Source organism: Varanus komodoensis, unplaced genomic scaffold (assembly GCF_004798865.1).
Source record: "Varanus komodoensis strain SLA01 unplaced genomic scaffold, ASM479886v1 scaffold60, whole genome shotgun sequence".
In the NCBI taxonomy this organism is placed as follows: domain Eukaryota; kingdom Metazoa; phylum Chordata; class Lepidosauria; order Squamata; family Varanidae; genus Varanus; species Varanus komodoensis.
Window position 1 is genome coordinate 4028068 of NW_025336223.1, and position 125164 is coordinate 4153231.

At 45.6% G+C, this 125164-nt stretch overlaps 4 protein-coding genes and 1 non-coding gene across 12 annotated transcripts in view; all 5 read left to right on the forward strand.

The window, feature by feature from the left end:
* The window catches only part of LOC123033235 (acrosin binding protein), a 16189-nt gene extending 7468 nt beyond the window's left edge, over nt 1-8721 (forward strand). The window contains exons 5-9 of the mRNA XM_044449738.1: nt 2236-2368; nt 2691-2870; nt 2970-3134; nt 3215-3301; nt 8191-8721. Coding sequence (XP_044305673.1) covers nt 2236-2368; nt 2691-2870; nt 2970-3134; nt 3215-3301; nt 8191-8304 — 679 coding nt within the window. The 3' untranslated portion in view covers nt 8305-8721. The remainder of the gene's footprint in view (nt 1-2235; nt 2369-2690; nt 2871-2969; nt 3135-3214; nt 3302-8190) is intronic.
* Nucleotides 8722-28991: 20270 nt separating this feature from the next.
* LPAR5 (lysophosphatidic acid receptor 5) lies at nt 28992-38007 on the forward strand. 3 transcript variants are annotated; one of them, XM_044449789.1, is made up of 4 exons: nt 28992-29316; nt 31358-31445; nt 33886-34029; nt 34753-38007. In XM_044449789.1, the coding sequence occupies exon 4, from the start codon at nt 34983-34985 to the stop codon at nt 36099-36101; it is 1119 nt and encodes a 372-aa protein (XP_044305724.1). In that variant the 5' UTR covers nt 28992-29316; nt 31358-31445; nt 33886-34029; nt 34753-34982; the 3' UTR covers nt 36102-38007. The 3 variants fall into 3 exon arrangements, with proteins under 3 accessions (XP_044305724.1, XP_044305725.1, XP_044305726.1); XM_044449790.1 differs by lacking the exon at nt 33886-34029; XM_044449791.1 differs by lacking the exons at nt 31358-31445; nt 33886-34029.
* Nucleotides 38008-64533: 26526 nt separating this feature from the next.
* Nucleotides 64534-92735, forward strand: CHD4 (chromodomain helicase DNA binding protein 4). 6 transcript variants are annotated; one of them, XM_044449672.1, is made up of 40 exons: nt 64534-64552; nt 65814-65990; nt 68862-68989; nt 69132-69326; nt 69661-69779; nt 70343-70584; nt 70823-70950; nt 71087-71222; nt 71525-71706; nt 71804-72043; nt 73045-73248; nt 73340-73545; nt 73936-74067; nt 74296-74392; nt 75518-75709; nt 75802-76002; nt 76141-76278; nt 77031-77152; nt 77257-77430; nt 77789-77930; nt 78288-78419; nt 78552-78669; nt 78864-78988; nt 79379-79616; nt 79732-79904; nt 80063-80246; nt 80364-80450; nt 81054-81142; nt 81291-81424; nt 81710-81854; nt 82053-82218; nt 82542-82660; nt 82957-83083; nt 83472-83549; nt 83659-83796; nt 83886-83994; nt 84855-84987; nt 85872-86067; nt 91911-92086; nt 92229-92735. In XM_044449672.1, exons 2-40 carry the CDS (start codon nt 65894-65896, stop codon nt 92244-92246), a joined length of 5760 nt encoding a protein of 1919 aa, XP_044305607.1. In that variant the 5' UTR covers nt 64534-64552; nt 65814-65893; the 3' UTR covers nt 92247-92735. The 6 variants fall into 6 exon arrangements, with proteins under 6 accessions (XP_044305607.1, XP_044305606.1, XP_044305605.1 ...); XM_044449671.1 differs by lacking the exon at nt 64534-64552 and adding an exon at nt 64583-64710; XM_044449670.1 differs by lacking the exon at nt 64534-64552 and adding an exon at nt 64703-64721.
* LOC123033271 lies at nt 82249-82384 on the forward strand. Its single transcript, XR_006416592.1, has one exon.
* A 2247-nt stretch (nt 92736-94982) lies between the features above and the next one.
* NOP2 (NOP2 nucleolar protein) lies at nt 94983-119575 on the forward strand. The gene is made up of 16 exons (XM_044449644.1): nt 94983-95140; nt 99145-99190; nt 100352-100425; nt 102898-103145; nt 109749-109792; nt 109928-110079; nt 110690-110889; nt 113039-113128; nt 113213-113300; nt 113419-113559; nt 114284-114423; nt 114831-114920; nt 116228-116350; nt 116455-116552; nt 116653-116783; nt 119021-119575. Exons 1-16 carry the CDS (start codon nt 95035-95037, stop codon nt 119338-119340), a joined length of 2091 nt encoding a protein of 696 aa, XP_044305579.1. The 5' UTR covers nt 94983-95034; the 3' UTR covers nt 119341-119575.
* Nucleotides 119576-125164: the final 5589 nt, after the last annotated feature.

Sequence of the window (125164 nt, forward strand, 5' to 3'; positions counted from 1 at the left end):
TACACACCGGAAGGAGACCTCTGTGGAGAGCTATTTACAGGTCCCTTTGAGGCACATGTTTCTTTCTTCACACAGTTTTATACAGCTGAGGTAAATTCTTTCATGAAGTTCTGTATACACCCAGACCCCCAGTTACGAATGTCCAGGTTAAGAACAACCCCTGCAAGCAAACCAACTGAGGAGAGGGAGGGAAAAATAGAAAGAGGAGAAAGGAAGGAGGGAAAGGGAAGGAGGAGGGAAAAAGCAGCGAAATCAGAACTAGTTCCATGGTGGGAGCAGAACTACAGTAGTTTATCATGTTCATGAAAAACTAGGATATCCAAGCCAGTATGTTTCAGATCATGTGGCATTTGTGTTGCTTTCGGTAACTTTGTATTGTATTTGGTTTGTAACAGTGCCTCCAAAGCATAAATCTAATGCAAGTGCAGGGGATGCATTGAAGGAAAGAAAAGCAATCCCAATTGAAACTAAAATGGAAATAAAGCTATCAGAGAAAGCTGAGACACCATTAGTCATTGAGAAAGCATTGGGCTTTAGCCATTCAACAATCAGATTCTCTCTCTCTCTCTTCAGCACCTGGAGTTACTTTATTATTACTGCATTATTATCATTATTAAAATGCTGTATTGTGCTTAAGGTGCTTTAGTGTGTACGGAAGTGTTTCTTAAGTGTATTATATGCTTTGATATATGTGATACGACTTGCATAGAAATTCAACTTAAAGATGATCTCAGGAATGGAACTCATTCTTAACCTGGGGATCGGGTGTAGCTGTAAAAGGCTGTAGTCTTGTGGATTTAAATACGGACCATTCTGAGCTTCAAACGAGACATTCAATATGTATTTACCCTCAGCAACAGCGTGTCTAGTTCTTCACAGTCTCCCTGCAGCACATTTACAGGTTTGTGCCTGCACAGAGCCTTAATTGGGAACCTCCTAGACCTCAGAGGCTTTGGGAAAGCTGACCAAAGGCCGTGGCTCCAACCTTTTGTCTCTCAGAGCACTGCAGCAACAATGCCTGACATCCACACGTACCCCTCCTCTCGCAGCTTGGTGTATGATTTCCCCCCAACTCTGGCATCGCTCCCTCAGGAGCTCTTGGATGCAGCCAGGATGCCAGTTGCTCAGGAAGAGATTTCAGGGGTATGCTAGTTTGCAATTTATGGACACTGCTAATTTGACACTTCCACTGTGTAAAACTGCAGTCTGTTTCCTCCTTGCAAGTTCATCGTGCTCCCATGTCAGCATTTCATATACCAGTGTAGGGTTTTTCACTTTGGTTATGAAGCTCTTCAGAGGTCTAAAAAATTAACGCACAAATACACAACCAGTGTTGATTGCATTTATGGCTCAACCATTTGAGCCTATTGTTACATACAACTGAGGCACTATTCTTCAAAGTTGTGTTTTGTATGACTTCTGCTTTCACCTGGTTGTAGTACTGAGATAAGTGCCATAGCAGTCAATGTACCCTACCTCTTTCTTCACAAGGAGAAGACAGTCCTTTGGCTTGTACAGCTTTTCCCCCAGAGAACGTTCTCCAGAACTTGAACCTGATGACCTGGCTAGAAACATCCATCCACACTCTCAGGGCATGGTGGACACACACCTTGTATATGGGCAGGAGAGCAGTTTTTCAAAAAAAACCCACTGCCAGTCCATCAACTTACCATCTGTGTATTCAGGCAGTCCATGCTTAGTCCCCTCTGCACATGCTCGTTTGCACATGCTCGCTTCCTCTCAGCAACTGAGAGGAAAGTTGGGAGTCGCACCCCTTGGCTGGGGTGAGCTTTCCCACCTAAATGCTTGACTCTACAAGGTTCCCCATGAGAGCTCTGCACAAGTGCCAGCCCAGGTTGTGAAAGCAGTCGTTTGACTGGTAACAGAAGCAACCTGTCACCTCCCCTTGGCCTTGCTAGTCATCCAGTTTAGCGAAACTGCGCACATGCTTCTCTGTAAAACTTTGCACAGCAGCAAAGTTGCCACAGTCACATTTTCCTAACTAGTCACCATGTGCTAGTGGGGATGGGGTGGCAAGGTTGCTATTTTCATCAGCAAATATACAGTTTCTATAAAGTACATCTTTAACCTGAGATGGTAACTCAGGTAGATAATAGCTCCTGAGAGCTTCAGCATCAGAGCTGCCTCTAAACTGGGGAAGAGAACAAAACCAGTGTGGTCCTTCTCCTCTGCTCTAACAGTTTGCTTTTCTCCATCTCTCCTTTGTTGCATTAGCCTCTTAGACCTTAGCAAGGATGAAGCTCTGGTGATCCTCTGCTACGCAGTGCTCCAGGACATCTGCTTATCCTCAGCTGTTAGCAAGGCCTGGAAAGAAGTGGAGGCCAACACTCTAGGCTATGGGGATTTGGTAAGTCTCCATGCTGGGTGTGCCGTCCTTTTCCAGTAGAGTCCAGACCTTGACAAACTTGAGACACATGCAACCCCACACGAAAGACCTGTGCTTTTTTCTTCTTATGAGGCATTTCGATTGGACCATTTTGGGGTTCAAGCCAGGAATAATGTGAAGATCAGAACAGGCATAAAGTGATTGTGAGAACTGGCACACTGGGAAAGACTGATACTCACTTCCCCCAACAATGACTTGTCACATGGCTCAGAATAGTCTAGGTAGACCATTCTGAAAATCTGAACTTCGTTCTGTTCCTTCTCGTTACTCTGTCGTTCTCTAGATATGCGATAACCTTGGCCGACGCCATACAGATCTGTGCCCTGAGTGTGCATTCTGCTCCCTGAAGATGGAGCAGTGCCAAGGGGCCTCTGATCTGAGACGGATCCACTGTGGGGATGGCATATTCACAAACTATATCAACCCTGGGATTTTGGCCCAGCACCAGGCCATGGACCTCCTGGTAAGATAAAGGGTTAAGTTGCTAAGATACTGAAGAAAACTTCCTTTGAGGACAAGTTCTCTTGTGCCAAGTCTCCTCTTTCCCTATGTCAATCCGCAGGACTCCCCAGTCACAGGAGAGTATTATGGGACTGAAACATATGGGGGCCTGCGTGCAGAGTATTGGTGTGGTCGCTTGGCAACTCATGGCTGTGACGATTTTCGTGTAGCGCTTTGGCTGCAGTCAGAATATTCCCTCTTTCAAGGGGGTGATTTTCCAGACAAGGTAAACATTAACAGAAAGCCCGCCACACCCTTATCGCATGTCTTTTTGTCATTCATTCTCCCACTTCTGTCATTTTCCAGATCTGTGATTCGACAGGAGTTCAACATCCTACTTACTGTGCATTCAAGAGCAATCAATGTCTGACATACAACCTCAGTAATAAGAAGGTGAGAACTCATTGTTTTCCCCCAGAAACGCTAAAGCTTTTCAGTAAATCTTTTTTTTTTTTTTTTTAGGGAGGAGGCCATCTATTTGATTTCAGAGTTAACCATGCCCTGTTTTTTACTCTTCCATGCTCTGCTCTCGTTCCTCTTCAGAAATCAAATTGAAAAGAGGATAAAATGGCCTCTTTTCTGTAGCCTAGAAGAATCCAGCAGGGCCCATCCCTATGCAGAAGATCTCACAATATCTTTTCTCAGAAATATATCCCAGTCATTAAGGCTCAACTTTCCTCTGCTACACTCTGTTTAAGTAACAGCTTCCTTGTCTTTTTTTAAAGTGATCAAGTTATTATTTCCTGTTCACAGCAGTGCACCTGCATTGGTCTTTATCACTTACTTTTGGAGGGGGAGGTAATTATTGGTTTCCTCTGTGCAGTCAGGGTAATAATTTATCATTTTTATTAGTTTTCTTCATTCATATATACTGTTTTAAAATGCTTTTTTCCCAAAGAGGCTCACAAGAGAAGAGAGCTAATCATCCATTAAAAACATGGTAACTAATATATCAGCAAAACACATAGCCTTCAAGAAGAATAAAATCAATCATGACAAGACTGATGGAATAACAAGAGCAGTATTATTAATGCTATTGGAGCCTTGAGGGAACAGGAAACAACTAATTGCTGCTTTAACAGAAAAGGACATTAATGCTGCTGTTAATGAAACACACAGTACCCCTGAAAAACCTCAGTTGTACTTTGGTAGTCAATTTAGAACAGGATGGTGCCACAACTGCATATTTAGACAAATCAAGACTGGACAAAGAGGAGGACAACACTGGAAGCTTTAGAATGCAGTACGTTTGACATTACTTTGGTTGAATTTGTCACCAAAAAGTGACTGAGCAAATATGCCTATTCCAGACTAAATAGCTGGTTTGCAGGCAAGTGTTCTTGCCATTTTACGTGCCAGCCTGAAAATGACTTGTCCTTCTTCTAGTAGCCTAAGAAATAACAGTAGGATTCAATCTAAGAGATTTTGTCCAAGAAAATGAGAGTGTTGCTATCTTGGTTGTGGTGTGAAATATGTTTTTTCAAGAAACAAAAGCATCTGTTGGATATTATATAAGATCAAGCATGGCCACAGGAAGGGGAAGGGGGCAGTTGCCCCCATCTATGGGTTACTATCTCCAGATCTTTAGCTTTCATTAAAAAAACAAGATTTGTTTTAAAAATTCATTAAAAGTGGGGAGGGGGGGATCCCTGTAGAACCTGAGGTATGAAGGAAAATGGGCAGCCACTAATCCGCCTTTTTGTGAGAAACTAGCATGTTCAGCCATTCAGTGTTTTAGTCAATGAATGCCGCAACAGCCGCTATCTAAATAAGGGACTTCCTGGTTCATTTTAAAGTCTTTTTGTAGTCTTCCCTGCTAAGTAATTGTACTCTTATCATCAACATCATCATGAGTAAAAATCCAGAAGTTTAGTGGTGCTGAGATTAGACAGTAGTGTATCTACCAAAATCAAAACGTGACAGGAAGGGTTGGAGTTCACAATCGGTCTGACTCAAGTCCTGCATTCCTTTCTTTGTTTCTGAAAGTATAAACATTAAAACAAATTACCAATGTGTGCAAAAAAAGTAGACATGGGAGGGGGAAATTTGGTACACAAATTGCTCAGCTAGACAGGGTGCCCAAGGTTTGTTACTTCTCACCAGATTTACCAGAAACGGTGACCTTGCTCTCTAATGCTATCAAGTTTTTTTTTTTAAATGTGCAGCCAGGAAGGAAAATAGGTAGTTCCCAGAAATACAGGCAGTTCTAGCTAAACACCGCTGCAGTTCAAAGTTCAATCCATGTAGTATTAGCTGCTGTACAAAATGGCTGATAATGAAGTACAAATAAAGTGAGTGGCCCAGACTCCTCTAGAACCTTAAACCCTGATCAAGCATGCCCATTTCACCTCCTAGTGCTAAAGACTCCCCCTACAGGTGTGGCTGCCGCTGTCTAGCATTACCTTACCCAACCTGGTGCCCTTCCGACGTTTCAGATTCCGATTGCCACAGCCCCAGCTAGCATGGCCAATGCTCAGGAATGCTGGGAATTCTTCTGACACCAAATCCAGTTCTCCTTATGTTCTGTGTACAAATAGAACAGATAGGGAAATAAAATGCAACCTTGTCTGACACCTTTGCCAATAGGAAGCCCTTCTGTTTCTTCATCTGTCCGAACCCTTGTTTCTTGTCCACAGTACAGGTTATGCATCAAGACAACCAAGTGCAGAGGCACCCCCATTTTTTTCAGAACCATCCACGGCGGCTCCTGATCCACACAGTCAAAAGCTTTGCTGTGGTCTGGAAAGCAAAGACTGGTCCTCTGAAATTCTCTGGTTTTCCCCAGTGCCCAATATACATTTGTGATATAATCTCAAGATCCTCTTTGTTTCTTGCATTCAGCTTGAGCATCAGTCATTTATCACTCTATACAGGGCACAATTCTCTGTTGCAAAACCTTGAGCATCACTGTACTTGCACAGGAAATTAGTCCAAGGGCCCGATGGTTGCTGCACTCCTTTCCCTCACCCTTCTTGGGAATTGGAATATTTAGTGAACATTTCCAGTCTGTGGGTCTTTGTTCTGTTTTCCATACTTGTGGGCATATTCTTGTTAGGATTTGGACCGATACAGTCTCTGTAGCTTGGAATAATCCTTCTGCTGTTCTGCTAACACACCACATGTGTTATCACTTCCCAGCATGTTCAGAGAGGTTTTCATTTCACTTTCTTTCTGCAGGTTCTTCCTTATAGGATTCCTCTCTGAAGGAGTATGTCATCCTTCTCTATAGTTGTTTAGTATATTGTTTCCACCTTCTCTTTATTTTATCCTGGTCAGATTGTATGTTCCCTGTTGGTCTTCCAGCATTCCTAGTCTAGGTTTAAATTTCCCTTTGTTTTCTTGGATCTTCTAGAAGAGGTCTCTTATTTTTCTTCTTTTATTGTTCTCTTCCATTTCTTTGCACTGGCCACTGTAATAACATTTTTTGTCTGTACATGCTAGTCACTGAAAAGTTGCATTCAGGATTCAGGCCCTATTTCTATTACTTTTGCTTCTCCTCTTTCCTTTGTAATTGTGAAGCTTTCTTTGGTCATCCATCTAGGCTTTCTTTTGTTCTTGCTACAGAAGTTGTCTGTTGGCATTCTTCCCTACTATCCCCTAATGTCTCTGGTTTCAGTCCACTACACTTTTGGTTCATGACCAATTGAGTTCAGTAATGTAAAGCTGTTCTTTTTGTGAACATAAATTCCTCATAAATATTATTTTCACACCATGCTTCTGTCAGTGATCATTCTCTGCTTCACTTTGATTTTTGATATTTATTATGTTAGTCTGCCTCTAATCTTGCTTTGGCAGCAAGAACAGACACTGTCCACCTCCTACCTCCAATTACATAATCCACCTGAATTCTGTATTGGCCATCTAGTGATGTGCATACATACAGTTCTTTGACTGGCTACCTGAAGTATGTATGGCTTCACACAGATTCATGAGTAATTTTTCTGCTTTGTTTCTAACACCTAGGCCAAATTCTCCCACAGCACTGGATTCTGCTCTGCTTCCTACTTTTGCATTCCAGCCACCAATAATTATCAACATGTGTTATCAATTTTCTCTTGGATACTTGCATAAAAGTTTTCAATATCTTCTTCTTTAGCATCTCTTGTTGGCCTGTAGACTTGAATTATGTTTACACTTATAGGTTTTCCACGAATTCCAATTGACATAACTCAAACAGACTTTGCGTTATAGCCCGTGACTGCCAGTGCTGCATCTTACCGTAGAGACACTTTACTTCTTCTGAGTTTATTATTTCCAGAGTAAAACACTTGGATATTGGTCAATTCCCAGGAACTTCTATCACTCTGCTTAGGCTTCTAGATAACTTGGAATGTGGCACTGAGCAGCAAAACACACAAAGAAAGGAAAATGCACAACAACAGGTGCACACTGTGTACATTAAGGAGAGCCACAAGTATAGACCCCTGTCTCCCCAGGGAAAATTCCTCTGGATTCCCATGTATGAGATGCTCTGTCTATTGAACCATAGATAGATAGATAGATAGATAGATAGATAGATAGATAGATAGATAGAGTCTCATTCAAATAACTTGGTAGCTGTGAATTCCCTTGCTATCTTTAGTTGAAAAGAACAGAGCAGCATGGGCTGAGTGCTGAACTAGGACTCTGGGGATCCAGGTTTAGTCCCCATTTGGCCATGAAGCTCCCTGGGTGGGCCTGGGACAGTCACTGACCTACATCAGAGGGTTGTTGTTGTGCAAATAAAATGGACAACTTGTAAGCCACTTTGAGTTCCTTGCAAGACGAGAAAAAGGCAAAGTGTAGTGGTGGCGGCGGTGAAAGCTACCTTACTTTTGTTGGATCATGCTCTATGAGTGCTTCCAAACAATGGTGCTTCCAGACACCTCTACCTTGTCTCATTCAACCCAGTTTTATCAGGTGTGGTCCAGATGTTATCATCTTCTGCTTTTAATCTCCTGTGTTTCCCCACTGTGTTCTCTCTTTTTTCCCTTAATCTGAAAAACATGGGAGGGGGGGAGAGATAAACACCTGAATGATTCCTTCTAGTTGTTAATGCTAGAACCCCTAGATCTGGAAGCACCCTTAACCTCTCTGCCATTCACCTTTAGCACATCATCACCTCTGTCTTCCCACCTGCAATGCCTCTCTTTTCTTCCAGAGTGTCCAATTTCAACCACAGCCCCAGAAGTATTCAAATAGATTCTGGGTTTCACTAGGTCAATTTGGGAACAGGTGGTTCTTCAGGAGTGAAGAAGTCAGCCATAATGTTCTGTTCTATTTCTTCCACACTTTGTCCTCAGGTGTTACGCGCTGGCTGCTTAAGAAATGAGACATACCAGGTGCTGAGCAAGGAGGAAGGGGAAGATGAAGTACTGCTTTGGAGCCAGAAGTTTTTGAGCTTTGGTGATGGGTGAATGAATTAAAGAGCACGAAGGAGTAATTCTGACGAAGAGGAGTGGGAGTGGGAGGACAGAGGAACAGCAGCCTGGTGTGTGGCTCTCACCTTGAGGAAATTCTCTATTGCACAGTCTCTGCTGCTTACCTACTTAGAGCCCTTTCTGCAGATGGCTTGGTGTTAATTTAACTGTGAATATCCCTGCTGTTAAATCTTCTTCACAGCCCACATGCAACAACTGCTATTTACCCAATCCTGCAGGCTCCTCTGAAACTCTTCAGTTGGGAATATAATCCAAGAGAGAAAAGCAGTTGATGAGAAGTCCTAGTTTCCTCTCCAGCGATCCTCCCTCTCACGCCTGGAAGCAAATTCATACATGAACCTCTGCTATGTGATATGCTTTGTATTCTTATTCATAAAGAGCCTTTTCATTGCACAGTTAGCACTTGCTTTTGTCCAGCTCTGTGCCATTCCTCCCATTGTTGTGTCTTAGTATTTTAATACATTTTAGTATCATCCTTTGCACACATTATTTTCTGTGTTAACCCTTCACATTTCCAAGGCTTGTGTCCATGTTCACATAAGCTAGAATGTAGCAGTGGTCAAATCTACCCATGTGATGTTTGGTTGCCTGATTTTCATCTTGCTTCTTTGTTCCAAACTGGAATTAGCTTGTTATTTTCAACCATTTGAGGAACTTGCCCCACTTCTGCTTTTTAAAATGTCGGTGAAGGAAAGGGATTGAGCTGGCTTGGCTTTACTCCAGGAGGTTCTCCCATTCGGGGAGGGTGAGGAGCCAGCTCTGCTTGGATGCGGAGGTGTGCACGGGAGCTCTCCCAGCCAAGGCACAGGGTCGATCATCCACCCAGTTGTTTAGCTGGGGCACCTTCACCTGCCTTCTGCCTCCTCCACTGGGAGAACACAGGGGAAGGCAAAGCCACGTCAGCTCAGTCCTCTTTGCTTTTCGTTCCAATGGGGAGGACACGGAACCAACCCAGTCCCCTTCAGCTTTGCTCCTGGCACGTGTGCAAAGGTGTTTTTCCCAGCCTGAAGAAGCGTGCATGCAGCAGGGCCCCCCAGCCCACTTGCTGTGCCCCCCCACATTTGCATAACTTCCTTGGCAAGGGAAGTCACCCTTCTGCCACCTCCCCTCCTGCCAGCAACAATGCATTTTTGCCAGACAGAGGCATCTCCCACTCTTGACCGAGCAGTGCCTCTCCAGTATTTGCCTGAGCTGTGTGGAAGCCATGTCCGCAAAGGGGCATCTCACAGACATCCATGGCAGGGGGCGTCCTGTTGCACTGGCCTCCTGAGGTGCTAAAGATACCTCCGTGTGAGTCCTAGTTGCAGAAATCTGGACTGGTGACCAAATAGACTAAGTCATGAGTGCCAAGGTGCTTGAAGTGTGAACTCTTTGGCACCAGCTACTTTCAGGATTCTACACATTTCAGATGCACTTCTGTAGCACCCTCAAATGTTTCCTTCAGGATGCTGTCCACTTGGTGGACCGGGGGCATGCCCTCAGCAGGCATAGACATTGCAGGACCCTGACACCCACGGCACTTGCATGCCACCTCCATGTGGGACAGGATGGCCTAGAAAACCAAAAGCAAAGATTCTGACAGTACTATCAAAAGGTCTGTGGCATAAACTTTTGTGGGTCATCGCTCTCTCGGATGCATGGAGAGGATACTGTGTTATAAGAAAGAGAGTTTATTATGCTATGCTTCCAAATGATTTCAAGAGAGCCTCCCAAGTAAAGGCACTGATATAATTTGCCAGCACATTCTGTAAAGGACTGTGACTCAGCAAGGACATAGTTGTGGATTGCATAGTAATGTGTTACACCTGCTGTGATCGGCCCTGGGAGGCCAAGCAAGGGGGAAGCGTGCTCCGGCTTCTTTCATCAGCCAGGGGAGCAAAGGCCACTGGGAGGCTGCAGCCGCCATAGCCGGCCCCTCCCTGAGCCCAGAGGAACCCCTCGGCTCAGTGGACTGGGAGAGGCCTTTTGCCCATGCACTGCTCCTGCAGATCTGACTGCCCCTCTTTCTGCATCCAGGAGATGGAAGCACCATGGTGGGGCTGGCACAGACCTGGGAGGTGCCACTGCCAAGGATCACGAGTGGCGAGGCTGCCACTTGATCATGGTGGCTTAAGTAAGATTTACGGACGGAGAGCTTGATGTCGAATTCAAACAGCTTGTGTTTGTGTTTGTTTTGTGGGTCCTGGTGCTACATGGGCTCTAGGACATGGAGCAATGAACTTGAACCACAGGACACCAAGTGCAGGCTAGACACAGGGAAGGAATTCCTAACTGTCAGAGCAATACGACAGTGGGACTGGCTGCCAAGAGAGGTTGGGCTTGGTGGCCTTCTTGGCCTCTTCCACCCCAAGTATTCTATGATTGTGTGATTCATTCCCCAAGGTGAGGAAGGATCCCCATGTCACCAGATAGAATCCTCTTTTGGAGCAAGGTGCTGGGGAGCAGGACAGCCCCAGTTTGTGTGATAGAGTGCCAGCACTCCTACAGCACCAGAAAACTTGGAAAAAGCAGCAGTGCTAGCACGCAACATGGAGACAGAAGGTTGACGCTCCATGGGGAGAAGGTAGATGGCACTTGGTGGTCTCTTCCAGGTGAAAGATTGTCTTCTGGCAGCTCTGGCTCCTATAAAGGGGCAAAGGGAAGCCCAGTTTGGCCCATCAGCCAGAGCAAGAGCAACTGGTGGCATTCCCACAGACAGAAAAAGTGCTGCACTAACTGCTATGTGTTTTTGGACCTCAGTTAGCTATTAGACGTAGATCCTGCCTTTGTATGTCTTATTTTTAAGAAGTCAAAGCGGCTTACATCATTCTTCTCCTCCTGTTCCCCTCAACAACAGCCCTGCACAGTAGGTTGGGCTGAAAGTCTGTGCCTGGCCCAAAGTCACCCTGTGGGTCCCATGGTTGAGTGGGGACTAGAACACAGATCACCAAGCTCTTACCCTCTGCACCACACTGGGTCGCTATTGTGGCCAGCCTCTGCAACTGGCACAGAAAAGCACAACTTACGGCCCTCCAGATATGCTGTGGTCTACAACTCCCACCAGCCCTAGCCAGCATAGCTGATGGGGAGTGTTGATGGCAGTGTAAGCCACAGCATCTGGAGGGCCAGGAGTTGCCCACCTAGGAGCTGGAGGAACAAGGGCTGCTGAGTCTGCTTACCTATCCAAGCAAGACCACCAGTAAAGGGGGACATAAGGACACCGCAAGAGCCCTGCTGGATCAGACCAAGGGTCCATCTCATCCAGCATTCTGCCCAACTGTGGCCACCCAAGTACCCACACGATCCCACCAGCAGGACATGAGTTCAGTGGTACCCTCCCATTCAAGTTCCCCAGCAACTGGTGTGCACAGGCCTGCTGCACACAATATCCCAGCTGTGGCTGCACCTCCGATTTGTATAAGCAAAGTATTTACCAGCAAGTCGATGGTTCAGTTCCTCTTCTAGTTATGCCTAACAGGGCATTTGGCTTTTTCACAACAGCTGCACATTGAGTCTACATTGCCATTGAGCTGTCCTCCAAAATGCCAAGATCCCTTCCTCGGTCAGTCACTGCCAGCTCCATTCCCACCAGTTGCTACATGAAGTTGGGGTTTTTAGTTCCACTTCTATACCTGCAAACAGTGAACCACATATGAGTGCCTGGTTGCAACTTGCCACTTTATTCTGGATTTGTCAAACCGATTTCCTTCCTCTACATTCATCCTCCTTTTATTCCCCCTTGTGTGCTTTGTCTTTCTAGTGCAGCCTCTAATGGGCTACAACTTTCCACATTGCTTGCTGGGAGTCAGCAGCTCCCATCCTTTGGGGGGCACTACTATGGGGAAGGCTGCTTTAGTGTGTGAACCTGTGGACAGAGCCTTGGTCGAATTGTTTTCTAACTGATGTGAGCTGCTTTGGGAGACAATTGCTGGAGTAACAAGCCACAGTGAGATGTGCGTGGAGAAATACATGCCAGGACATTTTGAGCCACGGGGGGGGAAAACACCTTTCCTGGGCAGGTTCAGAAAAAAACATGCATTTTAGAGCACTCTTTGCAGAGCGAAAGTCACTTGGGGCGCAATCCTCCAGCTTTCCAACGTCGTCCAGGAGCAGTGTGATTATCTGGCATTCTGGCTCAGCAGGACTCTCTCTGCCCCTCCTCACAGCTGCTGCAGAAAGACTGCACTGGCTGCGGGTCTGAGGTCCAAAATCAACCTCAGGCAGGGCTACAGGGGTGTCCCGGGGATGGAGAGGGGAGGAAACTGGAACTGGAGGTTTCCACATGTCCTAAAAGAGCACCACCCTCCTTCCCTTCCCTTCCCTTCATGGAGCTTCATCCAGGTGGCTGAAAATGGCTGCTCAGCTGAAAAACAGGGCACGAGGTGATGGAAGCCACGCGTCTCTCCTTGCAGCGAATGTATGCGGAGGATGCTGTGCATCACAGGCAAACCACACAGAATTTTGCTCTTGGTTACTTTAGCCACAGAGCGTGCGTTCTGTCTAACGTGGTTTTCTCCTAGGATAATTAGAATTGAAAGCAAAAGAAAACTAAGTAAAGTTGTAATTGTCTGAATGAAGTGTACTTTTAAATTTAATATATGAAACATGACCATTCTGGAGCGACACACAATGCATTTAGGTTTCCTGTTTTATACTTGGCAAGGAGGAACTTCAGCAAATAGCCCCTGTAACATCTAAATCATTCCAACAGGCAGATGAAAGAGGAAGCGGTGACAGCAGGGGAAGGCTGGCGTACAGCACTGTTTGGACCCAGGCCCGGTTCAGTGGAACTGCACACGCTCTGCATGCAAGAGGCTACAGGCTCGTCTTGAGCATCTCCAGCTGAGGGTGGAAAAACAGCTGGCCGCCCTGAAGCTGCATCGGGTCAGCATGCACAGTGCTGGGCTGGAGGGATGCAGTCCGAGGCAGCCACCCATGCTCCTGTGTGAAGCAGGGAAGTTCCTGAGAGTTTGTCTAACCGGGAAAGATGCTTTCACCTTTCAGGTTAATGTTAATAAAGCATTTTATTTACAAACCTTTCCTTCTGTTACCTATTATTCAAAGAGTGACACTTGATTCCTTTTTTTGTAAATACTAAAAACCCTTAATTTCTGTTCTATTGGAAAGGTTGTCCCTAAGCAATGGTGGTAATCCCCATGTCTACACCATGCAAACCAGGCTAGTGAAGATCTTAGTAGTGGCAGCAGCATTAATGTTATTAGGCATAAGGGGGTTTATTTTGGTGAAAGTAGTTAAAGGTTTCATAGCTGAGGCAGCACTTCCTACTGCTGAGGTCCCACTGGGGGACTTCGCAAAAACTGGTGGCAGTGACTTGATCCTCATAAGTTGTTGGGCTTCTGTTCCTATTTTTAAAAGGAGCATAAGTGAGATGACCACAAATTGTTTCATTGCATGTGGTGGCACTGGCTGGATAACCTCCCGTGCTTCTCTCCCATGTGGGTTTTAGAACTACATTCACTGGCCGCAACAGCATTTCACTGGAACAAGTCCAGAAACACAGGACCCAAATAGTCAAGAATGTGCATTTTCTCCATAAATTATCCTATCTGGGGACTCTAGTCATATGCTGGAAAATGGCATGACTTGGAGCACCCCTAAATCCTGGTTCACAAGGCATGACAAGTAGCCATGGTTGCCATGTTGATCGAATGCACTCTGTTCTTTGTAGGAGGCTCGCTTTTTCAAACGGTGGGCTTTCTTAGGGGCTCATTCACCCTTGATGGCTAATCATGCTGTCCAGCTTCAGATGACTGAGCTGACTGTGGGTAAAATGAAGCAATCAGTGCGGCGCAAAGCAAGAGTGCCAAAAACACTCTTGCTGCTCTGAGTGAGATTGTCCATGTGACTGCCATTGACAGTCCCTTCAAAGTGTCAAATGGCACAAAGGAGGGTGTCAGGATCTGCAAAGTGATGCAGCTCCCCTGGTGGCCTAACGAAGTAGCCTGGTTTGCCTTGCAAGTTCTTGCAGGATTAGTTTTAGACCTGTTCGTGCTTGCAGAATTAGAACCAGTGTGATCTGTGGAACCGGCTGCCTAGGCAGGTCATGGGCTCTCCCACACTAGAGACATTTAGAAAGAAACTGAACAGCCATTAAGTAGGATGGCGTAAAGTGCTGTCCTACAAAGGCAGGGGGTTGGAACCGATGGCCTTCACGGCCCCTTCCAACTCTACTATTCTCCAATTCTATGAGAACTTCAGAACTACCAGAGGCCTTCCTGAAATTCAGGTAAACCACATTTGACAGAGAGATGGGACCCAGCCCCACCCGCTGCCCTCAGCCTCTGACCGGCAACGCATTCGGTTCGCCAAAGGCAGGCAGCATCCATCAGACTGACCCTCTGCACAACCCCCCAGGGGATCCATGGGGCCGAACCCCTCTGGTCCCCACCTCAGCGAAGTGAGGACCCCCTGCAGTCCCCTCCCACTTACTGCTGCACATGCGCCAAGTCAGCCATGTGGACACTCTTCACAGCCAAGAGCATCTTTTTGGGTTTGTACTCGGGCAGCAAGACCTGAAAGAGAGGGGAAGGCCTTAGTCCAGGCTTCCTTCCTCCTGGCATGCCAAAAGGGCTCCGGGGCTCTCTGGGTCCCTCACCTTTGCAAGCCCACCTTGACCCAGGACCGCCAGGAAATGGAAGTCTTCCTCTTTGAATGCTACTGAACACCTGGCAAATCATGGTCCTCTCCAGATGGAGAGGGACCAAAAGTGCGTGTGCATCATGCTGGAGGGTCCTTCTTACCTGGGCTCCAGAGGGTCTTCCGCTCCAGCAGGGCCTGGACCTACGGGAAAGGAGACAGGGCTGGCATCTCCTGGGTGGAAGAATCCGGACTCGGAAGAGGCCTCTTCCTCCCCTCAGCCTTTCCCCGTTTCTCTAAAGCGAGAACTCACTCAAGTCTTCCTCTGGCTTCGTCTTCCTGGACTTCCGCCTCCAGCAAGAGGAGAGGCAGCAGCACCAACAGAGATGCTCGTGGACCCACTTCAGTAGTCGCATGTTGCCTAGTGCAGAGAGTTGGGGGGAACTCGTGGGGACCCTTCAAGTGGCTCACTTGAGGGCCCTCTCTGGCAGCCTGTCGGCCCGGCCAGGGCAGGCTCAGGGCTCCCTCTGCTGCAGAGCTGTTCCTGGAAGACCCGCATCAATGGCCTTTTCCCGAACTGCAGGACAGAGGGGTGAGTGGGGGGCTGGGGAGCCGGTCAGGCGCCTGACCACACGAGGGTGCTCTTGAGCGCAGGGCTGGACGGAGGAAGAGAAAGAGGGAGGCCTTCCCGCTGCCTGATCATCGCTGTGGAGCTAAGAAGCTCCACTATCGCCAGTAGTCTCAGACGACGGGACTGGGCACGGCAAGACCTCCAGCTAAGGCAGCACTCCCCCACTCGCACCCGTGCCACTGGCCACAGTGAGGCGGCCAGAGCCTGGCCCGGGCAAGCAGTGTCCACGGCAACGAGCGCCATTCAGTCTCCCTGCAAGAGGCTCCTGGCAACGCGGGGCTCGGAGGTGCTTTTTGACCTCGAGAACTTGGAGGGCTTCAGCTCTGATTGGGAGACTGCTGCATGTTCCCAAGCATGGGGTGCCAGCTGCAAAGCCTGCTAGGCCTATTTTCCATGCCAGGCCTTCTCTGCTAGGCTCAGAGGGGATGTAGTAAAAGTTGCCCCTAAATGGTGTTATGCCCCACTCAGATGCAGAACATGCCCCTCGCTGAAGTCCTGCTCAGTTGTGGCCCCCCCCCAATCCCAAAATGGGCCCCCCCCCCGGGCCCCGTGGTACCAACCTCACTGTCTTTCCAGGAGATGGTGAGGCCCTTCCACTAGCACAGGTTGTTTGGTTAATTTAGCAGTGCTTTGTTGGCTGCTTAACTGGCCCCAAGCCTTACCTTGCTTTCTTGGAAAGTTATATGTGTTTTACATGTAGATCTAAACTTTGAATGGCAAACATTTTAATTATGTTTTATAGAAGCTGGCTTTATTTTAGATGGTATATCCCAAAAGAGGATCAGGCCTGCTAAGGGCCCTCAGCCTACGCTGGAAGGGAAAATGGCTTGCAGGAAAGGGAAGCTGGAGGGCTCTTTAAAAACATTTGGAAGGGTGGTGATTTCCAGTCCTAAGGCACCACACACACACACACACAACAAATTCCCCAGTTCATTGCCTTTTCTTCTCCCTCCCTCTGGCTCCTCTTTCTGCCACTGTTTGTTCAGTCTCCCCTCCTCCTGCTCGCTGGATCCTTTTCTCTCCTGTGTGTCCCTTCCTGGCTCACTGGGTGACTTTCAGCCACAGCTCACTCTCCACAAAAAATTACATGACAGGTCGGAAGGAAACAAGAACATGTACAGGAAGTGGAAGCAGGGACAAGCCACAAAGGAAGAGTATAAACAAATAGCAAGGAGTTGCAGGGACAGCATCAGGAGGACTAAAACAGGAAACCAACTGAGAATAGCAAGGGAGGCCAAGATCAACAAGAAACCCTTCTTCAGATCCAGCCAGAACAAAGGACATGAGAAAGAGAAGGGCGTCCACCTACTTAAGGTGGATGAAAGAGCAATAACAGACAAGGAAAAGGCAGAGGCACTCAATTCCTACTTGGCCTCAGTCTTCTCCCACAAGAAAATCTACAACCAGGAACCAGGAGGAAGTACAATCTGAAGGTGAGAGATGGCAGCCCAAGATTGACAGACAAATTGTCAAGGAATACCAAGATGGAATAAACGCCTTCAAATCTACCCGGGCTGATGACCTCCATCCCAGAGTCCTAAAAGAGCTAGCAGAGGAACTCTTAGAACCACTGGCTGTTCTCTTTGATAAATCTTGCAAAAGGGAAGTACCAGACGATTGGAGAAGTGCTAACATTGACCCTATCTTCAAAAACGGGGGAAAGAGATGAACCAGGGAACTACGGACCAGTTAGTCTGACATCAAACTGTGGAAAAGTTCTAGAGAAAATTATTTTTAAAACAGCCTGCAAGCATCTTGAAGAATGTGCAGTGATTAATAGAAGCCAACATGGGTTTATCAAAAATAATTCCTTTCAGACTAATTTAATCTCATTTTTTTGACTGGGTAACCTCACAAATGGACAGAGGGAACACTGTGGACATCACCTACCTAGACTTTAGTGAAGCTTTCAACATAGTGCCCCACAGCATTCTGATAAGAAGATTTGCAAAAACTGTACTAGATGAAAAATCATTAGGTGGATCCAAAATAGGCTGCTAAATTGGAAGCAAAGAGTGCTCATCAATGGCACCTTCTCAAATTGGATGGATGTAACTAGTGGGGTGCAACAGGGTTCTGTCCTGAGTCCAGAGCTCTTCAACATCTTTTGTAATGATTCACATGAGGAAGTACAATGAAAGATAATCAAATCTACACATGATACAAAACTGGTTGTAATAGAAAACACCCTAGAAGAACAGAATGAAGATCCAGGGTGATCTTGATCAACTTGAATGCTGGGCTGAAAGCACCAGAATGAGATTCAGTAAGGACAAGTGTCAAGTCATCCACCTAGGAAAAATGCATCGATACAAGATGGGGAATATTTGGCTCTACAGAACTTAAAAAGAAAAAAAAATCTCAGAGTAATTGTGGACAATATGCTAAATAAGAGGCAACAATGCAATGTAGCCACCAAAAGGTCAAATGCTATTTTGGGATGCTTTAACAGAAGTATTACTTCCAAATCATGAGAAGTAGTAGTTCTCCTATGCTCCTTACTAGTCAGTCCTCATCTGTAATACTGTGTCCATTTCTGGGCACCAAGATTTAAGAAGGATGCAGAGAAACTAGAAAGGGTCCAAAGGAGGGCAACCAAATGATCCCAGGTTTGGAAACCCTGCTCTCTGAGGAGAGACAGAGAGACCTGGGCATGTTCAGCCTTGAGAATAGAAGACTGAGGGGGGACGTGGTATCCCTCTATAAGTACCTGAAAGGTTGTCACAAAGAGGAAAGTCAATATCTCTCCTCACTGATAGCAGAGGGTAGGAAATGGAAAAATCAAGCCAAGTTGTGGCAACCCAGATTCAGGCTGGACATCAGGAAAAGCTTCCTCACTGTCAGAGCAATACAATAGTGGAACCAGCTGCCTAGAGAGGTGGTGGGCTCTCCCACACTAGAGGCATTCAAAAAGAAACTGGACAGCCATCTGAGTGGGATGGTGTAAATTGGTATTGTGCAACAGAGTGGGTTGGACCTGATGGCCTTCCTGGCCCCTTCCAACTTCATTCTTCTATGATTTTTTGAATCATGCAGACCCACTGGAGCTACAGGAAGCTCTATGAAGGCTTTTCAGTCCTGTTCATTTCTGCTGCAGCCATATGAGTCTTTCTGGTGGATGCCTCTCTCTGGTGGTTTCTGCAGCCTCTGTCACCAGCCTTGCAATGTCTTCTTTTGTCTTAAATCTTGTCTGTTCATGATATTGCCTTGCCTCTGGTCTTGCCACAGCTTGTTGGTACCTGGCCCTCACTTGCTCCTGACTCAGCCTTTGCATCTGGTCCTGCTAGTCCTTTGCTGATATTGGACACGTGCTTGTTTCTGACTCAGGCTTTGCCTCCAGCTCTAGTGTGCCTTGCCAATTGTCCAACATTTGCCTGGATAAGCCTCAGTTCTCCCTTCAGCTCCAACACCCCTGGCTCCATTTCCAGTCAAGGTGGCCTGCTGCTCATGTTCTGGCACTGACAAAGGTGTGTCCCTGGTTCACCACCGTTTTCGTTTGTACCCCAAATATGTGCAACATTTTTCAAATTGATTTTTGTTCAAGCTGGATGTGTGCAACTGTGGAAGTGTGCACTTTCCTGGACCCGAAAAAGGGAAATTTTACTCGGGTGTTGTTGGGGAGGGCACCTGCTATCAAAATGCAACTCAGGGCATTGATCCAAAGGGACCGCAAACAGATTTTTTAAAACTCTGCTTTCCCTCAACAGCTGTCAAAAAGGCTCCCCTGCTCTCTGCCAGCAGGGGGTGATCTCCAATTCCTTCCTGCCCCCCGCCATCTGGTTCAGGCCAGTGGTCTCTGCCTTGGTACCCTTTCAGAGTGTAGCATGGCAATGGGCAGTGCAGATCCCTACTGTGCTGTTATAAGCCCCCAAAGGGGTTTGGCATGGCAGAGAGTCCCACAGAACACCGCAGCCCATCTGTGGCTCAGTTTCTGCAGTCTCTGCTCCACTGCAGCCTTGTGACCCCTGCCAGAAAAAGTATATGAAAAAAATGCAATGAGTCTCTTGCAAGAGCTGATGCAAATAGTGGGCCTCTTTCGCAAGACAGAAGTTAAAGACTCTACCCACCCCCCTTGTCATCCATCCCAAGCACGGGCGTCACAATGCTTGAATACAGCTGTGGGCAAGAGGCAAAGCAATGCTTCCAGCCAGCTCTTTGCAAAGTGACCAAAGGCAGGAAAAGCAAGGTTCTGAGGCAGGCGTCTCAATGCTTCCAGCCAGCTCTTTGCAAAGTGGCCAAAGGCAGGAAAAGCAAGGTTCTGAGGCAGGCGTCTCAATGCTTCCAGCCAGCTCTTTGCAAAGTGGCCAAAGGCAGGAAAAGCAAGGTTCTGAGGCAGGCGTCTCTGTGAAATTACATTCCATGGCACAGGGCAACAGGTCACTGTCCTTGGACTAGAAAAGAACCTGTGCTTTCTGGGAGCACTAACAGCACTTGCCATGCCGGAGCAGAATCTTCTTCACATTCTGCTGAAAATTCTGCAGAGATTATACTGCACACATGAATGCCAGGAAGGAGGAACTGCTGATGGGCTTTCTCCATCATTTTTTATCCTCCCATCTCTCTCTCCCGCCAGCAGCAGTGGGGTGTGGAGGAGGAACCTAAGTCAGGGACTTCTTTCAAAACTGGAATGATGATGACATCTGGGTGAGCACCTACATGATTGGCAGCAGCTCCTCCCACTGGCAAGTGATGATAAGGCTTTCAGGTTTTATTACTTCATGTGAAGGAACAGCATACGGGAACTCCGAGGAAAATTATTAAGCAGAAGCAGGTTGGTTCTTTCCTTTGATAGGATTCCACTTTCCACCACCTCTTCACATGGTAACATTCCTTTGTAAGATTGTTTGCATTTTTAATGAAATGTGAAGGTTGCAATTCGAAGTTTTGTTCAAGTTCAATGTGTTTTACATGCTTGAACTATGCAGTCAGAAGTTAATACTATGGAGTTTAATGGAGTTTACTCCCAGGAGTGCAGTCATATCCCATAACTCACGATCCCATATCATGAGATTTTATTAGCAGTTTGTTTGTTTTGGATGTCTGCTTTATTACGGAGTTGTTAACCAGTGTGGCAGTGTAAGAGAAGATTACACACTGAAAATGTCTGTGTAAGTGACAGGTTGTTGAATAGCTTTGGGAGAACAAGGGGGGTTCAGCTTAGACAAGCCAGCTTAGACAGTGGCTTGTTGGTGCCACTAAAGGCAACAAAGAGAGAGATGGATAGATCTGAGTTCTGTTGTGCATGTCCCATAGATTATGGATTGCATGAGATGATTTCCCAAGGCACTGCTATTTGAGTATTGCACCAAAATGTGAATTGGGCCAGGTTGCCTACAGTTCCATTTTAAAGTTAATTCTTCCCAGTTTCCTTGAAATCTACAGAGAAGAAGTATGGTCTTCTCATTCCACCCCACCCTTTCCCTTATGAGGTTTGGCAACTGAAGAACACATGAAAGAGCATGAGGCCCCAAAACCAGTATGCAGCACATGTGGAGCCTTTCCATTTCCCACTGGCCATGCCCTCCTTGCGTCCATTTTGCCTTTGTCCTCTTCCCAGTTCTGCTGAAGGGTTATTCCAAGAGTAATCTGGCTGGAAGGCAGATATTTGTGGCTGGCTGACTACCCCTGGGTGACAGTCAGCAGGTATCTCATGCCTGGGGAAAGGAATTGCCCCAGATTAGCATCACCAAGGCATCTCTGCGGGCACCTTTCTTGTAAAAACAAGAAGCTGCCATTGCAAGGTCCTGAGCCAGGAGAAACATCCAGTCGCCAACAAAGGGACTGAGTAGCTGACCTTAGCTGCGGCCCAGCAATCTGTTAAGTAGGTTCTTTTAAGTGCTTTGTTGGGATAGATGCTTTCAATTTTTTTCATGTTCTCTCTTCTTCAATTCCACTCCAATGGTTCATTCCATACACCCCATGGGCAGAGTGTGCCAACTGGGGCAACAGGTGGGCTTCTCAGCACCCCAAACCCTCACCAGCAACCCCTGACTTCATGACCCCTCTGGGGAGCTTGCTCCTCCACTCAGCTTGGCCCAGTTCAGCTCTTCAGCTCTCTCCCCCATCAAGCCAGCAACCTGCTAACACCCTCAAGCAATGCTCTAGAGCCGGTTTCAGCCAGGTAAGAAGAGCTTGGTCTGCTCCAGGCCTGGCTGTGCTGTTTGGCTCCCTTGGGGCAGCTCTCCTGCCTGGCAGCTCTGCATGGGAGATGCCATTTTGCTATCTTACAGCCCTCCCGGTGACAGCAAACACGCACAGACCTGCCTGCTCTCTCTGGGGTCCTGCTGCTCCTTCCCTGTTAATTCCTCACAGCCCCTCCTAAAATGCCAGATTTGGATACAGAGGCAGCTCTGGGAGACAAAATTTGACACCTCAGCTAAAGCCAACCTTTTGCAGAAATTGCCTCTCTCTCTGAATTGTTCTACTCTCCTTCTAATCAAAGACTGGGAACACTTGTATCACTGGGGAGAATTTAGCTCCTGGAAGGGTGTCTTGACAGAAATTATTTCCCTGGGGAAATAGTAATCCTCCTTTTTGCCACTCAAGGAAAGCTTTTATATTCAGTTATAACTGCAAGTAGGCTCTCCCAAGAGGCATGGCTGATCTACCTCTTTTTTTCTGGCAGAATTTGTTCCACCCTCAACCACCAAGCCTTCCCTCACCACTTCACACACACCCCGGCCATCCCGAGCAGATTACCGTGTATGGAATGTGACAAGCCCACTTTTCCTGTTTTTACTAATCATACACAAAGCTGCCTGAGACGGAGGACAAGATGTCTCTGTCCGGCACCACCAGACACTGTTGAATTTTACTTCTGTAATGCAAAGTGAACAGGACCCAAAGCTGACAGGTTAACTGAGGCCTTGTGATGAAGGCCAGAGTTCTGCCCTCCACATGTTTGACTGCTGCTTGCTCACAGCATTGCTTGCTGCCTGCCCGGACAATGAATGTGTTGCGATTTGGGAGCAGTCACTGCCAGCTACCTCCTGTAGGCAAAGCCAAGCCAGGGTGTTTGCAATGCTTGCTGGAGGATATGGCCTGGACTGGTTGCCTCTATGCCTATTGGTTTGGTCTTCGTCTTTCCCAACAGTGCTGGGAGGCACTGGACACCCAGGTGACCCAGACTGGCAACAAAGAAAGTATTACTAATCTGGATCCGAAGAACAGAGACAGCGAGGCAAAAAAAAATTCATGAGGAACAGACAGCAATCCCAGAAACTGCATTTTAATCCAGTCAATAGATCAGAGCTAATCTTATTTGCACTATTCATGTAACATTATTTCAGCTAATTAGCTCTAGCCATAACAACAATAGGCTATAATAAAAATGTGATTCAGAAGGGAATAAAAACATAGTACTCACAATGCATCTTTCTGGCTAGGTGATATTAGACTTGACAAAACCTTATATGCAAGTGGAACTGTTATATATAAGGCAGGTTTCAGTCATTACACAAAAACACACATTTCAAATTGATTAGGAAATATTCAGTCCTCCTAAGCAGCAGAATAAAACATGTTTGCTGGATATTTATGTACTGTATATTTTATAGCTTTAGGCAGTTTTGTTCCTTGCATGCATTCTTCCAGCACCTCTGTGATCAAATAGCACAATTTCTTTATTTATTTATACTATTCATACACTGCTAAATATTTAAGAACTAGCTAAGCAGTTTCCATAAAAAACATTAACGTAGTAATTAAAATCACGTTTCAAATACCATTTTTAAAAACAATACGATACAACGTATTTACAGTAATAATGTTGCAGAGAATACAGGCATAGTAATATAAAGCAGCACAATGAACTTAATTACAGCCCTTTTCATGTTTCCCCAGTGGTGAATGGAAAATGCGCAAGTAGCTCGCACTCGCGCAGGTTTTATTCAACTGCTTCTGCAGAAAACGTTTGCTTTCTGTCCTTGGCTAACCATGAAGGCTGCTGCAGTTTTGGCTTCAAAGTTGGTGGACATACCAACAGACTCTGCTTTATAAGCAAGTCTCCAAGCTTTATTTAAACGAAGGCTGTGCAACCAAGTGCCTGCTCAGGCTGCAGCTGCTCTCGGCCACTTCCTGCTCTCTACAGGAAGCAAACCACATCTGGACCAAATCCTGTAGGCCTTTCAAGTAATGCCTCTTTCTGAGGTTTTTTTCCCCATATCTTCTTAAATGGTCCAAAGGTCTCTATGTCTCAACGTATCGATGCCTTTGAAATCTGGCAAGTGTGAACCGGTAGAGCAATTCCTCTTCCTCTGGTCTCAGCCCTTCCCAGGGGCTGCAGTCTGCAAACATCAGAGAGGGACAGGAAGGAAAGTGTCTTGGTCTGGTGCACATTCATGCAGCAACATGTGCATGAATGTGAAAGCACCATGTGGTGCTCACCCTGCCACTTCACATCCTGCATTTAGGCACAATCAATATTCTGATGCAGGACTGTCCGTGTCGGAGCAGCAAGCATGCTGTGGGGAAAAGCCTCCACCGAAGGGAAGAGGTGAGTCCTATATGGACAAGGCAACTATCTCTATTTGTGTCAAATAAAGTTGGAGGGTATATCCCATGAAGTTAGGGCAGTAGATTAGTATTATTTTTAAGATATCTGGAACACCTAGTCCCAGAGACATGTTGGGATCCGTAGCTCCTAACACACCCTGACACACCTCAGTAGTCTGGTTTTACCTGCTGCCAGATCAGGAAAGGGTTGAGGAAACTTATACACTCTTTCTGCTTTCCCTAAGATGTTAAGATAGGACACAGTGTGGCAGTTTTTTGCTACTTCACCAGCAGCTCAGGACTGAGGGAACCAAGTAAGAGGTAGGTAAATCTTAATTCTGAATTCACAGCACACTGTCAAGAGCCTCCTCCAACAAAGCTCATGGTCGCAGCAAAACTGTGTGGGCCTTTGTTATCATTCAGCTTTGTGGGACTCTGAGCAGGCCTAATTTAAAATTTGGAGGGTTGGAGCACTGTTCGTGAGTGCCATTTTATTCCCAAAGGTCAGAACTTAACTTCTTGTTGGCACGCTGCAACATTTCTTTTAAATATTTCCTTTTGGAAGCCCTGCAGTAGGTTCCTCTTGGCAAATGGTGTAGTTTTGTGGCTAAGAGTGGAAGCAAGGAGACTGGACATTCTAGGTTCAAATCTAGTCCCATCTAGCTTAGGGGGCAACAAGTCTATAAAATTATGGAAGTTGTGGAGAGAATCTTTTCTCCCTCTCAAAAAAATAGAGAAAAGTCATCCAATGAAATATGTTGTTAATAGCCTGGGTTCAGGACAGACAAAAGGAAGCATTTTTTTAAAATGCTACTTCGTGGAAATAGCTGCTACAAGACGTGATGTTGATCACTATCTTAGATGGTTTTTAGAAAAGGTTAGACACATGAATGTAGGGTTGGTCTGACAGGGAATATTAGTCATAATGGAGCATCAGTGATCAAAAGCAGTTGCTGCAGGGAAGGAACAAAATGGGAAGGGGCTCGTTTCTGCTTGTGGGTGTTCTGGAGGCATCAGTATAAGAAGCAGATTGCTAGATGACAGGGACCCTTGTTCTGACCCAGCAGGGATATTTGCACATTCTTGAGCGTTTCTGAGATCATGCATGTGCTTTGATCACCTGAAATGTAGTATATAAATGCATCATCATCATCATCATCTGCATCAGGCTTCAATAGCCTGCACCACGGGCTGCCCCTGGACCACATGCTGCCCATCCCTGCGGTAGAATAATGGACATCTTCATTGCAGTTCCATGCTTGAAGTCCCTGGCCCTGTTAGACCATCTGCTCCCTCGTTCCTCAGAGCCTTAACCTTCACCTCATCAGTGCCTAGAAATATAAATGGGGCTTTGTTCTTACAACAGAGGTTGCGTGCTCCATCATTCTGGCAAGGCAGAAACAGGCTGAGAGGTCACCCTAAAAACCACCTGGGTTTGGGGGAGGATGAACTCCTAGAGTTCTGGTGTTTAGTTCCCTGAGACTAGGAATATTATTAGACACTTCCAGTGAATGACAGAAATCAAGAGGCCAGTCTGCTGTGCTCCCCCCGAACAAGGGCTAAAGCAAGTGGGTGACACAGACAGAGCAACTGCAGGCTTCTGACTTAAAAGAGTTTTTTTTTTTTTTTAATTAAAGGCCTCAGATTAGTATGTTGTATAAACCACAAAGGATAAGCAAGATTGTCTTACACTGGATATAGATGCTAAAATCAGTCCCAGTAACTAGCTTACACCCAGAAGTGAGACATCCTTGGTCCTAGAGGGAATAAATGAGCCAGGAATTGCCATTATGTGCAAACTGGCTCACTGAGCACTTTATAATCCATTCTAGAATGTTTCCACATGTTGATGTCCGATCAGCTGGTCTATAATTACCCTATAATTCTGTAATGTGCCCTCTTCTGGTACCTTACCCATTTCTTAGAGATGATAGGGTAAAGTACCAGAAGAGGGCAAATTACAAAATTATAAGTCCATCTGCTAGCTCATTCAGCACCCTGGGATGTAGTTCATCTAGAACTGGGGACTTGAATGTATTTAAAGTGACTAGATATTCCCTGACCAGTGCTGTCAGCCTGAAGCTGCACTTCTATCCTTTTGGCCTGTTTCTCACATACTTTCCACAGATCCTCTTTTGGGAGAAGAATGAGTCAAAACAGAAATTGAACAGTTCTTCCTCTTTTGGGTCACCTGTCATCATGTTGCCATCTTTACTAGGTAGCTGGTCTATCATTATATTTTGTCCTTTTTTTGAAGAAGTCCTTTATGTTATTCTTAACAGCCCTGCACCCCAGCTCATTCTAATCTGTGTTTTAGCCTTCCTGACACTAAAGCCAGTTTGCATGACATGACTATATCATCTTGAATTATTTAATTCATAATGAGTGACAGTATATGCCTACTACTCATTTAGGGTTATGCAAGGGTTGTTTAACCCATAATACCTGGGTTTGCACTACTGAACAATCCCTGATAGCCTTCATTGGGTTTTGCATTTTCAAAATGGCTGGCTGTGTCATACAAATCAGGTCCATCTTTGCAATTCCAGGCTTTTTTTCTCTCCTTAGCAACCTGTCCCTCCTTCCATATCTTATAGGCATCCTTTTATATTTTCAGATAGTTACTTTCTTGTGTAGTTATGCTAACATCTTCTGTAGCCTTCTACTTTTCCCCCATTGGGATTTACTATCTCCTTTAGTTTGTCTCTTTTTATGAAATGCTATTCCACTTGAACTTCTCTTCTTTTCAGGTTTTCCACCAATGGGATCCTACTGATAGTTACTCTGACTTTATTAACATTAAATTTCCTGAAGTTTCTGGTATAAATTTAACCACACTCAGTTTCAGTTGTCCTTAAAATCAAGAACTTGAGAATTACATGGTTCCCCCACAGTCCTTGCTACTTTCATCTCTTTAACTATGGATAAAATCCTATGGCCTCCCAACATTGTCTGTGGGGGTGGAGGCTTATTCTGCCAACCTTGGAATTGCACTGGCTGCCTTTTCAACATTTCGAAAAGCAGGCAAAAGGGTGTGCTAGAGCAAGATGGAGAGGAGGCTGAGATTGTTGTCTTATGCCAGATCCTATCAATACCCCAGCCTCCTTCTCTCCTGCTCCATGGTGCTTTATCTAGATATCAAAAAATGGACATCTAGATGAAAAGCAGGGTGCCGTGGGGTTAGGATTGCTGCTGCTATGCATTATGCCATATACTGGATGCATCAGGGACTATCATGCAACCAGGGCAGAGGACACTGGCTTGCACCATAACTCTTGGCCAAAATCAAGTGTATGTAGTTGATTCCCTTCCTTCCTTCCTTCCTTCCTTCCTTCCTTCCTTCCTTCCTTCCTTCCTTCCCCCTCTGAAGGAGAATGTTGTCAGCAAGGCAAGTTAGTAATTGTCTGTTCTTTTACCTTTACATCTTCTACTAGGTTAGGGAATTTAAGAACTCGAACCATTTACATGGGATAGCATGTATGCAGCATGACAGTACTTAGTCCGTGCAAAGAGACACTGAAAACCTGAGAAGCCTTTTGTCCCTCCTTCCCGCCCAGACATTGTGTGTGAATGCAGTGTCTCCCAGTGAAGTTTTTATTATGCAGTAGCACTGCCTCCTACACAGACTTTTACATGGAGTCCAGACAATGTCATCTCCTCGTAATCATCCTATGCTTTCCCTTAAATTTTTCCATCTTTCTTTAGGTCAGGGCAATTCAAAGGTTTGCAGGAGTACAGTTTTTAGGAAAGAAAGAATAAAAATACTAAGATGGGGTACCAAAGAGCACAATGAGGACTGGGCCTGTTCAGTGGGCATGGAATTCTGAATGACTGTTTGGTGGTCGGTGTGTGGGAGAAGAGAAAAGAGGGAGCTTGATTACGGATTATGGAGAAGGGCATGGCTGGCTGGAACCCAGAGCAGGTGGAGCATTCTGCACTGCAATGTTTTGTAACAGCAGGTCCTGCTTCTTACAACAAATGTGAATGTCTAAATGGATTTATTTGTAGGGGTATGAATAAAACATACAGCGCAAAGGCACTGGGTTGACTGACAAGGATTTAGGTGCTTATTTTTAAATTGTTTAAACTGAAATATATTAGGCTACCTGCATTCGGGTACTGAGTGTTCCACACTGATTCAGCCTCCCTGCCCATTGTATCTCCCGACTGCCAAAATGTCTGGCTGGGAACCTATTCACAGGGGCAGCACTCAAAGCACCTCCCTACATGTCCTTGCCATTTGTTCTTGGTGTGCAGATGGAATGAGCAACAAGGCACTCTTGACAAGGCCAGCCAAGTAATAGCGGAACAGAGGTGTCCTGCTTTGTCAATTTATTTATCTCTCACCCTCAGAGAGCTTGGGGGAGCATGCGTGGCCACCCTCCTGCAGGTGCACGCGCACTTTCAGCCTCATAACAACTTCTGTGGGAGAGTAGCCTGAGAGACTGCAACTAGCCAAGCTTTGTCGGTGAATGGGGATATGAGCCCAGGTGCACTGGCTCTTAGTACCACTATTCGGACTTCTCTCTCAGGCACCATCATGTTTTGGGCCACCTCTAGCTCAGTCTCAGCTGAATATGTGGCAGTGGGTGGGAAGGCAGGCAGGCAGGCAGGCAGTCTCTAAGATATTCCATACCCAAAACTTTGCAGATTTAGGGTCAAAAGCACCACCTTTTAAGCATATCTGGAAGATCTTAAAGAGCTGAGCCAGAATGAATGCTGCAGGCTTGGAGTAACATGCCCAGAGTGACACCCCCCCACCCCCCAGCAAATATTCTGATGTCTTTCAGGATAATGATTAATTTCTCTAATGTAGCCTGTGTTCTTTTTTACTATTTGCAAAGTAAGTAGATGTCTACAGGAAGTGCAAAGAACTAGTTCATTTCCTTATTTGTCATATTCACAACACAAAACCGTTTCAGCAAGCAAAGAATGTTGCTGCTTCTCCAGTCTTGCATTTGCTTTTACATTTATGAGGTGCCTAGTGTGGCTTATCAGCTCTTGAAACCAAAGTTCATGTCTTGTCAGTGCCAAGTTGTATCACAGAGAGACAATGGAAACACTGGGTGGAAGAAACAGCAACAGCAATACTCCTCCAGGGAGAAATGGAAACCATCAGAGTGAATGAAAGCAGTAGTCTGGACGGACCTCTGTGGCTGCTAGATTCCTGCCTCACCTATGCAGCTTCCGATCTGCTGCTGTTGAGCTGGAATCCCTTCAGTTGTCGTAACTGTTAAGCAGAGGACTCTAGACGCTTGTAACGCCGCCAAATCTATGGAAGGACAGAGGTAAAACAGATGGAATGGATGGAGGATGGAGAAAGGATCAGATTCTGGTGCTGGAAAATGGTAGTTGTGGCAGATCTTTGATATCTCAATGTGACTGCCAAGAGATCAGGGGCTGCAGGGGTGGCTCTAAAATACATAAAACTAAAAACCTAACCAGGAGAAAACTGGCTTGGTCTGCTAGCATGATCATATTTAACCCCATGAGCTGAAAAACTTTCCTTGCTAATTCAAGCTGCTATTAAAGGCTAAAGGGCAGATACGAGTAAATGAGATTAGCAACTCTAGATGTCTGCTGGTTGTAGATGCATTGGGATGAGTGCAATGCGCACAGGAGTTAATTTACAGGATGAAATGTGGCTAAACTCACGTTTGCCTTAGAGTATCATAGACTAAAAGGGTTAGGGTTTGGGAAAGTGAGCTGTGATGATTACTCAATGACCTGGTTTGCACGACGCAACAGCCCTTCATGGATAACTAAATGGCCATGCTGGATGGTTGTGTTTTCCAAACCCAGACTGCTTCCAGCAAAATGGCTTATTTTTCAGCAACAAACCACCTAGACAATCCATGGCTTATCCTTATGATTGTTTGATCCACAAAGGGTTGGTGTTATTGTCCAAACCCAGAGAAACATTGCATGAAAATGTCTGCTGCTGTGAAGAAGGCAAACTCCATGCTAGGCATAGCTAGGAACAGAATAGAAATAGAACTGTCAAAATCTTACTTCCCTTATACAATTCTTTGGTGGACAATACTCTTGGAATATTGTGTTCAGCTCTGGTTGCCTTACCTCAAAAGGGACATTACTGAGTTGGAAAAAGAAAGGTAACAAAATCAAGGGGCAGGAGCAGCTCCCTTATGAGGAGTGGCTACAACAGGGACTCTTCGGCTCAGAAAAAAGGCAAGTTAAAGGCAGACATGATAGAGATGTTAAAATAATGGATGGTGTGGCGAAAGTAGAGAGGGAGACGCTTCTCTCTCTCGCCCATAACAATTGTACCTGGGGCATCCCATAAAGTTGACTGGTGGGAGGTTTAGGATAGATAAAAGGACATACTTATTCACACAATAAGTATAGTTTTATAGTTAAACTATAAAATTTGCCGTCACAGGAAGCAGTGATGGCTGCCAATCTGGAGGGCTTTTAAAAAGGATTAGACAGATTCATGAGGGGGGCGGCTATCAATGGCTACTAGCAGTGGCCTGCCTGCACACGCTAATTGCTGAGGAGCTTGAGCAGGTGGAGGTCTTGCACAGAATCCTGATCCTGTGAGCAGCTGGTTTGCCACCGTGTGTATAGAACATTGGACTAGATGAACCTTGGTGTGATCCAGCATGGCTTTTCCTATGTTCTTATGTTCTTATGTCCAAGTGGCACTTCCATCACTAGTTTGCCACCGTTTTGTTTCATCACTTGAAAATTGTTCATTTCTGTTCATAGTTGTTGTTATTGTTGCCATTGTTCTTTCACAAATGTACAAATGCACTCTTTCAGCTGTCCATGAAATCATAGCAGTAACAGAGCAGGGAGTGAAAGTACTTCAAAAGGGAAGTACACAAAAACTGGAAGAAATTCATATTTTTTATTTCTAGGATAGCTGAGAACTCATGTGGCTGATCATGTGATGTGAAGGCATTTGTTCCCCTTGGTAATGAGGAGTGCCTTTCCTGAAGCAATTGGGTGCCTCTCATGGAGTTGTGCATCTTTCAATAGGTGCCTCTTTCATGTCCTGTTCCTTCTCTCAAAAATCGGGGAGAAAACATGACAAAGAAGCTTGCTTTGGCTTTCATCCTCCCAGCTTGTCTAATTAAAAACTCCCTGCATCATCTGATGAAGAAACCCCATGACTCACTTCTTGATTAACACCATATGAATTAGTAAAATTAGTAAAGAGGTTCTCCTGAGCAAACCTTGCAGCTTTAGGTATAATCTTATATTTTAAACATTTGTCCTTCCACTAAATTGGCGCCATTCTACAGCTGCATTCCATTGTACACACCAGTTCGCATAACTCCTGATTATCATCTAATTTTACTCTAGAAAAAACGGCTAGACTGTGGGTTCTTTGAACTGATGACAGATACGGCTATGGATCAGAGGCTTCATTCTAACCCTCAGCTGCTACAGTGTAAGCATTTTTTGCTTGTTACCGGCACTCTTATTTAATTTCATATCAGAAATGTCAATCAGGACTGCATTTGGGATGAAAGCCTTTGGTTAAACAATTCCATTGCAAAAATACGGCACCCAGCATTCCCTGGGAAAGGGGCTGTTACTAAATCAGGCTAAGTCTTGTAGACCTAATCACTGGAAAGTCAAAGGAACATGGGAAATTCAAGAACATTATCTTACCTTTACCAAATGTCAGTGCTAATGCTGTTATGTTTTGAAATATTTTCTGTTTATTTTTCAATGTGTAAAATACTATTTGAGTGAGGACATATCAGATCACAGAAAGTACCTTCCTAACAAGAGAAAACAATACATTGTGTAATTTTCCTAGTCAAAGAAGTGGCTGTTCCAGACATTTATGTGTTACCAGTTGAGATGTTATGCTGCTTGTACATGTGGAATAGGGGTATGCTTAGGTACTTTTTGCCTCTGAATCTGATGATCTTACAGGGGTAGCCTCTTTAGATTATAACACTACCATTATTCAAAATATGTGAATATCTCCAGCCTCCCCCTGCCCCAAACTCACCAGGGCCTCCTCTTTGCAGCAAGAAAAGGCCAGAGAGATTTCCCTCTCCAGATGGGCAAGGCAGAAAGACCTGCTTTGGTGGCCTGCCTCGCTCCCCTTTTGCTTCCTCTCTCTCTCTCTGGTAATGACAATTTTCTGCAGTACTTTAAAAAAATTAATAGGCTTTATGGCCGTTCATTTGTAAGTACGGGTTGTTCGTAACTCAGACATTTGTAACTTGGAGACTGCCTGTATTTAAATTCTGTTTCCTTTGCATTTATCATTTTCTTCTGCCAGGGTACTTCCATGCACCTCAAAATTTCTGACTGTAGGGCTCATTAGTGCATAATGCAGGGTTGAAGCACTTGTGGCCCTCTAGGTGTGGCGGGACTCCAACTTCCATGAACCTCAGCCAGCGCTGATAATGGTCAGAGTAAAGTTCAACAGGCAACTTGCACACCCCAGTACAATGTGCCATTAGCTCTTTACAGTAATTAATGGCAGAGTAAGAAAGCAGTGCTTCATTTAAGACAGAGCTGTTCAAGTTTGGACCAGTGGACCTTTTAGAGAATTTGAGGATCTTCTGGGCACCACCACAAAATGGTTCCCGCAGAGGATGCCCTTACTCATATAATGTCTGCTGTGTGTTTGGGGGCTGGCAAGTAAACAGTAAGTAATTCACCAAGAAACTGGAGTGTAAGCGGAGGAATGGTTGTAACTCTAAAGCCAGTCCATTTATTTGACCCTGGAGAAGCACAACAAAATAACCTTTTAAGGTTGCCATCCTATGCATTCTTACATGCATACTTACATGGAACTCACTGGAAATGCCTTCTGAGTCAGCCTGCTCAGAATAGCCCTGCTGTCCCTTGCTGAATGGCAATGTGGAAGAGAATTTCTTCAAGTGCAGCTTGTCATCCCGGGTGTGGAAACCCACCAACAAAATTCCATATCAGTATAAAAAGTACAGCTAGCCACGTCTTCTTTGGAATTGGTTTAGCTACCCTAACGCTGCTGCATAAACATATATACAACAACAGCAACATCAAGGGCTTTGTAGCATCAGGAGCCTCCCTCCACCAACCCCACAGGATAGAAGAAAGGGTGGAGATGTTTATTGTGCAAAGCCTCAAAAAGTTGGCTCAAAATGTGTCAGCCTTAGAGAGACGTAACTGAGATTTTTGAAATATCTTCCTTAATTTAAGTGGATGGCTCTGCCTTAGTAATAGATGGTTTCTAAAAGGCCCAACTTAGATCACTGACATATCTAGTGGGAGCTGGGAATACCTTCTTTCCAGAAGCCGTGCAGAGTTGCTGCCACCCTGGGCTAGCAGGCCTAGGCTAGCTGGGCCAAGGGCCTGACTAACAGCACCCAGAGCATAGGGTTTCTGTTTAATTCCCTCCCCACCCCCCCACCCCCCGTGCATGCGTGTTAACTTAAGCCACATTTTGTCTTTGTGGCCTAGGAGAATTATCTGAAAATGTGCAGACTGTGTTCAAAAGAGCTGCAGCTTTCAGGAGATGGTAGGTCTGTTCCCTGTATTACTCAGGGCTCCTCATCAACTGAAAGCAGGGCCTTTTCTAGGGCAGGTTTTCACTCAATGGGGCACTGTGGATAAACACACCTCTCTGACCAGTTAACTGCATTGTCATGCTTGCCACATTTAGTTATATATTTATGTTAAATACTTTTTAGGGTGTTGACTTGAAATTTCACAGGGAAGCACTTATGAAATGTAAAGTCTGAAGCAGCCTCTGTGAAAGGAGCCACATTTTCCTGCCTTTACATATGGATTGCTTTTCATTAAGACACAGAGGAATCACACCATTTTAATTTTTATAAAAGCCTTTTAAAATAAGTTCACTGTATATTAATCTTTTCATACAGAAAGCAAAGACCTAACAACAACAAACAGGAAATGACATGACAAAGAACATTAAAACACTGCCATCCACTCCCTGCAGCCTAGAAGCTTCAACTTTTTCTCTATATTCTGCTTTACATCTGCAAAAGACAGAAGCTGCTTCACAAGTAGGTTGTCCCCTTGTGAATTCTTAGTGTGCTTCTTTATAAAATTACTTTTTATTAAAAGTTCTGGCTGCCAAATCAACTCTTGTTAGTGAAAAATGCTAGAAGGAACAGCAACATGCAGTATTTAAAGCTGCACATCAAAAGGAAACTGCCAGGCAGCTAGCCTACAGACAAGGGTCCCAAAGCCAGGATGACTCTTGACGTTGTGCCACTACCAGGTTCCAGGGGTTATAAAAGCTGTTCCGTACAGAATGGTTTCTAAAGGGCCCCACAGACTTGGCTAGAAAAGGCAGTCTTCTTAGGTTGGAAATTCCACAGGTAGGATAACAGAACTGAAAACAATTTTTCTGCAAAAGTTTAATGAGAAGCACAGAAGAGAGCTAGCCACCCCACCCAGGTCTTTTCTCTGTTCAAATCCAGTCCCTCTAAAAACTGTATTGTTTTTGTTAATGTATATCAGATGTAGTTCTTATGAGTAGAAAAATACAGGAAATACAGGAAAATCTGAAGAAACTTATATATTTTTCTTAATATTTAGTAACTGTTATACTCTGCTATTTTGACATGTTTGCTCTCTGTTGCCTTTTCCTCCCTTCCTGTAAGCATTTTGCCCCCACTCATTGGTCCCCCCTTCCCTCGCTCCCTCCCTCCCTCCGGTTGCATTTCTCATTGTCTTCGTGAGTATGCTACAATTAAAAACTGGCTTTTCTAATTTCCCTCTAGGTTTATTATTCAGTGATCAAGAATAGCACAGACACTTAAATTTTCACATCTCCTATGGTTTCCAAAGCCTGGAGGTACAAGTAGGAATCTAACAGCAGCTGGATTAAAAAGTGAATTAAGAAGTGAAGTGATGCGCACCAGTCAGGAGATGCAGGAGATGCCCCTCTCCTTCCTCTGTTTCTCCTCGCATTCTGGATGGCACCGCTGAAGCCCTCGAGTGATTCACAGGCATGTCAGGGGCCAATGCTAGTTTCGAGCCATGCAAGGATCACAGTGCCAATCACCGACTGCATCTGGTTGGGTACAGCCTAATCTTTACAGCAGGTTTGCTACTCAATATTGCTGCACTTTGGATTTTCCTGAAGTATCTAAAACTCAAGTCAGTGGTGAGCATCTACATGTTCAATTTGGCTGTGAGTGACTTTCTCTTCACAGTATCTTTGCCCCTCCGTATTTACTTCTACTCTGGAGGGGAGTGGCCCTTTGGAACCCTTCTTTGCCAGGTCTCTGGCTCTGTCTTCCAGATAAACATGTATGGTAGCTGCCTCTTCCTAATGTGCATCAACCTGGACCGCTTTGTTGCTATTGTCTATCCACTACGCTGCCGTCACTTCCGACGCCCCAAGGTGGCCCGGCTGCTGTGCCTTGTCATCTGGGTGCTTATCTTGATCGGCTCCATTCCAGTTGCTGGTGTCCACAAAACGACTTCTTGTCACAAACAAAATAAGAACATCACTCTGTGCTTTGAAAGCTTCAGTAATGACCTGTGGAAGAAGGGGCTTTTTCCTCTTGTCATTCTAGCAGAAATCCTTGGTTTTCTCCTGCCTCTGACCTCTGTGACATACTGCTCAGTCCGAATTTTTCAGAAGCTGTGCCAGTCTTCTGGGACGCAGACGCTGCGCCAAAAGAAGACAATCCGTATGCTTGTGGTCAACCTGGTCATCTTTATTATCTGCTTTGTACCGTATAACATCATACTGGCAGTGTATGGAATGATGAAAGCCAATGTGATCAGGACTACCCCGTTCATGCGGGATTCCGTGCGCCAGGCCCTTGTGGTCACGGTGCTGTTGGCCAGTATGAACTGCACTCTGGACCCCCTGATCTACTACTTCAACACAGAGGGCTTCCGAAATACTTTAAAGAAGCTGAGCAAGGGGCAAACGTGGGACTCTGAAATGGGAACAATCCAGACTCGGGTAACGGGAAACAAATCTTACCAGGCGTCACGTGTGAAGCCAGGAGCCAAACAGTTACCAAATCAGAACTGCATCCTCCCTTGTGAAGGTTTGCCCTTTGCCCCCTCTAAGGTATATTTGAACAACTCCGTTCAAGACTCTGAAATATAATAATTGTTGATCTATTGGACTAGCAACGTTGTGAACTAATAGACATTATTAAAAGTACATGTGAGGAATTCTGAATAGTAAGCAGAGTAAAAAAGAGATGAAACCGAGATGTATCAAGGATTTTAGAACAAAGAAAAGTGAGAATGATTCCATACTTTTGAAAAGCATTTCAGACATTTCAGAAATTTTGACTTTTTCCCATCTTTGGAAATAATATGATCATAGGAATGATATAGCAATGCATGTATCATTTCTATGCCCTGGCAAACTCCCAGTCATATACCTTAACCCTCCCCCAAAGAAGGAAAGGTCCATATAGCTACAGATGGTTAGATAGACCTTTAACTGTAGCGTTGCTGAAATGCAAAGTACTGAGCAATGTTCAGACAATTCCCTTTCCTCAGTACAGTCATGCAAAATAGAAGCAGTTCCCTGGCTGCTGTTGTCTAATGTATGGAGTGGAGTGGATGTTGGCTTCCATTTTTAACCAGAACTATAAGTTCCATTAACTGGGGCCTATACATTTAAAATGAAAGAATTCTTAGAGCAGAGTTCGAACTGAACTGAAATCCAATTCTTCCTTTCAAAAACTTCATTTCTGGTTACCCCAAACTCTCTTCTTTTCAGTAGTGTAATTTACAGTGAGGGTAAGACTTGTTAGATACTTGTTAGTACATCCCATTCTATCTTTTGCCCATCCCTAAGGTGCTTCCAGGCAAGTCTTTGTATCTTGTAGTCACCCTGCCTTATTTATGGAATTTTACAGTCATCTTCCCTTAGTGACCCTCTTGGGGTTATCTACCACCTTCCTTCCTTCCTTCCTTCCTTCCTTCCTTCCTTCCTTCCTTCCTTCAACAAAAATCTGTTAAGGAGAGGTGGCACAGTGACACTGCACTTTTGAGTGGGAGCCCTAGAAGGTGCTCCACAGCCTAATGTCACAGGTTTGGGGTTTTCTCCTATGTTTATATGCTCTGTTGTTGTCTTCTTATGCTCCCCCTTTGAACTTTGCAACCTATTTAGTTTAGATACCTGAAACAAGGCCAGCCCCTGGGGGGCATGTGACAAGTGCCGGAGGCCATGTGAGCATGCACGCACCCACACATATGTGCATCCACACCCGTACCCACAGACTGACTCACACCATCAGGGTCCAGATCACTGGGAGAAGGAGGTCTTATTCTCACCCTCTTAATGTTATTCTCTTCACATGCCCTGTTTTCTAGCATAAGCTGATACTGCTGGGAAATTGATGTGCAGGGAGAGTCTTCGTTCCGGACAGAATTGGGTTCCCTTAGGCCAGTGTGCATTTGATTCTGTGTGCCTGGTGTAGTGGAGGTGGCAGTGCACTGCAAGATGCCCACCCCCAAACTTAAAAAAAAAAAAAAAAGAGCCGGCCAAAAAACAACCCTCTGCACTAGCATATAAGCTTCTGTATAACCTGAAGTGCCTGACTCAAGCCTAATCTTGGAGGCTAAGCAGGGCTGAAGTCTGGATGGGTGACTTAAATGTTGTGAACCACCCAGAGAGCTTTGGCCATGGGCGGTATAGAAATGCAATGTGATTATGATGATGATTAGGATGCTTCTAGACCAGGCTGCAGAATTGCTGTGCTCCAGGCATTTACATTTATGAGGGGTCGATAGTCATTCTCCTGAAACCTCCTTGTGTTTTCCCAGTCCTGTGTCCATTGTTTTACTTAACATAGAAAGCCGTTAAGGAGGTAAAAAGCAGAATACTGTAAAATCTCTGGAAAGGAAAATGAATGATTGAAGCACTGCGGGAGAAACTGTCCATGGGGAAGCTGGATGACAAGTTGCAGATGCTGTTTCTTTTTTGACTGCTGGCCTTGCATTTACAACTGCAACATTTTGTGTCCTAAAGACTTTAACCAAATGTTTTGGCTTTTATCCACAGTAAGCTTTGCAAACCATTTGCTTGTGCTTTAAAATAAAATGCGCATGAATGCATTGCTTGGTTTGAAATGGCTCTGCTTCTGCTTCTCTGCTTTGAGCATTGTTGTGAAGTGCCAGCAAGTTGTTTCCAACTTATGGCGACCCAGTGAATGAAAGCCTTCCAAAATGGCCCACCCATGACAGCCCTGAGCATTGTCTGCCCCTGAATTCATTGTTTCCTATATTTATTAACTTAGGGTGCCTAGCAGGTAAGTCAGCTACTGAAATATAGGATCCACCTATGCCCCTTTACTTTTATAGCTATTATCTTATCTCACTGTTGAGGCAATAGAATTGCATATACACTGGGCTGAGGAACTCTCTCAGCCCAAGGGCAGCGTCTCTTTGTGGGCAACCAGCTAAGCAGTGGAAAGGAGAGGGAGATCATACAATCCTGGGAGCTCCACTGAAACTGCAGTAGGAGCACAGCTGGGGGGAGGCTGGAGGCCACACTGACGGAATCCATAGGCCATTCCCAGCCTGTGGGGTGGAGGTTCTCCATCCTTGATACACAGAAATCCCTTGACATTTGGGGTGCAATCCAGTGGTCTTCCCACCCTGTCTGTGGGGCCACAGAATTATTCAGAGCCCCAGTTCTGAGGTTCTGCAACCTTGGAGAGGAGCAAGTGGAACCTGCAGGGCACATGGCAGGAGGAGGCTGGGACTGACAATGGACTCTCTCCAAAGGGTTCCCCAGCCTCCCTACCGCCACATGCTGCTTCATCCACTCAGCCAAAAGCAACCAGCTAGACCACGTGCAGGATATGAGGCCCCTGCACCTTGGAGCTCAGAGGCTCCCATGCACTGCTGCTGGCGGGGCACGGGATTGCACCCTTAGCGAGAAGTGCTGCACAAGGAAAGGGGCTCACAAGCCCACAAGGATCTGTACCCCACAGGCTATGCAATGCTGAAGGACCCCCGTAAATGCCCACGTCTTCCCAATAATCATGAAGATGATGCACGTCGCCACCTTATGGCATGGTAAAACTGAGGGAGATAAACATGCGGTGGCTATTCTTTTATTGCAGCGTTGCTGCAAATGGGGAGGTGGGGCTGGGCATGATCCTCCCTTGAAGGCTGGATACGCTGAGCGTCATCCAGGAGGGAGATGGCAGGAAAGGACAGTGTCAGGAGCCCTGAGCGTGAGCAAAAGCACATGCTGCGCCTTCAGCGGCACGGCACGCAGCAGCGGATGAGGACTAGGGGGATGAAAGGAAACAGGAAGAGTGAAAATGTAACGAAGAAAATTCCTTAATCATAGGAAAGAGGGGCAGGGATCAGATGACAGGAGGAAATTTGTCAGTGGGCCCTTGCTCAATGACCTATTCACAAACACACCCTGCATAGGAAATTAGCTCATTACAATTCGCCTGGGAGGGACCAAGTGGGGGGGAAGAACAGGTATCAAGAGTGGCACAGGATAGGGTGCGGGTAGGGTAGGCGGACGGAAAAGATTTGTGACCTCCCACTACCCTGTCCGATGTGGGAAAAGAGGAGGGAAGAAGTGGCTGGGATCAGGGCATAAAAATGAGATGCGAACCTGTGCTTGGCGAGCTGCAAAGGGGAAGAAAACTCTCCACTCCCTTTATTGAAATAAAGTTTCAAAAATAACTCTCTGCTTGCCTCCAATATTTTTTTCTTCCCAAGAAAGGAAAGAGTGTTTCTAACAGGGGATGACATCAACTGGGGCTCAAAGGGATGTGGAAAAGTAGTACCAGGGAGATGTTCCAAGAGGGAACTGCAGGCACCAGGACTGCAAAGGGTGCCATAATTTAAGAGGCCCTTGGGCAACTGAGGAGGCAGAGGCTTTCTAAACACAATTTCTCATTCTCATTTTCAGTCCTCTAACTGATCATGATAAAACAGATGACATCTTAATCTCAAGCAGATTTTTCAGGGTGATATCAAGGACTATCTAACATGCAAGATTTCCACTCATGATTTGGGGAGGGCAAAGTACATCCGCCTATTTTTCTCAGAAACCTGCTTTGCTTGTTTGTGCTGCTGGTGCCACTTCCCTTACACTGGCGCAGTTGACTACATTTATTCCATGTGTGCGCGTGTGCGTGCGTTTGATATTTTAAAAAGTATTTCCACACAGTTCCTTTTAAAGCCAGAAAAGAGAATGTTCTTGGCTTTTCTTTTGCAAGGGAAGCCACCCTAGGCTTTTCATGTTCGTTGAAAAGCAGTATAAAATACGTCGTAAATAAATTGCTGCATTCCAAGGCACTCCATTGTGGGAACCGACTGCTGTGAATGACAAGGCCACCACGTCTGACTTCTAGGTACTGGAAGGAACAGTAGGCAGATGGAGCAGTGGACGGGGTCACTTTTGTCCACCAGCTGTTCCTTGGGTTCAGGATGCATGATCCTCCTGCTACACCCATGGGTCTCTCTTTAAAACTCACATCTTATTGGAAAGGAAGCTGTGGGTCAGTCTTTGCCATGATAGTTTTTGTCAAAATAGAGAGTAAAAGAGGTCAATGGTAGTCATGTAAAAATACTCTTGGACATACACAGGGTGGTGAAGCAGCCTGCACCAGCAAACTGGGTCCAGAGCAGACTCCATTCAGATGTACGAATGCAAACCATCTCCAGAGCTTGCTTGGCGTTCAAGCCTCTGTTCCTAGTTTCTAACACGACCTTAAGAGCACAGGTGGCTTCAGTACTAGAGCCATTTCATGCTGCAGCCGGATGGAAGAGGAGCTAAAAGTGGGATCTGCATCATCCTCCAATGCCAATTCCAATATCAAGTATGCCCTTTGAGCAAAACACTGTATGCAATATCAGAAATGTTGTCATCTGTTCTAATGCTTCTTGTTCAATAGAGCTGAGAAACTGGTGCTAGTCGTCCTCATAATTGGCCAGCTTTTGCTCTTTGTGTGCCTATGCATGTACAGAGGGGAACAGGGCTTAATTGGTTTACATTTTTACTTTCTATACCTTTTATAGTGAGATAATAATATTTTTGTTGTAGAAAGAAAGACAGTGAAAATAGTGCAAGGATACCCATACACAGGTGAGGAACAAATGCAGACTAATTAAAGAGCAATTAAGGGAGAATTCAGCCTTAATTACTCCCCCCCCCCCAAAAAACCCCCCAGAACTTTAAACAGGAAATTTTAATCACAGACACAGCTGTAGTCACATTCCTAAGTATGTTTTTACCTGTCCATCCCATACTACAGCCTTCTCTGCACCTGCCAGATAGTTAAGATGGCAATTTCTAGGTTTCTTGCTGGCTGGAGTAATAGGTCTCAAAGTCCAAAATCTGTGGCAGGTGCGGAGTTGAAGAGAAGGCTGCTTCAAATACAAAAGCATTCATGACAGAGTTCCTTTCAAAACATCATTTTCTGCTGCCACATAGAAAGGGTTGCTGTGGAGCTGTTTGCGCATAGAGATTCTGTGTCAGACATCCACACTCAAAGGGTGGACATCCAGAATAAACTAGTCCCGGGATGTAATCTCAGAGGTGTGGACAGCCCCTCTTGCACCTCAGCACATGAGTGCCCTACATGCACGTAATGTGTAAACAGAGCTATTCTTTGGAAGATGGGACCTCTGCTCCCTGAGACCTGGGATTTAATGGCACCATAACTAAAGTCAAAGGTGGGAAGGAGGCCTCCCTTTGTCTGAAGGGATACCAGCTCCCTCCATTTCTTCTGCTCCGAAGAATGCTGTTGTGCAAAGGGAGAAAGAAGAGCTCCTAATTATTTTAAAAATTACACCCACAATGTGAGTTAAAAATCATATGTCCCTGTCAAAACAACACCCTTTCCTCTATCAAACCTTAATCTTAAAGAAGAGGGGGAGAGTTTTGAAAGCTAGTTATCAAAGCTCCTTTTTTTCCCTGGGAAGGGGATAGGATGCAATTTTGCATTTTACTGAGTAGTTAGAGGATTGGCTAAAAATGCAAAATTTCCAGGTACCCAGAAGCTAGAGCAAAATAAGACAAAAATCAGAATCTTGCCGTGAAAGGAGTGAAAATCTCATCAATCCCCTTTTAGGAGCAAAAATCCCTCATGCCCCCACTTTGCCTTGACAGCTCATCCTTTGATAGATGTCACGAGAAACTAAAGGAACGAAAATCCTATCTGGATCCTCCTTGAGGCAACGCACAGGGCTGGGAGTTCCTGCACTTTGACCATTGACCAGGCTTCCAAGTTCCGCACTCACGGCACTGGGCACCTCTGCAGCTAATCAAGGCAAACGAAGAATGAAAAGGGAGGCACACACTGTGGACGCAAGGTCGATTTAAAAAAATGCTGGGCAACCAATGGGAGCCCTCCAAGGTGCTGCTGGGGCTGGCTGGCTGGCTGGCTGGCTGCCACAAGGGAAGTTGTGCAAACGCCTGGCAAGCCAGAGGCTGCGACCATCCCCCTGGCCTCCCAAAAGGAAGATGATCAAAAGGCACGGTGAGCAGGCAGTGCTGATTTCCAAAACCAAGAGGGAAATGTACCCCTGTGCCACAAGGGACACCTAGGTGTGTGCTCAGCCTCCATTGGTTCAGATCAAGCAGCTCACCCCTCTTCCCCTGCCACCATGTGTCTGCCCAAACCCTCTCCCCCCTTGTCTCCCCCCTTCCAGCGTTGTGTTTTGAGGTTTCCATTGCTACTTTCACCACCCTCCACTCTCGGAGATGGCTGTTTGGTGTTGCAGTCACAGGCAGCACCCACCCGTCACAGCCCACATGTGTGCACACGCCAGATCTGTCAAAGAAGCCGCTTGCCCAGCTCTGCTGTTGCCACCGCCACTGCCAACACCACAGCATGCATCCCACTCCCACCCCCAGCTCAGCAGAGAAGCCTCATTTCCTCAAACTCTCTTCTGTGCCCCCCCCCGCCTCCACTCGCATTCTGAGTTATGGAGCCATCTTTCTGGTGAAAGCTCCCTTCTTCCCCCTCACACCCCTCCCGCTCAGGACCACCCACAACCACACCAGACTGTTTCCCCCAAAGAGCTCCACTGTGGTTTGTAAAGAAGAAGTTTGCTAAGAAATAGCCGTTTTGGTGGCTTCTGATGCTGCTTCCGGAACAGAAAATCAACTTTCTTTGGAAGGCATTCTATCCATGGTGCTGGTCGGTGGATTTCTGCTCCAAAAGAGAGTGCAAAGTTCTCCTGCTTTTGGGGTAGGGAGTGCAGTGATATAAAGGAAGTTCATGAGATATTATGTAGGGGAGAAGGCCTTGAGCTAGGAATGTTATGCTTCAGCAGAGGCTGAAATGGAAGGAATGTGTACATGTACATATGGCATCTGGGGGGTTGGAGAGCCCACAGTATTCTGCCTTTTGCTAACAGGTATGAAAGAAGCTGTAAGAGGGACCTCTGCGGGTATAAGACCTTCTTGGTGGCATACGCATGTGGTTAATGGGTCCAGCTCTACTGAGTGATAGTAATTGTTCTTGCTTCCTTCCAAGTCGCTTCTCTGGATGCTGGCTTACTGGGAAATGGGGGGATCCATCTTCTTGCCCATCAGTGGGAATAGCGTCATTCTCTGCCCCAGTCCGGTACCTCTGGTTTGTGTCTCACCTGGACTCGCAGATGTTGTTGCAGGTACAATCACATCTTGAATGAGGTCTCCTTCCACATCCAAAAGTGTGTAGAGAGAATGCCACTGTCCCTTTAGGTACCCAATGTAGGCTCCACACTCACTGTTACGTGTAAGCAGTAGTAGCTGAAGTTCTTTTCCTTTGCATTCCTTGGTGACCAGAAGGGTGCAAGAAGCTACAGATGAGGGCAAAGGCCTCGTTCATGAGGCTGAGGGGGTGCATGAGGAGACCAGCGATCATACTGAGGATCGGGGCAGGGCCAGTAAAGAACTGCCAGGTGCTAGCCTGCTTTCTAAAAGTAAGTGTCAAAAGCTAGTCATGTCGTCTTTTTTCCCCAAAAGCTCTGCACATAAATCTCCTTTTAGAATCCACAAGTGCCTAGATTGCCATGCTGTAAAAGCATATGAAGTTGTAGAACTGCTCACCCCACCCAGAAGTAGCTAAAATGTGCATGTGTAAAGAATGCAAGGCTCCGGCAGCCCTGGGAAAGCCGCACTCATAAAAACGTGGTGTGTTCTTCCTTTTATCCACCATCTTAATGACACTGGTAAGGCAGAGTTCATTCAAAACACACACACTCTCTGAAGATTTTGCACAGACTTCCCCTCTCTGAAGATATTGCAGAGGGGAAGGTAGCCAATGCTGAAAGCAAGTTTGTAAGGGTCAGTCCAAGCCTTTGTCTCACATGTGGATTTATGCATTACTGTGTGTGAATGATGAATGGTAAGGCCGGTCTCCAGCGCTTCTGTGCCGATGTGGCACAGGGTATGCAGCAAGTGCTGTGAAATCTGACATCATCCCAAGCACCCACTTCCAGAATCAAGAACCACATGCCCTCAATGTGTGGGAGTGGGAGTGTCCATCTGTGGACAGTACATTGGTGCACAGGGTGTTTTTCTACCATGCCAGCAAGAAACAAAGCATCGTCGTCTCCTTCCATGGTGGCAGACATTATCATCCCCTATAGACCACAGAACTGTCCCAGCCCTGGCTGGAGAGGGCTTCCTAGTGAGCCTTGCTCTGCCCCTTTGCATCTACCTACAGCATGTCAATGCAGAAGAACAGGTAGGGACCCTGGTGCATCAGTGCCCAAGGACCCGCTCATCATGGTGATCAGTGGCTGCTTTTAGAGTGGTGTCAATCATGGCACAAATAAGGGGGAAACACACTGTAACTTGCCATCTATGCCCCAGAGTGTTCTCTCACACCGATTCAACTGCCAAGAGGCAGGAACAGCACAAGCAGAAGTGGAAGGGAGGCAGCAGAGGTATGGAAATACGCTGTTCTCCATATGGGAGAACAGCGTATTTCCACGGGAGGCATTTTTCACAGTAGGCTTTGGGGAGCAGAAGAGGGGATTTTCACAGTAGGCTTTGGGGAGCAGAAGAGGGAATTGTAAATATTGAAAGTTAGTTAGAGAAGGGGGTGGGAGTGAAGATGGTGCAGATGGAAAACCATGCTTTCCTGTCTGAGAACCCTAGGGGTTGCTCAAAGAAGGGCTTGGGTCGCAGACCCTGCCGCACATGCCGCGGAGCAGCCAGAACAGCCTCTTACAAATGCAGACTGCAGTAGTGTGTAGCCTGAGGGTTAGCAGGGTGCAGGCGGACCATAGAAGGGGGAGACAGAGAAGGAATGAATAAAAGAAACAGAAGTTTTATGAGCACAGCCTGTTAGCTCCCTGCGCCCCAGGGACGCACACACACAAGGCAGCCCTGCAATCGCACCACTGCTGCAAAGCACCTTTCTCTTAAGGTATCGTGTGTGTTGGTGAAGGCAAGTGACATGGACCTGTAGGCCAGCAACCACAGTTTGCGTTCCACTCAGAGTCCATGTTTCCAGGAATAAAACAGAACATCACAAACACCCCCCTTCGGTGCCCGGTGCTCAGCTCTAATCTCTGGGCTCGCAACACTATTTCATTCTACTGTCTGCAAGTGTCCCTGAATGCCTAGCTGACACAGCAAAGTTGTCCAACTTTCTGTTAAGATGGAAAGTGTACAGGAAGAAGCAAAGGATTAAGGGCAGGAAAAAGCAGATGTCGTTTGAGTGCAGCTAGATTCTGATGGCACGATAACCCACATTTTGACAATCCATGGTTCAACAACAACCTACACTCAGCCAATGCTCGATCCATCTCTGAACCTGCTCAAGGAAACAAGTGTGAAGTGATGTACATCAGGGCAAAAATCCCTCTAGTGTATACATGAAGTTGGGATCTCAGCTGGTGGCGACTGGCCAAGAAAGAGATGTTGGAATTGCAGTGGACAGCCTAATGGAAATGTCAGCCCAGTGGATCAGCTGTGAAAATGGCAAAATTCATGTTAGGTATGATTGCAAAAGGAACTGCAAATAAAACCACTGAGATTATAAACTCCTTATACAAATCTATGATGCAACCACAAGCAACATAAAGTGCATAGTTCTGCTCAGTGCACTTGAAAAAGGAAAATTAGGACAGATGCAGAAAAGGGCAAGTAACATGATCAAGGACCCAGAGCAATTCCCCCATGAGGAAAAATTTATAGCATCTTGAACTGTTTATCTTAGGAAAGAGGGAAATAATTTTGTTCACACGACAAAATGATGCATAATGTGGAGAAAGTTGGAAAGGGGGCATTTTTCTTACTCTCCCATAATATGAGGACCTGCAGTCATCTCATGAAACTGATTGGTGGGAGATTCAGGAGAGAGAAATGGAGGCACTTCACACAGAGTGCAGTTCAAGGTGGAATTCGCTTCTATAAGATATAGGATGGCCACCAATTTGGACAGCTTTAAAAAGGGATTGGAGGAGAAGGCTATCAATGGTTACTGGTCTTGATGGGTGTATGCTAGCTACAGTATCAGAGGCAGTGGGCCCATATACACCAGTTGCTGGGGAACTTGGGCAGGAGGACCTATTGCATTCATGTCCTGCTTGTGGGTTTTCCAGACAGCTGGACTAGGTGGACCTCGATCAGCTATGGCATGGCTCTTCTTATGTCTTTGGATCTCCACTTCCCAAGTAGGCTCTCCGCAAAGGGATCTTGCATCCCTCCACCTGTAGCAATGCCTGGTGTCTGAGCGAATGGTACCATCCTAGTCTGTTCCTCTGCTGCCACCTGGTGTCTGGTGAAAATAGCAATGCGCATTCCAGAACAAAGCAGATGCTTTGTTCATTAGGAGCATGTTGCAAATTAACAAGTCTTTCCTGTTAGAATACAATTTCAGGCACCACAAAAAAGCAATAAAGCAAAAAATGCAATCTCCACGTTTCTCTGGTATTGCCCATGTGCCTCTAGAAAAGTGTCCTTTTACAGTAAAACACAAATAATTTCTTTAATTTTGGCTCCAAGTCCAGACTTTGCCCTTACTTTCTGCTTGCTGTTATTGACTATCTTTTTGTCTAAGTAGTAGTAACCAGAAGAAAGAGATACAGAACAAAACACTTGTGCAGGGCAGTGTTCAAAGGGCTCCTTACTTTCCTGCCTTCCATGTCTGAAATTCAAACCAACGACCATGGGAGGGGTGCCATTTTGAATGATTGCTTCAGGCACAATATTGTTAAAGGTGGGCACACAAGTGAAAGAATGTAAAAGTCTGCTTTTCTGGGAGGCAGGAAGTTCCAGAGGCACTCGTCTTATAGGGTGGGTTCCCTTGGGAGAAGAAAGTAAAAGAGACTTGCGGGGCTTTTTTCAATAAGCTATTTATTCACCATTGTGTACAGGTTGAACAGATGAAAAGTAAGCATGCATGTGCATGTTTGCACAGGTGAAACATCAGTCCAGTATCCCAATGTCCTGACAAGCTTTAGAAAGATGAAAGAGATGGTAGGAAAACATGGTGGGGGGGATTACAAATTGAAGACAAGGACAACTGGACCGTTCATAAAATGTTGTCCATGAGGCAAGGCGAATGGTCTGTGAAAGCCTCATTTTGAAGCACTGCTGGTCTCTAGATCAAGGGTGAGCTTTCTCTGCAAGATGAAGACATGAAAAGAGTCACTACAAGCTGAAAACAATGGAAAGGAATCATAAATAGGGGCTCTGAACTCCCTTGTTTTCATTTTGGAATGAGTAGCCAAGTAAGCAACTGACAAGGGCGTCCTCCATGTTTTTTCTCCCAGATTCAGAAAGAATGAGAGTTAGAGACAGAGCTAACACCAGCTGCCCGCTGCTTATTCCCCTCAACACACCTCGCTGGGATTTCTTGTACCGGCAGATAAGGACTCCTTAAACCACCACGAAGGACACAACTGTGTACAACGCAGTTGTCCAATGTACAGGTTCTGTATTTTAAAGGAATCATAAATAGAGGCCATGTGAAAGTTAATTCGATCAGGACCATGAATGGCACAATGGGGCAGGGCTTAACATGTTCTCTCCTGTGCTGTGTCCAGATCTAATTCTGAACCCCACCCCACCCCTTGGAAAAGGGAGTCAGATGAAGCAAAGTGCAGGAAAAAGACCTTTCCAGAACTTTATAGTCTCAAGTCTGCTTTTCCCTAGATTTTAGCTTCGAAGAAATGGCGAAATCTAGTCAGATACCTCCTCTTGTCCAGATTGCTTCCAGACTAGAGATCGCTTGTGCTGCTGTGGCATTTGTTTACTAGCTGGCAGCAAAATTAAAGAGTATTTCCTCACTACACAAGTTAGCACCATATTATCCAGTACTGCCCTTTCCCATTGCCAAGATTGTTTGATAGCGTTTAACTCACAGGCAAATTTCCTTCAGCTCCTGTCCAACATTAATTAAAAGTTTCCTGTTTGCAAGATCTTCCTTTTTTATTGCTTTCTTTTGATCACAGCTAGGGAACTACTGATGAATAGTCTCTTCTCAGGGCTGAGCCAAAGGCAGCAAGAGACAATAGCTGTGCCAAAGCGGAGAACAACACCAGAGCCAAGAAGACTCTGGTGCACAAGCGATGTCCCAACCCAAACAGGAAGCCCATTATAGCCCTTCCTGTCTAGGAGGGAGAATGGCCGGCTTGGGTGAATGGCGCCAGTCCAGGGAATTAGAACACTGCCCAGGAAGATTCTGCTGGGCAGGATTCTGCTTCTAATACCACAGAATGTCAAGATACAGATATGAGCTGCAAATACCAACGGCAAATTCAGAAAAGCATCAGATACGTTTTCAGAGAAGGTATGGCAGGTGCCACTCAACAACAGTATGCCCTTTGCATTGTTACTTGTTAAATGTATTTTCTTTTGGTTTCATGGTTGTACCAGCACCACATTCAAGATTATTCCACGTAAAACACATCAGAGGATTTTAGTCCACAAAGGCATGAATGATGGATGCTAGGGCCAACATTAGACAACTAAAATAAAATAACAACATGAAATTAAACTATCAAATTCTTCATAGTTATTTAGAAAGGGTGCCATCCCCTGCCTCATTCATAGACTCTTACAGATTTGAATGGTCCAGAAGGTATCGTCCACTCCTCATAACACTTCTGTGTTTTTGCACTTTTCTGACTCTTTTCTTGCTACAGAAACTCCATAAATTAAAAAGAAGTATTAGAAGGCAGAATGGCTACACAATGCCTTCTGATTGGTAGTGCTCAGAGCCCTCTTGTCAGGAAGCACCCTTGGTATTTCGGTCACAAATGTGGGAGAAAAATGAAAAGATTAAAATATTATAGAGCAGGTGTGGAGCTAAAAAATAATGTGTTGGTACAAGGAGTAAGACAAGAAAAAAGAGAGGCAGATTAAAGGCAGGGAAGATTGCTTTACAGACTGAAAAGGGAAATGGTAAGGAGAGACATGAAAATCCAGGAAAGGTGGAAAGTGGAACAAGATATTTCAGCCAATGTCCAGGTTTTATGCTCATTGGAAGCAGAAAGCACAGGCCCTGCCAGAAATATCTACAACCAAGCTGGCTTAGCTGGCTGGGGTTTGGCCCACGGGGTCAGGCCTCTGGCAATATTATGGGATGGTGAGGCTTTATGCGACAGAGGAAAGCGAATGAATATTATGGGATGGAATAGTAGCACGGGCTTGTGTGACCAGAGAGATGGGGAGGGAGGAAAGGTGGGTGGTGGAGAGAGTATTGTGGGATGTGGTGGCTGCTGCAGCTGGTGAGAGTATTATGGGATGCTGTCCCATGAGAGGCCAGGACTATTATGGGATAGGATGGTAAGGCAGGCAGCGGGGGTGGGGTGCTGTAAGCCTATGTTCGGCGAGTATTATGGGATGTCTCGGCGTCTCAGCCAGCGCACGTGACTTTATGGGATGTGGCTGGCCTCTCTGAATTACTATGAGAGCGAGCGAGAGAGAGAGAGAGAGGGAGGAAAGGGGATTATTATGGGATGGCCGCACCACCGGCGTGCCTGGCTGTCTGCGCTGGGACTCTGTCCAAGCGGCTGCCCTTCTCGCTCCCGCTGGTTCAGCCAGCGCCACTCGCCCCCTCCCTCTGCCGCCGGCCGCCTGCTCCTGATCCTGCTCCCAGCCCAGCCCCCCTACACTTAATCTCCTCTGTTTCAACTGTCAGAACCTGTAAAGCAGGCGTGCTATTATGGGATGGCCGCTCTGCACGGTGGGGGTGTGGGCTGTTGCTAGGGAATGTCTCCTGTCGGAGATATTATGGGATGTGCCCAGTTTTGCTGGGTGGGGCTGCCCAGGAGGTTTGCTCAGGGACCTTCCTGGCATGAAAATGGAAAAAGCGGAGAAGAGGGATCGGAGGGAAAGAGGACAGGCTGCTTGTAAACACAGAGATGATTTCCTTTGGCCTCTTATTTCAGATCACTGCCCAGTTGACCAAGCCCTGCAAATCCAGTATATATAAAACGGAGAGAGCGAGAGACAGGCTGCCAGTGTCACTACTTCTGGCCTGACATTGTGCTCTTAGCAACAACATGACATGCAAAAATTAAACATGATGAAGCATGGAAATACGTGTTCGTGGGGAACATTTCCCTTGCTTAATTGATGCAATTGAAGGTACATATTAAAGGAGCAAGAGCAGCACTGGAAAAAGCCAAGCAAGGCTCACAAGTTACGGACTCCTCACTCCCAGTGTGGTATGGTAGTTGGAATGTCAAAGCGGTGGGCAGACCCCGTTTCAAGGCAAATGAGGCTGCCTGGATGACTTTGGACCAGCTGCTCTCTTTTCTCAGGCTAACCTACCTCGCAGATTTGTTGTGGGGCTCAGACAGGTAAGGATAATCAGCTCCTTGGAGGAAAGGTGAGGTAGAGAAATAAACAATACCCTGTTGCAAAGCATCTTCACTTAGCTTTTGACAATGATACATATTGTCATTACTATGCAGGATAGAAATTATGAAATTTTTTAAATAGTAGCAATTCCATTTCAGTGGAAGAGTGCACAGCAAAGTTTAAGGGGGAAGTTAATAGAACATTAAAGAGTCCTTTCCCACTGAATACTGAGAGGCTGAGACAGTTTTATGATTTTCCCCCATCCATACTAGGATACATGAATGATTTTGCACCATTCAGGCAAGGTACCATAGGCAAGATGTATATGTGTCAGATGCTCATAACTAGTTATGTTACATTAGGACTTGGGCCTTGTCCTAAATGGGGTTGCACTCCCTCTGAGGGACAGAGTTCGCAGCTTGGGAGTGCTCCTCAACCCTGAGCTGTCATTGGAAGCTCAGGTGACGGCGGTGGCGAGGAGCACCTTCTTTCAGCTTCAGCTGATCCATCAGCTGTGTCCCTACCTGGAGAACGATTGCCTGGCGACAGTGACCCACACATTGGTAACTTCCCAGCTAGACTTCTGTAACACGTTCTACGTGGGGCTACCCTTGAAGACGATCCGGATACTTCAATTGGTGCAAATTAGAGCTGCCAGGTTGCTGACGGGGACTGAGCGTTGTTCTCCTATAACCCCAGTTCTCCGTCAGCTTCACTGGCTCCCTATTGAAGTCCGGGCCCAATTCAAGGTGTTGGTTATGACCTATAAAGCCCTTAACGGCTTGGGACCTGGTTATCTAAAGGAACGTTTGCGTCCATATATGCCCTCCCACCCCTTGAGATCGGCAACAGATGCCCTTCTCCGGGAACCCTCCATGAATGATATTAGGAGGGTGAGTACCCGGAGGAGGGCCTTCTCTGCAGTGGCGCCCCACCTATGGAATGTGCTCCCCAGAGAGGTCCGCCTGGCACCGTCATTATTTGCTTTTCGGCGCCAGGAGAAGACCTTTTTATTTAAAAGTTATTTTAACTGTTAATTTATTATTATTGTATTTATAGATTTTAATATATATAGCCAAGATGGTACCAGTTTTTAAATTATTAATTGTATTTTTTTTTATGAATGTTGTGAGCCACCCTGAGGCTTTGTTGCGATGGGGGCGGCATAGAAATGTTTTAAATCAATAAATAAGACTTAGACACACTCTTGCAATCACATTCCAAAGAAGAATATTCTAACAGAAACACTAGTATGGGTTGGCTGAGGATCGTATTTTCCCAGCAGTAAAATACTGGGAAGAAAATAAAGATTTGGCACAACAGAAATTCTAACTTGTTTGGGTAAATCTTTATTTATTTTGTGTAGCCCCCCAGTAGCTGAAAATGTTCCGATCCCCTTGCAATAACTGAGTCACAAGGGCACAGTTATTTATGTATTACATGATCAACTGGAAAACTCACAGATTGTATCCTGGGAAATATCCTGCTTCTGCGAATCACACATTTATTCTGATTTTGACTGACATATAGGATGGAGTTATGAGAAGCGTCACATGCCGCTATTGGATATGGCTTGCAGTGAGTGTCTCCTTAGCTGCTCATTCTGAGGAGAAAGGAAGGTCATATATTTTGAAAAAGGAACATAAAGGGACATAAAGAGGGACTAATGGTGTTCCATTTTCTGAGAGATATATATATGATTTGTAGGATGCTCTGTAACTCAAGCACAGGAATGCTCATCTAATATTTTTTCATGAGTAGTGATTAGTGATAAAACTTTACTCATCCTAACTGTCAACCAGTTAAAGAGTTTAAATGATTAAGCATCTGCCTTCTTGATCAGTTAATTGCTTAAACTAATTTGCATATTTCACAAGCTTTGAGAACCAACTGCCGGTCAGTTCGCATTTACTCCTATTCATTGTGTATGAATTGGTGGTGTGCACCGACGTCATCTCCATCTTCATCCCATTATTTTCTGGAACTGCCATCTTTGGTTGCTCACAGAAAATCTCATAGAAGTTCTTGACAAATCCTTGTACTCCAGTATTTTCCATGTTGTGTCCATACTGATTAACCCTTAGTTGCATCCAACTATTCAACTTGTTCCTGCAAGTGTGGATGGGTAGTTTGGAGCACAAAGCAGGCCGGCTGCTTCGAGCACATTACTCCAGAGCTGTGTCAATTACAGTCATTGCTATTTGGTTTCTGGGCCTGGTTCAGCATGTTGGTGCTGTCCTTTAAAGGCACAAATTGCTTAGGACCAGACTCCCTGGACGACTACATTCTTGCACGTTTCTGTCCAATTGTTCAGATTTTCTCCATAGGTGCTTCTCTGAGTCCCACCACCCACAACTGTGACTGGTGCAACTTTCTCTGTAGTAGCCCCAGCCTGGGGAATGCCCTTCCCAGGGAGAGCTCCCTGGTGCCCTTATTGTGTACACTTAGATGCTGCTGCATTCGTTTAGACTTTAAGCAAGTATTTAATCTTTAAATGGTTACTTGATTACTAATTTCATTGCTGGATCATAAATGTTTTTAATATTTTAATGTTTAATATTGTATTTTGATATTCTGTTGCTGAATCTTATTGTTGGTCTTTGATTTCTGCAGATTGCCCCAAGGGCATTTGTCAGTTGGGCAGTATATAAATCTAATAAATAAATGCAGTAATACACTGAGGTGCTCTTTCATTATTTTTGGGGGGAGAACTAGCAGTTTTGCTATGTTTTAAAAAGAAAAATTTAAAAAACAGGAATTGCAGCCTGCCCCTCCAGAAGTCACAGAAGTTAAACAACTGAATATGATCTATGTGTATATATGTATCATTGCAGGCATCATCTTAGAAGAGGCATACTTCCTGCACAGGAGCACTGCTAGGTACAGAAAGGATCTGTGATTCAAGCCCTCAGGACCTAAATGAATAAATAAATGTACATACTAATTTACATATGCTCTGAACTCTGTCTGTGTATGTGTCTTTTAGGGACCCTGTCTCCTAAGAACACCTATATTTGTAATGAAAGGGATATATGGACAAGGTTCGAGGCATTTGATGGGAGTGGGGGTGAAACTTGGGAAGAAAAATTCAAAAGATGGTGGCAGTAAAAGGTGAAGCACATGAGGGCAAAAAGCCAGCTAATCCAGGGAGATCAAACGCAATGGGGCCCTAGTACCTTCCTTTCAGCAAATGCCCAAGGACTGCAGGGTGGATTCCCAGAGATTCAGAGCCTTAGTGGCCTTCCTCTTAAAAGTGCCTCTGCTCCTGTGTGAGAAAGGAAGAGTTCTTCACAAATGTGGCACTTGCTGCCTGCATATTTTATAAATATTTGAATTAAAACATAGTTTGCATTACAAAATTCTGCCGGCTTATCTAGGGGTGGGGGTATTGTTCAAAAATTCGACACTGTTTGATCTAATAAATTAAGTTGGAGGCCAAACTGAATTTCTACATTGCTTTGCAGCCATAGACACTCAAAACAGAGTACAACAGACTACAGTCAGTCTGCCATATTCGTGGGGGTTGTGGCACAAGACCCCCACAAAAGTGGTAAAAAAATGTGAATATCTCTAGCCCCTCCCAAACCTTCACTCTTAATACTGCTGACTCTACATGTATTGGATTGCTTCTCTCTCTCTCTCTCTCTCTCTCTCTCTCTCGCTCGCTCTCGCTCTCTCTCAGCCTACATTGTTAATACATACATCTAGTTATCAACGTAAGATACACAGCACACTGAGACAAAACATGTGAGTGAGGCTGGCTAGTACCGGGACAAAGACCATGGCATTCCCAAACAAATTGCGTAGTCTACAGTTCTTTAGCACACTGAAACTTTTTACAAACTTTAACTTTTTATAATAAATTTGGGTATATATTTATGGTAGTAAATGAAAAAATAGATTAATAATACATATATTTTATGTATTTATGACTTACTAAACTTTTAAAACTTTTATTTACATATTCTAGTCTATACACATCATCTGTGATTTTCCCCAGTAGGCCATAAAACTATAAAAAACCCAACATTTAATTACTGATGGCAAATTTGCAAATAATCAAATGCGCAAAAGTTAAACTTGCAAAAATCAAGGTTCAACTGTATTAAAAACAGCAATGAATAATTCTGCCATGTTGGCAATTAGCTTGTGCCACTGTAAATCAGTATGACTTAATTAGAACTCCAAACAGAGAAGTGTTAAAGATCATCTCAGCAGTATGAGCACCACCAAACACAACATATGCAGCTATAATACCGCTGGCATACTCCAACTATGAAATGGTATGGTGATGATCCCCACAGGGCTAGAGGGAAATAGTTCTGTAATGTAACGCTACCTTACTTACAACCCACTAGACGCAGGGACAGATCAGTACCATCCACTAAACAAGGCAATGTGGCATCAGGAGCAAGAATCTAGCACCTGAAAAACTCCTGAATTCTTGCACACCAGAATTGGAATCTCCTTATACCATTCACAAATAGGCTGCTAAGACTCACCACTTTGACTACACAATACAAAGAGAAGGAAGGACACGCACTTTAGTTGTTCTACCAAGATGGCTCAGCTGGGAGGGCAGTGATCACATGGGCCTTGCCAGGGCAACAGTTCAAGTCCTCATGAAAGAAAAAGAGTATCTTGCCTGGAAGGAAAAGGAGGCATAGAACAAGCAACTAGGAAAGTCCCAAGTTGCTTCATTCTTACAGCAGCCATCTTGATGAGCTAACTCTACAAAGCAAAAGCATGAGCAGCGCAGAAGGTCACCTTGAGACCTAGCAGTAGAAAGAAGGTCACATCATGCAGCATTTCTTTTCTTGCAACAACCGGAATTAGCAGCTTTTGCCAGCACCAAAAGGACTGCATAAGAAGCCCTAGCCTTATGGAACAGCATAGATTTCACATGCAGGGAATTCAATCCTAGGCTGAAATTCTAAATGTGATCTCCCAAAAGATAAGACTGGAAGAAGAGCATTAGTGAAAATGTAGGGAATTACATGGGTAGCCAAAGCACATTAGGAGTTTTGATCCCAATGTTGAGATCCCAGGTTGAGAAGGCCTCCTGTACAGTATTATGGGGAATATTTCAGTTGCCTTTTGTACCTCATAACCGCTGCCGTTACATCTAACCACAATTCTTCCCATGCTAATTTCTTTGATTGACAGGGTTTAACACTAATTGTTGGAGCAGACTTTGTCATCCTTTCTCCCATACTCACTGGCTTGGATATCACACTAAATGAGATGAGAATTAGCCTCCTCTTGGGATTTCATACTTCTCCTCTCTGCCATTAGGAGTTCAGAAGACTGTGCTTCCACTTTTATTTGTTTATTTAAAACATTGCTATCCCATCCTTCGTGACAGCATCTCAGGACGGCTTACAAGCTTAAAATCAACAACAATAGTAAAAACAATAATACAATAGTCAATAATAAATAAATAGTAATAATAAATACAATCAATAATAATAAAATACAATCGGAGTTAAAAATGAGTAAATCACATTCAAAAGAGAGAGAAAATATAAATAATTAAGATTGTAAAAAGTGACTGTTAACTTCTAAAATCCCTAATTCTTAAAATGACATTCAAATAAAAAGGTTTTCACCTGGCACCGAAAAGACTATAGGCTCAGCGCCAGGTGAACCTCTGTGGGGAGCGCATTCCACAGTCTGGGCGCCACAGCAGAGAAGGCCCTACTCTGAGTAGACATTCTCTTTACCTCCTTCAGGGAGGGTTCCCAGAGCAGGGCCTCTCCTGCGGATCTTAAGGGGCGTGAGGGCATATAAGGAAGGAGGCGTTCCTTCAGGTATCCTGGTCCCAAGCTGTTTAGGGCTTTATAGGTTAATACCAGCACCTTGAATTGGGCCCAGACTTCAACTGGAAGCCAGTGGAGCTGGTAGAGGACCAGTGTCATATGAGATTAATGATGGGTCCCCATCAGCAACCTGGCAACTCTATTTTGTACCAATTGAAGTATCCAGACCATTTACAAAGGCAGCCTCACATACAGCGCATTACAGTAATCCAACCAGGAAGTTACCAGGACATGTATCACCGTTGCTAGGCAGTGCTCATCCAGGTAAGGACGCAGCTGATGGACCAGCCAAAGCTGGAGGAAGGCACTCCTTGCCACCACCATCACCTGGGTCTCCAGGGACAGCTCCGGCTTGAGGAGCACTCCTAAGCTGTGGATCCTGTCCTTTAGAGGGAGTGCATCCCCATCCAGAACAGGATCAAAATCCCTTACCTGAAAACCTGAACCACCCACCAACAGGACCTCTGTCTTATCTGAATTGAGATTCAGTTTATTGACCCTCATCCAGCCCATAACCTCAGCCAAGCACCGGTTCAAGACAGCCACTGCCTCACCTGAAATAGATGTAAACAAGAGGAAGAGCTAGGTATCATCAGCGTACTGATGGTTCCGCAGCCCAAACCTCCTGATGACCTCTCCCAGTGGTTTCATGTAGACGTTAAAGAGCATGGGGGACAAAGTAGAGCCCTGTGGTACCCCATGGCAAAGCTGCCATGGCACAAACCTATTGCGTCCTAGCACTACCTTCTGGAATTGGCTGGCCAGGTAGGAATGGGACCACCGCCATGCAGTGCCTCCTACTCCTAACCCAGCCAGCCTATCCAGAAGTATACCATGGCTGATGGTATCAAAAGCTGTGGAGAGGTCCAGGAGAACAAACAGGGACACCCCCCCCCCCCCATCCCTCTCCCTGCACAGGTCATCTTACAGGGGAACCAAGGCGAATTCAGTACCATAACCGGGTCTGAAGCTGGACTGAAATGGGTCCAGATAATCCATTTCATCCAAGAATGCTTGGAGTTGTCCTGCCACCACCTATTCCAACCACTTGCCCAAAAACGGGATGTTGGCCACCGATCTATAATTGGCAGCCACTTCTGGGTCCAGGGATGCCTTTTTCAGGACAGGTCAGATCACCACCTCCTTTAAAGGGGCAGGGATCCAGCCCTCCCTCAAAGAGGCGTTGATAACCTCCTGGACCCAGGTGCCAGTCCCATGACTGGCTTTCATATGTAGCCAAGAAGGGCAAGGGTCAAGCAAACAGGTGGTAGGGCGTGCCATCCCAAGCACCTTGTCCACATCCAACTGAAACTCATCCAATAATGATGGACCTGATGGCACTCTGGACACTTCCCGTTCTGGAGTCGTATCAATTGTGGAGTCCAGTTCGTGGTGAATCTGAGTGATTTTTTCCTTGAAGTGCTGGGCAAAGTCGTCCCAGCAAGCTGCCAATGGTATCACCTCATCGTTTTCCTGGCCAGAGTGTATCAGGTCACGTACCACTCAAAAAAGCTCCACTGGACGACACTGTGAGGAAGCAATAGAAGCAGAGAAGAATTGCCTCTTCGCCGCCCTCACCACCACAGCATTGATAATGAGCATGTAGGTGTGTTCAGTCGGATTCATCCCGAGATTTCCTCCACCTGTGCTCTAATCATCTCTCAGCCTGTTTCATCGCCTGCAACTCAGGCACATACCATGGTGCCGAGCGGGCTTTGCTAGGTGGGAGAGGATGCTTAGGAGCGATCATGTCAATTGCCCTGATCATTTCCCCATTCCACAAATCAACCAGGGCATCAACAGGCATGCCAGCTTTATCCACCGGAAAATCCCCCAGAGCCTTCAGGAAGCCATCTGGATCCATAAGACTTTGGAGGCAGACCATCTTAATGGGGTCCACACCCTTCCAGAGAGAGAGATCAGCCCCAAGCTCAAACCTCACGAGGAAGTGGTCTCACCACGACAAAGGAGTTAAGATCAGATTCCTCACTTCCAGATCACCCTCTTCCTGCCCTGTTGAGAAAACCAGTGTGACCTCTTTCATGGGTTGGGCTGGTGACATGTTGAGACAGCCCCTTGGCTGCCATGGCAGCCATGAAGTCCTGAGCCGCCCCGGGCAGAACCACCTCGGCATGGAAGTTGAAGTCCCTCATGACCAACATCCTGGGGGTCCTCAACACCAGGTGCGAGACGATCTCTTTCAGCTCAGGCAGGGAGTCTGCTGGGCAGGAGGGTGCATGGTATACCAGCAGAATCCCTAATCTGTCTCAATTGCCCAACACCAGGTACAAACACTTTAGGCCTGATTTCAAAGGAACAGGAAGCCCTGTGAGGGAGATTGAGTCTCAGTAAACCAGGGAGACCCCCTTCCACTTCCCTCTGGGCATGGCCGGTGTTGCATCAGATACTCGGGCGGGCATAGTTGAGGGAGGGAGACATCTCCTCCTTCTCCTGCCCAGGTCTCGGTAATACATGCCAGGTCAGCCCCCTCATCCACAATTAAGTAATGTATGAGGAATGTTTTATTATGGACCGATCTGGTGTTCAATAGCAGCACTCTGAGGCCCAAGGGCTGGTTGATATTACTGCTAGGAACCTTCTGGTTGGGAGAATAACCAGAAGAGAGGACAGATATCAAACATTGGTCTCTCCTTCTCCTATGCTGGCCTGTTAGGCCCCCAGTGCCATATCTTCCCTTGTCCATCACCACCCCAGTAGTGGCTCCCGCACACTCCCCAGGCACATCCATCCCGAATTAAAACTAAATAATAAAACACAGGTGCAAAGAAAACAAAATACATAAAGTAAAATAAAATTTTGACGAGAGCCCCTGGCCCAGCCCAGCCCCTCTTGGCCCCAAACGCCTCTGCCCTTTGGCTGTCACCCTTTGGCCACTGGCCCAAAGCCACTGGCCCTGGCCATGTCCAGCAATAAGAGGACTCTGCTGCGGCCCCTCCCGTGCAATCGGCGCCTGCTCGCCCCTCTGACACAGCTCCCACCTGTGCCGAGGGCAAAGGCAGCGAAGGCAGTGAGGGCAGGGCCCGCGGAGGCCTTGCCAGCAGTGTGATCAGCGGCGGCAGCATTCCAGCCCTGCAGCGTGGCTAGGCAGCAGCAGATCGGCAGGCAGGCGATGGACAAGACAGTGGTAGGTCCCAGGGTCCCTGGCCTACCACAACGATAGTTGTGAACCCAGAAAACTGTGGTTAATTTTACTGTAACTTTACTGTAGTTGGCTTAAACAAGCCAGCTTTGTATGTCATGGTTTGAAGTTGGCCTGTTGGAAACCAGCCATAGTTACAGTTGTCAGAATCCTGGAATCTCAATTTGAGAAGAGGAAATAAAACTTGGGTTCATGGGAAAGATCAAGCATCCAGACCATCTTGGCTTTATTGCATTACCCAGGTTCCCACGGTACACTCATGATAATGCATTACCGGGCAGGCAGAGATAAACACTGCTGCAAAGCTTCAATACCATTACAGGGCATTTATACCCTCCCAGGTACAGGGCAATTGATGACAGAATGCATACATTACAATAAGAACAGATCACATACAGAATAGATAAAGGAATGTCAGTCAATCATACAGTGACAATGAGATTACAATATTTCTAATTGCAGTGTATTGACACTTTAGTTGAGTATCTTGAACCCATCTCCAGGTCTGCTTAGACATGTAAATTCAAGCTACTGAGAAACTATTCATGAACTCAAGACTCTTATCTAGATTCTAGACATTCTGAATGACCAGGGCACATGAAGTCCTCTGGGCTATCAAAAAATATTTCCTTGTAAACTGAATTCCAACGCCATTTTAAACAGTGACTTAGCTTGGTTTTGAGGAGTACAGGATTTGATCCCATAATGCAAAAGCACACAGAAGTAATTTTTTTCTGACAGGATTTATCCAAATTTTCCCAACGCAGTTCATCACGTTTCTGGGTTTGCAAGACATGCCAAGCTGTGCTTAATCAAAATGTAAGCAAAAGCTTCTCTGGCAATGCAAGAGAAGGAGGGAAAAGCTTGCTAGCCACACAAAAGACTAGAATTGTTCATGTCTGTACTGTATGTTAGGGCATGGGGGCACAACATTTTTGACCCTGCAAACAGCATTGGGTATCAGCTGGGGGGGCAGACACAGCATGCATACACGTGGACATGGACACAATGGGGATGGGCAGTGAGTAGGGAGAAAGTGGCAGTTTCAGTGGCTAAAGGTTTCCTGGGGGAGGGGGAAATCTATAGCCACCTGTGTAACCTTGCCTGGTATTATAGTTTTGGTCTGCTAATACTGAAAATAACTGGGTGGGGTACCTACAGGTTCTGTGGGCTGCAGGTAGCATATCTCAGGTGTGTGTGCCTCTGGTTTAGCAAGACGTCTAAATGCAGCCACCCCACTCTCACACTCTGAAAGACTACATGTGGTTTCTCATACCAGCAGCAAGGAAGCTTCTGAGCTGCTATGCTCCTTCTCCTTACCCTTACTGTAGAATTTGGTGAAATTGCAAATCCTGAGCCCTTCTAACAGTGCAGTCCCAGGGCCCACCTCTCATTCTTAGTCCATTCAAAGCTCTGTTGTGGTCCAGTAGGAGAATGAAGAAACTCTTAGCTGCCAAAGTCCACCAGTGAAGAAAAAACTGATGTTCAAAATGTGGAAGTTTTTTTTACTGAACAGCATGAGAGGGAAAGAGGCTGCTTCCAGATGCAGGACTCCTAGCGTTAGGAAACAAAAGGCATCATGAAGCTATTCTGACTTTTTTTCCCTTAACGGATTTTCTACTGGAGAAAGAAAGACAGAATTAATGAGAAAACAGAGGAAGCCTACGTGTGGAAGAGGATGTTATCAGAACGCCCTGTAAAATCCCATGGATGAGGCAGAGTGATTGTGTGATATCTTAGCACCCTCAGGTATAGGAGTGAAGGGGGAGTTGCTGAGGGGGATGGTGTGTGGAGTTTTGAAGCAGAGTTACTTGTAAAGGTTAGGAAAAGACAATGGTTAGCTATCTCCTCTCCCAGCCTTAGCTTTGGGGGCCAGGTTGTTTGTGCAACATGCTCCTTTTTTGTGCAAAGGGAGAACACAAAATCCACCAGTGATGTGCCATACTGTGAGCATAGAATTGCTTCCTATAATAGAGTTAAAATATATAAACATTGAAATTAGAACAGCAGTTTGAAAATTAAGATCCCAACCCCAAGAAAACACAGGTAGTCTGAAAAAGCAAACATTTTTCTGTTACTCATGTGTGCATGTGTGTGTGTACACACTCATGTGAATTTTCAAAGGGTGCACAATATGAAGTCAAATACCTTATCATCTGATTAATAGGATCCCTAGCAGGGTTTTATAGTCTTGTGAATGTACTGGTTGACTGCAAAGTTTGTAAAAAATTGCAGATGTCATTGTGGCAGTGTAGGCAGACAAGAGCATGCACTGAGTGTATTTTTGCTCATCATTGAGATCAACAGGTATATTTGGGCTTATATTGCCTTTCTTGATGGCATAATGCAAGAAAGAAGGACTGAGGGAGTTTAGGGTTTAAACTAAACCTGCTACTCTCTGCTATCTCCTTGAAATCCATTTTCTGCCCCTCTACTAGTGGAATTGCACCAGTAATGGTGATATATCAACATAACCTTGACATTACATTGGCATTAGATCCACAGTAGTAGTATATTTCCATGACCGGTCTGTGCAGGAAACTTACAGAAATATATCTAGCTTAAATATTTTGAGCATAGAATTGCACCCTAAAATATAGGATTTAAAGGATAGGATAGCAGCTTGAAAAAAAAATCCAAAACTCAAGAGATCACATGAGATCTGGGGAACAAAATTTTTAGGCCTTACACATTTAAAACCAGCTACTTATCCTGATTCTTACATCTGTGAGCTATGTCAAATGGAATTAACTGAAGTACCTCAACTCTAAGACGTGTCCACAATATACCCTTCCAGACTATTGGCTATTTTGTGAATAGTTTTAATAAGAAAAAAAGATGGATTATAATAATGGGGGGGGGGAATGTGTGCTTGAAAATTAGGGGATGGACAAATGCAATAAATATAGCATGGTGGGTCACCTTTGCTAGGCTAGAAGGGCACAGGCCTGCAGCTGGGTGGTGGCCACATGTGGAAGTGGGGCAGGGGGTTGAACTCTATGGCCTTGTAGGCCCCTTCTGACTCTAGTCCTTTTTTAAAAAATGCTGCTGCACAACCTCCCTTCATCAGTGAATAGCATTCAGTCCACAGCAACAGTGGAGAACTTGGTGATCAGTATGTTGGATGTATATTAACACTCTTCTGGAGCTAGCGATAGGGTACCTCTATGTCAAAACAGCATTACAGAATATGTACATAAGTGAGAACAGCTTTGTGGAATGCCAGTACAGAAATATTGAACAGATAATATGATTATCAGACTAAAAGGAGTTGGTTATAAAGTAGTTTATATTTGGTTATAAAATAATTTATTTTTTAATGTGTTATTGGTTTGTATTGTCTTTGGTTTTTATCTTGTGGTTGTGAGCCGCCTAGAGGTGCTGTGGCACAATTGGGCAGCATACAAATGTTTAAATAAATAAGTAATATTTTGGGATATGCTATGTATACATAAGGATAGTATATTTGATACGAACATTTTGAAATGATGGCTGGCCTATGTTTTAAAAGTGAAGGGGATCTAATTATCAGAGGTCCAGGCACGGAAAAAGTAGAATGCGTATTTGTCGGATGGTCATATATGTGACTGCCACTGAAGCACATACTAGTATAAAGAGATTGTGTGTGTAGAATCATTACTGATCAAGCTACCTCCCAAATATCTGGGAATGTCATGCCGAATTCCTGCACTGTCAGTCTGTGTGAGGACTGTGGGAAACTATGGAGGTGAAGTCTGCTTAGAGGCCTTACAGTTTGACCATAAGGGTCAGTCTTCCACTGTCTGTATGAAACATTATGGGATTTGCCGAGTCCGCTTCATCTGAAGGAAGAATAGAGAATCCTGGCAGGCTTTGCTAGAGTATTATGGGATGTGCCATTGGCCTTATGCCCCCAGTGGTTATTATGGTCTATATGTTTAGCGGGGGAGGGGGTTACATTCATAGTATGTATGCCCAGTGCTTCCCTGGGAGAGTTGGTAAGGAAATGCTGATCTGCATGGGTTATTGGGTGTTGTGAACTGTTCAGGAGGGTCCTCTCCTCTTTCTGCTTTGGCTGGACTAGGGAGGAACAGAGTGACCGTGATTATTATGGTCTGTGTGAAAGGGTAGAGAGATGCAGTAAGTGCTAGCATTGTAGGCTGTGGCTAAGAGTTGCTGCTGGTATTATGGGATGTCTCACTGGACGGGGATTATTATGGGATGCTAGTCTGAGGGGGGAGGAAAGAGGTAGGAATGGCTAATATTATGGGATGTTTTGGGTGTGACTATTATGGGATGTCGTGGGGGCTCTTATGGAATATTTCAGTGAGGCAGGGTTAGAAAGGGAGGAGTGCTTGTTATGGGATGCCAGACTTGGCAACGAGTGTGTGCTTATTATGGGATGTGTCAGTCAGTCAGTCAGTCAGTCAGGGATGGGGGGGGATTATTATGAGTTGGTTGGAAGAGCAAAAGGGGATGAGGTTAGGTAGATTATTATGGGATGTTCAGGGCAGTGAGACGGTGCCTGTGGGAGGGGGGTGGGAGGAGGAGGAAGGGGGGGAAGAGAGAATGTGCTTATTATGGGATGTCTCGATGGGGGCAGGGTGACTATTGTGGCATGTATGAGTAAGGGCGAGTATTATGGGATGTTTCCGCATGGGGGGAGTGTGTATTACTGGACGGTCCCCCGCAAGGACTATTATGGGATGTTTTGGAAACGGGGGGGAGTGATTATTATGGGATGCAAGGCCGGGCTCAGAGCGAGGAGTTTTGTGGACAGGGGAAGTATTATGGGATGCCTTAGTTGAGGGGGGGTTACTGAGGTGACGGAGGTGGGACCCGTCGCCAAGGTACCGGGGTATATTATGGGATGGAGGCGGGAGTGTGGGGGAGAGGGGGAGGGGCCTAGCCGGGGCTTTTTTTTCTTCTTTAAGAGGCGGCGCTGGAGCCGGAGCCATTTTCCCTTCAGCGGCGTCGAGAAATAAGAAGCCGGGGCGCCCTGAGTCGGGTGAGGGCGGGGTACGAAGCGGGGATGAGGCTGGGGTGCCGCGGGGGGGAGGCGGCGCGGCGGCGGCTCCCCGGGCTCGAGTGCGGCACCATCCCGCGCGGAGACAGCCCGCCGCCCCGCCGCCGCCGCCGCCGCCGCCTGAGGGGAGCGGAGCGGAGCGGGTGCCCCACCTCGGCACCCCCACGCCGCCCGGACCGCTGGAGCTTTCCCGCGGCGGCCTCCTGGGAGCGGACGAGCGGGGCCTCTGCCTCTCCGGGGCGCCCTCCGCGGACGGCTCGCCGACCCCGAGCTTGACACACGTGTCAGGCGGGCGCCCCGCGGTCGCGCGTTTTGCCCTGCGGTCGCCCCATTTTCCGTCCGGCCCCCCCACTCGCGGGAAGGGGGAGGAAAGAGACCTCCCTCCCCTCCCCGCCCCATCTCCCAAACATCGCGCCGCACCCCTCCCCCACCCCGTTTCCTTGCCAAGTTCTCCCCCCGCAAGAATTGTTTCCTCCCATATTCTTCGGCCGCCTGTTTTTTCTCCCCCCCCCCCACTAATTGCTACGAGTGGGGCAGGCGGAGCAACTTTCTCGGCTTCCCTTTGAGCTCGTTGTGCCTTCTGTTTGCTGGTTATTTCGGCTAAATTGATCTAAATGTTTCCTACTGTGCTTTCCCTCTGACTGGACGTTTTGATCATAACTTAAAATGTGAAAGCTGAATTCGTAGGCGGCATGTAAATGTGGTAACTTTTTAAAGAGGGACGCACTCAACAGACATTACATTTAGAAGGTACAGAGAAAAAGGCTGTGCCAGGGTTTTGCTTTCTTGCCCACAGGTTCTGTCTGGCTACAGATTTAACTGAATTGCAAATCCCAAAGTTGACAATCTTGTCTGTCTACTTATAATGGGATAGTGACTCGAACTAATTTGACATTGCCCTCAAGGCTGTCTTAAATGGGTACTAGGGCCAGCTTGTTAGCTAATTGCTTGGCCCTTTCTGGCAGTGCCTTTCTCCACCATGCCCTACAGGGAATCAAACCCTTTTGGGTTTTTGGTATAACTAGTGACATTGTTATAACACCACCATAACACTTATGGCTTATTTTTCTCCCTTTGTAAAATAGCACCTTACTGTTAATAGTAAGGAGGTGCCAAGCGAGCAGGAGCTGTTTGAGCCCCAGAATTTTCCTTTGAACTGGAGGACATGGCGTCGGGCATAGGATCCCCATCACCCTGCTCTGCTCCCAGCGATGAGGAGGAGATGGAGATCCTTTTGAACAACAGTATCCATCAACATCAAGGTACATATCTAGATTGGCATGATACAGTTGACTTCTTTTGTGACGCTAGGATGGCATTTTCTTGAGCTATGTAATGAAAGAATGCTTCAATTGTATATTTGAAACAGGGCTTTATCCCCTCCCTGCGGACTGGGGGACCCAAGGTACTGGACTTAATCTGTAGCTTCACTTAAAATGGATTTGACTTGGAGGTAACAGTTGCACTCCATGGAGTCATCGCTGCTGTATGATAACTATGCTATGCAGCGCTGTAATGGTGAGAGAACTTAGGAGTTAGGACCTGGGGGATGAACATTTTCAGAACTCTTCGGCTTCAGATTAACCACTGGCTGCTATTGCTGCTAACGTATTGGATGACTTAACGTGCTTGCCTCTTTCCACTGCTTGCTGCTGACACCTCCTACTTCTCTGCCTGAAAAGGGCTTCCTGTAGATTTCTCTCACCCATTCTGAATATTTGGCTTGTCATGCTAAATTTGTTTTTGAATGAATATGAATAGTAGATCCCAACAAAAAAGATGAGAGTGGGAAAGTTCTGTTTACCTATGTGACTTATATAAGGTATTTCCAAAATGCATCACTTTTTCTAGATATATGGTGGAATTAACTAATTTGGCCTGTTTAGGATGGAAAAATCTTGCATTAAGGGAAGCGATGGGGAAGGGCATGCAGGGTGGTTACTATCAAAAGCCTATTTCAGGGCACACTGAAGGAAGTTTGAGATAGAATAGTGTCTGGCTTTCTTTCTCTTGCCTGCTTGAGAACTCAGAAATGCCTTTGTCCAAAATGATCTGTGCTCTGGGCTATTACATGACCCACTTTTCTTCCCATTGTAGCCACACCCAATATAGTTTATTTCACAGCTGCTCACCTTAGTACTGGTTATTATATTGACTCTGACCTGCAGAATATAGTGGGGAGATGTAAGTGATGCACTTTGTCAAACATCTTTTCCTTTGGTTATTTTCAGAGTTATACAAAGTGATGCTCAGTAGTTTTATATGGAGGTATCACCTAATTAGGTGGGTTAAGAAAGCAGTAGAGCCCTAGGAATACAATGTAGATCTCTTTGCTTCTGAAGTATATGTAGTACTTGGAGAAACTGAAAACTCTATCACTTTGTTAAAGTTCAATGTAGCAAGGATTAGTAGGGAAAAGGATGGACAATGTTTCATTGTTAGTTTGAGCCAAAAGGCTAAAGAAGGAGATTGCTTTTGTTAGAGTACTAAGGCAAGAGGAAAAGGGTGGAGAGGATGCTTGGGTTAGAGCATTTGGGGAGCTAAGTTTTAAGCCTGCCTGTGGTGTGTAGAGAGGCAGGAGGATAGAAAGCCATATTGGAAAGCAAGGAAAATACATCTGGCACAGGATATAGTTTGTTAGTTTGGGAATGTAGGACTCCACCCGGAGCAGTTTCCCCTCTGCTGCTTGTCTTCCAGTTGCAGCAACTGCTGTGACCTGTGGCTTCCCTCATCCTGCCCAGTGCTTGTGGTTTGGAGGCCATTTTCCCTTGGAGGGAGAGCTAGTGACTCTGGCTTCATGTAATGGGCGGGGGTGGCTGATGAAGGGGGAGGGGAAGGAGAATGGCTGGGTTACTGTGGATCTTGTCACAAAGGAAGCTGCTGGCTGGCTTTGCCCCTCTGGGCTTTTGGGGGTGGGAGGGTTGAAAGAACAGATGGGAGTGTGATCTGTGGGGTGAGGAGTGACATGTGCTGTGTGTGTGTGTGCGTGCGGGTGCATGTGAAAGCACACGGTAAGCACACGGTGTGGGGAGAGGGAACCAGTTAATACTTGTATTTGCATAGAAGGGAGGGGATTGTGAGTTGGAGGAAGGCTGGCACCTGAGTAAGCACCTGGTAATTGAAATGGAAGCTATAAGTAGTGGCAATCTTGGTAGGATGAAGGAGTCCAAGTTGTTTTCTGTTTGTTATAATGGAAGTATAAAGGTTAATTTGGGGACTTCTGAGACAGTGAGAAAGGAAGTGCCTATTGTACCTTGATCGTTATTTAGCAGGTACAATAGGGGATTTTTCTTGTTTGCAGATTTAGATTCGCATTGGAAGGGCTGTGGGCAGAGGAGGAGGACAGTTCTTTACTGATGAATTGCCATAATAAATTCAGTACTTTTATATTCTGTATCCTGCTCTATTGCCTGGACTAAATAAATACCTGTACCCCATATAGAACAACTTAGCTTCAGCAAGGGATGAGGTAGAAAGATGCATAAAATTAGTTGACTGCATCACAGTGGTTTGCATACTTGCAGGTGCAAGATACCTGAAAGGCAGTTCCAGAGAATAGGATACTGAGGCAGCTAGTACCTTCTTCCCCCACTAGCCAAGATCTGAATAGATTAAATGCCCCTGGGCAAAGGACCCTCAATGAAATGTATTGCATGTGTGTGACTATATCTGCACTGCTCTTTCACCTCAAGTTGATTTCTGAAGAGGGTTGCTTATTCCTTCTGATGAAGGCTGTTAGTGTATAACTTTCAGAGCAGATCAGGTATGCCTTACTCTTCAATGCTAGCGAGACTCGTACTTCAGTCCACAGTTCTTTAGCATCAAGAGTCTATAGAAGTGTATGTGTGAATTTCATTCATGGAACAGACAAATGGTGGCAGCTTTGTGCGTGGGATGCTGAGTGGGGTGGCAGGGAAGTACAGGATAGGAGGAGTTCAGAAATGGTCTGAAGTTTTTAAAAACCTGAAAGAAGAGGATCTGCTTATGGCCTCACTTGACACAGTGATGTGGCAGCATGAGGTAAGTTCTGGTATAGTATGGTTTGTGGCAGTGGGAGTGTAGTGGCATGTGATATAAGCAGTAGGCCTTGGAAATGAATTGTTATCTCCTGCTGCCTTTATAACTTTGCTTAGAGCCTGAGGAAGAACCAGAGGAGGAGCTTTTATCAGAGGCAGAGATGCCAAAAATTAAGAAGAAGAAGAAACCTAAAAAGCTAAAGGAACCTAAAGTGCCCAAGCTCAGTAAGCGCCAGAAAAAGGAGGTAAGCAATAAGAGCTGGACTTGTGAAGGCAAAAAGCTGCCTGCTGTACAGATGGATCTGCATGCTGATTGCATTAAAATCTGGTACCCTTTTGGAAAGAATGCTTTTGTGCTGAGTGCATGCCTAAATTCTTCTATCCCAGCTTGGAGACAGCTCCGGTGAGGGAAATGAATTTGTGGAGGAGGAAGAGGAGGTGCTGCTCCGCTCGGACAGTGAGGGAAGTGATTATACCCCTGGCAAAAAGAAGAAGAAGAAACTTGGGCCTAAGAAGGAGAAGAAGAGTAAAGCCAAGCGTAAGGAGGAGGAGGAAGAGGAGGATGAAGATGATGACTCCAAGGTGAAGTGGGAAGCATCTAAAATGTCACACTGAACTGTTTGCTGCATGCTTTCCCCACTTCTCTTCCTTGCTTGTGTACCTATTTTAGGTTTAGGAATAGAGTGAACTTGGTAAAATAGAAAGCACAGCTAGAGGGAGGTAATTTTTTTCTTGGCGCTTAAAGAAATGTTCAGTTCTGCTTTTGTGTACTTGGTGTGTGGCTCATATACCTCTTTTGTTCAGTCCTCCAAGTCTTCATTCTGATTTTTAAAGCAAATACTTTGTTCAGGATTCAGAAAGTCCTTGTTGCAGTAACACCTCATTGACTAAATTACCTTTTTGTTCCCCTTGCCAGGAACCTAAGTCTTCTGCCCAGCTTCTAGAAGATTGGGGCATGGAGGATATTGATCATGTTTTCACAGAGGAAGATTATCGTACTCTTACCAATTACAAAGCTTTCAGTCAGTTTGTCAGGTACATCTGTTTGCATTTTGTATCTCAAACACATGCTTAAAAAAGATTAATAATCCAAGAGCAGATGTGCTGTTGAGTTCAACAGCATGAGCTGGAAGGGTCAGCTTTAGTTGTTACAAGTTGGCAAGAAATAAGCTTGTTTTTTGCAGTAGGGGGTAATAATGCTACCTAGCTTGGAGTGCTTGTTAAACAAGTACAGACAAACGTGAAACACTGTGAATAGTATGAGAAAATACTACATAAATTAGAGCATCCTATAATTGAGAATTTGGTGCTGAAGATATGTTGGATGACTCTAGAAGAGGGATTAGCTATTATCCACAATAGGGGGTAATAATGAAATAGTGTGTTAAGCCTGTAAGTCTTCTACTTGGGACCTCAGAATAGTCTAAGCTTTCTTCATGCTTAACTCACCAGAAAGCGTCCCCCCCCCATGTGTTGACTGGTTTTGGTGGTAATGAGAATGGTGTGGCTAGTGGTCTCGTGGAGAGATTAAGTAGAGCTTCCTAGAAGTCCAGAGTGTCCAGAATGTTCTTTTTCCCTCTTCCTGCCCTCCTCTACAGGCCGCTTATTGCTGCCAAGAATCCCAAAATTGCTGTCTCAAAAATGATGATGGTTCTGGGGGCCAAATGGAGAGAGTTCAGCACAAACAATCCCTTCAAAGGGAGTTCTGGGGCTTCGGTTGCAGCTGCCGCTGCAGCTGCTGTGGCTGTGGTGGAGAGCATGGTGGCTAATGTGGATGCAGTCCTTCCTCAGCCACCAGTTGAAGTGCCACTTCGGAAGGCCAAGACCAAGGAAGGCAAAGGTGAAGGGAACATGTGGGGCTTGCTGGGGTGGCAGGGGTGGGTATTGCTTTCATAAGGACTTGACTTCATTCTAGCAACTCTGATGAGCTATAGTTCAAAGCAAGCATCAAAATACTTCTAATAATCCTCTTGCAAAGTTTTGGCAAAACCCTTGTTTTGTGTTCCACTTTCACAATGCTGAGCACAGTTGGGATCTGGGTGCTAATTACTAATGGGAGGTGATGATGTGTCTCTTAGGCCCTAATGCCCGTAAAAAACCCAAGGCCAGTCCTCGTGTTCCTGAGATCAAAAAACCTAAAACTAAGAAGGTGGCGCCTTTGAAAATCAAGCTGGGAGGATTTGGCTCCAAGCGTAAAAGATCATCTGTGAGTTTTTCTTTTTCTGGTAAGAGGGTGCAGGAGGTGGGAGTTTGCACCTGCCCACTTGGTCTTTTGCAGGTTATGGTGTGTGAGGGTTGCATCTCTGTGACATGTCTTCATCTTTTTTCTGTTTTTTCCTCAGAGTGAGGAGGATGACTTGGATGTCGAGTCAGACTTTGATGATGCAAGCATCAATAGCTACTCAGTGTCAGATGGATCCACGAGTCGCAGTAGTCGCAGCCGCAAGAAACTAAAAGCTGGAAAGAGGAAAAAGAAAGGTGCTGAATTCTGTTCAGTTTAAAAGAGAGCTATTTGTTTGGTGGGGAGAATTTCATGATTGCAAGTGTCTGTGGGGTTGGGACCCAAGTGCATTAAGAGAAATTGATGCTGTTCAGCTGTTATTGAATTAAAATTCTGTAATTTGGAATTATGGGGGTTTTCTCATAGAATACCTGCTGTGAGACTGATGCTCTGAGGAAATTTTTGCCAACTAGATAGTGCTTTGTGTTACTCGTTCTTGTTTGAAAAGCTCACCGCTCACATTACAGTTTAACACTTCCCCACCATTCTACTGAACTAGGAGAAGAGGATTCGGCTGCAACTGTTGATGGCTATGAAACAGACCACCAGGACTACTGTGAGGTGTGCCAACAGGGGGGAGAGATCATCCTGTGTGACACTTGCCCTCGTGCCTATCACATGGTTTGTCTGGATCCAGATATGGAGAAAGCGCCAGAGGGCAAGTGGAGCTGCCCACACTGTGTGAGTTTTGGGCTCTGTTATGTAGTTAGAGGACTGGGAAGGTGATGCCAGGAAAAGTGGTAGGACTGTCAGATCTAACAGTTTCCCTCTCCTTTAGGAGAAAGAAGGTATTCAATGGGAGGCCAAAGATGATAACTCTGAGGGTGAGGAGATCATGGAGGATGCTGTGGGCGATGCAGAAGAGGAGGATGATCACCACATGGAATTCTGCCGTGTCTGCAAAGATGGAGGAGAGCTTCTCTGCTGTGATGCCTGCCCTTCTTCTTATCACATCCACTGTTTGAATCCCCCTTTGCCAGAAATTCCAAATGGAGAGTGGCTTTGCCCACGCTGTACTGTGAGTAGCTGTCTTCTTTCCTAAATGGGGAATTTAAGCTGTGTTGGTAACTGTGAATGCCATGAGTAAAATAGCTTTGACCCATGTGTCTTTACTTTGAAGTCCTGTATTTGGCTTGAGTTTTTGGGAACACACTCTGTGGGCAGATAAAATTTTTGTGATTAAAACTAAGATACGGTTGTCTTGTCTCCTGTAGTGACTGTGTTTTACAAACCAATAATAATAAAAAAGCAACTTTTCCCTCCTGGATGTGAACTGCTAGATGCCTGTGGGCTAGATCTTTAAAACCCAGATGTTCAGATGTAGCCAGGAAACACTACCTGGTGCACAATTTTTTTGATTTTGAGGAATATAAGCCAAAATTGGGCGGTTCATACTGGAATATGGGACAGCTATTCATATTGTAAGCCCTTCAGGTCGGCATGTATATTAAGTTTAACATCCCCAACACCATCCTGAGAGAAGAAAAACCCAGAAAACCTGTAATACTCTGTTTCTTAAAATGATTCAACAGTTGTAAGCGGTCTTGGCTTTTTGTAATACATTTTCTTTAGTCAGGTCCCAGTAATCTGAACATGGGGTGTCTTCTCAGTTCAGAAGGAAACAGGTGGTTCTTCAGAAATAGCCAGGGTGGGAGTTAATTTGGAAGGCACCTTCCATTTCCTTCCCAAAGCTGATCTTTCTTTTGTCTTTATAGCAGATACTTACAAATACTTGGCTTTACTTTCACTGTTGATTCACATAATTGGAGATACCAGAGATGTAGTAAGCCCTTATTTTTTGCTGGGGTTCTTTTGATTATACTTTCTTCTTGACATGGATTTTGAAAAAGAATGTTAATTTAAGCTGCAAAAGTTGGAGCCCTTGGAGCTTTCTTCCCTGACACTGTTGCTGGCAATGAAAATACTTGGAAATGCCACCAAACAGAAAGGGTGGGAGCAAAGAGGAATAATTTTTTTTGAGAAAGGAGTAATTTCTAAATTTTGGCCCATTTTTTTCAGTGCCCACCCCTGAAAGGCAAGGTACAGAAGATTCTTACTTGGAAATGGGGACAGCCCCCACTGCCTACCCCAGTACCACGGCCAGCTGATTCAGACCCAAATGCGCCTTCTCCTAAGCCCCTGGAGGGAAGACCTGAGCGACAGTTCTTCGTTAAATGGCAAGGCATGTCTTATTGGCACTGCTCCTGGGTGTCTGAGTTACAGGTAAGCAAAGGGGGTCTTAACCAAGTCAAAGGGAAGATGCTAGCTAGCCCTATATCAAGGTCATATATAACGCTATCTGTTCATACTTCAGCTGGAACTGCATTGCCAAGTAATGTTTCGTAATTACCAACGTAAAAATGATATGGATGAGCCCCCTTCAGGAGATTTTGGGGGGGAAGAAGAGAAAAGCCGTAAACGCAAGAACAAAGATCCCAAGTTTGCAGAGATGGAAGAGCGTTTTTACCGTTACGGTATCAAGCCAGAATGGATGATGATCCATCGGATTCTTAATCACAGGTAAGGCGGAAAAAAGATTACCTGAAGAAAGGCTAGCAAAATGCTTTCCCAGAATGCGAAATTTGTGTTCCTTTTCAGAAGACGGGTACAGGTAGAACTCTTTTGGACCTTCTTGGGGAGTTCATTCCAAAGCTTTGAGGGCACAATAGGGAGACTTCGATTCTTGTGGCTCCATCTAACTCCCATGTGCATATGCTCATGGGAAAGGGAAGGCTTTGAACTGTGTTCCTATCACAGTCCCTTTTTATGCAGTAGAGGTAAAAGATACACATGTGCATTGTGTGGTTCCATTTTTTGAGTACTTTTTAGAAAGAGATGGAAAAAAGGCCCAGTTCATCATTTAGCTTTTATAAGTAGACTTATTTAAATCTATCTCTGTTCTTCTTCCAGTGTGGATAAAAAGGGGAATGTTCACTACCTTATTAAATGGAGGGATTTGCCATATGATCAGGCTTCTTGGGAGAATGAGGAGGCAGAGGTGCAGGATTATGACATCTACAAGCAGGCTTACTGGAACCACAGGTAAGAGTGTGATTTGCCTAGTTGCTAAATAAAGGAATGAGAAAGGGAAAGTCTAGCCAACCTCTACTGGTTGATAATGTGAATCAGTCATGGGCATCCTGCTTTCTTTCTGAAGTGAGTGGAACTTTTTACAGCTTTGTGACTATTGCTCTGGGAAGGAATCTTGTTTTCCATCTTAAGGGCTCTTGTTCAGAATCTGCTCAGCTTCTGTGGTACTGTTTTGTACAGGGAGTTGATGAGGGGTGAAGAAGGAAGACCTGGCAAGAAGATAAAGAAGGTGAAGCTGCGGAAATTAGAAAGGCCCCCAGAAACACCAACAGTAGATGTAAGTTAATCTTATCAGAGGTCAGGGATGGGGGAAACGGGAGAGGGAAGAGGTCATAGTGAGTCTGTAGTCTATATTATCAAAGTTGGAGAGAACATGTTCTACATATTCTGCAGCTGAAGTGAGAAATTGTATTTCTATAGAAGGAAGTTATGATCCAAGCATACTTCAGTTTGTTCAACTTGAGCTAAGATTGTTACTTTGCTGCAACTTTGCACCAACAAAAGTTATTCAAAGTCAGATTTCTTCTTAAAGCACAGAAATTACAAGGGCTTGTAATGGTGGTCACAGTTACTGCAGAAATGTAGTTTTAGCATAGCAAGGCAGGACTGTTGAAGAAAGAGGGAGTGATGCTCCCTCTGACAGTTATTTGAAAGACCTTTTGCTGGTAATGGAAGAGGGGGAAATGTAGGTGCAGGGCCCATTTACTGGCCTTATGTGAAGTAGAATTTACCTCTCTACAAGAGTGAACAGTATCTTGCCAAAACAGGAAATCTCATCTACTGAGGCCTTTGTTTCTACCAGGAGTTCACCAAGTCTTGTACAGAACCTAGAATTTGCACACTTCCTTCCTATGGAATTGCTCTAACTCTTCTCCCAGCTGCAGTTAATCTTGTTCATCATCCATAGTGTCAGTGTTTCTATGGTTTAACATCTTGTTAACATTCCCCATCATAATGCTTTCCTGATTCACCTATCCAATTCTTAGCAACAAATTTCACAAACATGGGGCATAGGCATATTTAAATGAAACATTTTGTGCTTCTGTGTAGGTTGATTGGCTGTACATCTGCAGATGCATTAGTGTAGATATGGAATTTGTGCATAAGGCTACAGATGTGTTTCATACACAGCCTGGTTAAAAAGGGGATACTGAGCATGTGAAGCCCTGTTTGGCTAAAGGCTTTTCTTCCCCTTATATTGAAGCATGTTTTACATCACCCTGTCTGTTTAAAAAAAATAGGGTATTGAAGGAAATATTTAAATTAAGACTGTCTCAGGATCTAAAGCTGTAGCAGCAAATTATAAAAAGCAAGTTTGTATGTTTACCCAGTAGGGCAAACTTTCTTCCAGTATTGATAGGGAGAAATAAGACATTTTCAGTTGCTTCTCGTATCTTTGCAGCCTACAGTTAAGTATGATAGACAACCTGATTATCTGGATGTGACTGGAGGAACCCTGCATCCTTACCAGCTAGAGGGCCTGAATTGGCTACGTTTCTCCTGGGCTCAAGGCACAGACACCATCCTGGCTGATGAAATGGGGCTGGGAAAGACTGTACAAACTGCTGTGTTTCTATATTCTCTTTACAAGGAGGTGAGGTTCCAGTAGGCCTTGGAGCTTACATATATAACATTCATGAAGTCCATTTCCTGCTGTCTTATATCAAGAAGTGTGTCTGCTCGCAGGGACACTCTAAAGGACCTTTCTTGGTGAGTGCTCCATTGTCTACCATCATCAACTGGGAGAGAGAGTTTGAAATGTGGGCCCCTGACATGTATGTGGTGACCTACGTTGGGGACAAAGACAGCCGGGCCATCATCCGTGAGAATGAATTTTCCTTTGAAGACAATGCTATACGTGGGGGGAAGAAGGCCTCCAGGATGAAGGTATTATGGCAAACTAACTTGAATCAGCATTTATGTGAGAATTGTTTCCTAGAGTTTGGGAAGTCTGGTTTGGGCCTGGGCCCCTCACCTTCTGTTCATTTTCCTTGAAAGACTAATTTGTCCCTCTGATCCTTGCAGAAAGAGGCATCTGTGAAATTCCATGTGTTGCTCACTTCCTATGAGTTAATCACTATTGATATGGCTATTCTGGGCTCCATTGACTGGGCCTGCCTTATAGTGGATGAAGCACACAGACTAAAGAATAATCAGTCCAAAGTAAGGAGAAACTGCTTCCCATCTATTACTTTTATGAACCCTTATATAGTAATATTTATATCTCAGATCACAGAACTTTCTCTAGATAAAGGTATTTCTCTTTTTCTTACTTTTTATTTAGTGTATGGTGGTAGAACAATTAGCCAGGAGTCTTCAATGCTATACAGAGTAGATGTTTGGCTGCCTGTAATTGCTAGTTTATTCTGTTTGCACTCGTGCACTTATCCAATGTGCATTGCAGGGGGTGAACTAGCTTCACACACATGCAGACCAACTTTTTTTTTACCGAATTGCCATCACTGACCAGCCTTTCAGACAAAGCTTGTCACCTACAACCATTTTATGCTGTATGTATGTGTGTGCACACACATCCTAGTTTAGACTATGGCAGCTGTGTGAACTTGTGATAGTTTGGCGTATGCTGGACAGCTCTTGAGTTTTATGGATTATTACTACAATTTTCTGGACTGTGTGACACAAGTACAGTTGCCTTTCAAGCAGAAAGTGAAATAACTATGATTATTGGAAGAGTCTTGGTGTTTTAATAACTTTATTTTGTCCCATGTTTACCATTTTCTGTATTGTGTTTAGGACAGTGCTATTCAAACTGTTATTAATGCATATTTCTTAAAATGTTGGATTATTATAGCTTTGCACAAATCAAGAAGTTACTTGAAAAATTGAAGTGGGATTTGAATTACATTGGATAACACAATCTTTTTGTCTTTCTTACTTTCTCATACTCCCTTCAGTTTTTCCGGGTGCTGAATGGCTACTCCCTTCAGCACAAGCTGCTGCTTACAGGGACCCCTCTGCAGAACAATCTGGAGGAGCTGTTCCACCTCCTTAACTTCTTGACACCTGAAAGATTTCAGTAAGTTGTATTGTGTGCATGTGAGCATTGCTTGCCTCTTGGCTTACAGTTCTCATGTTTCTTCCCCACTAGCTTCCTAAGTATCTCTCTGAATTCTTCCATAGCAATCTGGAGGGCTTCCTGGAGGAGTTTGCAGATATTGCCAAGGAGGATCAGATCAAAAAGCTTCATGATATGCTGGGCCCACATATGCTGAGGCGGCTGAAGGCCGATGTCTTCAAGAACATGCCTTCCAAGACAGAGCTTATTGTCAGAGTGGAACTAAGCCCGATGCAGAAGTGAGTGTGGGAGGGTGGTCCTCTTCCTCTTGGATTGGGACTAAGTACCCTTTCGTTGAGCATGCTGCAGTTCATAAGGTCGAGTCTAATGCCTTCCTCCAATGTTGCGTGATTCAGAGGGCTGGTTTAGAATTAAGTTTTTGCTATTCTCACTTTCCTGTAGTGAGTCTTGTCTCTGTTGCTGGTCAGCTGCATAAAACCAGACCCTTACTTGTCCTCCTCGGATCATGAGTGGGTTGAGAATATAGAGAGCTTTGCCTCAGTATGTAATTCTAAGGTAGATGCTGAATGTCTGCAGCAGGAATATCCTTTGTGAAAAGAAGGGGTGAGCAATGTGAATGTGTTATTATGCTTACAGGAAGTACTACAAATATATCCTGACAAGGAATTTTGAAGCACTGAATGCCCGGGGTGGTGGCAACCAAGTTTCTCTGCTCAATGTGGTTATGGATTTGAAAAAATGCTGCAACCACCCATATCTCTTCCCTGTAGCTGCTATGGTAGGTTCCTGTTCCCTTGGAATCTGTTTGAAAATACATGCACGTGAGTGAGCTTGTGTGCATGCACAACCCAAAGCTTGAAGTTGTTCTAGATACTAAGAGCTTTTATTTCTCACTGTGTTTCCCCATTCATAGAGCTTTGGGGGCTTTCCTGTAGGCAAAGTTACAGGAATTCTGTAATTGCAAAAAGCACCAAAGGAGCATAGGTAATTTTAACTAGAATTGAAACAATACATAATACTTCTGGCACACCTAGAGCATAAGCAAAGTGGTCTGCATTTGTCAGTAATAACCTAGCTAAAACCAGTAATTTGAAGAATTCCCCTACTCTTCCTCTTACCTCCTCCTTACATCCAGGAAGCACCAAAGATGCCCAATGGAATGTATGATGGCAGCGCTCTAATCCGGGCCTCTGGGAAACTGCTTCTGCTCCAGAAAATGTTGAAGAATCTCAAGGAGGGGGGCCACAGGGTGCTGATTTTCTCTCAGGTAATAAAGAGCAGCAGTATCTTCCTGTAAGTAGGAAATTGTCAGTATGGGGGTAGCCACGCTGATAGTGATAGGTAAGCTGAATACATGTTGTGCATCTATGCTTTAGTTAATTTCTTTGCCCTTTTTTAGATGACTAAGATGTTGGACCTTTTGGAAGATTTCCTGGAGCATGAAGGATATAAGTATGAGAGAATTGATGGTGGAATCACAGGAAATATGCGCCAAGAAGCCATTGATCGCTTCAACGGTACGGATGTGTTGGAGTGTATTACGAATTCAGTTAGCTTGGCATGAACTGGGATTCTTCTTTCCACCTCAGCTTTGCTAATATACAGTCTGTCCTTTATAATAACCTTAATCTACCTGGAGAACTTAAGAAAATGAAAATCTGGGTATTCCAAACCTAAGACCTCAAACTGTGCCAATTTCTCTTCTTTCTAGCTCCTGGTGCCCCACAGTTCTGTTTCCTACTTTCTACCAGAGCTGGGGGCCTCGGCATCAACCTTGCCACTGCAGACACTGTGATAATCTATGACTCTGACTGGAATCCACACAATGACATTCAGGTAGGCTTGAACAACAAGATCAGCCTCTCCAAATTAAATCTCAGAAGACAATAGCTCTCTTCAGCTATTTGTTTTCGATATACAGTTAGTACCAGTGTATGATGGGAGGAAGGGCCCTAAGCCTTACCCCTCAGCAATGGTCTGAGCAGGAGAGTCCTCTCTGTCCATGGAGGCCAATGCACATAATCCAGGATCCTGATTTTCCAGCACTCTGGAGCTTTTCAGGAGCTCTGATGCAGCCACTCTCTTGGATAAAAGGTAATGTTTTGAGGGAGAATAGAAGATGAAAGAGATGTGGGTCATGGAAAGAAAAGAATTGAAAGAGGGAGGAAAATTTAATGAGTTGTGGAAGACCTTGTTTCATATCCCCCCTGCCCCCTTTTCTTTCAGGCCTTCAGCCGTGCTCACCGAATTGGGCAAAATAAGAAGGTGATGATTTATCGCTTTGTCACCCGAGCCTCTGTGGAAGAGCGAATCACACAAGTGGCTAAGAAGAAAATGATGTTGACACATCTGGTTGTGCGGCCAGGGTTGGGCTCCAAGACTGGTTCCATGTCAAAACAGGAACTGGACGACATTCTCAAATTTGGTACTGAAGAACTTTTCAAAGATGAGGCTACAGAAGGTGGTAAGAACCTACTTAATGTTGCACAGAGTGATCAATTTGGGGATTGCTTTTGCTCGGTCTCCGCTCACCTACTCCGTACCACTTCAGTTACAGCCAAGTCTGTGCTTCCCTTTAGGTGATAACAAAGAAGGTGAAGACAGCAGTGTCATTCATTATGATGATAAGGCAATCGAACGTTTGCTGGACCGGAACCAGGATGAGACAGAGGATGCTGAGCTTCAGGGCATGAATGAATACCTGAGTTCCTTCAAGGTGGCCCAGTATGTGGTGCGTGAAGAGGAAATGGGGGTAAGTGTGAACTGACTGCTTCAACTGTCATCTTCATTGATGCAGGAATTACGTCTACTTACAGAAGAGTAAGATACATTTTAATTCACTGGGGATTCCCTTTGAATAAATAAGCATAGCATTGAGTTGTTTTTAATTTGTGGATGTTTCTCTGGAAGGAGGAGGAAGAAGTTGAACGGGAGATTATCAAGCAAGAGGAGTCAGTAGATCCAGATTATTGGGAAAAACTACTTCGTCACCATTACGAGCAGCAGCAGGAAGACCTGGCCAGGAATCTAGGGAAGGGCAAGCGCATCCGCAAGCAGGTCAACTACAATGATGGTTCACAGGAAGACAGAGGTAGTTGTGTGTGTGTGCGTGCGCCCTTGTGCACACATCTGAGTGTGTGTTAAAGAAAAAGTGGAGTAGGGTGGTTTAAAGGGAGCAGACTTTACTTACCTGGATATTTTGTCTCTCCAGACTGGCAAGATGATCAGTCAGATAATCAGTCTGATTATTCTGTGGCCTCTGAAGAAGGGGATGAAGATTTTGATGAAAGGTCGGAAGGTATGTTACGATGATATACTGTGCACTTCATTATGTATATGATTCTAGAAAAAAATCAAAAGGAAGATGAGAGGAAGTAAAGCCAGTGTGGTGATTAGCATGTCAGATTAGAAGTGGTAAAGTCTAGATTCAAATTCTCATTCAGCAGTGAATTACCTTGGATGGAACTATATTGCCATCTCAGCCACAGCTGAGCCAGTGTGGTGAGGGTTGGACTGGGGGTCTGGGAGATCTGAGTTCTAGTCTCCACTTGTCCATCAATTTGGGCCAGTCACAGACTCTCATTTCCATCTGTCTCGGAGGGTGGTTGTTGTGAAGATGAAATGAAGCTGTGCAAAGCCACCTTGGGTTCCTCACAAGAGGAGATAATTGCAATCTAATAATAGCAGCAGCAACAGTAAGAACCTACTTCAGACAGTCGTGAGGACAAAAGGTGCTAATATGCACACTCTTTTGGCCACCTTGGAGTAAAGACAGGCTACACATAGAATGAATAAAAGAAATAGGATGGTAGTTCTTATGACTGTACCAGTCTCCATGTGGTTTTGATGTATTTTCCTGAGATTAATTGTGCTGTTCTTACCAATATTTTCATCTTGCCAGCTGCTCGCCGGCCTAGCCGCAAAGGCCTAAGGAATGATAAAGATAAGCCTCTTCCTCCGCTTCTTGCCCGTGTGGGAGGCAACATTGAGGTAATTGTGTTCTGCTCTAAAGAGTTTTAAATTGAAGGGTGGCATAGAACTTTTCTGAATAAAATTAATTCCCTGGAGGATGACCGTGTTTGCTTATGCAGTGCAAGCTGAATCTTGAGAGTTTTCTCCCCTGGCTCTCCCTTTGCAGGTACTGGGCTTCAACGCTCGCCAGCGAAAGGCCTTCCTTAATGCCATCATGCGTTATGGGATGCCCCCTCAGGATGCCTTTACTACCCAGTGGTTGGTGCGGGACCTCCGGGGAAAGTCGGAAAAGGAATTCAAGTGAGTCTGTGCAAGGATGGGGGCAGAAAAGAGCAGTGTGGAACGATGGCAACAATTTCTGCTGACTCATAAATGACAGTAGGAAAGTGACATGACAGAATGTCACAAACAGACCCTGAGGAGGCAGCTGGTGACGGGGCAAAGCAGGATTGCTGCTCAACAGCTTCCACTAGACACCTTTGGCTGTTGCTGGGGGAGAACTTGAATGTGATGGTGGTGCTGCTACAGCCTCCAAATGGCTTGATGGAAGCTGGCACTGAGGCTTTTCCCATTTCCCATCCACAGAGCCTATGTCTCTCTCTTCATGCGTCACTTGTGTGAGCCAGGAGCAGATGGTGCAGAAACGTTTGCTGATGGGGTCCCGCGTGAGGGTCTGTCCCGACAGCATGTTCTCACTCGAATAGGAGTCATGTCTCTCATACGAAAGAAGGTGAGTACTAAGGCAACTTTCCCATCTATTTTGTTAGAGACAAGGAAGCTATTAGATAGTTCTAAGCCCCTGATATGCATGCAATGGACTATTCCTTTTCCTTCCACCTTTTCTTTAGAGTCCAGAAACTTAAAGATGGGTTTCATTAGTTCTGATCTGAAGGAACAAAAGGGCTTTTGTTGTTTGTTGTCTTCTTAGGTGCAAGAATTTGAACATGTGAATGGTCGCTGGAGTATGCCTGAACTAGCAGAGATAGAGGAGAACAAGAAGCTTTTGCAGCCCAGCTCACCTTCTCCCAAAACCCCAACTCCATCTACACCTGGAGATACACAGCCCAATACCCCTGCCCCTGTTCCTCCACTTGGTGAGAGCCTTAAGTTTATCTCAGTAAGCCCCGTCCAGCCTTCAGTTCCAGCTCCTCTTGCCAAAGCTGTGCTAGAGGACTTGGGGCGGACGTAGATTGAACAATCTCTTAAATTAGGAGGGCTTCTTTGAGTGTTGAGCTGTCCTCAAAGGCGCAAGAGGACATCCATATGGGATGTTTGTATGGGAAGGGAAGGGTTGGTTCTGCCACAGATCAGTGTCTGGAGCACACAGATTAGGTATGGAGAAACCCAAGGACCCTGAGGGTTTGAGAGGAAGAGTTTACTGATTCCTCCCACCCCCCCTCCCCTGTGCTAATTATAGAGGAGGGAGTGAAAGTGGAAGAGGGAGCTTGTACCAAGGATCAAGGGGAAACCATAGAACCTGAGAAGGAGGCCAGTCCCTCTGCTGCTGCAGCATCAGAAAATGACATCCCAGTTGAGGTGAGTGTCAAGTATTGTTACAAATAACATTCCTTCTCTTTGTCTTCTAACACTCTGTTGATGCTGGAAGTTCTCCAGTTTTCAGGTGTTGATCTCTCCTGGCCATATTGTGACCATTGCCTTTATACGAGAGAATATGGCTATCATTCAGCAGTCAATAGTGTGCAGAGATGAAGAGAGCTAATTCTTGTGGCTGGACTTCCTATAAAATCTTACAATGCAGTGTTGGTTTTAATTTCTTAGACACCATTGAGCTAAACTTTTTTCCTTTTCCCATCTCATCCCCTCCCTCTTAGCAGGGTCCACCTCCAACAGAGACCCAGTCACAGGAGGTTAAATCCCCTGTGAATGCTGTTGAAACTGAAGAGAAGAAACCAGATGAACCAGAAGTAAAAGAGGAGCCTATGGAAACAGAAAGTAAAGGTATGAATGTACCTCATAGATGTTTGTTACATGGTGGAGAGGTATGGAAACTAGTTCCTTGGTGTACATGCACATGCCTGTTAAAATAAACCTGGTTTGGGAGTATTTAGCTACTAATCACAGATCTGAATGTTGTTTATTGTTGTAATTATTTCACACCTTTTTCCCACAAGGAACCCAAGGTGGCTTACACAATCTTCGTCCCCTCTATTTCATCCTCTCAATAATCCTGTGGAGTGAGAAAGTCCATGAGTGACTCAAAACCACCCAGTGGCATGACTGAGTGGGGTATAGAATCCAGTCTCTTGAATCGCAGTCCAGCACCCTAAGCACAGCGCCACAATGTCTTTCAAACTGGATGTCCTTTTTTTAAAAATATTTCCTACAGCTGATATAGAGAAGGTAGAAGAGAAGACTCCTGCAGAGCCACCTGCTGAGCCCCCAACAATCAACCTCGATGAGAAAGGTAAGTATGCTAAGGCATGGCTGGTACACAAGAATGGTCTTTGATATCCATAGTGACAACGTCTTTGGCAAAGTTTGCTCAGCAGTGAGTTCTTCTCCTTTCTTTGCAGAAGAGAAGAAAGAAGATGAAAAGAAAGATGTCGTGATGCTGCAGAATGGGGAAACACCTAAAGACCCTACTGATGATCGGCACAAAAAGGCCATGAAGCAGCGATTCATGTTTAACATTGCAGATGGAGGCTTCACTGGTACTTTGGGGACCAGAGAGCAGCTGTTTGGGATGTGTGGGCTCCTCAGCTGTAGGAAATATTTTTTGACGTAATTTCCTTTTTTGCAGAGTTGCATTCCTTGTGGCAAAATGAAGAGCGAGCAGCTACTGTGACCAAGAAGACCTATGAGATCTGGCACCGGCGCCATGACTACTGGCTTCTGGCAGGCATCATTAAGTATCCTTTGCTTAGAATCTTCAGGGTTAGCCTAACCCTAGATTATTAACATGGCTTCGTGCAAAGGATTTCCCACACGTTTGCCGCATCTGCTTGTTTCTTTATATCCTGCTCCTCCAAGTAGCATAGGATACAGTTCATAAGATTACCTTGCTTTATTCTTACAACAAGTTTCACAAGAAAATGGAATGAAATAATAATAATAAATAATGCTAAGAGTGCAACTGTGTTACACAGCACGGTTATCAGATTTAGATACAGGTCTTCCCAGATTTAAAACCAGCACTCTTAATGTGAATGAATTCTGCACATTGTGGTTCATGTACTCTGTTGTATGTGTATGCACTCTGTTTCTGGCATGAATGTAGCATTGTGTGTTTGTCTGCTGGCTTCTGGTGGATATCCATATGCCCTGGTTTACCCTCTTGCTGCAATTGTTGCTGTTCCTATGTCCTCATCAACAACTGTGACAATTTTTTCAGCACTGGCTTACCCACTGCTGCCCAACTGGATCCAAGCAAAAGTGCTGCAGCTCCAGGAGGCTGTGCTTCAGCAAATTTTGCAACAGTGGCTTGGCAGGAGGAGCAGTGAAATTAGGAGAAATTACGTAGGCCAGTGAGCATCTGCGGGAAGTGTTAAGGCTTGATTAGTGGATCTAAGGCACTGGGAACTGACTTAAGCTCTGGACTATGACTTGCATATTTGAAAAAGCTACCTGTTTTGAGGGTGCAAATAAGACCGTATGCTAGAAAGATATATTTTCCTTTGCTGTATAAAAAGAACGCTGTCCCAGTACTATCCCTCTCACCACAGTACCATACACTTTCCAAGTTATTTCTTCTGAGCTTGGTCAATTTCAGCCATGGTTACGCTCGGTGGCAAGATATCCAGAATGATCCTCGTTACGCCATCCTCAATGAACCATTCAAGGGTGAAATGAACAGAGGCAACTTCCTGGAAATAAAGAACAAATTCTTAGCCCGGAGGTTTAAGGTGAGAACCTCTTGGTAATAAAAACTCCTGGTTGTATGGTACAAAACTTTGGATTTCCTTTGGCAATGTAATTTATTCCTCTTCTTTTAGGCACCTGATAATTAGGAAGAGAATATTCTGTGTAGATTGAGGTGAAAGCTGTAGCAAGTAAATGAGATTTTCCTCAATTTATTTTACGGGGCATTGTGGTAGTGCTCCTAGCCAGTACTTGAAATAAGTCAAAAGGCAGAATGCTCACATTCTAGTCTGGTAAGAATGGGATTGGGGGTCCTGTAGATCCCAGGAACACAGTGGTCATTCTCACAGCCCAAATAGTTTTGAGTCGAAAGGACCTTGAAGCAGGATTTTGTGTGTTCTAAAATGTTCCAGATACGATGTGGTGGTCACACTGCAAAAGTCATAAGGGTGAATTCTTCATTTAGCATTTCTGCAGCAGCTAACACTGGTCCTTCTCAATGTTGGACATGGTTATCCTTTAAGCTAGAGTGGATTGTACCTTAAGATAAAGAGTGGAGTTGGGACAATATAAGGCCAGTAAGTCCACATAGGTTTGCCGTAAACATTTTGTGGTGGTATACACTTTGAGGGAGCTGAAGTAGTTTTTTACAAACATGGGTTTGAATGTGCCGCATAACAAGACTTCTCCCACATGCATCGGGAACATCCCATTCCAGAACTGTTTAGAAATCTTTTTTGGCACTGTGGAAACTGGAAGTAAAATCACCAGCTTAGGCAAGTATTTCTTCTTTGGTGATGATATAATAATAAATAATGGACTGAGAGAAAACTGTGTAGTCTGAGCCTGTCTTAGAATGGAAAAAGATCTCTGGTGCAGCACTTTGAAGAGATGCTCAGGCTCTTCTGCCTTAAACCCCGTTTTCCAGCTTCTGGAACAGGCACTGGTAATTGAAGAGCAGCTACGAAGAGCTGCCTACCTGAACATGTCTGAAGATCCATCCCATCCTTCTATGGCCCTGAACACACGTTTTGCTGAGGTGGAGTGCCTAGCTGAGAGCCACCAGCATCTATCCAAGGAGTCTATGGCTGGGAATAAACCAGCTAATGCGGTGCTTCACAAAGGTGAGAAGTCAGCAGGAGACCATCCTGAGCGAGGGCAGATTTGTAATGTATGCCACTGGCCCCTTCCCCCCATCTCCACCCCACACACACTGCCCCATTTCCCTCTACATGTGTGTACTTTTTTTCTCTCTGAGGGAGGAAAGCAGCTAGTATTGGTGGTGGTGGGGAAGCCCCTCTTTCAGATCAGGAAGGCAGATCCCAACTTTAACATGAGGAGACAAAGCCTTACTGCCTTGCTCCCTTTATGTCTTGTGTTGGCTGGGTGACACTGACTTCCGGAGGACTTGGTAGTCTTGCAAATATGCAAAGCAACACAAAGTAATAACCCCCCGCCCCCAAAGACAACACTTTGTTACAAGGAGCACATACAGCAGGAGTTGAAATGAATTTTGCTATCCAGTTAACCTCTGATCCAACCTACCCTGTTTAAAGAATCTGAAGGGGAAATTTTTCTCTCCAGCTGCTTCCAGCAAGTGTGGCAGTAGAGTACATTGCGGTTGCTTCCATCACAAAGATACCTTCACCAGGACAGCCTGTTTTTCACACTATATTTCTCCCCTTCACATTCCTTACCTGAAAGGGGGAAGTGGAATAGCCTCCCTTCAGTGAAAGAGCAGAAACAGCTCTGGAAATAAAGTCCAGGCAACACCCAAGGAAGTCCCTAGTGCAGAACTTGTTCTCAGGAAGTAAAATCCCATGACAAGTGACTGATAAGAAAAGGAGTCCAAGAGGGTTTGGAACTTTTAAAAAGGAAAATTCTTAAGTTACAGTTTCAACAAGGAAAAGGAGGAGAAGACAACAGAAGAAGCCCGCGTGGCTTTACAAAATATTTAGAGGTGATCTGAAAACAAAAAAGGACATGTACAAGTGGAAGGAAAGCCAGGTTACAAAGGAAGAATACAGACAGGTAGCATGGAATTACAGGGATAGTGTCAGGAAGGTTAAAAAGCTAGAAATGAACTATCAAGGGATGCTAAAAGCAACAGAAAACCTTCAGATATGTCCAGAATAAAAGACAGATGGAAGAAATGGGGGTTCAACTACTCAGTGTGGATGGCAAGGTGATAACAGATGACAAAGAAAAGGCAGAAGTGCTTGATTCCTACTTTGGCTCAGACTTCTCCCAAAAGATTTGTTACCTTCCTGATGGAGGGGAAGTACAAGGTGAAGGAGCAAGATGGAAGCTCAAGATTGATAGGTGAACCATCAAGGAACACCTAACTTCTTTGAGTTCAAATCTCCAGGGACTGAAATTCCATCCTAGAGTCAAAGGAGCTGGAAGAAGAACTCTCAGAACCACTGTCTGTTATCTTTGAGAAATCACGGAGGACAGGGGAAGTGCTAGACGACTAGAGACGGGCTAATATGTTGTCCCTATTTTCAAGAAAGGTAAAAAAAAGAACCTGGGAACTATAGACCAGCCAGTATGACATCGATCCCTGCAAAAATTTTGGGGAAGATTATAAAGCAGTCAGTCTGCAAACACCTTGATGGACATAGTATACCTGACCTCTGCAAAGCTTTTGACAGAAGGACTCCACTATGTCCTGATGAGCAAACTAGCTAAAAGTGGGCTAGATGGAACAGCTATCAGATGGATCCACAGTTGACTACAGAATTAGACTCCGAGTGCTCATCAGTGGCACCTTCTCAAACTGAGAAGAGGTGACGTGGGGTGCTGTGGAGTTCTGTCCTGGCCCAGTCAGCTTCAATATTTTTTATTAACAATTTGGATTATGAAGTGTATGAAAGGATTATCAGATTCGCAGATGACACAGAACTGTGTGGGACGCCTAATACCGTGAAGGACAGAAAAAATACTCAAGGTGATATTGCTAGGCTAGAGCACTGTACTGGAAACAACAGAATAAAATTTATTAGAGACAAATGCCAAGTTCTGCACCTGGGAAAATGAAACTAAATGCATGGTTCCAAGATGGAAAATACTTGGCTCAACAATACTGCAAGTGAGAAGGATCTTGGAATTGTTATAGCTCAGAAGCTGAATGTGAGTCAACAATGTGCTGTGGCTGCAAAAAGGAAAATGCTGTTTCAAATAGAAGTATCACTTCCAAATCCTGTGAAGTGCTAGTTCTTTACTTAGCACTGGTTAGGCCTCATCTGGAGTATTGTGTTTAGAGCATCACAGTTTAAGAAAGAAGCAGACAAGCTGGAAATGGTTCAAAGGAGGGCTACAGGGATGATCCAGGAACTGGAGACAGTGCCCTTTGAGGAGAGATTGAAAGAACTGGGCATGTTTAGCCTTGAGAAGACCATGGGGAGATGGAGAGCACTCTGAAAGGACTTGAAAGGCTGTCACAAACAGGAAGGACAACCTCTTGATCATCCCAGAATGCAGTCAAATTCTGTAATTCTTCTGTGGATATAATTTTTGTTTTCTTGATATTCATTTGTACTTTATGCTTTCATTTTTATCAGGAGTCATTTCAAGTCATTGCTATTTTCTACCAGTAGTATGACATCATTTCTGTTACTGATGCTTCTTCCACTAATTTTCACTTCTTTCTCTGATTCTAGTTCAGCTTTGCTTATGATATGTTTTGTGCACAGATTGAACAGATAAGGGAGATTTTAAAAACCTTTGTCTGATAAAAAAAAATTTTGCCCATTAGAAACCTGTCTGTTTCCCCCATTCTGTCCTAATTGTAGCTTTAAGTATAGTGTAAGCGTAGCTTCTTGCCCATGATACAGGTTATGCATCAGAACAATCAAGTGCGGAGGCACACCCAATTCTTTCAGGACCTTCTGTAGCTTCTTGTGAACCACACAAGACTTTGCTTATTCTATAAAGCATAGACTGAAAATTCTGAAATTCTTTGGTGTTGTGGTAGCCAACATGTATTTGCAATATGATTTCTAGTGCGTTTTCCTTTTTAGAATCCAGCTTGGACGTCTGGCATTCCTCGCTCCATATAGGGTAGTAGTCTTTGTAACAACACTTTGAGCATCACTTTGCTTGTGAGAGAGAGTAATGCAACAGCCCTATGGCTTCTGCACTGTTTTGCATCTCATTTCTTAGGGATTAGAATATGTATCGAATGTTTCCAGTCTGTGTTTTGTTTTCCATATTTTTTATGTTTGTTAGAATTTGGACTGATTCTTTTTCTGCAATTTGAAATAGTTCTGCTGATGTCCTATCTACTCCAGGTGCTCTATTGTTTGCAAGCTGAGCAGCTTTAACATTGCTTTGTAAAATTGCAGGTTCTTCTTCATAGGATTCTTCTTCAAAGAAGTCGGTCATCCTTTCACCTATTCTGTATAGTCCTTCTGTATATTCTGTTCATCTTCTCTTATTTTCTCCTGGTCAGATAGTATGTTTCCGTGTTTGTATTTTAGCATTTTTAATCTAAGTTTGAATTTCCATTTGATTTCTTGGAACTCCTGGAAGAGGTCTCTTACTTCCCCCCTTTTGTTGTTCTCTTATATTTCTTTGCACTGATAATTGTAATAGTTCTTTTTTGTCTCTCTCTGATAGTTGCTGAAATCTTACACTCAGATTACTCTTCTGACCCTGTTTGTCACCTTTTGCTTCACATCTGTTCTTTGCAACAGTTTTTCTTCTGTCATCCATGTATGCTGCCTGCAGCAACAAGAAAGAAAAAGCCTATAACAATAATTATTGTTAAAGTTGTCAACCCAGTAAAAAAAAATCCAGTACTTTAAAAATGTTTGATAACTTGGGTTAAAGTAACTTGGTTATCTTTTAAATTGCAACAAGTCATGCTTGCTTGAGTTAAAAGTAGTTTCTAAGAACAGAAATCCCTTTTTCCATAGAATTGAAAGTCCTCTTTTGTCATGATTATTCCAGAAGTGAGAGGCTTCATGCCTTCTCCTCAGAGCTGGTCTAGCTTGTGCTTTTGTGATTGCCTAAGTACTGGCACCATGTGCAAGACTCTTCTCTCCCACCTGGGAGATCTGCTGTCTATTGAAAACACCATACAAGACTGATTGTTCCAAAACTGATGCCACTACAGCCATCAAAGCCATCACCTCAAAGCCATCATTCTAAGCTGAAGCTGGGAAGCTGTTGAAAGATGAGCTCTGCCACAGTTCCAAAGCTGCGAGACCTAGAAAGTTGGATTTGTCATCTGTGGGTTCTGAGAGCATCTTCCACATTTTTCGTTCTTATTATAGAGAGAGTGTTGCATAAGTCAGTGATCATTTTAAACAGAGATGGCCTGAATAAATGTGTTACCTATATCTGCACAACTGTCCTTACTAACACATGCTTAGATGCTGTTGAGCTGCCCAGAGAAATCTGTTGCTACACAACTGACTTGGAAATAACAGGGCTAAGGCAAGCCTAGTTAACGTTTCGTTCCTGGACTGCAAGCTCTTCTGGTACTGTTTGGAAACTGTCTTTAGTAGGCATGAACGTTGCTTCATCTGTCACAAAGAAAATACTGCTTCCAAACAATGTTGTTCCTTTTTTATTTCATAAAAGGGACATTATGACTGAATAAAAACAAAAGCAGAAGAGATCCAAGCCCAGCTGTTCCTCAGTTTTGTGCAGCAAAATCTAAACATCATACATACATGGTGCACTCCTCTCTCCTTCAAACAGGAGGGTATAACTGTATTTATGTTCCACATTTGGGCTTCCACAGTCAGCTGATTGGGTACTGTGAAGAGAATGCTGGAGTAGATACGCCTTTGATCATGACTCTTAAGCTCATCCTGTTAGTTGAAAGTCATTTGACAGAATTTTTGGATTTCTGGAAAAGCCTCACCAGTGGATAATGGTATTAGTTTCCAAAAGTTATGCCACGGAATTCTCCAGAAAGCTGAGACACAGATTTTTCTTGGTTCCTTTAGCCAACAGTCCCTCCAAATATTGCAGGATTTCCAAAGTTTTGCTGGAAATGGAGGTTGTCATATCAATTCCTGTCCTAGAAACACGAAAGACTACTTTCTAACATTTTCAAAGAAACTAATGAAATACCAGCTAGCCTACATCGAAAGCACAACAATCAATTTCTGGTAAAGTCCAAATTTCACTTTATCTTTCCTTGCCTGATCTGAGAATACCTAGCCTCACATCCTGCCCTCACACTGAAATCAGGAACAAATACTGCAGGTTAATCTGTGCCAATCTTATTTGTTTCCATTGAGATCCTGCTGATCTTGAGGCAGGATGGGATGATCTGCTTGTCATGCTTTCTTTGGGACAACACCAAGGAGCTGTGGCAGCCACAATTGCAAAGATGTCAATTTCTAGTCAACTGAATTAAACACTTATCGGATCATTCCCTAGTTGAAAGCAAATGTCCCTATAAACTGGCTTTTCCCCCAGTAGACAAATTTCTGTAAGCATACTAGAAACACTAGTGTGCTACTGTCCCACGTCTACCTCCAGTACATGGAATGATTTCCTTCTTAGCTTGTATCCCTTTCTAACCTGCTAATACTAGCTGCCCTCCTCCCCACAAATGGGGAGACAAGGAAAATCTGGACTTGGCTGTGAATTTCTGTTCTCAAGGAAAGAAGGGCAGCTAGGGCTTACATTACATGGGGCCATCTTCTAAGGTCATGCAACATTTTAGGAGATAATTGCTTTTTGGAGGACTGGTGCCACCACATACAGCTGTGAAGGGAACAAGGGATGCAATAGTTATTTGCAGCTGGTTGCACCCGTTGGTTATAGCTACAATTTAGGCATGGGAGCATTCTGCGCTTCAGTGTTAGGGCAGTGGCCCTTTCTTCTCCTTTTTGAAATTGGAGCCTGCCTTCCTGGCCACAGACCTTTCTGAACACTAGCTGCCCTCCCCTCCTTAAGAAGAACAAATTCACAGGTAAGTCCAGAATTTCCTTTTTTCTTCCAGTGCTGAAGCAGCTGGAGGAGTTACTGAGCGACATGAAGGCCGATGTGACACGGCTGCCCGCCACAATTGCCCGCATTCCTCCAGTGGCTGTGCGTCTCCAGATGTCGGAGCGCAACATCCTCAGCCGCTTGGCAAACCGTAGCAGTGAACCTCCTCCACCGCCACCACCCCAGCAGGTAAGCCTTTAGGCCTGCACCTCTCCCTCTCCACCCTAACCCTGGCCATGAACTGGAGGGAGGGGGCCCATGGCGACTGCCCAGCTGGGTGGGTTGTATATTGTGTAAACTATACTAAGTTTTTCTCTCTCTTTCTCTGTAGGTGGCTCAGCAGCAATGAAATGCTTGTCCACTGCTGCCAACCCAGTGATTCAGCTAAAGTGACATATACACACCCTTATATGACCTGCAACCCCCCCTGCCCCCCGGCCTGGCACTCCTGATCAGATTAGGTCCTCTCTGTATGGGAGAATATGGCTGGAGAGAGGAGGAAGTACACTCTTCCATAAGCTGCCAGTTGCACTTGGATTGTGCTTGGGTGAGAGGGGACATTGGATGGACTTTGTACATAGTGACTGGAGGCTGCAGTTCCACATCTGTTACACAGACCTGGCTGCAATGCTCATCACCTTGGCTCTCACTTTCTTGATTTTAATTTTATTTTGAGTTTGTTTACCAAGACGAGTGCAAGCAAGTCAGGACAGACACAGCTACCTCCATCAAGATCCTTTTAATACAAAAACTGACTGGACTTGTCCTCTGAAACAGCTGGAAAAAAAGACAAAAAATCTTGATAAAATTAAAAAAATAAAGGTTTCCTTGTATTTTATTTGGCTCTGTCAGAATATTTGGGCTTTTCACCTTCTACAGTTTTAGGTTTTGTTTGGCTTGGCAAAGAACCTACTTTTGTACACAGCAGGCATTTTTCATTTTCAGCACAAGGTCAGGCAGATCTTAGACTGGTCTTGGGGATTAAAAATGACATACTAGATTGACTGGAGGAGAGGTTTCAAAAAATCAAATAGCAATTTTTCATTTAAAGCTACATTGCACCTTACACTGTACATGCAAGCCAATTTAAAGCTGTGGAGCAGCTTCTAATCAACAGATTGCAAGATCAGCCTATGTTTTGCTCCACCCATCACAGCCCAAAAAAAGCAGGAATCAAAAGTTCTCATTTGGCTTTTCTAAGCTTACTCTGGTCAAACTTCCAAACTGGCAAAGTTGGATTTCTAAGTGTATGTGCTTGGTTACTTTTTGTAATGATTTACTTTCAGAGTGGTATTAGTGTGAAGTCGTGTAACCTCATTTTCTGTGTGCACACCAAAATTATTTGGGGAGCCAAAATTATAGCATATGCATGTTCCTAAAAACTAACTTTGCTGAACATAGAATTTTCTTAAGAAAGCAACTTCCCTAAAGAGACTTTTCCTCTTATTTTCAATTGGAATCTCTACAACATTAAGTACATGTTTCTAGTATCCTTTCACCAGCTGCTAGGAAGTGCTTTTTTAATACAAACATTGGGGTTAGGTATATAAGCAGGAAATGCAACATCTTGTGACACTTGGGTTGAACATGATGATGATGCAAAGGCTACATTCATGCAGCTACGACCTACTTTTATTAAGGCACAGCAATTGAGGAAGAATCGCAGTCTTTGATTACCTGGACTCATGGCAGTTTAATATCCTATTAGCATCGTGTTAAAATTAGCACCTTTGAAATCACTGAAGCTCTGCTTTCCAAGTACCTGTTGAAATGAAGTACTACTAAAGAGCAGGAGCTCATTGTTAAGTCACCTCTACACACAACAAAAGTCTGCCATGGGGTACAAATCAAAAACAAACCAAGGTATAAAGGGGCAAAAGCCAAAGCAGAATCCAAACTTCTAATAAACTCTGATCGTCACAGCGCTCTAATTACACTGTAACATCCGAACCCATCAGGGAAATATTTGCTCATCTGGGTTGAGCGGAGATCCGCTGCGGAAAAGGTAGGAAAGTGAAACTAAAAGCATTGCGGCTTTTAAGATCTGGACCTATCTGCATGAATACATGAACTGGAAGCATGACACTGTGGAGACTTAAGATTATACACATCTACTTTCATAAGAATATTTTCCTTATATTTAACCGCAAACTACTAAATTGAGTGACCCTTAAGTGGAAGCGGCTGATCTGTGCCGGTTGATTGGTTGCAGCAGACGGAAGAGGTTGGTCAAATCACTAGGAAGCTCCATGCAGACAGAGATAAGAAAGTTAAAGAGGAATATAACGTGAACATCTTTTTGAATTCCCTTTCTCCGAGGGAAGAACCCTTTAAAACCCTGGAATTAACCGTTGCTATGACTTAAGAATAGCATGCCAGCTAGTCTTGGTTCAGTCGTGATTCATTTCAAGGGAAAATGTTATTTGCGGGCTTAAAGAAGCTCACCAGAACTCAGTCAGTCGCAGTTATGAATAGCTGTGAATAGGGTTGTACTGTTCAGTTTTAAACATGACTGCATGCCATTCAATGGCTGTGGCAGGGATAGTGCCTCATAATAGCTCAGCAGTGTAGGGTACCCTAATAATGTAGATCAAGGAAAACAATAGAACCCTCAAGTTGCAGCAAAGTTCAGTTTCCTCCGATTCTTTCCTAGCACGGAGTCGCATGCAAAAAAGACTCGTGTTCCACCACTATACATATAAGTAGGTTGAAACATTTCTAAACATGCCTAAGAATGAAAATTGGGTTTTTTGTTTTTTTTTTGGGGGGGGTGCATTTTTTTAAATGGAAACCCCTTTCGTGTGACTACTTTTGGCTCAGAATGGACTCGCTCGTGCTTAACCGCAGCTGCGATAAATTCTTGAGCTTCGCTGAACAGCGCTGACTTCCGCCACTGGGGTGAAGAACGGGGAAGGAGCAAAGCTTTGGTTGAAACCTGAATAACTTTGTGGCCTGCTCTAACAGTTTTAAAAGTCTATATGCCAAGCACTCCAGCCAATCACAAGACCTCAAAGCGAGAGGGGAGGGAGCGGACCAATCGGAGCCCACGGGGAGGGAGCGGAAGGAAGCGTGCGCCGCGGAGGGGCTGTCCACGTGCAGGACTCGCTCCGTCGTGCCGAGCTGGGGCGGCCTGGGCCATGGGGCGCAAGTTGGACCCGACCCGTAAGGTGAAGCGAGGCCCCGGACGCAAGGCCCGCAAGCAGCGGGGAGCTGAAGAGGAGCTCGCCCGTTTCCTGCCGTCTGGTACGTTGCTGCTGCGCGTCAGGCCTGCCCGCAGGGATGTGCGCTGGCTGAGGATAGTTCGGCCGCTGCTTCGCTGCTGGTTCTGAAGAGCTCAGGCAACCGCTGAAGTCTGTATAGTATATATTCATGAATGGGAGAGTAAGAGCGCTTTCTCGGGGCGCCGAACAGTTGAAACGTAGTTACTGTGCGTTATGTGAGCCTGAGGTTGCTGCCCCGCCAGAGCCCGTGTGGGGTACTTGACTGGATCAGCCCAGTGTTTTCCTTGCGCGATGTGCTTTGCCAGAATGCTAGTAACCAACTGCCGGGCATTAGCTAATCACTGGAAACTGGCCAGTGGTCCACCAGTGGACAGGATTCTATTCACCTCAATGTAGTGCCTGAGAAGGCAATTTTTTGTTCAGTAGGTTCTGCTGGACTTGGTCGGATTGAATTCTGAATGTATGTAACCAGTTAGTATTAATCGAACTTATTGTTAGGAAAATACCTCGTGGAAAACTCATCTCTGCCGTACATTTTATTATTTATTTATTTATTAAAACATTTCTATGCCGCCCCTTGCCAAGGCCTCGGGGCGGCTTACAACATTGAATACAAAATACATTAAAACAATGACAATTAAAATATATACAGTAAAATAAAATAAGCTGCCCTGGCCGAATAAAATTCAATAATATTAACATTTAAAATGCTGCATAAATAAAAAGGTCTTTGCCTGGCACCGAAAAGCAAATAACGATGGCGCCAGGCGGACCTCTCTGGGGAGCGCATTCCATAACTTAGGCGCCACCGCTGAGAAAGCCCTCCTCCGAGTAGCCACCCTCCTAATTTCTCTCCCGGAGGGCTCCCGGAGAAGGGCCTCTCCCGCCGATCTCAGGGGGCAGCTGGGCATATATGGATGTAAGTGCTCCTTCAGGTAACCAGGACCCAAGCCGTTTAGGGCTTTATAGGTCATCACCAACACCTTGAATTGGGCCCGGACTTCAATGGGAAGCCAGTGAAGCTGACAGAGAACTGGAGTCATGTGAGCATAACGTCCAGTTCCCGTCAGCAGCCTGGCAGCTCTATTTTGAACCAATTGAAGTATCCGGACCGTCTTCAAGGGCAGCCCCACGTAGAGCGCATTACAGAAGTCAAGACGGGAAGTCACCAGCGCATGAGTCACTGTTGCGAGGCTGTCGTACTCCAGATAGGGGCGCAGCTGATGAATCAGCCGAAGCTGGAGGAAAGCGCTCCTCGCCGCTGCTGTTACCTGAGCTTCGAGTGAAAGCTCCGGTTCGAGGAGCACTCCCAAGCTGCGGACCTTATCCCTAGGAGGGAGTGCAACCCCGTTCAGGACAAGGTTCAATTCACCTTCTCCGAAGCCTGAACCGCCTACCAACAGGACCTCCGTCTTGTCTGGATTGAGCTTCAGTTTATTGGCCCTCATCCAGCCCATTACCTCGGCCAGGCACCGGTTCAGTACAGCCACTGCCTCACCTGGATTGGTGGAAAACGAGAGGTAGAGCTGGGTATCATCAGCGTACTGGTGATTCCGCAGCCCACACCTCCTGATGACCTCTCCCAGTGGTTTCATGTAGATGTTAAACAGCAAGGGGGACAAAATGGACCCCTGCGGTACTCCATGGCATAGCTGCCATGGTGCAGAGCCATAGTCCCCCAGCACCACCTTCTGGAATCGGCCATTGAGATAGGAGCGGAACCACTGCAAAGCAGTGCCTCCGACCCCCAATCCCGCAAGCCTATCCAGAAGGATACCATGGTCGATGGTATCGAAAGCCGCCGAGAGGTCCAGGAGAACCAACAGGGACGCACTCCCCTTGTCCTTCTCCCTGCACAGGTCATCGTACAGGGCGACCAAGGCAGATTCAGTACCGTACCCGGGTCTGAAACCGGACTGAAATGGGTCCAGATAATCGGTTTCATCCAAGAGTGCTTGGAGTTGTCCCGCCACCACTCACTCTAGCACCTTGCCCAGAAACGGGATGTTGGCCACTGGTCTATAATTAGTGGCCATCTCTGGATCCAGTGACGCCTTCTTCAGGACCGGTCGGACTACCGCCTCCTTTAAAGGGGCAGGCACCCGACCCTCCCTCAGAGAAGCGTTAACCACTTCCAAGATCCAGGTTCCAATCCCGTGCTTGGAATCCTTTATTAACCAAGACGGGCAAGGGTCCAAAAGGCAAGTGGTGGGACGTACTCGTCCAAGCACCTTGTCCACATCATCGGGCCGCAGTAACTGAAATTCATCCAATAATTCTGGACCAGACGGTAGCATCGGTGTCTCCCTTAAGACCTCTGACTCAATAGTGGAATCCAGCTCGTGACGAATCTGAGCGATTTTCTCCCTGAAATGCCTGGCAAAGTCGTCACAGCGGGCCTTTGAGGGTGGAATCAGATCTTCTTTCGGACCTGGACGGACCAGGCCTTGCACCACTCGAAAGAGCTCCGCCGGACGGCATTGTGAGGAGGCAATGGAAGCAGGAAAAAATCTCTTTTTTGCCGCCCTCACCGCCACAGCATAGGCCCGATAGTGGGCTCTTAAGTGTGTTCGGTCAGATTCATCCCGTGATTTCCTCCACCTACGCTCTAGCCGTCTCCCAACCTGCTTCATCGCCCTCAGTTCATTTAGTAGCTGGCCTTTGGCAAGTCACGTGGTTTAATTTCCACATTTGCAAAAGAGGCATACTAACACTAGTTCAGTTTTCAGGGTGGTTGTGAAGGCTACGCAGGAGGCCATCAGTGAAATGCCTTTAAGGTTTGATAATGATGTATGTTAGAGCTTTAGCGGGGCACATGTTTGTTCATTCCTTACAGTATCGTAAAGAATCGATGTATTTTGAATTATTTCTAGCATGTCAAATGTAGTAGGGTAGAATGAAGCAGTGAAAGAAACAATGGCTTTTTCTTTCTGTTTTTAGGGGAAAATGAATATATACAGTAATTTTGATCAAATCTGAAATTATTTTTATGGCACTGGCAGCATAAAATACATCAGCATACTTAGCATATATAGTTGTACTACTTGTCCTGTTTATAAAATCTGTGGAACGGTCCTTTGCATGTTTGTTCAGAAAACCATGTTTGTGGTGCTTAGTCCTATGTAAATGCGCACAGGACTACAGCCTCAAAACCAAAGCCTTAATTTTTACAAGTAAAATTGTGAATGTACCTGATACTTTGACGATACCTGATGGTTTTGCTCAAGATCGAAGCATCCACTGGCAGCAGAGGCAGAACAAGCCTCTACCCCCTCCAGCTGAACAGTTGGGGAGCAAGTATAAATGTAATTTAATAACAGAAATTCTGCCATCTCTATCCATTCCTATACTGGCTGGGGATGATGGATGAAAAGAGTTGGCAGAGGCTATTCTGGAACAAGGATTATGAGCCTCACCGCACACTTCACTTGTTACGTGAGAACCACCCTTGCTCTATATATCCCTTTGCTGTTCCGGTATAATGCCAAAGACATAGTGTTTGGAGAATGAATCTGGGGCTTTGGTTTTCTCTACCAGTTGCACACATGGACTAATAACTTCCGATCCATATTTGTAGCAAGCCATAATTTACTACTTTTTATGGACAGGCAAAACATGAGTTGCCCTAAGGAGAAGGTAGTGGGAAAGGAAGGTAGAAAGCCTTTCTTCTGCATGAAATTTCTATCTTCTCTGGTTTCTTTGCCTATTTTGGCTCCCCCCCCCCCCCCCCCGCTCTTTTGTCACAAAGCTTGGGTTTTGGAACTTTATTTCATTTATTAAATTTTTGTAGCACCCAGCTAAAACTCTCTGGGCAGTTTACAGTGATTAAAAACCTTTAAAATACATTATTATGCATAATATAAATAGTTTAGTTATATATGACACAACAGAACATGCACACATGCACAATTAATATCCCATAACCTGATTAAAATAATGTTCATTATTATCTTAGATGCAACAAGGATGCTTTCCTGTTCTTGCTTGCTATGCTGCTGAACTAAGAATTTCTTCTTTTTTTTCTAGAGCCGGATGAAAACACAAGGAAGCTTTCTGCTCATGCTCGGCGAAGGTTCGTTGCGGAGCCAATTTATAAGGCACAATCCACTGAGGATGCCAGTAGTCCTCTAAACTTGGACAACTGTGGACATCCTATGTGGGGTGGGAGATGCCCAAAGACCATGTATAATCACAGAGCAGCTGCTACCCTGCAAGTCTGTTGGGCCACCAGTTTTGGTCATCTTGCTTCAGTACTTCAGACATAGGGAAGGCGGCTGGAGCACCAGCTGCAGTTCCTTCCCTGTAGAACCCTCCCTTTACCCCATCCCCAGGATGCTTATGATCTTGGAGCAGCAGCTGATGCGGTTCCTTCTGTGCTCGCTACGAGGGAGGGGAAGGTCTAGGAATCAGCGGAATCCCGTGGCTCCCCAGATTCTGTCATAAGATTGTTCTGTTACCGATATTAAATTTGTAAGCATATTATTGAAACCTCTGTGTAGGTACTGATGATATTAAAAAGAAATGCAAATGTTTATAATTTAATAAGCAATATCTGCCAATCATTGTTAGACCATCTTTAATGAGACTTAAAGATAAATCGTGGGCCATAGTTTGAGGACCCATGGTCTAGAAAGTCTTTCTGAACTGCTTGGCAACTTATGAATACAAAAATAAATAAATAACATTGTTGGGAATGAATCCTGCTGCTTCCCCGGAAAGATTTCTTTTAATGTATTCAAATAATGGAGGTTAGGATTGAGAGCATGCCAGTCACAACACTTTGCCAAGCCTCAAGTCTTGATTGGTTGGTATTGAACAGCAGAAGCGGAATATGCTATCGGTTTGACTAAACTAAACCCTGAACTTTTCTGTTCCATAAGACATATCAGTTAAGACTTGTAACAGAAGATTTTGTATGTTTGTAGGTAATATGTTGTATGTTGTATGTTTATAGGTAATATTAATGGTATTAGGGAGCCACATTGTAAATTCTAATATTATCTTTTTAAGTACATGTTTGACCATTTTCCAAAAAATAGGCAGCTTTGCATTGTTACATGACTTTTCTGCCCCTGGAAAAGAACCACAGAACCAAAATGTATTGAAAAGAAAACGTGTCTTTAAACTGTAATTTAACTGAGTAGCTTTGCTATGGATATAATGCATATAGCCCTACTTGTTTTTACTATATTAGTCATAGTTGCTGTTTGCTCCTCTTTTTGTCCGGTTTTAGAGCTGCAAAGAGACGGATCAAAGCTGTAAAACCCCAGACAGTCAAGAATGCCCTTGATCGCCAGGCATTGACAGGTAAAGGGTTGGGCGGAGCAGATGGGGGTGTGCTGGCATCTCAGTCATTCACAGGGGTCTCTTCAGAGGGGTTGGGAGGACTCTGCAGCTGTTCGGTGCCTAGTGCCAATGATACAGCATGGTAGAACCTCTGGGGCCGTCCTCGTGCCAGCCCCGTGGGACGCTCGGAGAATGGCCACATGGAGGAGGGCCTTCTCTGGTGGTCTCCCATCTTCCTGCTGCAGCCCACCTGGTTCCAGACTTGCCACTTTTTGGGCACCAGATCAAAACAGCCCTTTATGTGCAGGCCTTTAAAGATTTAATTGGTTACCCAGGGATCTGAGGGGATTATCCAGGTGATTTTTTTTTCTTTTTAGGGCCATTTTTACTGTATCTTTTTTAGCCATTTTAAATTTATTTTAACATTGTTCTGTTTGTATGGCATAGTTTGTTTTATGCACCGTTGTAAACCACTGAAAGGGCTTCAGCTATGGGGCAGGATAGAAATGAAAGAAGCCATAGAATCATAGAATGGTGGAGTTGGAAGGGTTCTATAAAGCCACCAAGTCCCAATTCCTTGCTCATTGCAAGTTAAGCAAGTTAAAGCATCCCTGAGAGATGACTGGTCAACTGCCTCTTGAAAGCCTCCGATGCAGGAAAGCACACAACCTCCTTGGGTCATTGGTTTCATTGCCGCACTGCTCTAACAATCGGGAAGTTTTTCCTGATGTTCAGCTGGGATTTAGTTACTGTAGCTTAAGCCCATTATGCTGTGTCTGCACTGTGGAATAACTGAGAAGAGATCTTGACCCTCCTCAGTGTGACAGCCTTTCAAATATTGAAAAAGTGCTCTCTCTGCTTGGGCTTCTCTTCTCCAGATTAAACATGCCCATTTCTTTTAATCCCCCTTCAAGGAGCTTTGATACGAGTCTGTGTGCATCTTTCTTAAACTGTGGTGCCCAGAACATGACACAACAGTCAAGATGGGACCAAACTAGTGCTGCATATAGAGGGAACCAGTACCTCACAAGATTCGGAAGCCGGGCTTCTATTGATGCAGCCCAATATAGCGTTTGCTTTTTTTGCAGCCGCATGGCATTGTTGGTTCATATTCAACTTGTGGGGTACAACAATCACAAGATCCTCCTATTGCTGAGCAAACCTATCTCCTGCCTTGTAATGATGCATCTGATTCCCTTTTCCTAGATGTGGAACTCAGCATTTGTCCCTGTCAAATTTAATTCTGCTGCTTCCAGCCTACCAAAATCACTTTTCTGCCTTCCAGGATATTAGCTATCCCACACAATTTTGTGTCATGTGCAAATGTTATTGGCATCCCCTGTACCTATTGGTCAAATCATTAATAAAAACGTTGAACACTGGTCCCTGGAGTGAATCGTGTGGTACCCTGCTCAGTACCTCTCCCCAGTCTTGAAGTCACCGAGAAATACTCTTTGAGTCCAATTGTGTAGCCAGTTTTGGATCCACCTGATCATTGTTCCATCTAGCCCACGTTTAGCTAGTTTCTTGATCAGAATGTCATGGGGCACCTTGTCAAAAGCTTTGCTGAAGTCGAGATAATGTCCACAGTATTTGCACAGTCCACAAGGGAAGTTAGCAAATAAAAAACGAATTCAGGTTAGTCTGGCGAGACTTGTTCATGATAAGCCCATGCTGGCTTCTAGTAACTACTGCACTGTCTTCGACATGCTTACAGATTGACCTCTGCATTATCTGTTCCAGAATTTTCCCTGGGATTGATGTCAAACTTTCTTCTTAATCCTACACGTTGATACTGAGACAGGAAATTACAAAAAAAGACATTTTCTGCTTATCAGGTTCTGCTTTAAAGCCAGAAAGTTTTTTTTCCAAAAATAGCAATTATGCCCTTAACTTAGACTATATTTGCTCTCCCTTCTTGTTCAACCACTGTTTAGTTGATAAACTGATTAAAGCTTACAGGCTTATTCCAAATGGGAACTCAGTGAATCTCAAGCTGCGTAGGGCATGTTTCAAGGGATGGAAGATGGTTCTGATCTTTTCTGTTTCCTCACAGGAAGATGTGGTCAGGATTACTGATAACTGGGTCCAACTGCTTACTCCCTGGATAAAACCTTTGGCTTCCTTGAACATGTGGCAAACCTACAAACATTTTCACACTCATGCTACAAAAAGTGTGTTACTTGTTGTTTTTATATGACTTCTTTCCTGAAAGAAAATGTATCACATTTATATAGTGGGAGCTTTTCTCCAAGGACTTCAGGTTTGTGGGTTTGCCTCCAGTCCCTTTCATGCACTTATCTCATATTTTGCAACAACTTTTTCTGAAATGCCTAAATGCCCAAACTGAATTAGGTGCTTCAAAGACTGGGATTTTTCTTGTGGGAACTGACGTATGAAGAACTCTTTAGAACAAGCTCAGGGGATGATGGTTAAGAGAACAGCTGCTTTTCTGAGGCTTATTTCAAAGGGTTCCTTTCTCTTGCTTTGCAGCTGCAGAGAAGTCAGTGGAGGGTGAGAGAGCAACGCTGCCCGATGGCCACCGAGCTGGTTTCAGTGATGACAATGCTACGTGGCTCACTCCTTCTACTTCTGGGGAAAAGGGATCCAGACGTGAAGGCAGTGATGAGGAGGAAAGCAATGCTCTCGAAGGCAGTGATGGGAGTGAGGGTCCCTGGGACGGAAGTGAAGATGGGATGGTGGATGACTATGGAGCACTGTCTTCTGGTGATGAAGAAGAGGTAAGAACACCAGGCAGCTTGTTTTGGTCTGTATTGTTACACATGGATACAAATATTTCTTGCATGTTGAGCTGCAAATTGACATGTCCCCAGTTTGAATCTTCTGTCTGCCCTGAACTTGTGAGTCCATTATGCTAAGCCTCTGTAAGAATTTGGTCTCTGGCATTCCCAGCAGCAGGCTGAGTTCAGACTTCCTCTTCGCCTGCTTCCTACCCACACACCCGTGTGTGCCATGATCTCCAAGGGGACAGTCAGCTTTTCAGCCTGAATGCTCTCCTCACCTGCTACCCCCTTGTCCCCTCCCTCCCTCTGTTGGACTATTTTCCCCACAGATGTGGCTCTGCATTTCCAGCACAGAGCAGTTCCTTCATTTTTATCTCTGTTGTATCTTGTAAGTGGCCATCATTATGCAGCTCTTCACATTTTTATGGTGAAATCCTGATTAGTTGCCTGTTATGCAGGCAATCCTTGGCACCAAGAGAACGGTCCTGGCCAATGTCAGATAGCTTGGGGAAGCTTTAGGAGGTGTGTGAATGTCACCCACTGCAGACTATGATCCTGTGTGGAGTGCTATCACAGGTGGTGGGATGGGTGGTGTGTGAGTGAGATATCCCAAGGAGTATGAGGATGGGGTGTGTTTCTATGAAAAGTGAGGTATCCTATATACTAAAGTATTATGCTACTAATGCATGTGAGGGGCTTACACAGGATGGGAAGCTTACATGGCTGAGGCTTATGGGCCAAGGATGCTTGTGGTAGGTAGGATTACCATGACATCAGGGGGAGGCTTCCCTACTGCATTCCAGCTGCTAGAACAGTCCCGGGCAGAATAGTTAATGTTTCTGTCCCAGGACTGTTACAGGAGTCGCACAGTCCCTGTGCATGGTGCACGTGTGGGTAGTGGTCCCAGATCCATGTGGGCAGAGCTGTGTGGCCATGGCATGCTGCGCAGTGGGCCCCTGGTGCTGATGGTGGGTTCGGCGGACAGGGTGGGGTTGACTTGGGCAATCTCTGAAAGCAAAGGCACCTCCCCTCTCGCTTTGCAAATGCTGTGCAGGATGCAGCGAGCCGTGGAGGCATCTGGGGCAAGGCCTTCCGCCACATCCAGAAAGGCGTAAGGGGAGCACCGCCTTGATTTTTAGCGGCCCAGAGTGCATTCTGCAGGGAGTCTAGCGGAGCAGCTTCAGCAGAGCCTACAGTTCTGCCAAGTTTATGATTATGGGAATCTATTTCTGCTGCACTCGGCATCATCCCAAGTGTCCACGTCCAGCCTCGACGTCCAAATGGCTTCACTTGGCAGCGCTGCCCAGTGCTACGGCAGGAGTGATCATGGCAAAGACACTTCCAGTCACTGCAGACCACTGAACCCTCTATGGGCCTCTTGGCAGCGGGTTCTCCTCTAGCCCTGCTGCTCCTCGCCCTTCATCTGCCGCCCGGCGGTGCAGCAGAGCCACTGTGGAATCTGCGCTGGGCATCCTGTGGATGGCACTGGGAGAGCTCGCCCTGGTCGTTGTGGGCTGCTGCTTCTGCCTTCGCCAAGTTCCTAGCCTTTTCCAAGGCAACACCCAGTGATGGAGATACTTCATCATGTGACAGGAACACCTCAGCAGAGCAGTGGGATGGCCACAGCCAGGCTTCACAGTGTTAGTAGTGCTGAAGGGAAGGGCAGGGTCAGACGGGGCAGATCACTCTGCCAGAGCAAGCCCCTGTGGCAGCTTCCCTTGGAAAACCCTGCTCTCCAGCTTGCGTGGCCTCCAGGCGACAGCAGGCAGATCTTGGTTTGTCTACCCAGTTCTGGCTTGTTTTGCTGCAGATACCTGCAGGTCAGTAGGGTGGCACCTTTCACATAGGAGAATTGGGGGTGGGGGGGTGTTAATCTGATTATCTGGACCCATTTCAGTCCGGCTTCAGACCCGGGTACGGTACTGAATCTGCCTTGGTCGCCCTGTACGATGACCTGTGCAGGGAGAAGGACAGGGGGAGTGCGTCCCTGTTGGTTCTCCTGGACCTCTCAGCGGCTTTCGATACCATCAACCATGGTATCCTTCTGGATAGGCTGGCGGGATTGGGGGTCGGAGGCACCACTTTGCGGTGGTTCCGCTCCTATCTCAACGACCGATTCCAGAAGGTGGTGTTGGGGGGCTATGGCTCTGCGCCATGGCAGCTTTGCCATGGAGTACCGCAGGGTTCCATTTTGTCCCCTTTACTGTTCAACATCTACATGAAACCGCTGGGAGAGGTCATCAGGAGGTGTGGGCTGCGGAACCATCAGTATGCTGATGATACCCAGCTCTACCTCTCGTTTTCCACCAATCCAGGTGAGGCAGTGGCTGTACTGAACCGGTGCCTGGCCGAGGTAATGGGCTGGATGAGGGCCAATAAACTGAAGCTCAATCCAGACAAGACGGAAGTCCTGTTGGTTGGCGGTTCGGGCTTCGGAGAAGGTGAATTGAACCTTGTCCTGAACGGGGTTGCACTCCCTCCTAGGGACAAGGTCCGCAGCTTGGGAGTGCTCCTCGACCCGGAGCTTTCACTCGAAGCTCAGGTGACAGCAGCGGCGAGGAGCGCTTTCCTCCAGCTTCGGCTGATTCATCAGCTGCGTCCCTACCTGGAGTACGACTGCCTAGCAACAGTGACTCATGCGCTGGTGACTTCCCGTCTTGACTTCTGTAACGCGCTCTACGTGGGGCTACCCTTGAAGACGGTCTGGATACTTCAATTGGTTCAGAATAGAGCTGCCAGGCTGCTGATGGGGACTGGACGTTATGTTCACATGACTCCAGTTCTCCATCAGCTTCACTGGCTCCCCATTGAAGTCCAGGCCCAATTCAGGGTGTTGGTAATGACCTATAAAGCCCTAAATGGCTTGGGTCCTGGTTACCTGAAGGAGCGCTTACATCCATATTTGCCCAGTCGCCCCCTGAGATCGGCGGGAGAGGCCCTTCTCTGGGAGCCCTCCGTGAGAGAAATTAGGAGGGTGGCTACTCAGAGAAGGGCTTTCTCAGCGGTGGCGCCTAAGTTATGGAATGCGCTCCCCAGAGAGGTCCGCCTGGCGCCGTCGTTATTTGTTTTTCGGCACCAGGCAAAGACCTCTTTATTTAAGCAACATTTTAAATGCTAACACAACTGAATTTTATCTGGCCAGGGCGGCTTATTTTATAATGTGTGTTTTAAATTATGATTATTTTATATGGATATTTTAACTTATTGTTTTATCTAGTGTTGTAAGCCGCCCCGAGGCTTCGGCGAATGGGGCGGCATAAAAATGTTTTAATAAATAAATAAATAAAATCAGTTGGATAAGGGAGTGGGAAAGCAGAAATAAAGACAGAAGAAATGGAAAGAAACAGCTTTGCTTGTGTGGTGATCAGTCCCCAAATCCCCCAAAACATTAAACATCAGCCAGCTGCTAACACCCATGGAGGGAATGCACCTTTTTGCCTAAGGCAACCGATGCTCTGTGACAGCAGCCACCAGCTTTAAACGAGCAACTCCACCTCCTGGGCTTTACAGGCTTCCATAGTTCCAGCAGTGACAGTGATGCATCCCCACTGCCCCTTTCTCTCGAGGAAATGCCCAGCCTCACAAGAGAACATGGTTGTACATTGCAGGGTGCAGGCGTCCTTGGAAGCACACTGGAGCAGCCTCTTTATTGTGGAGGGAGGACGGGGAATTAAGACCATAGAGTTGTAACCGGATGGTGGTGTTGCAGAGTGGCAGCAGGAGAGTTCAGATTTGCCTGGTTTGGAGCGTGCCCTCATTGGGCTTGTCCTGATGGTTGCCAGGCTACCCCCGGAATGCCAGTGGCATCCACTTGTCCGTGCTGGCAGTTCCTCCCCGCATCGCCTCAGAGGTGAAGTCTGAGGCAGTCACACCTTCATGCAGTGGTGCATCTGGAGAGGGAGAGTGAGGTGGCTGTGAGGTAGAGGCTCTAACATGATTTGATGTGCCTGGAGTCATGGAGGAGCAATCATGAGTTGGAGACTGGCAGAGTCTTCCTGGGAGCTTCATGACATGGTCAGGACTGACTTTCTGAGGTTGCTACAAGGCAGTCCTGCTGCCAGTGGCATACCAGGCACTGGTCCCTTTGCGTGGCCCCAGAGTGTCTTTCCTCAATTAAGATTTCCTTAAACTTTTTCTTCAGCCCATGAGCTTTTTCTGTGCACCGCATGGGAGGGCACATGAATTCTTGTGATAACATCTGCTCTGATAGTCGGGGGGAAAGCTGATTGGGCCTCGTGCTTCGCAGATATTCTTGTGCCTCTGGATTTATTCAAGATCTATGAATATGCCAGGCTCCTCCTCATTCCAGAAATGTGCCTGCTCACTGCAGTATTGCTGGGCTGCTCCCACAGTCACTGAGGCTCTGGATGCATTGGGGGCCCACTCTTGCGAAGCTTGCGTTGAGGGCTCAGGAGTGGGTGAGGATAGCACGAGGCTCAGTGTTCTCCTCTGTGGGGTGGGGTGAAGACTGCAGAATGCAGTAGTACCTCGGCTCACGAACGCCTCACTTCACGCCCAAATTGGGTCGTGAACAAAAATTTCATAAAAATTTTGACTCAGGTCGCGAACTCCACATTGGGTGACAACCGCGATCGTGGCCGTCTCCCCACCCCCCCACCCAAGTGGGGAGATGACTGTGATCATGCTGGGGGCAGAAGGGAGATGGCCGAGATGGCGCCCATCTTTCCTGCATGACCGTGCCCGTGATTGTGCCCATCTTTCCTGCAAGAACGCAACCGCGATCTCGGCCATGCCCCCCCATCAGCACGATCACGCCCGTCTCCCCGCCCCGGGCATGCCCACGTTCACACCCATCTCTACCCCCCCAGTGCGCCCACATTTGCGCCTGTCTCCCCCCTGAGCGCACCCATCTCTCCCCACCCCCAGTGCGCCGGGCGCGTGCAGGGATGATGGGCGCGATCACAGTCATGCTGGGGGGGCAGGGAGATGGCCGTGCTCGGGGGAGGTGGGGGAGATGGCCGTGATCTTTGTTGTTTGTCACTTTGCTTCACATTTTTCTGGTTTAAAAAAAAAAAAAGTTACAGAACAGATTAATCTTATTTACATTGAACCTTATGGGGAAATTTGACTTCGCTTGACCAATTTGGGTCACAACCAGAGTCCTGGAACAGGTTAAGTTTGTGAGCCAAGGTACCGCTGTACTGTGGGCCAGCTGTGTCTTGTGTAGTATCTGCAGTGAATGCCACACTGGTTTTGGGTTTATCTGTTTCCATCCTGGGGGACAGGTGATGGTTCATGTGCAGACACAGGCCCTGGTGAAGAGGATAAATTCAGGCTCTGTTTAGTAAAAAGAGGAAGCAAGCAACCTGGGGAAAGAGCTTGCAAAAGAGGAATTAAATTGTACTTGCTAGATGATGGTGATGATTTTTTACATGCTAGATTATTGTAACGGATTGTACATTACTCCTTCTTGAAAAACTACTGGCTACTTTTCCGGGAGTCTTCTAGTGACCTTTAGGTAGGTGTGCAGTGAAGACAAAATTAAACTTGTCAGAACTGCGGGCTCCTTCTAGGTGGCTGTGTAGACCTCATGCAGCCCGCTCGTGAGGGAAGGCACGGTGGCCGGCAAGCGAAGCCCCCAAGTGGCTTTGGCAGAGGGAGGAGAATGCCGAGGACCGTGGTGGCCAGGCAGGGTTCAGGAGGAAAGACCTCTCGCAAGGAGCCGTGCCCTCTTGGCAGGGGAGTCTGCAGCCCTTTTCCAGCATGTTAGCTGGGTTGGGACAAACCAGGATGGGTACACATTTTGTAGTGGCGAGCCACTAAAACCCTTTCTTAGTGGTGTGCCTCTCTCTGTGCTGCTGTGAGTGGAAGTATCTGAAAGGACTGTCGGACTGAAAAAGAAATGGCAAAGTTACTGGGTAGATGGGGTAGATGGTCCTTGGAGAAACTCCTGTGGGACTTAGTATAATATACACCTGGAATCAGTTCAGAAGGAATTGTGGGAATCTGCCTGTGAGGCCAGGTTAACAAGTGATTTGCTTTTAAAGAGGAGAACTAGACTTGTGGCAGGAATCCCAGGTCTGAAAACCTGCATCACTAAGAGGCAGCTACAAACCATTGGTGTGTAGGGCAGGGTTTGCACATGCAGTCAGCAGCACTGAGGTCGCTGAGTTGTGGTGGAAAACAGAGCGTCAGGCAAGGAGTTGCTTCCACTTTCTCATCACTCTTCTTGGCTGCGGATCGGGCTGTCCCCCTCTCCACGCGGTCTTTGGAGCGCTGATGACCCAGATTCTGTCACTGAATGCCAACGAAACTTTTCTAAAATAATAGGATGGAAATAATGATGAATGCACACAGCAGAAGATGCTGCTGCTTATAAGGGATTCTTGGTACATCTTTGAAATTTTCTGCATGTTATGTGTCATATATTAAATATATGAACATACATATGGAAAGCAGAAACATATTAGCTATTTATGACAGAAAATGCAAGCATGTCAAAATGTGCCATTGACTCATCAATCTTCTCACTTTCCATTGTGCATTTGCATTATCCATCTAGGGGTGGGAGGCACGGGGTACCTCTGGCCTCAGATTAAGCTGCTTCTTTTCTTTATACATGTTTGTTTTTGAAATCAGCTCCTGCCTATAGAACAAGCTGCCAAGAAAGCGAAGTTGGAGGGGTGAGTAATCCATAAGGTTATGTTCTGTTGGTTGATGAGACCTCCATCTTCACAAGGGATGAAAGAGCTCCACTGCTCTTCTTGTCCCACCGTTTTGTAGACTCTCCTGTCAAATGCTTTCCTTCTCGGATGTAGGCAGAGTTTCAGCGAGGATGACAGTGAGGACGAGGAGACCCCGTCTCACAAGCCAGAAGAGGAGCAGCAGGAAAGCAATGAAGTCCTGCAGCTCAACGTGGAGACCGACGAGAGCTTTGTGCTTCCCAGTGGGCAAGAGATAGAGAAAGAAGATATCCTTCCTTTCAGTGATGGCTCAGCATATGCTGAGATGGGGTGCTAGCAGTCACATGCCTCCTGGCACAGCTTTCATTTGCTGTCCCATCTCTCCTTCCGCAGCAAGCCCCACAAACACATAACCAGTGCAATCTGGGAATCCCTGCCTCAGCCCTTGGGAGCTCTTTAGGCACTCCAGTCTAGCCCCTCCCTTGTGTACGTCCAACTCTGTTGGCCCTAAAGGGGTGGAAATCCTAGCTTCCTATTTCAAACCCTTTTTATATGCACACGTGCAGCTCTTTGAACACTTACTGTTTATCTGGCACCACTCCCATAGTGTTTCCCGATGCCTGTCTTGCGCAGCCCTAGCATGGTGCTCCATCCTGCTGCTCAAGTAGCAGATCCACAGTGGTCATTGTGCAAAGTGTGATTGAGCTTCCAGTCAAGCTCCTTTCCCACGTGCCTCAGTTGAGCATGAGGACTAGCAATGATTGAAGTAGTTGTAGCTCAGTGAGCCCTGGTTGGTGCTCCGATCCTGAGGTGCTCCGGAGACAGTATATGGCCCCACTCCAGGCTTGATACGAGGCAGCTTCGTATGCTTATGGATGTCCTTAACTGCCTGATCACCTGCTCAGCCGCCTGACCTGCAGCTCATTCATCAGCGCATCAAGGACAACATAGAGGTGCTTCAGGACTTCGCCACCAAGCGCGAGGAGGGTCGCTCCCGGCAGGAGTATCTGAGCCTTCTGCATCTGGACCTTGCCTCCTACTACTCTTACAGCGGCTTCCTAATTGGGAAGATGATGGACCTCTTCCCTCTTGCTGAGGTACTGTTTTCTGGGACCCTAACAGATTATTTCATCCAGCTAATTCCTTTCTAGGGATGCCCATCTTTTACACCATGTTGAACAACAAGCAGTCACAGTATTAAAATAACAATCCAAGCAGTCCACAAGATGTTTGCTGTTCTAGGCTGGGAGGGAAGATGATTCTGCATGACTGAATGCCTCGGAAATGCCAAAATACAGCCCAGGTGCGTGTATCTGACCACAGCATCTGGCTGGCCCTGGCGGGTCTTCAAAGGTGAACGTGACCTTTACGACTGGAGAAGGCGGCATTGGGGGCATTCGGATGAAAGTGTGGATGCGCTCCGTTCGTCGCCAAGCCAACTTGAGCAAGCAGTTGAAAGCTAAAAGTACTACTTGCGCTTTCAAGCCGGAAGTGGCAGGCTGCAGTTTAGAGCTGAAGGTCTGGCTCCTTTGGCTTTCCAACTGCTCGGCTCCCTCAGGGCACCCTGGCTCATTCATGCTGTGGCTTCTTCCTGGGGGAACAGGATGATAAACTGAGTGGGTCTTCGGTCTGACCCAGCAAAGTCTGCTGTTGTCCTGTGTGAGAATCCCAGCCTTTCACTAGCTGAATGTTAGATTATATTAGAAAAGGTATAAACTTCACTTCACTTATAAAAAAACAGTACAAGGGAAAGTCTCTCTAAGATGGCACCCACTGTCACCTACGCATGCTTGGATAATCTAAAAACAGCAGTTGCAAGGGAATAGTAGATACAGTAACTCTTCCAACCAGACTCTGGAGGTAGGACAAAGAGCTTGTTTTGTGCCCTGCCAAGTTCTTTACTTGCCTTCACTAGGAGAGGGAGGTTCTCTGGCGGCTTCTCTGTCCAAAGGCAGGGATGCCTAATCACAGATTCAGTCGCAAAGACCCAAATTCCGTTTCAGAGGAGCCCCTGGGGGGCAAATTTTAGTAGTAAGCAGGGCTGAAGAATTGCCCTTTCCCAAGTCCCGCTGTTGCCAGTTCAGCTGACTGCACAAATGTCATCCCCGGAAAGCTCAGTGCCAGGAATACTTACGCAGAACTGAGCCACTGGAACCACAGAGCCATGCGAAAGCGTCAGCGCCCTGGAATATTTCTGCAGTGTTTTAAAACCCGACACGTTCATCTCGTTTTGGCCGACTTACGCTTCCCACAGCGCAATGTGCACCTATCCATAAGGAAGCCATGGGGGGAGTTCAGCTCATTGCAACACAAAAGCATCGAAAGTAAGAGGGAGATTTTTACAGTCCAGGCATCCATTGGATATTTGCCCAGCCAGTTATATCGGTCTCGCAGCCAGGGAGCGAGTGTGCTGGCATACCTAATCCACCCAGCGCTGGCCTGATCCCAGAGCAAAAGCCTGCAGGAACCGGCAGAAGGACGCTGCTGCAATGCAACCGTTTCCTTTGCACACTGCTGCTCCCTGAGATCAAAGGCTGGCCGAGCCCTCCAGGCCACTTTCCTGGGGGAACTACATAGCCCATCACGTACTGCAGTGGTTCTTGGGCAAGACCAGCAGATAGGCCAAAACATGCCCGTGCTTTGCACATCTTTTTCTAGATTTTATTAAGGTATGTTGGTGTTAAAATACCAGTGATGAACTTTTTTATTGTCTTTTTCCTTAAAATTTCAGTGAGGATATAGTTGCATTGTATTTATATCCCACCTTTTGTTCCTCTTGTGAGGAGCCCAAATGCTTGCATTGTTCTCCAGTCCTCCACTCATCCTCACAACAACAACCCTGTGAGGTAGGTTAGGCTGAGTGTGAGTGACTGCCCCAAAGTCACCCAGTGAGCCTCATGGCTGGATGGGAACTAGAACCCGGATCGCCTTGGTCCCAGTCCTGCACTCTCCCCATCGCAGAACACTGGCAAGGTTGAGCTTTATTTTTTATCAAATTGCCACATGGTTGCAAATACTACTTTTCAAAACATTTTCCCATTTATTCAGAATGCTGTTTTCCTATATATAGGTGTGTGTCTGTGTGTTTAATTGATCAGCACATAAAATTCATATCATTAGCTCAGCGGCAGCCCTAAAGCGCTTCTTTCCAGGGATGCAGCTGTAGCTCCAAAGTTGCTCTTCCTTAATTACAGAGAATGCTCTCATTCAGATTTCTTTTTTTCGGGGGGCTTGTTTTGCTTTTAGCTGGTGGAATTTTTGGAGTCGAATGAGGTCCCGCGACCCGTGACCCTCCGCACGAACACGCTGAAGACACGGCGACGCGACCTGGCACAGGTGTGTGGTGGTGCACCCCACGCTTTCTTTGCCTCACCCCTGCCTTCATTGAAACCCTCACTCTCTCCCCACTTCTTCCTACAGGCCTTAATTAATCGTGGAGTGAATCTAGATCCATTAGGGAAGTGGTCAAAAACTGGACTTGTGGTATACGACTCTTCTGTGCCCATAGGTGAGCGAGTGGCAGCCGTCTGCCTCTTCCCTTTCCCTCCCCAGGCGTCCTTCGGCGGTTTGTCAGAGGCCTGCGCGCTTCTCACTGCTTCCTGTGTGTGTCCCCTCTTTGCTGCTAGGTGCCACTCCAGAATACTTGGCTGGGCAGTACATGCTGCAAGGGGCATCCAGCCTCCTCCCCGTCATGGCTCTTGCTCCCCAGGAGAACGAGCGCATCTTGGACATGTGCTGCGCCCCGGGAGGAAAGACCAGCTACATAGGTACCAGCGGAGAGTTGAGATGGGCTGCTGAAATGTGCCCACGTTCTCCCTCCTTGCTGTCTTCTGGGGGTCCAACTAGGGTGTTCTGATGCAGTGAAGAGAGATTCCGCGGGACCTGGAGGAGGAGGCCCTGCCCGCTTCCCCCACAAGGCCTGGTTCTGCTGCGGGCTGCCAGTCTGCACTGCTGGTCTCATCTGCAGGAAGAGAGGAGAGAAGTCAGGTGGCAGTAGCAAGCGCTGAACCTTGTGGGGCTGAGCTTGCTCCTGCCCCATGGTTCCTGAGGGGGCCTCATTGGTTCTCTCACTCCTGCGCAGCAGGGTCAGAGCAGCACAGAGGAGGAGTTCCCTGACCCTGCTCGGCGGGCCCTCTGGTGCAGGGTGGCCTTCCTCCTCTTGGAGGAATGTACAAACTGGCTTCAGGGAGGAAATAGCAGCAACTCCCTTGGCTAAGCTTTCCTCAAAGAATTTGCCTCCTAGTGGCTGTACAGAAGGGCGCCACAGTATTTTGACCACTCCTCAATGAGCAAATAGGAGAACCCAAACTCAGGTGATGCAAACTCAGGTCTGTTCTGTGGGGAAGGGCAGGAGTGGACACAGGGTTCTCTGAGGAGAGAGGAAAGGTGCGGGTGGTGGGGGCGGGAGAAGGCCTTTGTGGTCAGGACTGGGGAGGCGTAGGTGGGCCAGCTGACCGTGCTGACCCCTCCTTTGGTGTTTCATCCCGGCAGCCCAACTGATGAAGAACACAGGTGTGATACTAGCCAATGACAGCAACGCCGAGCGGTTGCGCAGTGTGGTGGGGAACCTGCACCGCTTAGGAGTCACGAACACGGTTGTGAGCCACTGTGATGGGCGCCAGTTCCCCAAGGTATCCAGCTGAGGGGCGGTGGAGGGAGTGGCGCGTGGACCTCCCTGTGTGGGCAGGGAGCAGGTTTACCAGCCCGGTCTCCAGGGGCATCCCTTCCAGTCCTGTGGTGCAGCAGGGAACAAGGCGGGTGTGTTGCAGCTTCTACTTGGTCCCATCATCCACACCATTCTCCCACCGCCGGGCAGGGGGCACTCCAGCATGCAGCAGGCAAGGGAGGTGTGCCGCTGGCTGGGGCCAGGACTGGCAGGAACAGCGCCCCCTACTGTGTATCTGAAAGCACGGCAAGAAATACGCCTGGTCTCCAGGCAGCAACCCACGAGATAAGAGGTGCCTCTTTCTGAACGCATTTCTCTCCTCTCCTCTCCTCTCCTCTCCTCTCCTCTCCTCTCCTCTCCTCTCCTCTCCAGGTACTGGGTGGCTTTGACAGGGTCCTGCTCGATGCTCCCTGCAGTGGCACAGGGGTTATTTCGAAGGACCCCACCGTTAAAACCAATAAGGTGAGTTCAGCCAGGAGCCCTGCAGTAGCACTGCAGGATCTGGATTAGGAGGGAGGAGCTGTGCAAGGGGCGCTGGAAGGGAGGAGCCCCTGCTGCCCTTTGGCTCCCTCCTTTGTGCAAGTCACCAGAACCTTCGTGTACGTGTCTTTGGAGACAATTTTGAGGAAGGGAGAGGGACTGTGTGGGCTTCTCGACTGGGGACTTGCTTGCCTAGCTGGGAGACTGCACTTCTTTCTAGAGTAAATGAGTGTGCCTTAGACCAATTGGTCATGAAACCCCTGTGGGGTCTAGAACAGTGCCCATGTGCTGCATGGGCCGAACTGAGTGGAAGCAGCCCTGTGCTATCAGATTGTGTGTGTGTGTCAGAAGAAAGCCTGTGTTCACACTTTGCTCCAAAAAGAGAGCTTGCTATAAATGAGGGGATTAGGTCCAAACAAGCTGAAAAGAGTGGGAGGTAGGAAGGCCAGAACTATCCTGGATGTATGGCGGCCATTTAAAAATAAAAAAGAAGTTTGGCTAGAAAGTATATCGCAGATTAGGGAAATACTGGCAAGTCCAAGAAGATGCTAGCATGCTTAATGAGCAGTCAGGAAACCATGAAGGAGACGACAAGCTGTCATGGGTCAGAGAAACCCAACCACGAGCCATGGGTTGTCAGGTTAGCTTAGAACCCCAAGCCCCTAGCATGGTCATGCAACATATTTCATTCATTCATTCATTCATTCATTCATTCACTTATTTTCTAAAAGAAGATTGTCATAGGTTATAATCTAGGCTGGGTTGTCATGCTATGTCTTTCAGCCTCAGTGCCCCACATCCTGGGGATGTTGTGGGGTGACAGATTGTTGACTACTGGATAATCTAACTGAAGCACTTTGAATGCTCAAAGCATTGTATTTATTTCTGATACTTCTTATACAGCTTAATAGAGCAAAATCACTAAATGGTTCACACAGAAATCTTTAAAATTTCATTTAAAATACAGTACTAAAACAGTTCCAAACACAATAATAATACAGAACAGTAAGATGGAACAGCATGATTAATTGAAACACTAGCCGGGAGAACAAGCAGGCTTGCAAGATGCATACCACGTTTTTTGTCTAAACTGCTTGAGGGAACAGTTTTCCACAGGACTGGCACCACTTCGAAGAAGGCCTCCATTGAGAAGTTACTTGTCCAGATTCTGTTAATTTGGAAATGACCAGCAAGGCCGCTTCTGACATTCTTAAAAGTTAACTGACTATATAACGGAAAAGCATCATTTTAAGCATCGTGATTACAGTGCTTCTACCTTTCGTTTTCAGGATGAGAAAGACATTTTGCGCTGTGCTCACCTACAAAAAGAACTCATCCTCAGTGCAATTGACTCAGTTAACGCTGCCTCAGAAACTGGGGGCTACATTGTGTACTGCACATGTTCGGTCATGGTGAGTTTCTCCCCTCTTGCTGCCTCCTCTGACCTGGGTACCGAAGCAGCCCTGCTTTGTGGGGGACTGGGAGGAATCTGACCGCCTTTGCCATGTTTTGGTAGGTAGAGGAAAATGAGTGGGTTGTGGATTACGCTCTGAAGAAACGCAATGTTCGCTTGGTGCCGACAGGTCTGGACTTCGGCAAAGAGGGATTTACCAGGTATGTCTAATGAATCCTAAAATTGGAATGTAAGAGCGAACCATTATTCTGACACTTTTTGCCCTTGGAAATGCAACATGCTTTCTGTATGTTCACCTAGGTTTAAAGAGCGTCGTTTCCACCCTTCTTTGAAATCCACACGACGTTTCTATCCTCACACCCACAACATGGATGGGTTTTTTGTTGCGAAACTCAAGAAGTTTTCCAATGCTCTTCCCAAGGAAGTGAAAGGTACTGGACTGAAGTTGTTGCCTGATCAGGAAGTTTATTTGCTGCCAAACAGAATTCTGCAGTCTGGACAGCCATATCCATTTGTTTCTCAAGCGCAATCATGTCTGTAAATGCCGAAGGCTTAGTTTTAGTGAATTGTTCAGTATGAAACCATTAATCTGGTAGCCAGATTACCACAGATGTTGCTTCGCATTAGCCAGGTGTTCATGTTTTAGTTTATGGTGATAATGAATGACAAATGTTTTGAACTGGAAGTAAGGGCCAGATAAGCCTCATCTTCCCTTTTTAGAGTTTACTTGCATTGAGGTAAGCTTAGCTAGAATCAGATTAAGTTATGCAGCATTGGCTGGCAGGCCTGGAAGTTAATGTTACAGCCATCTTTTTTTCTAAAGATGTTGGTACTGGCATTAATATAATCAGGGGAAAGGATATTTTTAAATTGCCATTCCATCTAATAGTCAGTAGTAGCTTTTAGTTCAGTATCTCAAAAAGGCAGCTACACTAATATGTAGTTATGCACATACATACATACATACATTATTTATTTAAAGCTTTTATAGACTGTCCATCTACTGGTGTCTCAGGACGGTTTGCAACAAGTAAAATAGGAAATAAAATGGCACAGCATCCAATAGTGCAGTGATGGCAAAGCTTTAAGAGACCAAGTGCCCAAACTGCAACCCAAAACCCACTTATTTATTGCAAAGTGCCAACACTGCAATAAAACCTGAATACTGGGGTTTTAGTTTAGAAAAAACAACTCATACATTAACATCTTTTGTCTTAAAATCGAAACACAATAACAGAGCTTTCAATGATGCAAACAGCTTTTTATTGAAAGGTAAAAGTTTGCCTTTGGCGTGCTTTTGCACAATTAATGTGATCTTTGTTGTTGTATGCATGCTGGTTCCACTGACCACCAGCTTTTGGCCTGCTCTGAAAAAAGCATCTGAATGCATTCCCTACTTTGTGGGCGCTTCTGCTAAAATCACAGCCGGTCCAAGCAAATATATATACCCTTGCTCGTTTTCATGAATTCTTCACAAACATGATGCTTCAGATTCAAATATGCTAGGGGGACAGCACAACAGTAAAAGAATCTTCATCTCTTAATTAGAACATCTCTTTGCTAAATCTTAGCTATTAAATTGCAGTTTTTCATAAGAAAACTCAGAGTCAAAATGTTGTGTTACTAAAAATGAATGTATTAAAACTCGCAGCCAGTCCAAGCAAATATCCTTGGCAGCGCACTGACCAGCCATGCGAAAGCTTGGACAAGTCGCGGCTAAGAGGTCGTGGCTCATGACATTGCCTGGCGCCGCTACTCCTTTCCGAGCATACGCATGGCCCCTGTGTGTGCTGTTATCTGATGCTCAGCTGCTGGGACGACTTGGCTCATGTGTCAACAGAGAGGGCTCTGTGTGCCCACTGGCAGGCGTGCCATGGGTTCGCCACCTGTGTGATAGTGCAACAGTATAAAACCACATTAAAACCAATTAAACATTAAAATGATGGGAAAATAAGTTTCACCTGGCACTGAAAAGAAAAAAGCGTTGGTGCCAGGTGAACCTCTCTGGGAAGCATATTCCATAATTGGAGTGACACTGCAGAGAAGGCCCTCCTCCAGGTAACCACCCTCCTAATCTTCAAGAGGAGCTCCTGGGGAAGTAGTTCTTCCTCAGATCTCAAGGGGCAGGCAGGCACATAGAGAAGAAGGTGCTCCTTCAGGTATCCAGAACCCAAGCCATTCAGGGTTGCATAGGTCATCACCAACACCTTCAGTTCGGCCCGGGCTTCAAATATCTTTCAGTTTGAGTCATCTTTTGCAGTGGATGAGCTAACAGAGCATTCTTATAATGGGTAGCTCGAAGCAGCTTGTCTTAACTGCAATTAGGAAGAAGCAATTGGAGTAATGTCATGAATAAGCCAGAATGGGGTTTAGAACCTATCTTATCTCAACACTTTTCTTCAGAAACAATGGCCAGAAATTTCCTCTAATATTCAATCATGACAAACTGAAGTGCTCAGGAATTTGCCCCCTGGGTCATCCTGGGGGACCTTCTTGGAAGCCAGATGCTGTACTTCGCAGCACCGTTTCAAAAGATGTTTTTGTCCCTTGACAAAATAGGATGCTCTTCCTATATTGGCTGTGCTCTTTGGCTACTCTTGGTGCTTTTTTTCCTGCTCAGTGCAGTGTTTCTCTACTGTTCTGGTCTAACTCTTGGTTCCCTTTCCAGAGGAAGAACCTAATGAGGAGGCAGCTTCGCAGACAGCAGAAGAGGATTCTGCTCCAGCAGTTGCTGAGCGTCTGCCTAAAAGGAAAAAACATGCACAGTTGAAAGCTGTTAAGAAGCAAAGTGCAAAAGAGGAACTTTCTGCAGCGACAGAAGCCAAGCAGCAGCCTAAAGGAGAGTTAAAAGCTGATAAGAAGAAATGGCGCTTGGTGTCACGGAAAGTCTCCTTTCAGAAGCATTCCAGGCCTGTGAAGCCTGCGCGGCCCTCTCCCGGAAATCTTAGGGCTCCATCAGCCACCAGGAAGAAGCGCAGGCTGCACTGAAGTTACCAGCAAGTTGGTGACATTGCATTGCTTAGTGCTTCTCTGACAACTGCTGGCCAGTGCAAGTAAGACTGGTGAGAGGCCGTCAAAGCACTTGTCTCAGTGCTCCATGCGCAGGCACTCTCCTCTAACACTGGGACAAAGTTCAAATATTTTATTTAATTTTCTGTCCTGCTGAAGAGCAGAGGTTCTCTGAATGGGGCCTAACAATTATTAAAAAATTTCTACCTGGTTACATTCTGATTGTGTCTGGAAAATATTCCTGCTATTAACTGCCAGTGTCCTTCAGTCTTTGCTTTTTGTATGTGAGGGGTTCTTTTTGGAGTCTCTTCCTCATCAGTGGGACCCCAACCCCCCCCCCCCAACCAATCTCTCTGTTTTTCTATCTTCATTATATGCAATCTGGGTAGAGAAGTTTTCTTTCAAGTGAGCACTTATTTGGAAGGCTCTTGGGCTTTGTGTTTTGGACATGAGGGTTAATGTGGGTAGATAGGGCTTTCTATGCTTTCAACCCAGACAGGGATGTTGGAAGATCAAACTGGGGAATCGGTGATGTTAGAAGTCAGGCTGGTTTGTGCTGTAAATGGATCCGCCCCCAAAGGAGCACAGAGCAGATGTGAGCATGCAGTCTTTTTTCAGTGATAGAGATTGCCATGTGCCTTCTTTTCCCACCCCATGTATAAAAAGCAGCCCTTTTAGCATAATGATGTGTATCTCAACCTGCCCTGAAACCTGTGGCCAGTGAGAAAAGCAGAGTGGCATAGCAGTTAAGAGTGTTGGACCAGGATTCAAGGTGTTCAGGTTTGCGCCCCCATTCAGCCATGAGGCTTAGTGAGCAACTTTGGACTACTCACTGTCTCTCATCCTAGCCGACTTCACAGGGGTGTTGTGAGGATAAAATGGAGAGGAGTGGGAGGTCTATGTAGATTGCCTTGAGTTTGATGCAAGAAGAAAGGAAGCATATACAAATAATTAGTTAATAATATAGCTTGTTTTAGGGTTTCAGATAGTTTATAAACCAGCTCCAGCCATTCACAAAGGCTTATGCCTGGTGAAGATAATTATGCAAATTAGGTTAGTGTAGCTTATTTTCCCTGTGGTAGTGTGAACCTGCCATTCTATATGTGCATGCATATTCTTTCTGTGCAGACCAGCAGTGACGCAACGTGTCTTGTTTCAGAACCCATTTCAAAGGCATTAAATGGCTTGGGACCCTGGTAACTCAAGGGAACGTTTTCTCCCACCTTAAATTCTCTATTCCAGGAGGCCTGTCAGTTTCCTGTTTGCTCTTGTATACCCGCTCACTGCTGCTTTTAGGCATATATGGAAGTTCCTTTGGAATCCAACACATGGCATAAGTTGGGTAGCTGGTGTGTTAAATAATTGGAGGGAATCAAATCTAGCTAATTGTTTTTGGAGGAAATAGGAAAACAAACAGTGTATTTCTAAGTGAGAAGGGATGTGTGCATGCATGCTGCAGTTCCATGGAAACCCATAAAAGCTATGGAGTAATTTAGTTTCCAGTGATGTCAGTTTTAATTCCAGCTCATATGTTTGAAGCTGTATCTGATATTGTTTCCAGACCTGTTAAACAAGTTCTCCTGTGGTCAGAAAGTGGGACTTCAGCATTCTGGATAGCTTCTTGTTCCTTCTCATGAACAAGCAGAATGCATAAATTAATGTGTAATTAATAGAAATGTATAATTATGCCTATTAAGTTTTGCAAGACTACAATCCTTGAACAGACTGCAAAATTTGGGTTACCTCAGTGCAGAACCTTGATTTTCTTTAGCACAGAGAACTCATTAAAATGTCTGCACAGCTTCCTGCTGCAAAAAGAAATCTTAAAGCAACTTACAATACAGAAATGCATGATTAATACAACAGAGAAACTCCTCAAAATCAATATAAACTGCAGTTGTTACTTACAAAAGCATCTTAGAATATGAAATGTGTTAATCCACAGTATGCCCAGTCTTTCTTACTCATAGCTTATAATGGACACTATAGAAGCAGCCCACATCAAATGGGTTGTAACTAATGCCCAAATTCCTTGAAAGATGAGCATGACTTTGCTTGGCACCAAAAAGATGAGTGTCAACACTAGGTGAACTTCAGGACACTGTCCCAGAAACATGGGACTATCCCAGAAAGGGTCATACCTACACTGCCACTATCATCCTGAGCATTTCTCAGGGAAGGGCACACGAAAGAGGGCATCCAAAGTTGACCTCAGGGACAGATTAACTTTTTGCCAGGAGAGGCAGCCCTTGAGAAATTGGTTTCCCAAGCCATGTAAAGCTTTATAAGTTTAAGCTAGGCCTGAAACAAATTGGTGACTAGTTCAGGCAAGTCAAGATAGGACTTAAATGCTCATATTGCCTAGTCAGCATTGCCCAGCCAACAACCTGGCCCTTGAATTCTGTGCTACCTGCATTTTTAACCATTTCAAAGTCAGCCCAACATATAATTGAACTTTAGTAACATAAATTAGAAGTTACCAGATCAAAGATCACTGATGTTGAGTTATCCCCGTCCAGATAGGGTTGCAGCTTGGTTGCCAGCTAAAAGGCACTGCACTCCATGGAGGCCACCTGAACCTCCAGTGATAAAGATGCTCTTGTGCGCACAAGATCCGCCCTGGTTCCTTCAGGAGGAATGTGACTGCAGTTACAGCCAGCTGAATTTTCTTGATCTGGGTGGAGGAACCCCCCCCCCCCCCCGTAACTTCTCTGTCTCGACTGGACTGGTTGAGCACATCCATTGCCACATCCAGCTGGCATGAAAAGGAAGAGAAACAGCTGTGTCATAGCAGATAGATGATTCGACAACAAAAGTTTGGGGACCCCCACATGACGGTTTCATGTAGATGTTAATATGGGGGAGCAAATCAGCTGCTGCAAATCCATACTAGAGATTGCATGGGACAGAGCAACAGCCTCCAAATATGATCCTCTGGAAATGGCCCTCCAGGTCAGAACAAAACCATCACAAAAGAATGCCATACCTTGCACAGCCATTTCAAGTGGATACCATGATCTGAGCACCCCTTGAAGAATCAAGGAGCATCAACTGGGACAGATTTCTCCATCAGTCTCCCAACACAGGTCATCATAAAGGGTAACTAAGATACCCTCATTACTCAGATTTGGACCTGAATGCTGACTGACATGGATGGAGAAAATCAGTTTCATCCAAGAGTGCCTGAATCTGCTCAAGGACTTTGCCTGCAAAAGGCATCTGAATATTGAGCCTAAAATTGTTCAGATCTTCCGGATCACCAGCAGTAGTCTTGCCACCGCCTCTTTCAGGATCTGCAATGTGTTGTGAAGCTAACACATGAAGGGTTTTTCTATGGTAACCTTCATCCTCAAGGGCATGAGGGTGGGGATACTTTTGTACTTAACGTTTATATATTTGTAAACTTTAAAAAGCTCTTTATACTGATAAATATTGTGCAGACTGTTGATTTGCTTTTCCCATAAAAGGAAAACTGTATGGCTTCAAGCTATTTTTTCATAAATGAGCTTCAGAAGCTGCTTATGTTAAAAATGCAATCCCAGGAAGGTATAACTAGGAGAATTTGTTCTGTTGTTTAATGCAGGAATTTTCCAAAGTACTTGACATGTAAAAAAATAAACAAACCCTTCTTTGTATCTAAACCAGTCCTGGGCACATCATCTGTGCTTCATAACTGCAGTGTCAGGTCTATTAGTATCCCTGCTCTCGCCAACACTTGGGAAAAGCCCTACTGGAAGAGGGCATAGCTAGAACTGGGACATGAGATGAGCTTACAGTACAACACTTCCCAGTAATTCCCGCTAGTGATCTCCAGTGTCAACTGATTACATTTTGTCCATTTGGCATCATGCCCCTTAAGCTTCAGGTGAGCCGATGAGGCCTTTTTATTTCATCTGGCTTTTAATGTGGGCTTTTTGTGTCTCTCTACTTTTGATTGTGAATTGATTTTCTAAATGCTGCGCAGAGATTTATTGTGCTTCTTGATGAATTTTAGTGGGTGTTCACTGTATGCTGCATTATTAGAGGTGAAAAGTGCAGAACCTCATCCTCTCTGAACGTATCTAGTACGCATGGAGATCCTGTGTCAGTGAATTTCCAAGACCGTTCATGGTATGTAGAAGAGATGTCCTAAATCTCTTCTAACTGGTTTCATTAGATGGCCACGTTCTGGTATTCATTTATTTAAAACATCTATAGTCCATCTATACCAAAATAGGTCTCAAGATTGCTCACAACAGTAACAGCACAATTAAAATACAATGTAAAATAAATAATAAAAATCCCATCCTGAGATGCCATCAAACCTTAAAACAATGGGTGAATAAAAAGCGTTTGGCCTGACACCAAAAGGAATAAAGTGTCAACACCAGGTGTGCCTCCCTGAGAAACAGGTTCTAGAGCCAAGAAGGCTGTTCTCCAGTTAGCCTACCAGCAGATCCTCCATCTGACCTGCATTAAGTCTCAATTTGTTGGCCCTCATCCAAACCATCACACCGTCCAGACACTAATTCAAAACTGTCACTGCCTCACCTGGATTAGATGAGAAAGAGAGGTAGACCTCGATGTCATCAGCATACTGGTGACACTGCAGCCCAAACCTCCAGATGACCCTCCCAGTGGTTTGATGTAGATGTTAAATAGCATGGGAGATAATAGCATGGAATCCTGTGGGACTCCATAACATAATTGCCATGGCGCAGAGCTGCAATCCTTCAGCATCACCTTCTGAAATCAGCCAGAGAATTTCCTATTTCCTTTATGCCATGCAAAATTGTACAATTCTCTGCTGTTTCTTTCTTAAACCGAGACACAAACTTCCTCATACAGGAATCTCCTGATTCATTTTGATTGCTGCCTCCTATATATTCTGTTGAGATCTCTGATATCCTTTTTGAGATGGGACAACTAGTTCGCCATGTGCAAAGGTGTTGCAATGTTAGCGATACCAATCCTATTTTCCTATTATCAGACACTGACTTGCTGCCCAGCGGTTTGGCCCCGTCACAGAGATCTCTGAGGTCATCTTAGGATTCTGGCACCCTGAGTAATGTGATGTCATGTGGAAACCTAGGCACTTCCCTTCTAACTCCAGAACATTTACCAACAAATTAAATAATACCAGTTTGGATCCGTGGTTGATCTTCTGTTTACTTTGCTACTGCGTATGAAACTAACGTACGAAACTAAGGCTTCCTTCATTCGTTTAGAACCCGTAGATTTTCTGGTCTGCCAACCAGTCGGTGTAGAATTTGAACCTGAACCCACAAACTTGACATTTAATTGCTGTCTTGGTTCAAGGACCCATCATGAGGGCAGGGATAAAATGAAGTGCCCTGAAGGTAAGGAACACCGCTTACGATATATGATTTTTAAGGAGAGGTAACAGAAGGAGCGACTGGCCCCTGGCGCGCTGGAAGATGCTTCTGGAGAGAAGAGAGAAGGCTGCGCCGGCGAGCAGCGGCTGCGGTCCGGCCCGTGCGGTTTCGCTGGGCGGCCCGCGCTCCAGGGGCCCCGTCCCCGCTCGCTCCGGGAAGGTCTGCGCGGCCGGGCGGGCACCGCTTTCCCCGGCAGGAAGAGCGCCGCCGCGCCGAGGCCACGTAGCGCAGCCCGCCGTGTGCCCAGGGGCAGCGGCGGAGCCTCGCGGGCTGCGGGCGCCTCGAGCACAGGCACGCCGCGACCGGGGGCCGCGGGCAGCGCAGCGCCAATCACGGGGCGGCTGCTCGCCCCTGCCGGAGCCGCCCGGGCAGCCGCGTCCTCCGCTGGCCCCGGCAGGACGTGCGGCGCGCCTCGGCTCGGCGCGCCG

Coding starts and splice junctions, on each gene's coding strand:
- NOP2 (XM_044449644.1), top strand. CDS start 95,035: ATGGGGCGCAAGTTGGACCCGACCCGTAAGGTGAAGCGAGGCCCCGGA. Junction 95,141..99,144: donor CGCCCGTTTCCTGCCGTCTG/GTACGTTGCTGC, acceptor TTTTTTTTCTAG/AGCCGGATGAAAACACAAGG. Junction 110,890..113,038: donor ACCTCTTCCCTCTTGCTGAG/GTACTGTTTTCT, acceptor TTTTGCTTTTAG/CTGGTGGAATTTTTGGAGTC.
- CHD4 (XM_044449672.1), top strand. CDS start 65,894: ATGGCGTCGGGCATAGGATCCCCATCACCCTGCTCTGCTCCCAGCGAT. Junction 71,223..71,524: donor TGGAAAGAGGAAAAAGAAAG/GTGCTGAATTCT, acceptor CTACTGAACTAG/GAGAAGAGGATTCGGCTGCA. Junction 81,425..81,709: donor AAGTCGGAAAAGGAATTCAA/GTGAGTCTGTGC, acceptor TCCCATCCACAG/AGCCTATGTCTCTCTCTTCA.
- LPAR5 (XM_044449789.1), top strand. CDS start 34,983: ATGTCAGGGGCCAATGCTAGTTTCGAGCCATGCAAGGATCACAGTGCC.